A 144179-nucleotide genomic window follows, 5' to 3' on the forward strand; every position below is an offset into this window, starting at 1 on the left:
GATAGAATATAGATGTAGATTATTTTATAAATGAAGAAGGCTTTCAGAAATCTGAAGCATAAAGGGACTTAGGAGTTCTAGCTCAGGATTGTCAAGGTTAACATGAAGGTTCATTTGGCAGTTTGGAAAACAATTGCAATGTTGGGATTCCTTTTTTAAAAGGATGGAATACAAAAGCAGAGTTGTACTGCTGAGGCTGTATAAGGCTCTGGTCAGACTGCATTTGGAATATTGTAAGCAGATTTGGGCCCCATACTTAAGGAAGGATGGCTGGATAGGATACAGAGGAGGTTACAAGAATGAAGAGCCCATCATATGAGGGGCGGTTGAAGACTCTGGGTCAGTACTTGATAGAATTTAGAAGGATGGTGGGGTGATGGAGAATCTGATTGAAACTTACAGAATACTGAGAGGTCAGGATACAGTGGGCATGAAGAAGATGTTTTCACTAGTCAGAGATATTAAAACCCAAGAGCACAGCCTCAGAGTGAAGGGATCATCTTTTAGAACTGAGATGAAGAGGAATTTCTTCAGCTAGGGAGCTGTGAATCTGTGGAGCTCATTGCCACAAAAAGGTTCTGGAGGTCAAGCGACTGAATGTATTTAAGACAAGTAGATAGGTTCTCGATTGGTAAGGGACTGAAGAGTTCCAGGTAGAAGACAGGAGAATGGAGATGAGAAACATATCAGCCATGATCGAATGGTGGAGCAGACTTAATGGGCCAAATGGCCTAATTCTGCGCCTATAATTTATGGTTGATGCCAGTACTTATGCCGCACTCTTGATTTTACATTATCAGCATGACATCTGTTCCTGTATCCCACCTATTTATCTAGCTTATGATTAAGTTAATCTATATTATTCACCTCAATGTGGTCACAAAGTAATTTATATCATTTTTTTCTTTGACATTATGACAATCAATATGTACCAAGGGAATTAATCCACATTATCAGGAAAAGTTCTTATGAATCCAGGTGAAGATGGTGATTTACATGCAAACTTAGTCATTATGTTGAATCCTATCAGACAATCTCAAGGTGAAGATCATTAGGTCTGAATGATTCTGACTGAAGGTGATTTGAAGGTTTCTCCTGAATCATTAAGCAAAATAAATTACATCCTCAACACTTGGAATTTCTTTATTGTCTTTCATTGAAACAGAGAAGGGCTCTGTATTTACACTAGCCTGGGGCAAATGTATTTGAGTTCAGCCTCAATTAGCTCTAAAGGAAAGTAAGCCATATATTTTGATCATAACCACTGTAAGCATTAGGAGCATCACAATCAAAATGTTGATTTGCTGGAACAACTGAAATACAAGTTAAAGTGACATTGCTGTAAAGAAGATAATTTCAACCTCCTCCAGCCTAGAAATTCTGGCATTTTTTAGACATATGCAAGCGACTTAATAAACATCTATATAACCTGGGCTGTTGTGCGACATGAGAAACTGGACAAAATTTAATATTAACAAGACCTTTGCAATGACACTTCAAATGCAGTAAGCTCCACAATTTATTTTCAACCATCAACTTAAAACCATAAATCTCACTGAAGGAAGTGGCTCGAGAAATCGTGGATGCGTTGGTGATTATTTTCCAGAGTGCGATAGATTTGGGATAAGTTCCTGCGGATTAGAGGGTGGCTAATGTTGTACCACTTTTTAAGAAAGGTGGGAGAGAGAAAGCAGGAAATTATAGACCAGTTAGTCTGACCTCAGTGGTGGGAAAGATGCTGGAGTCTATTATAAAGGATGAAATTACGACTCATCTGGATAGTAGGAACAGGATAGGTCAGAGTCAGCATGGATTTATGAAGGGGAAATCATGCTTGATTAATCTTCTGGAATTTTTTGAGGATGTAACGCTGAAGATGGACGAGGGAGATCCAGTAGATGTAGTGTACCTGGACTTTCAGAAAGCTTTTGATAAAGTCCCACATAGGAGGTTAGTGAGCAAAATTAGGGCGCATGGTATTGGGGGCAAAGTACTAACTTGGATTGAAAGTTATTTGGCTGACAGGAAACAAAGAGTAGTGATAAACAGCTCCATTTCGGAATGGCAGGCAGTGACCAGTGGGGTACCGCAGGGATCAGTGCTGGGATCGCAGCTTTTTACAATATATATATTAATGATATAGAATATGGTATTAGTAATAACATTAGCAAATTTGCTGATGATACTAAGCTGGGTGGCAGGGTGAAATGTGAGGAGGATGTTAGGAGATTACAGGGTGACCTGGACAGGTTAGGTGAGTGGTCAGATGCATGGCAGATGCAGTTTAATGTGGATAAATGTATGGTTATCCACTTTGGTGGCAAGAACAGGAAGGCAGATTACTACCTAAATGGAATCAATTTAGATAAAGGGGCAGTACAGAGAGATCTGGGTGTTCTTGTACACCAGTCAATGAAGGTAAGCTTGCAGGTACAGCAGGTAGTGAAGAAGGCTAATAGCATGCTGGCCTTCATAACAAGAGGGATTGAGTATAGAAGCAAAGAGGTTCTTCTGCAGCTACACAGGGCCCTGGTGAGACCACACCTGGAGTATTGTATGCAGTTCTGGTCTCCAAATTTGAGGAAAGACATTCTGGCTATTGAGGGAGTGCAGCATAGGTTCACGAGATCAATTCCTTGATTGGCGGGACTACCTTACGCTGAAAGACTGGAACGACTGGGCTTGTATACCCTTGAGTTTAGAAGACTGAGAGGGGATTTGATTGAGACATATAAGATTATTAAAGGATTGGACACTCTGGAGGCAGGAAACATGTTTCCGCTGATGGGTGAGTGCCGAACCAGAGGATACAGCTTAAAAATACGGGGTAGACCATTTAGGACAGAGATGAGGAGAAACTTCTTCACCCAGAGATTAGTGGCTGTGTGGAATGCTCTGCCCCAGTGGAGGCCCAGTCTCTGGATTCATTTTTGAAAGAGTTGGATTGAGCTCTCAAGGATAGTGGAATCAAGGGTTATGGAGATAAGGCAGGAACAGGATACTGATTAAGGATGATCAGCCATGATCATATTGAGTGGTGGTGCAGGCTCGAAGGGCAGAATAGCCTACTCCTGCACCTATTGTCTATTGTCTATTGTGCAAATTGATATAGTGAAAGACAATTATTAATGAAATGAAATTATTAGTAAAAAAAAACAAAATCTCAAACTCAGCTTCAACATAATTTGCAGTTTCAATTAACCATTTGATCATCTCAAACTGATGCTTTCATAGTTTAGTCCTGACCATCACATCAAAATTATGGGAGGATGTCAAACCTATTGGGTTTTAAAAAGCATTGCTGGTTTTACCAACATGTGTGCAATACAATATGATTGACAGACAGGAGTGTGAGCAGTGCAGGCATACATGACATTTACAAAAGCCTCGCACCATCAATCTCATAATTTTATTATCCCAAAAGTGAAATGAATAGAGTGAGATTTCAGCAGCATTTGTTAATTTTGGGACATTCGACAGTTTTCAGACCGGCCAGGAGCAGCAGAATAGTTGTTTGACCTCGGTGCTGGGATTGGGGTAGGACTAATGCTTTGTTCAGGGTGTGTCAGGTCAGAAGCAAACAAAGCAATGTGGGAGTTGACTGATATGCGTGTTTTTACATAATGATGGTAAGATATAATGTATTTCTTTGTTACTTTCTCAGATCACAGCTTGGGTGCAATTGTTAACCAAGCCGATTGAACAAGATTTGAGTAAAATGTGCTTTCAATGGGCTAAATTCTTTTCTTCATTATATTTTTAATTAGTTGTCCACTGGTTTCCTGGAGTTTCACTTAAATCTGGTAGAACTTTGAGGCACTCATGGGGATAATGTCAAACACACATTGTAAAACGTTAGTATTTTTAATTTGTATCAGACGGAGAGAATTGAGGGACTGCTGACACTTTGAAACAGTCCAAAAATATACCATTAATGTAATTCAGATCTTACAGAACAATCCATGAATACATGGATTGTCAGATTTTCAGGATCCATGACTGCATAATTTGGACATAAATACATACTTTCTAAATTTGCATGTGCAACATTTGTAAATGTAGAATTTTGTGGTTTCTTTTGAGCTGAATTTCAGATGAATTATTGTGTTATAAATACTGGATGCGATTTTTTTTCAAAAGTGTTTTGAAATATGAACATTGCTGGTAGGACCAACATTTGTAGTCCATCCCTAATTGGCTATTATTAGGAATTATGTGCCAATTCAGAGGGCAGTTAAGAGTCGCATATTTTACCTACCAGTACCAGCTAGGATGGATAAGATAGACCTGGTGTAAATTTACAGGAGTGAAACAGTCAGCATGCAGGTGAAGGAAGACATCAAGGAAAATCTGATTCAATATCTGCACCAGTTCTTCTGTGTAATCCCATTATTGTCCACATAGCTCAAAGGTATTAGCAATGATGTCCAGCAAGGCCATAGATTGTCTGGCAGCTTGCCATGACAAGGTAGAGCCTTGGGCTAATAATGTTGAAAAAATAGATATCACCACGAAGACCATAAGCTATAGAAATAGAATTAAGTTATTTGGCCCATCAATTCTGCTCTACCATTCAATCATGGCTGATATGTTTCTCAACCCCATTCTCCTGCTAATCACGAGCCTATCACTAACTTAAATGCACTGAATGATTTGGCCTCCACAGCCTTCTGTGGCAAAGTATTCCACAGATTCACCCTACTCTGGCTGAAGAAATTCCTCTGCATCTCAGTTCTGAAGAGTTGTCTCTTTACACAGGTGGGTGGACAGGGCAAGTTTGAAATTGATTGCAAAGATACATCCATGGGTTAAGATCATCTCCCATCCTTTGTGACTGACCAGTAGGTGTTGATTGTATATCTAGCAGAAAACACAAATAACATATATAATTCTTAAGTGGGTAGAGGATCAGAAAGATTTGGTTGAAAGTGGCAGGTCAGATGGAACAATAAGACCATAATAAATAAGTACTGGAACTCCTCCTCCATTCAGTAGAATCATGGCTGGTCTGAAATTTCTCATGGCCACTTTTCTGCCCTTTCCCCATAACCCTTGATTCCCCAGTAAACAAGAACCTATCGACCTCAGCCTTAAATATATACAAAGACACTACCCCTACACCTCTCCATAGCAGAGTTCCTAATTCATTCCTGATGAAGGGCTTTTGCCCGAAATGTGGATCTTCCTGCTCTGCGGATGCTGCCTGACTTGCTGTGCTTTTCCAGCACAACTCTAATCTTATCTCTGATCTCCAGAATCTGCAGTCCTCATTTTCACAAGTTCCAAATATCCACAACCCTCTGAAAGGAAAAAAAGACCTGCTTATTTCAGACTTTTCTGAGACTGTGTGTTCTGGTCTGAGACTATCCCAAGAGGGGAAACATCCTTGCAGTATTTACCCTGTCAAACCCTTTAAGAATCCGACATGTTTTAAAGAGATCACCTCTCTTTCTTCTAAATTCCAATGAGTAGATCACAATCTGTTTAACCTTCATTCATAAGACAATCCCTCCATACCAGGGATCATTCCAGTGAACCTTCTCTGAACTGCTTCAAATTAAATAATATCCTTTCTTAAATAAGGGGACCAAAACTGCTCACAGCATAACAAATGTGGTCTCACCAACATCTGTACAGTTGCAGTAAGACTTCCCTATTATATTTCGACCTCCTTGAACCTGCCATTAGCGTTCCTGATTACGTGCTTCACATGTGTGCTAGCTTTCTGTATTTTATGCATGAATACCCCCAAATCCCTTTGTGCTGCAGCTTTTGCAGTTTTTCTCTCTTTAATTTTCTGTTCTCCCTTCCAAAATGAATAATTTCACATTTTCCAACACTACACTCCATTTGTCAATATTTTGCTCACTTATTTAACCTATCGATACCTCCGTTAACTGTCTGTATCCCACTAACAATTTGATTGAAAAATTAATAAGGTTCACACACAGAATTCTAGGACTTATTAATAGGGTCATAGAGTACAAGTGTAAGGAGGTTATCCTGAACTTGTATAAGTTAGTTGTTAGAAGTTATCTGGAACATTAAATGCAGTGTTGTGATCACAATATAAGATAGATGTAATCAAATACAGAACATTCGAAAAGAGGTCTGTAAAAATGGTACCAGAGTGGATGAACTTTACTCATGTAGATAAGAGAGATTGGGGACTGTTCACTTTGGAGAGAAGAAGGCTAAGATGAGATTTGTTGGAGGTTTTCAAAGTTTTCAAAGTGCTGGATAAAGTAGGAAGAAACTTGTGTTTCTGCTTTTAAAGGATTGAGAATGAGATGGAACCAAATTAAAACAATTTTCAAAACTAGCAAACATGATGTGAGGAAACAAATATCACACATTGATTAGTTAAGGTCCTGGGGAGAAAGTGAGGACTGCAGGTGCTGGAGATCAGAGCTGAAAATGTGTTGCTGAAAAAGCGCAGCAGGTCAGGCAGCATCCAGGGAACAGGAGAATCGACGTTTCGGGCATAAGCTTATGCCCGAAACGTCGATTCTCCTGTTCCCTGGATGCTGCCTGACCTGCTGCGCTTTTCCAGCAACACATTTTCAGCTAGTTAAGGTCCTGGATAATAGTGAAGCTAGATTAAATTGAGGCTTTCAAGAGATTTATAGATTATTTCTTGAATAGAAACAATGGAAAAGTGTTTGAAGGAAGGGCAGGAGAATAGGACTAAATCATAATGGTCATTTGGTAAGCCACTGAAGATGAAATAGGCCAAATTGCATCATTCTGTACCTAAATACTTCTGTAATTCTGAGATGTAATGAGCATAAGGGACACTGGATATTGTGCCTGAACTGAATAAGCAAATGTCAATGAAGGACATCTCTTCATTAGTTGCAGATTCAAGCAGCAAACTATCTGAAACCCTTCCTATTTATCTCGTATCTATGCAACCAACCATTTATCAGTCCTACTTTTGTATATATCAAGAACCATTATTACAACACTCCCGACATGCAAATATATGTATTCCACATGCACCAAAATACACATTAAGCTAAATTTACTTGAATTTTATCTCATAGTTTGCCATTCCTTTTTATGTCATTGAGACCTGTGAAATAATATACATTTAGCCCATTCCGAGGACTGTTACCTGCCTCCCCAAGCAGCAGCCAGTCCAATTAGTCTAAAGCAATAGTGTTGTGATGAACGTACCTACCATTTAAGAGTGTTTCTACACATATGTACCTTGTTCTAACTGATCTCTGCTGAGGACGATGGACAATGTAGCATTTTCATGATACAATATAGAGCGAATATTTCAAAGCTTTTCATCTGACTTTCAAATGAAAACTGACAATTATAAAAGGGAATTGGATCTAGACTTGAAAAGAAAAGAATCATAGGATTGTTACAGCACAGAGTCCATTCAGCCCATTGTGTCCACACCAGATCTCTGAAAGTGCATCTCACTTAGTGCTATTCTCCCATCTTCTCTGTGTATCACTGAACATACTTCCTTTTCAAATCACCATCTAATTTTCTTTTGAATGCCTTAAATAAATCTGCTTCCATCGCTCTCTGAGGAAGTGCATTCCAGATCTTAAATATTCACTTTGTGCACCATGTCTTCTCATTGGGGTTAGTAATCTAGTATTTCAAGCTAATGGCCTGGAAACAGAGGTTCAAGTCCCACTGCAGTTGCGAGTGCAATTTAAACTCAATTAATAAGTCTGGATTATAAAGCCAGTCTAAATTGCCATAAAATTACTATCGATTGTCATCTTTAAGTGGTTTTTCACTAAAATCCTTTCGGGCGGAATATCTGCCATTCTTGCCTGCCCTGGCTTCCTCGTGACTCCATACTCACAACAAAATAGTTGACTGTTAGTTGCCCTCTGAACAGGCTGAGCAAGCCATTCAGTTCAAGGGCACATAGGGATGGGCAACAAATGTTAGCCTTGCCAGTACTGCACATATCCCTGAAAAGAATAAAGGAAAATAACTCACTTTGATTCCTATTTCTGTTCTTATTTTTAATCTGTGCCCCCTTCTTGATCTTTTCATATTGGAAACAGTTTCTTCCTATCTATTCCCTCCAGCTCTTCGTGATTTTAAAGACATTGTATTTCACCATTCAGCAATTATGAGAGAAAAATAGGGTGGAAGACTAACTGGAGAGTTCTCTCAAAGAGCAAGGCATTGCCCACTGAAGAAGAGAGGTGACATAGTACTGTACATGAGTATGGACAGAAATCACAGGGCTTCATGGTCCTGGGGCCAACTCCAACTCCAGCCTAAACACAGAAGGCCGTCTAAAGATCTGGGCCCTGGTTATTGGGGTCTGATATACATCTCCAGCACAAGGCCTGGTCTAGTGTCAATATCACTGGGTTTCCAAGCTCAGGCTAAACTCTGAGTTCAAATCTCATCATGGTAAGCAATGGGATTTTGATTTAATGCACAAACCTGCAATTAATATTAGGCTCAGTAATAGTTGAAAGAAATTATCATTGGTTTAAAAAGAACATCTTATTCACTATAATGTCCTCTGGTGCAGGAAGTTTCCCATCCTTACACTGTCTGACCTATATGTAACTACAGAATAGTACAGAGTGCTGGACTCTTAAATCATCTTGATAGTCACTCAGCTGCATCAAGCGTCGAGGCAGCAATCACTGAGGAATGAAACCAGATGAACAACCAACTGTGATAAAACTGCTCCTTTAACAAGGTTATGCTGTCCTTGACTTTTTTTAAAGAGAGGTAATGAATGAACTGAAAAAAGTCTGGGGTTGAAGGGTTTTAGGGCCAGTTTGATAATAACTAACAGATACTGCCTCAGGCAGAAGGTTTTCAAATTTTAAAAATTGTACAATGAAAGGGGAGTGACCAGTTCTCCCAGCTCAGCCTTTCTCTGGTTTGGTTTGGTTTTAAGCAGGAGTGGGAAAAAAGCTTCAATACCACGTTCATGCTAGTACTCTCTCTCTCTCTCTCTCTCTCTCTCTCTCGCTGACTTATCTCCTGTAAGAATCTTTATTTGATTTTACCTATTGTGCCAAGGGGTGATTATGGGGATTGTTGCAAGTGTTTGGAACAGCGTCATTAAGTTGTGGTGATCTGTTGGGTTTTCGGAGACATTGGGTTATTCAGTATTCTGTTTTCTGTTGTTTGTGATTTCTTCAGTAATCTGTAAATAAGTTCTGTTTGTTTAAAACTAAGTGATTTTACCAGTAGCACCTCTCCTGAAATATCCACTATGCACCTGCTTAAAACAACCAGCAAAGTTATGGTCTGGGCTCCCTTCTTGAAATACTTTGAGGGGTCTGGCCTATGATCACTACCAATGATCTGGGTGCCTCAAATTACAATGGCATACCCAGCCAAATCAACTCTGCAAAGTCCTCCTTACTAACATCTTGGGGCATGTGCCAAAATTAGGACAGCAGTCCCACAATTTGAATAAACTCTCCTACACAGTATTACTCACCGAATCATAGGCTACAGACAATGCCCGGACACAAGCTTCAATGTCTGTTAGTATGTCTGTCTTAAATGTTCACCAATGATTGTGCAATGTTCAGCACCACTTATAGCTCCTAACATCCTGAAAAAGTCATTGCCCATATGCAGCAATACCTGAACAACTTCCAGGTTTAGTCTGATAACTAGCAAGTAACATTCATGTCATAAAAGTGGAGGCAATGGCTATCTCCAACAAGAGAGAATCTAACCATCTCTCCTTGACATTTAATGGGATTGCCAATATGATTCCACCATTATCACCATCCTTGGAATTTACATTAACTAGACACTGCACTTGATTTGTCATACAAATATTATGGATCCAAAAGGAGATCAGAGGCTGGAAATTCTGCATCGAGTAACTTACCTCCTGATTCTCCAATGCCTATTCACCACCCACAAGGCACAAGTCTGACCATTTTCTCGAATTTCCTGGTCTATAAATTCCTGGATTATCCCCATTACCATTCTTAAACAAAGGAACATCATTGGCTATTCTCCAGACTTTTGGGACGCTGCTTGTGGATAAAAAGGAAACAAAGATCTCTGTGAAGACCCCAGCCTTCAGTATCCTGGGAAAGATTGCATCAGATTCTGGGGACTTATCTGCCTGAATGTTTTTCAAGACATCCAACACCCCTTCGTTCTTAATATCGATATGGTCTAGAATATCAACATGTCTCTCCCTAATCTTGCCATCATCCATCTCCTTCACCTTGGTGAATTCTAATGCAAAGTATTCATTAAGGACTTTACCCACGTCTTCTGGCTCCACGCATAAATGACCTCTTTTGTCATTGACTGGAGCATGCCTTTCTCTTGCTACCCTCTTGCTACTAAAATTTGTAAAAAAATGCCTTGAAATTCTCCTTAATCTAACTTTCCAGGAACATTTCATGCTCCTTCTAGCCCGTCTAATTTCTTGTTTAATTCTTTCCCGCTTCCTTTTTACTCCTGACGGGCATTGTTCGATTTCAGTTTATTCTCAAGGAAGTTTGGAATGGACAAAAAGTGCTGACTTATCCACATTCCATGAGATGATTTTGTTTTTAAAATGCTACTGAGGAACAGATGGCTTCCTTTTGTGCTTCAAAACAAGCATGAAAATCCCGCATTGTTATTGTGTTTGATACGTTTTAATTTCGGTGTGGATTTAAATAGAGTGAATAATCCATTCTATTTAGCTACACCGATCGTCTGCACGGAGAACGTATCAAAACCAAATAGCTTCAAACCCATCTGATCCTGTCACTATTAGTTGCTGCTGAAGTCTTTGAAAGTGAGGACATAGTAAGAACACGGTAAAACAATATTTTAGGTGCACCATTAATCAGGTTGTGTGGGCTGTGGGAACCTGGAAAGACATTTCAATTCAAAGCCAAAACTCTAATCACCAATCACCTCTGCTATCAGTAACTCAATGTTCTAGCACATTATCCAAGGAGAATAAAGCAAATGGTGGTCACTGCCTCCCTGTTGTGCATGAATCTCATTAGATTATTATCTCCATCATGGCCAGAGATTGATTATGCTGTGGTGAATCAATCTCTTGCAATTACCATTTTCTATGGGTGATATATTCTTCCTGAGCCCTGTACATACAGCTTGACCCTGTCCTAGTCTTCTTCCTGCTCGTCTACGACTTCTCGGGTAAAATACTCACACACAGGCTCTCAAGCTGAAAACTCTTTCATATTACTCACTTCTGTCATTGATGAAACGATAATTCAAAATCTTGCCCTTCATTTAGGCTCATTGTTAATGAGTCTGACCTTGAACAAAATACACAATTTTCAATTATGTCCTGCTCATTGTGTTTTTCCACAGACTTTTGATTAGATTTAGAAGGAAGATTTGCAGTTCAGTGAACATTTTTCATGATGTTTGTTCATGCATTTTTAGGGGTAAGAATGGTTCAATAATTTATTTGGCTTTTTACCTGTAGTGAACATATTTTGTTTTTGCAATTTTTAAAATAAAAGTTGGCAATTAGACAGCAAGATATTTCAATGGGATATGATCACAGCTCACAGGATTACAGAATTTACTACACAGGTGGGAGCATTCAATAAGTCATACATATGCTGGCTCTCCAAAGGAGAAATTTACCTACAGTCGCTCCCTAGCCTTCTCCCCATAACACTGCACATCTTCCTTCTCAGGTAATCCAATTCTTCTTAAAAATATTTCGACTCAACCTACCTCTACCTCAGTGCATTTGATTAGTCATCTCAGTCAGTTCACTTGATATCCTAACCACTCCACAGCATGAAAGAAAATTTCATATCTTCATTGCTTTTTTTAACCAGTGGCTTCAAATTTGCACCCTCCTTTGTTCCTGATCTTTCGAACAATGGGAAGTTTCTCCCATGTTATTCTGTTTTAAAGTTTCCTGATTTTCAATACCACTTAACTAATCTTCTCTCAACTTCCAATTCTCCAAAGGAAATCGGTCCCATCCTATCTATGTAACTGAAGGTTTTCATTCCTGAAAGTATATTCATGAATCTTTTCTGCATTCTCCCTTATGCTGATTTTTAAAAAATGTATTCATTTCTTGGATGTGGGTGTCACTGTCTGGCCAGTATTTATTGCCTGTCCCTAGTTGCCTTTGAGAAGGTGGTGGTGAGCTGCCCTCTTGAATGGCTCAGTCCACCTGCTGTGGGTTGACCCACAATACCATTAGGGAGGGAATTCCAGGGCTTTGACCCAGTGACAGTGAAGGAATAGGATATATTTCTAAGTCAGGATCATGAATGGCTTGGAGGGGATCTTGAAGGTGGCAGTGTTCCCATATAACTGCTGCCATTGTTCTTCTAGATAGAAGTGATTGTGGGATTGGAAGGTGTTGTCTAAGGATCTTTGGTGAATTTCTGCAGTGCATCGTGTAGATAGGACACACTGCTGCGACTGAGCGTCAGCGGTGGACAGAGTAGATGCTTTTGGATGTAGTGCCAATCAAGCGGGCTGCTTTGTCCTGGATGGTGTCAAGTTTCTTGAGTGTTGTTGGGGCTGCATTCATCCAGGCAAATGGGGATTATTCCATTACAATCTTAACTTCTAGATTGTGGACAGACTTTGGGGAGTAAGGAGGTGTATTACTCACTACAGTATCCCTCGTCTCTGACCTGCTCTTGTAACCATTGTGTTTATGTGGTGAATCCAGTTGAGTTCCTGGTCAATGATAACCCCCAGGTTGTTGACAGTGCAGGATTCAGTGATGGCACCACCATTGAATGTCAAGGGGGCTATGGTCTCTTATTGGTGATGATTGTAGCCTGACATTTTTATGGCGTGAATGTTACTTACCACTTGTCAGCCCAAACCTGGATATTGTCCAGATCTTGTTGCATTTGAATATGAACAGCTTCAGTATCTGAGCAGTCACGAATGATGCTGAACATTGTGCAACACAGATGAAGCAGCTGAAGATGGATGGGCTGAGGACACTACTCTGAGGAACTCCTGCAGAGAAGTCCTGGAACTGAGATGACTGACCTCCAACAACCACAGACATCTTCCTATATGTCAGGTATAACTTTAACCACTGTAGAGTTTTCCCCCAGATTCCCATTGATTACAATTTTTCTAGGGCTCCTTGATGCCACACTCAGTTGAATGCAGCCTTGATGTCAAGAGTTGTCACTTTCAGCTCACTTCTGGAATTCAGTTCTTTTGCCCATGTTTGAACCAAGACTGTAATAAGATCAGGAGCTGAATGGTCCTGGAAGGGGCATCACTGAGCAGGTTATTGCTGAGCAGGTGCTGCTTGATAGCACTGTTGATTACATGTTCCACCATTTTGCTGATGATTGAGAGTAGATTGTTGGAACGGTAATTGGCCGGGTTGGATTTGTCCTGCTTTTTACACACAGGACATACCGGGGCAAATATTTGCCATTGTTGGGTGGATGCCCATGTTGTAACTGTATTGGAACAGCTTGGCTATGGCTTGGTTGAGCAGTAATGTTCCCCTATGATCTCCAACCCATAGTTTGTGATTCATTGGTTGATAGTAGTCTCTGACTGTCATCTCAGTGTCAGCCCTTCATATAGAGCCTGCTTTCCCTTCAGGCTCTTTGTGTGCATGTTGATCAACATATTACAGCATAATGTCCACTTCAGGAAGATGTTATGGTCAGGGAACTCGGAAGCTTACATTGGACGGAGAAAAATGATGGGGTACTCTGCCATGTTGTGCAACCAGTATCTGAGTGGTGAAAGCCATCCCTGAGCCCCAGAAACAAAATGTAGCCACAGAAGTGACATCCAGTGCTTCTACAGTTGCAATCAGCCAGCAATATTCCAGATCCTACAGAGGCATGGATCCAGTGGCCTACCTGGTTTGTGACCAGCAGCAGAGAGTCATCATAACAGCAAAGTGAAGCAAGTGCAAGGGAAAGCAGCTTCACAATCCACACTTACAACTCATGGTTGATTGCAAGTTCAGAATTCATGACTGAGTTTAACCAATTTTAAAAATTGGTTACAAAAATCTGTACTCTTTGCTGTTTATCATGTGTAGTGCACATCTCTAAGCAAGATGCGCTTTGAATTGTTGGCTCGTAGCTATTTCTATCTTGGTTTTTATCTTAGTTAAGTATGATGATGCCGTTGCTTTAAGAGGTGTATTTTGGCCTGGGTCTCTTTTAAGAGAGAGATTGAACAAGAGGTGGAGAGCACTCTGTAGTAATGTAAACAGCTGGAGAGGCCTTGGAGTTTTTTTTAAAGTTGGAACAATAGAAGCAGCCTGACTGAGTGTCATAGATCCAGGATTTATAGTGAGTTTTGATCAGTTACCATTGGGAGTCTCAACAGTGTTGGAAGCTGCAGTAAATATCTCCTGGCTGCTACTGTCTCTGAGTTTTTCCTTGATGTTTTTCCTTCTTGGTTGTTGGAGTTTCATGTGAGAAATTCTGATTTCTGAATTTGCCTTTTTGCCAAAGGGTATGTTAATGGGATGTTACTATATTGTATTGATTATTCCATTATGTTTTCCAATACAATTAAGTTATTCTAATTTCTTCTTTATTTTGTTGTATTTTAACTATGTTTTTGAATAAATTGTGTTCTGTTTAATATGGAATAATTTGATCATCTGGAACATAGCAGTTTAAATTTGGAAAAAGTTAGGGTGTAGGTTATCCTCTTAAAATATTTTGAGGAGGTCTGGGCTGGTCCATAACATAAGAAGTACATCACTGGTTGGCAATAATGATGAGTGACCAATTGGACCATTTAAAAAATGTAGAAATTTCATGCAGAGTGGGAAAATGAATTTCTGTCCACAATTGTAAAAGGTACAAACGCTTACTTTATATGTCACAAAAGTATACACATAAGCAAAAAAAGGGAATTTGGAACTAAAGCTTGCAACGATGCTCAGCTTTCCTGTGAACAGCTTTCTTTGGATAAAGAAACTCGACAAGTTAAAGGCTGTTTGGAAAGCTCAGCAATCTTTTTTTGTCTAAACCAACAGCAAAACGTAAAAGCTGCACTGAAGAAGTTTTTTGCATTTGCTGTCATTTGGCAAAACTCAACACAGCAAAGTCATTTAAGGAGAACTGGGTGTTGCTGCTTATTAAGGGACTTTCAAAACCATTAGACCATAAGAAATAAGGAACTGCAGGCTGTGCAGCCCTTTGAGCCTGCTCCACCATGCAATAGGATCATGGCCTATCCGACATTCCTCATATGACTTCCCTGTGTCTTCCCCATAACCCTTTATTTCCCAACTTATTGAGAATATAAAGACAAAGAAGAAATAACAATAATAATCCAAAGCAGCCAAACATTGTGCTTCCACAGTAGCAAGATAAGTGGAATCTTTGTCTGAAGACATCTTTCAGTGACGACAGCAAGACCTGAAGGACTGTGAATGCTCTTCATTGTGGTTCAATGAATCCATTAACATGACCAACACAACCCAGCCAATTGTTTTTGTGCATATGTTTTTTAAGATTATTATCAATAGAGAGGATCTCCTCACCTCTTTTCTCCTTATAGAGAGAACATGGGGTGAGGATATCTCCAACATAGTTAAAAGGTACATATTTGAGACAAATATTCTAATGCAGAAACTGGTTTCCATCACAATTGATAGTGCACCAGCCATGCTTGGTGCCACTGTGGGCTTTCTTGCAAAGATCCTGATTTCTCCTCTTTTGTCAGTACCATAGTATAGTTGACAAGCACACATTAGTGAGAAAAGTTATCAAATTTTCTCAGATAATCAAAGTTGTTGTTAAGATTATAAACTCAATTCCAGCAACAGCGCTTGTCTGTGATCTTACTTGATAAACTCGATGGTGCCTACAGTGAACTAATCCTCTATGTTGACGTAAAGTAGCTAAGTTGAGGGAGGGTCCTGCAAAGATTTCACAGTGATGTCTGAAATCATAATTTTTCTTAGATCAAGGAAGGAAGTGAGCCGTGAGCTGCCAGACCAAGCATGAGTACTCAACTTCAAGTTCCTAACAGTCATAATGTCAAAATTGAATGAGCTAAACTGTGAACTGCAAGAAATGAAACACATGATCAATGCTATCAATGTAATCAAATTAACTCTGGATCCCTGGTCTTCCCAATTAAAACATAAAACAAGGTAACACTTCCCGAGCCTGAGAGAAAAAAAACAAAATACAAAGAAAATGGTTCATTCCAGAAAATGTCTGCACACCTGAGGACGTTAGCAGAAAAATTCAAGAAGAAAATTCAGGAATTAGATGTGATGGAAGAAATTGTCACATTTGTCTCAAATCCATTCCTTCAAATAGCCATGAGCAGTCGGTATTAAACTCTATCAGGTGTTTGCTTGACAAAGCAGTGGAGTTGATATGGAGATGATTACTCTGCAAAATGATATTGAGCTGAAAGTCAGATCAAGGGACAGTTACTTCTGGGGACTGGTTGTCAGAGAAAAATACCTACTTCCATTACCGTGTGCTTTTCAAGTGATAGGTTACTGTGGCTTCACATGTCTCTGCAACACAGCACTTAAGAACATAGATCATAAAAGTGTGCAGCATCTACAGACCCTTCAGTCCTCAATGTTGTGCCAGAACTTTATCCTACTCTAAAATCAGACTAACCTACATACCCTTCATTGTACTATCTTCAATGTGCTGATCCAAGAGTCGCTTCAATGTCCCTAATGTACCTGTAATGAATACTGAAGCAAAGTATTCAATAAGGACTTCCCCTACTTTCTCTGACTCCAGTTACAAGTTTTCTCCACTATCCCTGATTGGCCTTACCCTCACTCTTGCCATCCTCTTGTCCCTCATATAAGTGTAGAATGCCTTAGGGTTTTCCTTAATCCTGCCTGCCAAACCTTTCTCATGCCCCCTCTAGCTCTCCTAAGTCCATTCTTCAGTTCCTTCCTGGCTACCTTGTAACCCTCAAGAGCCCTGTCTGATCCTTGCCTCCTCAAATTTAAGTAAGCTTCCTTCTTCCTCTTGACCAGATTTTCCACATCCCTCGTCACCCAAGGTTCTTTCAACCTACTATCCCTTCCTTGCCTCAGTGGAACAAATCTATCCAGCACGATCAGCAGGTGATATCCAAGTCTCCATAATGGCCACAATATCATAGTTCCAAGTACTTTTCCGTGCTCTGAGTTCGTCACCCTTATTCTTGATACTTCTTGCATTAAAATCGACACCCTTCAACCCATCACACTGGCTACACCTTTGTCCTATCAAATGCCTTTCCTTACAGACTGTTCATTACTGAACTCCATCATCTATTCCGTAGCTCAGGTTCCCACCACACCCCATCTCCAACCCACCAATCTAGTTTAAACCCTACTGAAGAGCTTTAGCAAACCTCCCACCCAGGATATTGCTGCCCCTCCAGTTCAGGTGCAACCTGTCCTTCTTGTATAAATCCCACCTTCCCCAGAAGGTATCCCAATGATCCACATAACTGATGCCCCTCCTACACCGCGTGTTCATCTGCACTTGCTTTCTGTTCCTAGTCCCACTAGCATATATCACCGGCAGCCATCCTGACATTATTACTCTGCTCACCCTGCCTTCTAGTTTCCAACCCAACTCCCTATATTCACTTTTCAGGTCCTCCTCCCTTTCCCTACCTATGTCATTGGTACCAATGTGTACCACAACTTCTGGCTGCTCTCCATCCCCCTTAAGAATCCTGTGAATGTGATCAGAGACATCCCTGACCCTGGCACCCGGGAGGCAACACACCATCCAGGAGTCTCACTCACAACGACAGAATATCCTGTCTGTTCCTCTCACAATTAAATTGGCTATCCCTATGCTCTTCTATTCTCCACCCTTCCCTTCTGAGCCACAGAGTCTGGTTCAGTGCCAAAAACGTGGCTGCTGTGGCTTTTCTCTGGTAGTTCGCCCCCCCCACCCCCCCCACCCCTCCCCGCAGCAGTATCCAAAATGGTATACCTTTTTTTCCCAAAAGATGATGTTTAAGTCTGAGAACCACACCACTCTTACAGATACCCATTGTATGTATTTGACCAGCAGTGTCAAAATATAACCGAGGCTGCAAGGAACAGGCAGATAATGTCCAGTCATAGACAAGTGAATAGTGGACAAAATGATCATTTATATTCAATAATTATATATGTTGGCTTTAGATTTATATTAGACTAAAAATAAACAGTTTATTCTTTAGTTTCTTCTGTTTGGCACTTTAATTCAAAAACTAACCTTGTTTTTGTAATAGCTGGAGAGCACGCCCTTGGAGGAAACACTGACAGGCCTGAAGTTCCATTGTACGTATCATGTCAACACACTCTCATACCGCACCCTCATTGTCTTTGAAATGTGGTCACTCATATAATGTTTGAAATGCAGCAACCAAGTTAGATCCCATAGATAACAATGAGATAAACAAGGAGTCTTTTTTTTGGCATTGTAGATTGAATATTAGATATTGGTCAAGTCATCAGAAATAACACATCCACTTTTATTCAATGAAGCAATGTGGGATATTATGTACCAATCCGAGATGGCAAACAGTATCTGAGTTTATGCATGTTTGAAATGGAATCTGAAAAAGATATAATAATTTAACTGAGATAATGAAATTAAAATTCCCTATTTAAATTAATTCAGAGGAACAAAGTTTATAAGATCAGTTCTATTCCATTTACAATACCAAATAGATATAATTTGATAGATATTTCATGATGTGTTGGGTGTAATTAATACAGTGGCCCTGATATTAACTTAGGAAGGAAGCTTTCAGCATCCCTTGGGAAACCTAGAATGTATTTCAATAGCATTTTAACACATCCATCTCATCGACATTCTATTCTGAGTTTGATTCCAATTACAGAACAGAGGGTGTGTCATGGACCTGCATGAATACGATCTTTTAAAAACACTTAAAAGCTCAATCCAATAATTAAATTATGGGGAATTCAGTGTTTGCATTGAGAGAGGGAGAAAGTTTCTGACAGATTCAGGCTGGCAAGAGGCACCTGTTCCTATTTGTCACACCTTACTTGATATCCTTCTGCTATTCCCAACAATGGGAGGAAGAAATCTGCTCTCCCGCAAAGAAGGCGAATTTGGAGGTAACTGAGGAACATTGCAGGTAGAGTTCAAGTTGTTGCCAGCTCTGGCAAAGAACCCAACAGTTGTCTGTCTGATGTACCTGTGGGCTGCAGACTGAGTGGGGGGGACGGTCATCAATATAGCTTTAGCAGAGCCCCGGAAGAATGAAAATTTGAGGGAAGTGGACATCTGGAGAGCTGCTGTAATTCATAGCAATCAGGCCCAGTTAATAGTCCTTTTAGTTCTAGGAGGCTCCAATTTACCTTACCTGGTGTGACAACCTGAACTTCCAGAAATTTAGCTTTTCTGGCATGTCAAGGAACTTTGGCCTTTGCGCATCCTAGAATGATGCCACCTTCACATCTTAGCTGCTTAGTCTCACTGTTAAACAGCTGATGCAGATCTCCAGCAACTTGAAGTCAGAGCTAACAGTCACGTTGCCCAAGGTCCAGCCAAAGACATGCTCCAAAATGTGGAAAGTAAACACTCAGCGAATGTACTGTGAATACTTTTGCACAAACAAATGTGAAAGCAGCTAGCTGTGAATACTGAGTACTTATTGCAGTTTTTCCACGGGTTTTAATCAGCCCCTACAATTACCCCTTTGTTTTCCTGCTTGGCTTTCTTTGGCATGTTTTAGGGAGCCTAGGAAACCAGCAAATGTTTGAACTGCAATTGACTAGGCACCCAGCATGTACTGAAAGAGTTTCACTCAAGGGGCTTAATGTGCTTCAGTTAAACACAGAAATGAGTGAGTTGGAGCTGGCTTCCTGATACAATCACATTTTTACCAGCTCTGGTAGTTTTAAATTCTCCTTAAAATGAAATCACTAATCCATTACTTTTCACAAGCAAGAAAGTAAGGCTCAGAAGTACAGGATCAGAAGATGATTTAAAATTTCTTGTTCAGATAAAGGCATTAATGGAAACAAAAGAGTTATTTCAGGTGGTACAAAGTTGAACCTTTTGTCCAGAGTCAGATTAATCTAACTCCATTGCTTCTTTTGAACGTTTGTGTGATCACAAACAATGCTATGTATTCTATTGCTAGCAGGTATTAGGAGGTAAACCAGGAAACAAGCATTTGATTCTAATCAGACTCAATGATAATTTTCCATTGCTTTCTTTCACCTTCCTTTTTGCTTGTTTCCCTCTCATAGTTAGTTCACCTTTATATTCTTTAACACCACTTCACCATGTCTGAAAGGAAAGTGGCCAACAGCAAAGATCTCAAAACAAATTGAGGATTTTGAATGACAGTTAATGATTTCTGACATATGCTCAATGTTAGTGACATGAATCTATTTGCCTAGCATTAAATTACTCCTTTAATTTATTCATTCACACAAAATGTATTCAAACTTTCTCATGTCTTCCTAGTTTAAATTTTCCAGAAAGTAAAAATTAAGTCTATTTCACTAAAAGCTGTTCCTTTACAAAGGATTTATTGTTGGCTAGCGTTATGACAATGGGTTGTAACTCTGAATTGCTTACTGAAATTTTAAATGCATCATGTGTGGTTTTTTTTAGAAAAGGGTACGTGAACCAAAAGATGGCAAATAATGTAAATTCAAAGGCTGGCTTGTAGAAAACACTGTGGATTACACTGAACCCTGAGAGCAATTGTGGAATGTCACACCTGAGGAGTATCATGGGGAATTCAGACAGCAACACTTCAAAGGAAGAGATGCTATCAAAAACAGTGAAAAGTGAACTACTGCAGCTACAAGGTGAGGGGTTAATAACACTCCCTCCAATGAAAATCACAACCTATGCGATCTGTCCAAGACTGCAGACTAGAATCCTATAGGGGCCTGAACAGTGTTGCCCATGGTGAAGTATGTGGTGAGATGCCTGGCAAAGCCTCTCTCAACATCAGAAGGGATTCACTGAAACTTTTATGCATTGTTGACTTTCTCCTCATATTGACATGCTCTTTTATAAAAGCTCATGAAGAGGTCGGTAGGGGACTTCTCCAGACATTGAGGGCAGTGAGGCAGATTTAATACACTGCAGATTAATTCCAAATGACCATTTTGAAATTTGGGTGGGGACCTTTTCAATCTAGTCAAAGGAGTGCCACTGTCAGTCACAGGAAAAGTCAACACACAGTCCAGGGGCTTGTCCACAGTCAGCCGTTCACTCAGACCGGGCAGTATCAGGGGCTCTGTCAGACTACAGTCCAGTGAGATGATAATGGTCAGTCCTGTCAGACCATTACAAGCAGTTAGGCAAATCACAAATTATCAGGGAGCTGCAACGACAGCGGTCAGAGATCTGGTCAGTCATTTCTAGAGGCTTCTTGTCATAGTCAGCCAAAGGTCTGAAGTGAATATGGCCAGAGAGTCTACCCATTAATCATTGAGGAGGCTGAGAGGATGAGTAGTAAGGGGAGCAGGAGGACTCATTGTTCAAAGTGAAGTGGAAGTCAAGGCTGGGGATTATGGGAAGCAGAGTTTTGTGTTGCAATGGGGACAAAGATGATGACAGAGGTAATCTTAGGGTTTATAGGGGGTAGGTGGAACACATTGGGGGACATTGCAACCTTCAGGAGGGGCAATTATTTATAATGACCATCACTGTGTGCTCCACTCTGGGGGAATTTGAGACCAGGAGGAATCATTAAGATATAATCTTGGTGCTCAGGGAGCAGGAATGACAATCTTGGAGACAACGTTCAATGTGATAAATCTCCACATGAGAGGGAAGGGGTGGAAAGGGGCTTTTGGTGTACTGTGAGGTAAACAAGTACATGGAGGATCTCAGGGGTATCTGGCAACCAAGCAAAAGCCTGATGATGATGTCTACCATGAGTTGTGTTTCCTCCCATTACCCGCTCTTCTCCTGATACTTTGTGCAAATGCAAAATGGCTAAGACAATGCCCAGAAGATGGATGGAGTCAGTATCAGTTGTTGATGGGCAGAAGTGCTGGGTGCATGCACTGGACAGCAGAACATGAAAGAGGCAAATCCATGAAGGATGCTTTTGCAAACTCCAGCTGCATATCATCTGCAAACATTTATTTGTCCAGTTGCAATGCAAGAGGACTGAACATATTACAGCTTCAAATGTTGGTCTAAGCATCATGCCATTGCTGCTTGCCAATCTGACATTGGCATCTCAGTTATGTGGAAGTGAATGGCAATGACTTAAAAACAGACGGATGCTTGCCAGAAGTATCCTATTACTTGAGAATCTTCCTGCAAGAGAAAGGGAATATCACTTCATTTTATATCATGCAAGTATGACTACTGTACTGCTGTACTGAATGCAATGAAAAATTTAATAGTTGTTGTGGGTCTGGGATGGGAAGGACATCAATAGGTTCTTCCATTTGATGTCATTGGTCACTCAGCCGGCACCTTCACAAGGTTGGTGCACGTGGTGTAACCAAGGCTATGGTGGAGAAAATAACTGGCCTCCTAAAGTTGTGGTTTCATTACGTTGACCAGTCTGAGGGAGCAGAGGTGGGGCTTTAGTATCCTCCGGACACAGCATGCCACATCATTCTAGAGTGCTGTGCTCTGCACAGTTGGAGCAGGAATCTAGGCAAAGTACTGTATACTGAGAAACTAGGGGGAACAGGAGCACTCTTCTGAGGAGCACAATGAGGAGGCTGGGGAGGAGGAAGCTCTATTTGTGTGTGACATTGTTGGCTGCTACAGGCCAGATGGGACTGGATTGAAACCCAGTTGCAGTAGATGAGAGTGGAGTGCAGCACACATCATGGAATATGAAATAGTCATTGGTCATTTGATTTGCCACATAGTGGGAGAACTGCAGCCTCTACTGATTTTGTTTGTGCTTGATTTTTCTTCATGCGAGAAATGTTCATTTTTTCCATTGAGTGTTTATTTGCATGAGCTGATCCTCCAATGGACAATGACAAGCAGCAGGGAATGAACATAGAATAATGGTGATCTGGGAGTTGGGAAGTCACGTTGAGGTTGTACAGGCCATCGGTGAGGCCTCTTCTGGAGTACCAAGACCCGTTCTGGACTCCCTTTTGTTGGAAGGATATTATTAAGCTAGAGAGGGTTCAGAAGAGACTTACCAGGATGTTGCAGAATATGGAAGATTTGAGTTATAAAGAAAGGCTGGAAAGGTTGGGAATTTTCTCATTGGAGCATAGGAGATTGAGAGGTGACTTTACACAAGCTTTTAAAATCAAGAGGGGTATGGATAGATTTAATGGCGGGTGTCGTTTCCCTAGAATGGGGGATTTCAAAATTGGGGGCATATTTTTAAGGTGAGAGGACAGAGATTTTAAAAATACATGCGGGACAAATATTTTGCACAGAGGGTGGTTCTCCTGAGGAATGAACTTCCTGAGGAAATGATGGATGCATGCACGATTACAACGTTTCAAAGACACATTACATTACTACATGAATAGGAAAGGTTTGTCGGCATAAGGGCCAGGAGCAAGCAGGTAGGACTTGTTTAGTTTGGGATTATGTTTGGCATGGACTGATTGGTCCAACGGGTCTGCTTTCATGCTGTATGACTCTATGGCTCGAGAGACGGTGTTTAGACAGAATATAGCTAAGGACAGGGAAAGTCTGTGGCCTGTTAAATTAACCAGGGTGACAGAGTGACATCGTTTGTGGGAGGGAATGCTGGCTATGTGCTGTGGGTAGCATAGCATTGTTATAGAGCAATGCAGAATTATTAACACTTGACCTAATGCAGTGTCCTGTTAAACATGGCAAAGGGACCAGGTAAGCTGATCTTATGGCTGAGTGGCAAGTTGTTCTGGGAGCAGCACATGGTAAGATGGGAAGAGAATCCGCTGAGATCTATGTCACAGTGGCAGGGTATATAATTAATGCAGCATGTTTGGTCAGATATGGCGAGAAACCTTGCTTGGCCTTGTAGAGAAAAACCATCCAAAAAAGTTGACATGATTGCCACTTAGTCAAAAGGAAGAAAGTTAAAAATCACCAGGTTATAGTCCAACAGGTTTAATTGATATCACCTGATGAAGGAGCGGCGCTCCAAAAGCTAGTGCTTCCAATTAAACCTGTTGGACTATAACCTGGTGTTGTGTGATTTTTAACTTTGTACACCCCAGTCCAACATTGGCATCTCCAAATCAAAAGAAAGAAAGGTTAAGCTTGATGTGAGGTGAAAGAATTATTCCGAGCAAGAAGATACTTTTGTGGCTTACCCTTCCAGCAATAGGTAGAAAGGTATTTAAAAACCAAGTGTAACTGTGCGTGTGTGTGCGCACTAGAGTAATGGTATGCTAATGTGTTAGCTTGGGGTTTGCCTTCCACTGTGCTAATGTGAACGATGAAGAGAGACAGCTGAGGACTTCTACTCGGCACCCCTGCATGTGTAGGAAAAACAGAGATAAAGTCTCTCACTCTCTGCTTGTTGAAAGCAAGTCAAGCAGGTAAAGCCATGGTTGATGGAAACTGCACAAACACTTTTCAGGTAACTGCAGGGGCAATAACCTCCAATCAACTACTCAAATATCACAGTCAGTGCTATTGGAGTTAGCCGTCTTAACTACCACAACAATTCATAATTTATTTATCATAGATAAGCCAAAAAATGTTTTTTTTTACCATTATTTTGGATTCAGTTTTCATTTCAGATCTATATTTACATGTGTCATATTTTGACTTTCCTCATATTTAAGTAGCTAATGAACTCAGACATTTTTTAAAAACTCAACAAAGCCTGATTAAGTTGGCCTCTTTTTAAAGCATAAATAAACTTGGCCTGGGAACAGTTTTTCATGAGGGAAGGGATCCTTTCTAAATTAATCTTTCTGCAAACAACTGAGGGATAGAATTAATTGAAAATGTGTAATCTGTCTACCCTCCCCGCACAGGAACAGAACCATTTAAGGGTATTCCACCGAAAATCACAATAGATTAGAAATTCTCACCAGGGATTGGTCATAACATTAGGAAGGTTACAAAGGTTACTCAGAATACAAATAGAGTATCAAGACATACAGCTATTACACTAAATCAGATCAGCATACATTTACAAACCCTTCACTAATTGCAAACTTCTGGCAGATTGTACAGGTTGACAAGTTCAGTTAGGAAGCATGATTTAGAGGGAAGTTAAAAGAGGCCATTCTGTCAGATACATTTTTTTTAGAGGACTTCCATTCATGTACCACCTTTTATGTGCTTGGCATCAAAACTTCAAAGATCTTGGAAACAAATGAAGAACTTTTGAAATGCAATAATCATTGTAATGTAGGAAATTCAGCAGCCAATTCACATGCAGCTTACAAACAGGAATACAAAGTTGACCAGATGTTTGTGATGTTTTTATGATGAAACACTTCACTTTGAGAGTGGGACAGAAATTGGGAGGATATCTACGTCAGGGACGACTCTTCTGTTCCTCTCTGAAATAGTGCTGGAGGATTTTTACATCCACCAGAGAGAGTAGGTTTAAATGTCATCTGAACAGCAGCATCTCTGACACTGCAGTCCTCCCTTCATAAAGTGTCAACCAAGGTTTTTGGGTTGTAAGAATTCACAAGTATCCAATTCTATTGTGAGAAAGTTGAACTACAGTTTATTTCTCAAATAAAAGCAAAATACTGTGGATGATAGAAATCCGAAAGAGAGAATACAGCAGAAATTCAGCAGGTGTAGCATTACCTGTGTAGAGAGAAACAGTTCAATATGATTCTTTTTTCAGAACATTAAATTTAGCATTTTGTTGGTCAGAGTATTGAGTACGGGAGTTGGGAGGTCATGTTGCAGCTGTCCAGGACATTAGTTAGGCCACTGTTGCAATACTGTGTGTAATTCTGGTCTCCTTCTCGTTGGAAGGATGTTGTGAAACTTGGAAGGGTTCAGAAAAGATTTACAAGGATGTTAATGAGCTAAAGAGAGAGGTTGAATCAGCTGGGGCTGTTTTCCCTGGAGCGTCAAGGCTGAGGGGTGATCTTATAGATGTTTACAAAACCATGAGAGGCATGGATAGGATAAATAGACAAAGTTTTTTCCCCGGGGTGGGGGAGTCCAGAACTAGAGGACATAGGTTTAGGGTGAGAGGAGAAAGATATAAAAGAGACCTAAGCGGCAAATTTTGAATACAGGATGCTACGTGTATGGAATGAGCTGCCAGAGGAAGTGGTGGAGGCTAGTACAATTGCAACATTTAAAAGGCATCTGGATGGGTATATGAATAGGAAGGGTTTGGAGGGATATGGGCCTAGTGCTGGCAGGAGGGACTAGATTGGGTTGAGATATCTGGTCGGCATGGTCGAGTTGGACCGAAGGGTCTGGTACCATGCTGTACATCTCTATGATTCTGTGACTCTATGACTTTCTAAAGTTGTTGTTCCTTATATGATTCCCTCTGCCATTCCTACAGAAAGCCCTTCTATAACAAGTAAATAATTAACTCATTCATTACTGAATAAATTGATTTGCTTTTGTCTCATCTACAGCCATGGGATGAGGAAGGCAGAGACCATATGGGGTGAATTTGACCTGGATGTATTCAACTTGAAGTAAACAATATCTAAATGTTAGCCTGTAATGAAAGAGTTAAACTTACTTTCCTTAGAGTGGAAATTTTTCAGTGGAGAAGAAAATAATCAGTCTTCCATGCCTTATCATGAATTATCATTACTTTGTGTAAAGATTTTTCTTGGTTATGGATTTCTCAATAACGTATTTATCAATTTCTTTCTTTGATCAGCAGCAGATAGCCTTTGCTACCAATAGGATACTCTGCTGCTATTAATTTCCACATGAAAATTGGAGATCTTTAAGTCTTGAAATTTCTCAGAGCCTCTGATGAATAAAAATGGCACAGGAAAGGCTTAGTTCCCGTGCGGCAACTTGATTACACCACAAAAAAAAAAATCAGTGCTGTGTTTCAAGAAAGATAACTAGGCTAAAGCACACTGTCCACTGTGTTGTTTTAATACCTGATATTGAAAACATACTCTTTCTCTTTCCCCCTTCTGGCTGTGTAAATGTCACACATTCATCTTCAGAGAATGTTGCAATGTTCTTTATGCTGGCATCATGATGGGAATTGCAAAAACACACACACACACAGAAATACGGACCAACTCGACTGGGTTAAAACAGAGCATCTGCTCATTGTCAGGGACAATTCTGTTTTCATTAGAATAAAATGTATAAATTGTTGTAATTTTACTGCTCAATGACCCTTTAGGTTAAAAACATTTTGATGTTCAACTACTGTAGTAGATGGCAAAGTAATGAGACATGATGTTAGATAACAATTTAAGACACATACAGAATCCATATATATTTTACTGAAAGAATGAACAGTTTAGCATTGATTCCATTTGTATATATTGAGATTACCAAATACCTTAATCTCCTTAAATTTGTACAGACTGCTGCTGATCTTACATCAATCTAATTAAACTTGCTGTAATTTAATCCGTATCTGAAATACAAAAGGAATTACAATATCTCGACAGAGTTCTATTGTAGCAATTATCTTACTGAGTTAATTGAAAAAATGGTTCAGCCGTTCCAGGAGCTGGTGGAAGAACAAAGGCTATCAGATTTGAATTGAAAGTCTACATTCGCTTGAAATAAATCTTTCAGAGTGACTGCACACTATGAATTTACTCGACTTGTAGGTGGGATGGTGATTAACAAAGATGATCCTCAAAGGAACTCAAGAATGCATCCTGTTTATTGCTCTCGATTACAAGATCCAGTTCTCATCATCGAATGTTCGGTTTTCACTGTATTATGGATACTTTTGCCCCCTGCAGTTAAAACACTTCCACTGGTTGCATTACAAGCACTGAGTGCAAAACTGAGCAAATACTGTGTTAAAGATGCTGCGTTCTGGACGGGGCATTAACTGACACCTTGTCTGAACGCTCGTGAATGTAAAAGATCTTATGGTACGACAAGTATGCTCTTTCAAAAGCAGTTGTCTAAAAACTGGACATGCTTAGAATGTGACGGGCATTATGTTTTTAGCCATGCAACAACTCAGTTAGACGCTGAATGGTGCCAAACCTCATTTGTTTTTTTTTTGCCACCTATCTGTCGATCTATTCCCACACTGCAAACAATCCTTGATCCCACCCACTCTGGAAATGGCCCGAACATTTTACTGCTCAAAACCACCAGGTGCAAAAACATCTAAAGTCTTGCACAGCCTCGGTTGAGAGGCTGCAGGTTTAAGGGAATGTAGTTTAATTTCAAAGAGATTTGGAGCCCTGCTGGTCCCCAGCTGACATGCAGCCCTCAAAAAATCCCACTGGAAGCATTTGTCTGGACATGTACCTCATTTCTGCTTGTGGGAGCTGGCTGTGTACTAGTTAGCTGCCACGTTTCCCTAACTCATAATAGTGACTTCACTTCAGACGTATTTCATTGGCTAGAAGAATTTTGGAATATCTGAGTAATAAAAGTCAGTTTGTAAATGCAAGTTTTCTATTTCATTGTTATTATAATCTTCTATGAAGTTTACTTTGTTATTCTCAGCATGCAGTACTACTTTTCAAGATAACATACTTGGAATTGCCTCTTAATGAACTGAGGAAAACCCTCAATGTTAAAACGATAATAATGATCAGAAACTGATACAATAGTCATGCATTGTTCTTTCAGTGAGCACTTGTCGTGCTTTAGTTTAGAAGAAGAGGGAATGGAGTATAAAAGTAAATGTGTTGCAAGTTATATTGTATTTAACATAATATTTTATTGACTTTCAGGTGATAAGAAATAATCATTTGTTATCAGCTTACATTGGTGTTTTGCTTTAATGATGTCTTATTTTATTGTCTAAAATTCATGATATCCATGATAACAATTTTCTCTGTTAAGCCACAAGGTGGAAGAGTGTATATATCAAAACATGATGTGGTGTTTCATTATTAGGCTGAACTAATTGTGAATGCATCTTGTTCACAACATACTGGGTGAGAATGACTTCTGCTTTACCTTGTCTTGTCACCCCTACGCACTATTACTGTGACACCTTCTAATTTGACTCACATGCAGTGTGTGCAATAATGATAACACTATATGGCATCTTCATGGGACCAGACTGCAGTACCAAATGACACTTTTAGCATCCGATGAGTCCCAGCTGTACATTAGCAGACAAACTCTACTGCAGTTAACTGTTCAATCCCCTGTTTGCAACTAATTCTAATTTATCTTTTGTTCATCATCTTTTGAAAGCTATTTTCTCCCCTTTTTCAGTTCCTTTCAGCCAGGATTTTATTGTCGAGAGATAAAGCAAGGGGGTTCCTTCACACTCATGCTTTCACATGGTCGAGTGTGGGTTACAGCAGAAGTTTTGCACGATAACTTTTGGGTCTCAATTCCAAAAAGAATGGTGCTTTTAACATTTTGGGATGTCTTTTGCATTTGCTCATTGTACTTGAAAACAATACATATACCTGCTTCAAATGTGTCACCTACAATTACACGGATTCATTAAAAGTCTGAGCTCAGAGGGAGTTCACATTAGACATGGTATGACAATATGAGCTCTGCCATTTTAATGAAAATAATTACATACAAATAATGGGAAAAGAGGACCCGTGTTTGCAGCTCTATATTATTCTATGCTCTAACACAACTATCACGTAGTTCCTTTCTCAGATGCTCAGAGTAAAAGTATAATTTCTTTTACTTTACAATCAGGGCATGTCAGACCAAGGGTCATGAGTATATTGCCCAAGCAGATTGGCAAATTTATATAGGTAGAGAGAAAATACAATAAATAGCTAACGTCATCTAAAATAGCTTCTCTCCATTTCTTCTGTTGGCAGGGAGTGTGGAGATAGGAGAGTCGGTGGCAGATGCAAAATTCAGAACAGGAAGGCACATATTTCAAATTAGGGTTGGGCCTTTCAAAGAATGACATGAGGAAGCACTTTTCCACACAAGAAGTAATGAAAACCTGGAACTCACTCATATTCCTCCTCCTACTGCCCTCTATTCCAAAGCTGTTGAGGCTTGGGTTGGTTGAAAATTTCAAAACTAAGATTCATCGTTTTTTTTAATTAAGGGCAACAAGGGTTACAGAACCAAGTGAATTGATGGCATTCAGACAGAGATCAGCTAATCTATTTAAATGGTAGAACTGGTGTAAGCTGTTGAATGTTCTACCTGTCCATCTTCCTTCCCACCTATCCGCTCCATCCTCTTCTCCGACCTTTCACCTTTACCCCCACCTCCATCCACCTATCGCACTCTCAGCTATCTTTGCCCCAGCCCCATTCCCTTCCCATTTATCTCACCACCCTGAGGCTCCCAGCCTCATTCCTGATGAAGGGCTTTTGCCCGAAACGCTAATTCTCCTGCTCGACCGGCTGTACTTTTCCAGCACCACACTCTCGATTCTAATCTCCAGCATCTATAGCCCACACTTTTGCCTAAGCTGGTGAATGGCCTTTTCACGTCCCTATGTAATGTTGTAATACTTTGTAACTTAAATACTTGGTCTTTCATAGACATAGCAAAAAGTCAACAGTGACATCATTCCATCACATACAAATCAGCAAAACAAAACTATTAATAAGTAAATGCATTAAGTATAGCTTCATGCTGTTACAAAAGTCACTTTCTTTGTGGCACTGTGCAGACATTATACAATGACTACCTCAGTAGGATCACTGACAATTAACATAGGCCAGCTTGAAGCGACCAAGAAGAGAAAACCATAAAGTGTATTTCATCCATGTAATTCAACTGTTTCTCTCTAAAGCTTCTCTTTTGGCTGGTGCATTAGAACACCACAAAATACTGCTACTAATTAATGTGTTTTAACAGTGTAGTGATGAGACTGTTATTATTCCATCATATTGTATGCAGACACCAAAAGTTCAAGGGCTAATTAGGGCTGCCAAATCTCCAAGATGGCTCTGGAGTCTCCAGGTTTCAGCAGTGTGTCAATTCTTCTTCGGTTCTAAACTCTTTCAGGCTGCATCCACTTGAGCCAAGATTAAGAAAGCCTTCTCAATACTGGGGAGGACAAACACAGATTGGGTGATTGCTTTATGGGAAACTTTTGTACACTGGACAAGTCCAACACTGATCCTTTCAGTCACCTCATTTCAACCCTCATTTCACTCCCACTGTTACTTCACTGTCCTTGACCTCCTACACTGTTCTGATGAAACTCAACGAAAGCTCAAGGAGAGACAACAAATCACTTGGTTATGAACTTCACAGTCTTTTAAACTCAACATTTGATTCAATCATTTCACATCGTAATTGTTTCTTTCATTTCATGAAATACCAGCTGTCAAATGAGCATGGCAGAAGTGGTACTGCAGGTGCTAGACATTAAAGTCAAGATTAGAATGGTGCTGGAAAAGCACAGTAGGTCAGGCAGCATCTGAGGAGCAGGAAAATCGACGTTTCGGGCAAAAGCCCTTCATCAGCCCTTTTCCTGCCTAATAAATGAGCATGACAGGCCATGGCAGCAGATGTTCTGGTAGAAGGAGCTACAGGCAGGTTAAAATGGACATTTACAGCTCCTGTGAACTCATCTTAAATTTCCTTATTTATTCTATTACTGCCTTTGTTTTGCCATTTTGTCTTTTAATTATCCCTGTCTTCTATCTGTTGTGCAGTGTGCTGTTGTTCTGTGTTTGATTATATGGATCTGATAACTGATCTAATTCATTACATCTGATTAGCTAAGGACTCAAAATAAACAAACCAGATATTTCTGGATAGGGTTGGAAGGTGGAGTTGTTAACATACAGATGACATTTAAATGCATTGTGAATGAAAACTGTTTATGTAAAAACTGGTATAATCTCTGCAGAGATCTAAGATAAAAGAAGTACAAAACATTATGGATCTTCTCCACTGTTCTTTGCTACATCCTGCCAAGCTTTGTTGCTGTATTATTTAAAGGCTGTTAAATCGCAAACCTTTTTCGAGTTCTAATAAAAGGTCAACAGCCTGAAATGTGGTTAACCTCTACCTCTCTACTGATACTGGCTGGCTTGCGGAGTACAATTTCTAGCACTTTCCATTTTTATTTTGAATTTCCAGCATCAATTGAATCTTCCTTTAGTTAGAATTAACCTCTTCCTTTCCACATTGTCCCAGCTACTCATTCATAAATACTGGAGATTGCCAAAATAAAAAAAAAATGCTTGGATCTGAAATACTCTGAAATTTAATTCCTACTAACATTACTTTATACATTGCTTTCTGCTTTCAGAAATGTCATCACAATACATTTTGCTGATTTCCAAAATCAGAAGGCTTGTTGTAGCATTGAGCATAATTATTGTAGTAAAACAGACAGCAGCAATAGAACAGTAAGGACACCAACTGACACTAAATTCCCCTTAAAATGGCTGTCATTTATGAACCTCTTGCTCAGCCTTATTAACAGCATTAGCACTTACTACCCTCTGCTGTGTTAAGTACTATTCAGGGCCTTAAGATTGCTTTTAATGGATATCAGACACAGCACGCCCTCTGCACTGTTCAATCACTCATGTGTAATGATTGCTCTATGATGATTGTCAAGGGGTCAACATCTCACAGGCATCCACTCAGAAATGCTTGCAGCCAGTGCCTCAAACCATACAGACATTTAAACAGTTTGCCTGCTGTCACCATTATCTGAAATTACATGAGCTTACGTCACCATCCAGATGAAAGCACTGTGCCCAGTACAGTTCACCACAAAGATGCCTTAAACAGCACAAAACAAAACTTTGGGTACATTGCATGTTCTACTGGATAAATACACATGACTCTCGCAATAAAGTCCCAAGCAAGAGGTTTTTAAAAAATGACAAATTTGATTTCAATAGCAACCTCTCCAATCTCAATATATCCCAGGGTGAATATACAGCCAATGAAGTACTTTTGAAGTGTGTATTGCACTCGAGAAAATGTGACAGCCAATAAATGCACAATAAAATCCCACAAACAATAATTAAGCAATGACCAGATAGTTGATTTATTTTTAAACATTTTCTGTTGAGTGATAAACATTGAGTGAAACTATGAGAATGGAATTCCCTGCACTGCTTCAAGTAATGTCATGGGATCACTTACATCAAAGTGGACCTTCAATTTAATGTCCCTTCTGAAAGACAGCACTTCTTCAAGTGTAATATCCAGTCACTAGATTTGAACTCATGACCTTCTGACTCAAAGATAAGAGTACTACTAGTAGAGGCACAATTTGCACAAGCTGTTGTTCTAATCACTGCATTGCAGAAAGGTTGCCAGTGCACTGTGCAGGATGCAAAGTCTGCACAAGGAATTTGCCAGGAATGTCAAACTTTAATTATGGGGCAAGATTGGATTGATTGGGACTGAATGCTTTGGAACAGAGGAGGCATTGTGTATCGCATGTAAAATTGTGAGGAATCCAGTTGAAGTGAATAGGAAAGATCTATTTCCTTTAGCAGTGAGATCAATAACTGGGTGGGGGATGGAAACAATTTGGCAGTGGGGTTGGTGGGTGGTGCACAGATTTAAAGTAATTGGGAGAGGGAATTGAGGAGAATTTTTTTCACCAGAGGATGATAAGGGTCGTGAACTCATGACCTAAAAATGCCAATAGGGACAAAAATGGCATATTTACAAAATGATGTGTATATAATCTTGAATTGCTGTAACCTCCAGGACTACAGACCAAGGGCTGAAAAGTGTTGCCAGGCTTAATGACACTTCATTTTAGGTAGCACATTGATGATGTGTTGGATGGCTCCCTTCTTTGCCAAAATGCTTTTAAGATTTGCATGCTTCTACACAAGAGGGGATTACTATGCTGAAGACATTATGGGAAGATTTAAAAACAAGGTTGACTTCTTAAAGGCATGTCAAATGTTAAGGGAAGAATCTGCAATGCAGCCGCCATCGTCATCATACAGCCATATAGTGATAGAGGTCCATAGCGCAAAAAAAGGTCCAATGGCCCATCCTAACTGTGCATCTAACTATTCTAATCCCATTTTCCAGCACTTGGCCATAGCCTTGTGTGCCTTGGCATTACAAGTGCACATCTAAATATTTCTGAAGTGTTATGAGAGTTTCCATGTTTATCACCCTTCCAGGCAATGAGCTCCAGCTTCTCACCAGCCTCTACGCCTAAAAGCTTATTTTCATATCAGCTCTAAACCTTTTGGCCCTTACCTTAAAGCTATGTTCCCTGGTCATTGCTCCCTCCATCAAGGGGAAACGTTTCCTCCTGTCTACCCTGTCCAGAGTACCAGAGTTGAAAAATGTGGTGCTGGAAAAACACAGCAGGCCAGGCAGCATCCGAGGAGCAGGAGAATCGACGTTTCAGGAATCAGGGCTTCTTTCAGGGCTTATGCCCAAAACGTCGATTCTCCTGCTCCTCAGATGCTGCCTGGTCTGCTGTGTTTTTCCAGCACCACATTTTTCAACTCTGGTACTCCTGCATCTGCAGTCCTCACTTTTTCCTCAGTAAGAACTATATATAAGCACTTAGTGAAGAATCACATAAATTGGACTATTGACAATAAACAGGAATATTTTGTTCTTTCTCTTTCATATGTTTATCTAGCTTCCTCTTTAAAGCATCTGTGGTATTTATTTTCTGGCCTTGAGATCCATATTGTAACTATCTTCTGGATAAAGAGGTTTCTTCTGAATTCCCTTTCAGATTTATGAATAAGTATCTTACATCAATGTCTCTAGTTTAACTCTGATATTAGACTGATTGAAAAATGTCAATGTCCCTTGGCAGTTTAGATTAGATTACCTACAGTGTGGAAGCAGGCTCTTTGGCCCAACCAGTCCACACCGACCCTCCAAAGAGTAACCCACCCAGACCCATTTACCTCTGACTAATGCACCTAACACTATGGGCAATTTTGAATAGCTAATTCACCTGACCTGCACATCTTTGGACTGTAGGAGGAAACTGGAGCGCCCGGAGGAAATCCAGGCAGGCACAGGGAGAATGTGCAAACTCCACACAGGCAGACGCCCGAAGCTGGAATTAAACCTGGGACCCTGGTGTTGTGAGGCAGCAGTGCTAACCACTGAGCCACCATGCCACCCTTTAGAGAGCAAGCTTAAATTGTTGCTGGCCTTTCCCAAATGTCTGTGTACTCACTTTTGGGATTGTTCTCCAGGAATATGGCAGCTGCCCCCTCCCTCAACCACCTTCCCCTAAAACAAAAGGCTTTTAAACTGAAAGGAGAAAAAATTAGACAGAGCAGATTGTTATGGACTAAGCCAGACCACTCAAAAACAAACTTAAGCGGGCAGCTCAGACCATAACTTTGCAATTTGTTTCCGTAGGTGTACGGTGAAAATGACCTGGAATAAGTTAGCTAGATTGACGACCAGATTTTAAAACAGACAAAAATGTATTCACAAAATAACACAATGAAACATAAAGAACAGAAAAAGAACCCCTTCAGAATTCAGCCTATCCAAGTAGACTTAATTATGTTGTTCTGAATATACAAAACAGTCCTAATAAGCAAACTCTCTTTAAAAACCAGTATAAATGGAACACATGCTTACAGGATGAAGTTGAAGGGCAGAAAGAGAGAGAGAGACTTTCCACACAGACCCCTGTTAAACTTCCAACCAGTTCCAGACTGAACTAAACTGCACCGCTCAAGTGGACAGCTGACCACTCCCCTTTCTTTATACAGGTTACTTTGAACACACCATCACTTTGGCCATCTGTTTACATATAAAGAAAAGGCCTCACAAAATCCTTTTCATTTCTGTCCCAAACCAGACTGATCGGAGCCTAGTTCAGTTTATTACCCTGCTGAAAAAAAATCAAGAACAGAGTTTCTTTGAGCCAAGGAACAGCTTTTAGAAACAAAAAAGGCCTCTGTGACAAGGTGAAACAATGATTTAATTGAGGTAGTTATCTTGATTAAATAATTTTGACATGTTCAAGAGAAATTAGCTCTTCTAGTGGTAAATTACAGAACAAGGGAGCTTAACTTCAAAATTAAAACTAGGCTGTTCAGGATTAATGTGAGAGACACAGTTTCATGCAATAACTTCTTTAGATATTGCTCACTTTCCATCACTTACAGTGTGGAAACAGGCCCTTTGGCCCAACAAGTCCACACCAACCCTCTGAAGAGCAATCCACCCAGACCCATTCCCCTATATTTACTCCTTCACCTAACACTACAGGCATGTCCAATTCACCTAACCTGCATATTTTTGGACTGTGGGAGGAAACCCACGCAGACACGGGGAGAATGTACAAACTCCACACAGACAGTTGCTTGAGGCTGGAATTGAACCCGGGCCTCTGGCGCTGTGAGGCAGCAGTGCTAACCACTGTGCCACCGTGCTGCCCAAGAAGTGACTCCACAGGGGCCATCACCAAACCACCCTTTCTTTACACATGAACAGTACATGGGCACTGAGCTGGCTGGTCAGATTCCATGTACTCTGCACCTATAAATAAGGAGTGACTTGGTGATGGGATATCGGCCTCTTGTGGAGTTATTTCACTCCTCTATAAAGGTGTCGATGCTCGATGTGTCAAATGAAAATGTTAAAACTGAGGTTTTTGCTGGATAAGGATATTAAGGAGAAAGTGAAGTCTGCAGATGCTGGAGATCAGAGCTGAAAATGTGTTGCTGGAAAAGCGCAGCAGGTCAGGCAGCATCCAGGGAACAGGAGAATCGACGTTTCGGGCATAAGCCCTTCTTCAGGAATGAGGAAAGTGTGTCCAGCAGGCTAAAATAAAAGGTAGGGAGGAGGGACTTGGGGGAGGGGCGTCGGAAATGTGATAGGTGGAAAGAGGTCAAGGTGGGGGTGATAGGTCAGACTGGGGTGGGGGCGGAGAGGTCAGGAAGAAGATTGCAGGTTAGGAAGGCGGTGCTGAATTCGATGGATTTGACTGAGACAAGGTGGGGGGAGGGGAAATGAGGAAACTGGTGAAATCCGAGTTCATCCCTTGTGGTTGGAGGGTTCCTAGGCGGAAGATGAAGCGCTCTTCCTCCAACCGTCGTTTTGTTGTGGTCTGGCGATGGAGGAGTCCAAAGACCTGCATATCCTTGGTGGAGTGGGAGGGGGAGTTGAAGTGTTGAGCCACAGGGTGGTTGGGTTGGTTGGTCCGGGTGTCCCAGAGATGTTCTCTGAAATGCTCCGCAAGTAGCCGGCCTGTCTCCCCAATATAGAGGAGGCCACATCGGCTCCTCCATTGCCAGACCACAACAAAACGACGGTTGGAGGAAGAGCGCCTCATCTTCCGCCTAGGAACCCTCCAACCACAAGGGATGAACTCGGATTCCACCAGTTTCCTCATTTCCCCTCCCCCCACCTTGTCTCAGTCAAATCCATCGAACTCAGCACCGCCTTCCTAACCTGCAATCTTCTTCCTGACCTCTCCGCCCCCACCCCAGTCTGACCTATCACCCTCACCTTGACCTCTTTCCACCTATCACATTTCCGACGCCCCTCCCCCAAGTCCCTCCTCCCTACCTTTTATCTTAGCCTGCTGGACAAACTTTCCTCATTCCTGAAGAAGGGCTTATGCCCGAAACGTCGATTCTCCTGTTCCCTGGATGCTGCCTGACCTGCTGCGCTTTTCCAGCAACACATTTTCAGCTAAGGATATTAAGGGTCAAGGAACCAAAGTAATAGAAGTACAGATTAGCTATGATCTAGTTGAATGGTGAAATGAACTCAAACATTGCCTGGCCTCTTCCTGATCCAATGATTTTAAATTACTTTAAATTCATGTTCACATCATGTAATTGTCCATCTGTTAAGATTATATCCTATGAGTAGTAGAATGAGAGAAGGGAAATACCACTAAATAGGACAGATAGCATCCAGAACATAGAACATACAACAATACAGCACAGAACAGGCCCTTCGGCCCACGATGTTATGCCGAACATTTGCTCTAGCTTAAGCACCTATCCATGTACCTATCCAATTGCCGCTTAAAGGCCACCAATGATTCTGACTCTGCCACTCCCACAGGCAGAGCATTCCATGCCCCCACCACTATCTGGGTAAAGAACCTACCTCTGACATCCCCCCAATATCTTCCACCCTCCACTTAAATTTATGTCCCCTTGTAACACTCTGTTGTACCCGGGGAAAAAGTCTCTGACTGTCTACTCTATCTATTCCCCTGATCATCTTATAAACCTCTATCAAGTCACCCCTCATCCTTCCCCGTTCCGATGAGAAAAGGCCTAGCACTCTCAACCTATCCTCGTATGACCCATTCTCCATTCCAGGCAACATCCTGGTAAATCTCCTCTGCACCCTCTCCAAAGCTTCCACATCTTTCCTAAAGTGAGGCAACCAGAACTGCACACAGTACTCCAAATGTGGCCTTACCAAGGTCCTGTACAGCTGCAACATCACCTCATGACTCTTGAATTCAATCCCTCTGCTAATGAACGCTAATACACCATAGGCCTTCTTACAAGCTCTATCCACCTGAGTGGCAACTTTCAAAGAGCTATGAACATAGACCCCAAGATCCCTCTGCTCCTCCACCTTACTAAGAACCCTACCGTTAACCCTGTATTCCGCATACTTATTTGTCCTTCCAAAATGGACAACCTCACACTTGACAGGTTGAACTCCATCTGCCACTCCTCAGCCCAGCTCTGCATCATATCTAAGTCCCTTTACAGCCAACAACAGCCCTCCTCACTTTCCACAACTCCACCAATCTTCGTATCGTCTGCAAATTTACTGACTTCGACTCCGTCTTCCAAGTCATTAATAAAAATTACAAACAGCAGAGGACCCAGAACTGATCCCTGCGGAACTCCACTTGTAACTGGGCTCCAGGCTGAATATTTACCATCTACCACCACTCTCTGACTTCGACTGGTTAGCCAGTTCTCTATCCAACTGGCCAAATTTCCCACTATCCCATGCCTCCTGACTTTCCGCATAAGCCTACCATGGGGAAACTTATCAAATGACTTACTAAAATCCATGTACACTACATCCACTGCTCTACCCTCATCCACATGCTTGGTCCCTCCTCAAAGAATTCAATAAGACTTGTAAGGCAAGACCTACCCCTCACAAATCCGTGCTGGCTGTCCCTAATCAAGCAGTGTCCTTCCAGATACTCATAAATCCTATCCCTCAGTACCCTTTCCATTACTTTGCAGACCACCGAAGTAAGACTAACTGGCCTGTAATTCCCGGGGTTATCCCTATTCCCTTTTTTGAACAGGGGCACAACATTCACCACTCTCCAGTCCCCTGGTTGACAGTGAAGACGAAAAGATCATTGCCAACGATTCTGCAATTTCCTCTCTTGCTTCCCACATAATCCTAGGATATATCCCGTCAGGCCCGGGGGACTTGTCTATCCTCAAGTTTTTCAAAATGCCCAACACATCTTCCTTCCTAACAAGTATCTCCTCTAGCTTACCAGTCCATTTCATACTCTCCCCTTCAACAATACGGTCCCTCTCATTTGTTAATACTGAAGAAAAGTACCCATTCAAGACCTCTCCTATCTCTTCTGACTCAATGCACAGTCTCCCACTACTGTCCTTGATCGGACCTACCCTCATTCTCATCATTCTCATGTTTCTCACATACGCGTAAAAGGCCTTGGGGTTATCCTTGATTCTACCCGCCAAAGATTTTTCATGCCCTCTCTTAGCTCTCCTAATCCCTTTCTTCAGCTCCCTCCTAGCTATCCTGTATCCCTCCAATGTTCTGTCTGAACCTTGTTTCCTCAACCTTATGTAAGCCTCCTTCTTCCTCTTTACTAGACCTTCAACCTCCCACGTCAACCAAGGTTCCCTCACATGGCCATCTCTTTCCTGCCTGACAGGTACATACATATGAAGGACACATCATATCTGTTCCTTGAAAAAGTTCCACATTTCAACAACATCCTTCCCTGACAGCCTATGCTCCCAACTTATGCTCCTCAAATCCTGTCTTGCAGCATCGTATTTACCCTTCCCCCAATTGTAAAATCTACCCTGTTGCATGCACCTATCTCTCTCCATAACCAAGGTGAAAGTCACAGAATTGTGGTCACCATCACCAAAATGCTCACCCACTAACAAGCCCATCACTTGTCATAGTTCGTTACCAAGTACCAAATCTAATATGGCCTCCCCTCTGTTCGGACAATCTACATACTGCGTTAGAAAGGCTTCCTGGACACACTGCACAAACACTGCCCCGTCCAATCTACTTGATCTAAAGAGCTTCCAATCAATATTTGGGAATTTGAAATCGCCCATGACTACGACCCTGTGGCTTCTGCACCTTTCCAAAATCTGTTTCCCAATCCGTTTCTCCACATCTCTGCTGCTATTGGGGGGCCTATAGTAAACACCCAACAAGGTGACTGCTCCTTTCCTATTTCTGACTTCAGCCCATACTACCTCCAAAGGCAGATCCCCCTTGAACTGCCTTTCTGCAGCCGTTATACCATTTCTAATTAGCAACGCCACACCCCCTCCTTTTTTAACCATCCTTCCTAACCTTACTGAAACATCTGTAACCAGGAACCTCCAACGACCATTCCTGTCCCTCTTCTATCCATGTTTCCGTGATGGCCACAACATCGTGGTCCCGATCCACGCCTTAAGTTCATCCACCTTATTTCTGATACTCCTTGCGTTGAAGTATACACACTTGAACCCATCTCTGTATCTGCAAGTATTCCCTGTCAGTGCTACCTTCTCCACAGCCTCCCTACATTCTTGGACATCCTGAAAAACAGCTAACCTACTTGCTGGACTACAAGTCCAGATCCCATCCCCCTGCCAAATTAGTTTAAACCCCCCCCAAAGAGTGCTAGCAAACCTGCCTCCCAGGATATTGTTGCCCTTCTGGTTCAGGTGCAACCCGTCCTGCTTGTACAGGTCCCACCTGCCCCAGAATGCAGTCCAATTGTCCAAATACCTGAAGCCCTCCCTCCTACACCATCCTTGCAGCCACGTGTTCAACTGCACTCTCTCCCTATTCCTTGCCTCACTTTCACGTGGCACTGGCAACAACCCAGAGATGACGATGCTGTCCGTCCTAGCTTTTAGCTTCCAGCCTAACTCCCTGAGCTCCCGAATGACCTCCCCACCCCTCTTCCTACCTATGTCATTGGTGCCAATGTGCACCACGACTTCTGGTTGCACACCCTCCCCCTTAAGGATTCTGAAGACACTGTCCGAGACGTCTCGGACCCTGGCACCTGGGAGGCAACAAACCAACCGAGAATCTCGCCCATGTCCACAAAACCGCCTGTCTGTCCCTCTAATTATAGAGTCTCCTATAACTAGCGCTCTCCTCCTCTCCCCCTTTCTCTTCTGAGCCTCAGAGCCGGACCTCATGCTAGAGACCCAGTCACTGCAGCTTACTCCTGCTAGGCCGACCCCCCCAACAGTATCCAAAGCAGTATACTTATTGTTGAGGGGAACGACCACAGGGGATCCCTGTACTGCCTGCTTCCTCCCCTTCCCACCTCTAACTGTTGAGGAGAAAGTGAGGTCTGCAGATGCTGGAGATCAAAGTTGAAACTTTATTGCTGGAACAGCACAGCAGGTCAGGCAGTATCCAGGGAACAGGAGATTCGACGTTTCGGGCACAGGCCCTTCTTCAGGAATATTCCTGAAGAAGGGCCTGTGCCCGAAACGTCGAATCTCCTGTTCCCTGGATGCTGCCTGACCTGCTGTGCTGTTCCAGCAATAAAGTTTCAACACCTCTAACTGTTACCCAGCTACCTCTGTTCTCTGGCGTAACTACGTCCCTGCAGCTTCTATCTATCACCCTCTCGAATAATTCTCAGTTCATCCAACTCCAGCTCCAGTTCCCTAATGCGGTCTGTGAGGGGCTGGAGCTGGTTGCACCTCCTGCAGATGAAGTCTGCAGGAGCATCGGTGGTCACCCCTACCTCAAACATCCAGCAGGAGGAACATTCCACTGCCTGCGCTGCCATAACTCTACACTTAGTCTCCAAAACAAGAACACTAAGTAGCTTACCTGTACAGCCGACTGAGTCCTTTTTTTTAGGTTCGAGGAGGAGGGAGGGTGTGAGACACTACACGTGTAGTGTCTCGGGTTCCTTCTCCACTCAAATAACAATTACTTACCTTCCCGGCCAGCTCTGCGCTCCGACTTCACTTCCGCCCAGCTCCCGCCGCTTTCTGCTGCAGGTTCTGCTGTACTTTACTTTTGTTTAAATATAAAAGCGATTGATTGGGTTGAATTTGCGGATGACATCCCCAGGGAATTTCATCTATCCAAATCACATGCTTCCCAGCATTGAAGCTGATTTCTGATAATGCAGAATAAAGGGAAGGATTTTAGATGAGGAAATCAAGTGGCCAAAATTCATTTCAATCAAAACGATATCCATTTTCACAGCCATCAGCTGCATGTCAGATTGGCAGTATAGGAAAATCATCAAATATAAGGACATAATCGAGGGAATCAAATATACCCCCCAAAGAAGGAAATCACAGAGAAAAATACCACAAAAATAAAAGAATCGTAGAAAATTGAATCAGACAAAAGTGCTGTCATTGAGTTGCAGCAAATATTGAATTAAATGTGGGCGGCACGGTGGCACAGTGGTTAGCACTGCTGCCTCACAGCGCCAGAGACCCGGGTTCAATTCCCACCTCAGGCGACTGACTGTGTGGAGTTTGCACGTTCTCCCCGTGTCTGCGTGGGTTTTCTCCGGGTGCTCCGGTTTCCTCCCACAGTCCAAAGATGTGCAGGTCAGGTTAATTGGCCATGCTAAATTGCCCGTAGTGTTGGGTAAGGGGTAAATGTAGGGGTATAGGTGGGTTGCGCTTCAGCGGGGCGGTGTGGACTTGTTGGGCCGAAGGGCCTGTTTCCACGCTGTAAGTAATCTAATCTAAACACATTTCCTAAAAACTATAAATAATTCATGAAATAATAAGATCGCACTGATTTGATAAATATTGCAAAACACAAGACAAATCAGATACATTGTTTTCCCCTTCATGTTAAATGAAATTGCTGTGGATAACTGGGACCAACTAGGTTAATGGGTATACAAGATCTGTTAATAAAGTCATTAGTTGTTTCAGTAGATCACTGCCCCAATTCTATGTAAATGCCTTTTTATTCATTCATGAAACATGGGCCTAACTGGCAAGGCCTGTATTTATTAATCCTCCTTAATTACTGTTGAGAAGATGGTGGTGAGCTGCCTTCTTGAACTGCAGTGCTTGGGGCATAGGTCCATCCACAGTGCTGTTAGGTGGGGACTTCCAGGATTTTAATCCAGTGGCAAAAAGGAGGGGGCGATACAGTTCCAAGTCAGGAACAAATTACTGCCGATGCTAAAACTTGTACTGAAAACAACAAACGCTGGAGATCACAATAGGTCAGACTGCATCTATGGAGAGACAGCGAGCTCTGATGAAGTGTCATTTAGACTTGAAACGTTAGTTTGCTCTTTCTCCATGGAAGCTGTGTGACCCACTGTGATCGCCATCATTTATTGTTTTTAGTACAGTTCCAAGTCAGAATGGTTTATTTCTTGGAGGAGAAGCTATAGGTGGTGCTGTCCCATGCCTTTGTCTTTCCAGGTGGTAATGGTCGCAGGTTTGGAAGATGCTGTGAAAGAAGCCCTAATGTGTTACTGCAATGCACCTTGTGGATGGTACATACTGCTACTGCTATGCATTGGTAGTGAAGGGAGTGAATGCTGAACCTGATGGATGTGGTGCTAATCAAATGGACCACTTTGTCCTGGATAGTGTTCAAAGTTAAAAATCACACAATACTAGGTTATTTGGAAGCACTAGCTTTCGGAGCGCTGCTCCCTCATCAGGTGATTGTGGAGAATAAGACAATAAGACACAGAATTTATAGTAGAAGATGGTTTTATTCTCCACAACCACCTGATGAAGGAGCAGCGCTCTGAAAACTAGTGCTTCCAAATAAACCTGTTGGACTATAACCTGGTGTTGTATATTTTTAACTGTGTCCACCCCAGTCCAACATTGGCTCCTCCACATCCTGGATGGTATTAGTCGTTTAAGTGCTTGTGAAACTGTACTCAACCAGACAAGTGGAGAATATTACATCACACTCTTGAATTGTATCGTGTGAAAGATGAAAATGCATTACATAGACACAGAAACAGGGTACTTGTCGCTGAATTCCTAACCTGCGCTTGTATCTATAGTATGCATATACTTTGAGAAAGTGAGGACTGCAGATGCTGGAGATCAGAGCTGAAAAATGTGTTGCTGGAAAAGCGCAGCAGGTCAGGCAGCATCAAAGGAGCAGGAGAATCGACGTTTCGGGCATTCCTGAAGAAAGGCTTATGCCCAAAATGTCGATTCTCCTGCTTCTTTTAATGCTGCCTGACCTGCTGCGCTTTTCCAGCAACACATTTTTCAGCTATGCATATACTTTGTCCACTTCACCTCCTGGTCAACGGTAAACTCCAGAAAGTTGGTAGGAGAGATTCAGTGATAGTAGTTCTATCAAATGTCAAGAAGACATGGTTATATTATTTCGGATTAAAAATGTCCATTGCCTGGTACATGTGTGGCACAGGTATTAATTGTCACTTATTCTGAAGAAGTCAAAACATTAATTCTGTTTCTCTCTCCACAGATGCTGCCAGACACTACTGCTTTTCTCCAATATTTTCTGTGCTTATTTCAGGTTCCCAGCATCTGCAATATTTTGTTCTTTCTTGTCACTTAATCTGCACACAATCTGCTGTTACAGTTTTCAGTGTCTATACCCTTTATTCCTTTGCTTAAACTTTATAGCATTTGGTTGACCTGACTTGCTTTCTAAGTAATTTCAGAAGGCATTTAGGATCAACTACATTGACAATGGTTTCATGGTCAGTATTAGACAAATTTCTAATGCCACATTTCTGAATTGAATTCAAATTTTACCATCTGCTTTAATGGTATTGGAGTTCATGTTCCAAGATGTCTTGGCCTCTAGAAACCTCGGACAATGACATTACCGTTCCACCACCACCTCCCCAGTGTATGTGAGAAAGATGCTTCTGTTCCTTTTGAAGTTCTTTTGAAATGCTTTCTGCTATCACATTCGATATTTACAAGAACCTTTCTGGAATGGTACATGTTACAATTTATTCAATAACTGGCACATTGCCAAGTTTTTTGCAAGCTTCAATAATTAAAGCATATTTACACCACAACGTATTCAGCAAACTGTGTCTAATCCTTCCTAACATCCCATGTGTCATCGCTCCTGATAATTAACTAACAGAACGACACAGCTTTATCTGTATTGGCACTCATATGTGATACAATATGAGGAGGTTAAAACTTAATGTTCTTCAGAACACTGTACTTATTAAAGTTGCATAAAATTATAAGAATCTGAAGTTTCTCAGAAGAAGACATATTCATTTCTCAAAACAAATATTGTAAACTTCAGTTACACTTCTTTAAATATTCAGGTTGTATTTCCTTTCTATAAGTATGCAGCTGCTGCTCTGCTCTGCATGGCAACCTTATGCATTGATGGGCTGAATGGCCTTCTTCTTAGCCATACTGACACTATAATTCATTTTGTGCTTCATGGGGGCCTTTTATTTGTCTTAGGAATATCCAATAACAAGGGGATCCTGTTGTTGTAAGAATCTAAGATGTTACTACAAAGATGATGTGGTTGACCATCTTCAGGAGTGACAGAACTCTGAAGAAAAATAAGTCTTCAGTAAGGCATTCGACAAGGTTCCCCTTGGGAGATTGGTTAGCAAGGTTAGATCTCATGGAATACAGAGAGAACTAGCCATTTGGATACAGAACTGGCTCAAAGCAGAAGACAGAGGGTGGTGGTGGTGGGTTGTTTTTCAGATTGGAGGCCTGTGACCAGTGGAGTGCCACAAGGATCGGTGCTGGGTCCACTACTTTTTATCATTTGTATAAATGATTCGGATGGGAGCATAAGAGGCATAGATAGTAAGTTTTCAGATGACCCCAAAATTGGAGATGTCGTGGACAGCAAAAAAGGTTACCTCAGATCAGATTGTCCAATGGGCTGAGAAATGGCAGATGGAGTTTAATTATGGTGTAAATGCGAGGTGCTGCATTTTGGGAAAATCAATCTTAGCAGGACTTATACACTTAATGGTAAGACCCAAGGGAGTGTTTGCTGAACAAAGAGACCTTGGAGTGCAGGTTCTTAAAAGTTCCTTGAAAGTGGAGTGGCAGGTGGATAGGATAGTGAAAAAGACGTTTTGTATGCTTTCCTTTATTGGTCAGAGTATTGAGTAAAGGAGTTGGGAGGTCATGTTGCAGCTGTACAGGACACGGGTTAGGCCACTTTTGGAATATTGCATTCAGTTCTGGTCGCTTTCCTATCGGAAAGATGTTGTGAAACTTGAAAGTGTTCAGAAAAGATTTACAAGGATGATGACAGGGTTGGAGGATTTGAGCTATAGGGAGAGGTTGAATAGGCTGGGGCTGTTTTCCCTGGAGCAACAGAGACTGAGGGGTGATCTTATAGAAGTTTATAAAATCATGAGGGGCATGGATAGGGTGAATAGACAAAGTCTTTTCCCTGGGGTGGGGGAGTCCAGAACTAGAGGGCATAGGTTTAGGGTGAGAGGGGAAAGATATAAAAGAGACTTAAGGGGCAACTTTTTCACACAGAGAATGATACGTGTATGGAATGAACTGCCAGAGGAAGTGGTGGAGGCTAGTACAAATGCAATATTTAAAGGTCATCTGGATGGACACATGAATAGGAAGGGTTTAGAGGGATATGGGCCGGGTGCTAGCAGGTGGGATTAGATTGGGTTGGGATATCTGTTCGACATGGACAGGTTGGACCAAAGGGTCTGTTTCCATGCTGTACATTTCTATGACTCTATGACTCCTTGTACAAACCTAATTTTTAAGATTTAGCCGAAGGCAAGTTTATTGATGGCATTGACAAGTTGGCCAAATGGGCACACACAATTCAGAGAAATGTGAGGTAAAACATCTTAGTAGAAGAAACATGGAGAGACAGTACAGATTTTGTGGTACAACTTTGAAGGTAGTACAGGAGCAAAGGAACTTTGGAGTCCATGTGTATAATTCTCTGAAGGTGGCCAAGCAAGTTGAAACAGTTGTTCAGGAGACTTATAGGATCCTTGGATTCATAAATAGAGTAAGAAAGTGATGCTACACCTCTGCAAATCATTGGTCTGACAACATTTGGAGAATTGTGTTCAGTTCTGAGCACCTTGTTTAGGGAAGGATGTTAAAACACTGAAGAGGGTGCAAAGGAGGTTTTCTAGAATGATACCAGGAGTGAAGGAGTTCAGACATGAGGAAAGATTTGAGAAATTGAGCTAATTCTCCTTGGAGGGGAGACGATTAAAAGGTGACCTTATTGAAGTGTTCAAAATTAGGAACAATTTGGACAAGATAAAAAAGAATATTCTGTTTCAACCAGTTGGTACATCAGTAAGAACGGGCCACAATCTCAAGATTGTCATCAAGAGAGCTAGAGGTGAGAGGAAGAGCAACTTCTTTACTCAGAGAGTTGATAGGATTTTGAATGCACTGCCTGACAGTGTGGTGGAGGCAGATTCCATAGGACGTTTCAAATGAGAACTGAGTATATATTTGAAATTGATGAATTTAGAGGGCTACGGAGATAGGGCTGGAGAATGAGAATAGCTGGGGAGCACTTTCATAAACTGGCAGAGATATGAATGGTCAAAAGGCCTCCTTCTGTATTATAAAGTTCTATCATTTGATGTGAAACTAGGCAGAAAGAAAAGCCATGGCTTGGTTCTCTTGTTTCATTTGAGCGTATTTGGAAAGGAAAGACAAAAACAGTGCAATATGTTTTGCTTTTCACAGCTAAAGGACTTCCTAATGGATGTTGCATCCAACAAAGTACTTTCTAAATACCTTACTAATGTAAAGGAGGAAATTAATTTGTAGATTGCAAGCCCCCACAAATAGTAGTGCAATAACGAGCAAAGTTTGCTCTTTTTAAATGGTTAATTGAAGTTTAAGTATTGCCAGGATACAGGAAAGAACTCTCCTGTCTTTCTTTGAAATATTGTTGTGGGATCTTTTATGTAGACCTGAGAGGGCAAAAGATAGTACCTGAGAGGACCTGCCTCAGTAACTAATCTGAAGTGTCACCTCAAATGTTTGCGCTCTTGTCTCTGGAGTGGAACTCAAATCTACAATTTCTGGTTTAATCTAATATTGTCACCTACTGAGTCACAATTGAATCAGGACATGGCGTCTGAACACTGCAAGTAGTTTCTGTCTCACTGACAACTCCAATTCAGCTTTCCTGAATACCACAGACTTCAAATTTGAATGGTGTCATGATGGCTTTTCCTGCTCCTCAGTTTATGATTAAAGTATCTGTCAATGTTTATATTATGCTTAAGTCACCTTTATTCCCTCAATGTCCTTATGTATGATCATTAATTCTACTTTGCCCTTTTCTTGATGTCACAGCCCCACTTAAGCCTCTGTGTCTTCTATCTCCACCTCTTCCTGATACAAGTATGTACATTACTCTTACTTCAACTTCTTCTCCACTTAAAGCTCTCCTTGTCTAATCCCAATTTCAAATTTCTTTTGGATATGTTGACAGCAACACTTCCATTCACTCATGCATCCGTGAAAACCCCATTATAAGTTTCAGCCCCAAACTACATCATGTTTCTCTCTCACCCCACAATGTCCCCTCTGATTTATTTCTTGTTGCACACAGCTTGTGTATTTCAACATGGGATACCATTAATATCTCTTCACGCTGTATCTTTGAGGGAAATAACATGCAATTAGCCTTTGTTGTACCCTCCAAGCTGATGTGTGGCCTGCAAAGGTACGTTTTAAAAGGAACAATGCTCATTCATCTTTCCAGCCTTTCACTCGTGGGAGATAACCTCATATAGGTTTTCTACATCATTCAAGGTACATATGAATAAAAGTTGATGTAAAAGCATTATGGTTGATTGAAATACAATTGGTTGCTTTGGCAGGGGAGTTAAGATATGAGAGGGATGAGAATTGATGGGTTAAATTGTATTTTTCATTTTCTTATGCTCCTATTTGTGAACGATGTATATCCTTGCAGCTGACGTTACAATTTGACAGCACAGCATGATCATTAATGCAAAGGGATTCTGTTTCTCATTTCTACAGGCTAAGTATTTCCAGTCTGAAATTTTGATTCTTTTATCTTCTTAGTATCTAGCTCCTTCATGTTTATACAATTAACACTTAGGGAAATGGAATATGTGTAATTTTGCCATCAAATGACAAATAGGATCAATTTATCCCTAATGCGTGCACTAAGTCTATCAGTTTGTTATTTATCTAGCGAAAGCATGTTCTTCTGAACATCTTTTTATTACCCCCAGTTGAATTCCTTGAATAAATGTACTCATTTCTGTTACTAGCAATATCCTAATGTAGGATCGTGTTCAATAATGACCGAGATTGGTGAGTGGCAAAAATAGCTTCTTTATTGAGCATCCGCAGTGGCAGGTTCAAGGCAGCGATGGAATCTAAAGTGCAATTTTGCAGTAGCCTCTTTTATACACAGTTTTTACATACATTAAAATTTTAGCACTATGGTGTCACGCGGTTGTATCTATTGTACACAAATTTGCATGACATCTGTCCTGGGGAAGCACAAAATAGTTTAAGTACCGGCTAAGTGCTGGCTGTTACTCCTGATGGGATTAGAATGTCTGTCTGATCTGAGCTTGCATAATTAAGAGGTATTAGCCCTCTTATCTTTAAAGGAGAAAGTGAGGACTGCAGATGCTGGAGATCAAAGTCGAAAAGTGTGGTACTGTACTGGAAAAGCACAGCCGGTCAGGCAGCATTACTCTCCTGCTCCTCGGATGCTGCCTGACTGGCTATGCTTTTCCAACATCACACTTTTCAACTCTTGTCTTTAAAGTTGGTAATGTTATTAAAAATATTAGACCTATATGATCTAAATAAGTGAGAAATTATACATGCACCAAATACAGGTATAGCGGATATTAAACTGGTCTCCAGGTGTTGGGTCATGAGATTTCATCTACTATTACTGGCTTTTGATAGTTACTACACATTCATTCAAGCATTGTCATGGAAGCACTGTTTTGATTGTAAGTTTCTTAAAGGGCATAGCAGTCCTATTTAATACATTTTTAAAAGTATAAATCCATACATTGGTGCAAGAAGGTAGTCATAAATAAAAGTTAGAAGTAGGTAGTACAGTGTTATAGAAATAGGTAGTGTGCAAGTAAATTTCAAAGAAATAAAAAGCAGCAGACTGTAGGGACATGCTGGTGGAGGAAACTGTTTAATGTCCTGCTGCCTATTCAGGTCATGAGAGATGGTTACTAAGGGCTATTTAATATTGTAATCTTTCCATTGTTTCAAGTGAGTTATAGAGATATGATGTAAGGGATGTCGTTGTTATGAGGAGATAACAGTATTAACACTTCTTCAGAGGTAGCCTCTGATATAGAAACAAGTCTAAATGCGGCTTGCAGCATGGGGCTGTTAAGAATTGAAAGGTGTAAAAGAACAGTGATGGGTTGGTAACCAAGGAAGGGGTGTTTGATTTAGTTTATCTTGTAAAATGCACAACCCAAATATGGTTTTATGAATGAATGATTGGAAATGTGGTACAATAAACAAAGAGCACTTGTGAGTGAGTTAGTAAAGAGAATCATAATGCAATATCTCACAGTGGCAAAAACAAAGCATATCCCAGCTGTGTTCATTTACCAGCCAATCATTTTCATTAGATGGATCCCATGGTCTCCAAAGTAGTCTATCGCCATATCATATAGTCTTACAGCAAGGAAATGCCATCATGCCTTTGTGGTAAAGCAATCCAATTAGCTCCACTCCTCTGTTCTTTCATTGCAACATTGCAATTTTCTTACCTTTAAATATTTATCCAATTTCCTTTTGAAAATGACCATTGTATAATGTGCTTCCACTATTAATTTCTAGGGTGTGTTCAGGTCATCATAACTTGCTACATAAAAAAGATTTTCTCCACCTCTCCTTTTGGTGCTTTTCCCAATTACATTGAATTGTATTTCACAAAGGGATTTGCAAATTTTGTTTTATTTTTGGAACAATCAGTGTTCAATTCAGTTCTGTTTCTCATTATTTTCAGTATTTTTAATCATTCACTGTAGTTTGCCCTTCTATTTGTTATAGACCAGACCAAACCCCTTCAAAATATACAAAGAAGATAGCCTAGGCCCGAACATTTTCTGATATTAAAGGTAAATATTAAAGACATTGTGTTCCAGATACAATTCAATTGGTCAAACTACTCAACTTTAAGCAAAACATGCTTTGTTTTAACACGACATTTAAAATACAGACAAAATTAAAATAAAAGAATCAACTTAACTGTAACTCTATTGAAATGCTTAACAAAATAATATATGCATTAACTATTACTAATTAGCTATTCCAATATAGTTACATGCCACAAAAACACGCTCAGTAAAGGCACATTCAGTCAAATAGAATTCAAACCGAAGGAAGAGAATCCCAGTTTTTAGCTATAACAGAGAGAGGAATAACAGTTTCAACATGCAGAGTCAAGATCCCAGATACTGCAGAAAGCTAAAACTGAAAAATCCTGGTTCTATGGGAACTTGGCCCTAACCATTCAGGCTGCTTCAATTGTTCCACCTTTAAAAAAAAACCCCAAGGCTTCACAAGCTGTTCACTCTATTAGCTTTGAGGGACTGCTCGATACTTCTGTCTCAACCTTTCTTCATGAAAAGCACAAAATACACCTCTCAAAGTCATAATATCATTACACATCCTAATCTTCATTTTGGTGATATTGTGGCCAAGTGGCAAATTAGACAGTCAGTAATTTTAAGAATAATTTATAGTTACATAGTTTATGAGCTGACATGGTCTCTGCTACAGTTGTGAAAAGCATGACATGATTAGCTGGAGGACACTTGTGGCCATGAAAACGCACACATGGGTGTGGTGAGAAGAACATTATCATGAGCATTAAACTGCAATTCTGCTCAGCAAAATCATTATTGTCAGACAAGCTAACACCTCTGAAATTCACCACTGCTCAGAAATGTGGATGCTTAAATACTAAATATTTAAGACATAAATGAATACATTTTTCAGTATTAAGGGGAAAGAGGGATATGGTTGATTTGATTTTTGAGGTTTTCTACATATTGGTCCACGTAGCAGACAGAATTAATACATGGCTGGGCACCCACAGAAGGGAAAATCTAACATAGTCTAGTGCAGGATGGGGTCACACAGAAAATAGTGTAAGGAAGTTGAATACAGGGTCAGAGGACCCGCACTGGTGATGAGAAGCCAGGTATTGGGGTTAGGGACCCACAATGTAAGAAATTGTGAAAAGGGTCAGGGACCCAGAGTCACAGAGAAATGAAAAAAAAAACAGCTAATGTTGTGTCAGGGACCATGAGAGAGAGAGAGCAGTAAGTTAAAAGAAACCTAGAGCAAAAATGGCACAGTGCCCAGAGTGGGAGGAGGTACTAAGAAATAAGAAATGGTCCAGGTGGGTCAACTATTGCAATGAGCAATTATCATTTCTGGGACCTCAGGACAGAAATGCTGGGAGGTGGCACAGAAAGCTGACGGAAATACATTTTAATACTTTGCAAGGCTAGAGCAATAGCCAGCTGTAGATGGAACCGCTGAGATGGAGAGAATGGGAGAAGGTGAAGTTAAGTAAGGAGCTGGAACTGCTCCACTTATTTTCTTACTGAAGCCAAAAGTAAGAGTCAAAGCTGAGGAGCAGGACCAAAGAAACCAGGCAAACGTGGTACACTTGGGATAATTTCAGATCCAGTGCGATTGAGCATATCAGGAGGCACAGTGCACAGTCAGCGGTCAGGACACAGCTGTCCCACTGAAATGCAAACACCTACAGGTTATGCTCAGAGTCCTGCACCAGGCAGGCAAAATAAACAGAGTACGCACTGCAGATCATTTGAGATGCCAGTGCAAGATTGAAAAGTGAAAGCACCAGCTTTCCATGCAAATGGGAATGATATGTGCATTTGAGACAATGGAATGAGACGGTGACAGCGATTAAGGGATAGCCTTGGAAGAAATGGATAAATAAACCCATAGATACACCCACCAAGGGTATCTACTTCCCCGCCTTTCTTTCCAGAGGGAGTAGGTCATTTGCAAACCCTTAGTATCCTACCCTGCCCCAATGAGCCTTCTGACCACAACCCTTCAGAATGGCCAGAACAATAATCCAGTAATACAATCCTGTTTACAATGGTGCAGTTGGCATAAATACCAAAAAGGATCCCCAGATTTGAGTCCACAGCTGACCTCCTTATGTTTTACTCACCAACTAGGGAAGGGCTTTGGCCCGAAACATCGATTTTCCTGCTCTTTGGATGCTGCCTGACTTGTTGTGCTTTTCCAGCACCACACCCTCGACTCTAACCTCCAGCATCTACAATCTTCACTTTCGCCTGATAAGCTTCTCAACCCCATTCTTCTCGTAACCCTTGATCCCCTTGATAGTCAAGAACTTACCTATCTCAGTCCCAAATATACTTAATGACCTGGCAATGAATTCCATAGACTCACCACTCTTTGGCTGAAGAAGTTTCTCGTTATCTCCATTCTAAAAGGTCTTCCTTTAGGGGAGCTGCTGGCCATGAAAGTGGCAAATCTAGCAGCTGTAGAATACAACAGGGGAGGCCCCATGAAGGGATTGAATAAGTGCAGGCTGCGAAAGGGAGAGCACCTAACTGCATTTGTCAGGCATCTGTGGACACAGTTCACAGGAGTGTTTGGAAACCTAGATCAGACTGCGCTGACATCACATCACAGAGTAATTCTTGTTTCACATGCTACTGAAGCATGTGAGGAAAAGCTTTGCTCTCGCTGACAACACTCGCACAGATCAACTGTGATCAGGAGGATGGCCCAGGTTTGGGAGAAGGAGATTCATGAATCAGAGCACCTGTACATCAGGCGTGGGAAAAATGCACACAGTAAAAACCTAAACTGCCAGTGCTGGGTGGAGGAATGAAAGGGGTGACCAAAACAAGAGGTGATATTATCGGAGCCCAACCCGCAGTGAGAGATAGCGATCAGTAGTAGGGAGATCTGAGGGAACAGCTACCACCGCAAGGAAAACGTTACATTTGTGAGAGCGCAGGCCACTTCACAAAGGACTGTAGGATGCTCAGGCAGTTAGCACTGCCACAGGAGCCAGGCTCAAGGCCCTGGTCTATGCAACCGGAAAAAAATGGGCAGGCAAGTACCAGCTAATGTGGTGGGGGAGATCAAACAGCCAAATTTACTGAAGGAAATCCCACGGTCTAATTTCTTCTACCCTCCCCGGTTGGATACAATCCCCAAAGTATGACAGAGCCATGCCACGCCTTCAGGGGGTGTACAGCACCAGTTGGAACAGTATGGGGCAGTCCCTGGTAAATACCGAGGTGGGAATGTCATCCTGTTGAGTTTTTTATGGGACACAGTATGGGGTAGTCCAAAACATCACTTAACACATTGGAGGAGGCAGTGACAGAACTTAAACTGGGAGACTTAGTCAGCCATTACCCAGCAGTGATTGGTAATCTCCATATGGGCCCTGAACACATTTTAGGCTTAGACATATGAGTAAGTGTACATTGATGGAAATGTGTTGCTGGAAAAGCGCAGCAGGTCAGGCAGCATCCAGGGAACAGGAGAATCGACATTTCGGGCATTAGCCCTTCTTCAGGAATGAGGAAAGTTGGTCCAGCAGGTTAAGATAAAAGATAGGGAGGAGGGACTTGGGGGAGGGGCGTCGGAAATGTGATAGGTGGAAAGAGGTCAAGGTGAGGGTGATAGGTCAGACTGGGGTGGGGGCGGAGAGGTCGGGAAGAAGATTGCAGGTTAGGAAGGCGGTGCTGAATTTGATGGATTTGACTGAGACAGGCTGGGGGGAGGGGAAATGAGGAAACTGGTGAAATCCGAGTTCATCCCTTGTGGTTGGAGGGTTCCTAGCCGGAAGATGAGGCGTTCTTCCTCCAACCGTCGTTTCGCTGTGGTCTGACGATGGAGGAGTCCAAAGACCTGCATATCCTTGGTGGAGTGGGAGGGGGAATTGAAATGTTGAGCTACAGGGTGTTTGGGTTGGTTGGCCCAACTTAACATAGGTTGGTGAGGGTACATTGACCCAACCAATTGTTCTATTTAGCAAATGCCCAAGCGCGAGGCCTGAGTGAAGATTACAAGAGGCACATACACACAGAGAATTTGGAGGAATTGTGGATGAGACTCACTGAATTGACTGAGGACCCAGCAGCATTGTCAATTCTCATGGAGCACAACAGCCTACAGTCGTACAGAGGGCGAGGTTGTAATGGATGGATGAAATTCAAAGGCAAAAGATAATAAATTTTCCCCAGGCAGGCAGAAAGGGAGGAGGCCATTAGCAGCTTCAAAACAAAGAGTCCAATGCCCTAAGGCATCTATCAATAACTCACCAATGCGGCCAGTTAAGAAGCTGGTCAGCTCTTGACAGCTTAACATTGATTCCAGGGAACTAAATAAAACCACCTCAATCACAGCACCAACAGTAGCAACTAGCCAAAAGACCATGATGAGGCAGGTCCCACAGGCAAAACATTTCACTGGGTATTAATAATGGATTTTCATCTCTCCCCTTCCACTGACACTGCCAACATAAATTCCCCTTCCCATTTCAGGGCCAGTAATATACATGGACCCGCTTGTCCCAGGGTTTACACCATTGCCCATCAGTTCAGGCATTCTAGTTCAGTAGCAGGACTGTGGACTATCCTTCAAATTGAGTACATTGCATCTTTGATGGGAAGATGAACCCATGGAGTACGAGGCAGGGCAGCGCATGTTATCACAAATTTTCAGAGATGCTGACTCCCCACTCAGTGGTGGATAAGGGTAAAAAGGGAATAGGGAAACTTCGTTAAAAGCAAATTTTGCTGCTGAAGGACTATGTAAATTGAGGCGTGATATGAATTTTACTCTATCGACTCTTACTAATTGCCAAAGAGGCTGGAGGTTAAGGCAGTATCTGTAAATTATGGTCAATTCTCAATTTCTGTATTAGTTACTTACATATAGTACTGGTAAGCTTATTGATTGAGTTAGGAAGATAGTTAGTTTATAAGAAGTTGTCTCTGTACAATAGTAACCTTGATACTCAGGGAGTTAAGCTATCTATCTGTCTTGAGACTTGATGCATGCCTGCACAAGAGTAGAGTTAGAGTCTGTGATCGCATTTTCTCTCGATGCTTTAAGGAATCAACAGGAGGGTCAGTGCTCAAGTGAGCATGGGTCCAAAATTGGACATTCTAAATTGACCCACAACTAGAGAAATATGTCCTGACAGAAAATTGGCCAAAACATAGCAAACATCATCTAGCAGTACCAGTTACAGAAGACAGTGGAAACCAAGTTGAAAGAGATTTCAAATGTTCAAGGGGAACTAGTTACAACCAGCCTGAGAGTTGTCCATTGGAGACGTTCTGACATCTTGACTGCCTGAGTATGTGTACTTTACCCCCTCCTGACATGGCAACAGTGAAGGGTGTTGATGTGAGTCAATTTGAACCCACCTCACAACTCCTTTGGCCAAATTGGCTAAGAATCTTCCAGAAGGCCAGAGGTGAGAGGGGATAAAACATCTGGACACCACCCTTAAAATGAAGAATCAATGAAGACTTAGTGAAGATGCAGCAAAGTCTTCCAAGAAAGGGTCTCAGCAAGAAGACCATATGGCAACCCACAAAGACCTAGGCACTGATCTGCAAAACTCACCTTCAAAGTCTTCATCACAGAGGAAGGTTCTAACAGCCCAACTTAACATAGGTTGGTGAGGGTAATATCCTTTCTCAGATGGATAGAGCTAGATAGAGAGTAAATATTGTAGGAATTTGGGAAATGCTCACATTGTGTTTTAATAAGGAATATTCTGTTAATAAAATCAAGTTGAACAGCAAACCAAATTCTGTGTCCCTCTGCCTGCCTCACAGACAAAAGCACTTGTTGTTTTGTACATAAACTGGTTGAAGTGTCCAAAGCACAGACCATGCTATCCTTCAATATGAGAGGAATTTAACAGAGAATTAAGATGTTATGCTTCAGTCATACAGGGCATTGGTGAGACTAACACCTCAAATATTGTGTGCAGTTTTGTTGACCTTATTTAAGGAAGTACATAAATGCATGGAAGACAGTTCAGAGGAGATTTATTAGAAAACTACCTTTAAGTGCTTTGAAATAATGGAATATTTGCAGCCCAAAAGGAAGCTATTCAACTCAGTATTTCTATAAGTGATCTCTGCAAGGGCATTTCAGCTAGTCCCATTCACATGATTTTTTTTTCTGCAGCTCTGTAAATTAACCTGAACATTGCATAGCATACTGCAAAAGCCATTTTCCCGCACATGTCTTATTTTTGTTTATTAAGTAATTATTCAAATCTAATTTAACATATACTGCAGACAGATTTGAGTTTTCATTAATGATCTGGCACTGAAATATATTAACAAATTAAAATAGGATTTTTCACATACCCATTCTTTGTATTTATCTGCATGGTTCTAGCAATTATAGATTGTAAACTGACTATTCACAGCTTTGCAGGAGGAATTTCTTTCTCTGGCCCAGTCATAGCAATCCTAGCTCTTGGCCAGAATCTCTGTATTCAGGTCCCATGCAAGAAGTTATTGGCCACAGGAGGAGCATTATGGCATGGTTCAACAGGCTGATAATCAGCCAGGGAATCTTTTCATTACTTCCCAATGTCCCTCAAAAGGAATTTTAAAAAAAGCACAGCTTTAATCCAATTCAGGACCAAAAGGTTACAGGAAATCTTGGAATTGCTGCAATTCATTGCAACTTCATTGGTTTACTTTTAAATTTAGATTAGATTCCCTACAGTGTGGAAACAGACCATTCAGCCCAACAACTGACCCTCCAAAGAGTAACCCATCCAAACCCATTTCCCTCTGACTAATGCACCTAACGCTACGGACAATTCACCCAACCTGCACAGCTTTGGACTGTGAGAGGAAACTGGAGCACCCGAAGGAAACCCACGCAGACACGGGGAGAATGTGCAAACTCCACCCGAGGCTAGAATCAAACCTGGGTCCCTGGCACTGTGAGGCAGCAATGCTAACCACTGAGCCTCCATGCCACATGATAGTTAGAACTATCATGAAATAATAAACAGTCTGGGGCTTTTCCCACTGTGAAGAAAATACTCTGGGTTGACCTGATGGACCACAAATAATTCATGAGAAGTTTTCAGATCAAAAAAATGAATAAATTTTAGAATGTATTACAACAATGACTGATTGAGTGGAAAATTAGCAACATATTTAAGAATGAGGGAGATAACTAAATGAGGGAGAAATGAATAAAATGATATGTTGAAAGAATAAGATGAAGAAGGGGTATGAGAAACCATATGGATCAACAATATCAGCAGGGACCTGTTGGGTAAATTGGCCTGTTTTGGTGCTGTAAATTCAAATAAATTTAGATTGTTACGTGTAACTTTTGAACAGCAATAAAGATAATAACAGTAGAGCCAAGACCATTATGACATTTTTGGTTTGAGCTATTTGTGAAGACCTTTATGGCTCATGTGGCTCTGCAAAATTATTAATTTACTGTCTTCAGTTCTCTCAGCTCTAAAAGATTGAAAGTTAAAATGACTTAAAATGGGCAGCTTGATCACATGAGAGGTGTAAAACAGCAACATTTGCTTTTATAGCTTGCTTGCATTCATAGAGAAATCTGGTCAACATTCTCCTCTTTTTGGACAGGTTCCATTATCGTGAATATTCAAGAAAAATAACAACCATTAAAATGTTGGGACAGCTGCTTCACACTTTAACCCAATTAACAGAATGAAAATATGACAAGTCTGGAGAAGACACCTTTTTAGCATGTGTTACTTTTTTAAATATAGTGAAATGACAGATGGTGGATTATTAAATAAAAGCACATGAATTGACTTAAAATATTGTTGAAATATATCTTCCATTTCTTTTCTGCAGAAAGGTTTGAATATTACAAGTTTACAAGCACACTATGCAATTCGTATGTGCTGGAGAATGTTCTTTAGCTAAAATCAATGTCTATTTAGTCTCTTTGAATTTTACCGATCGTCTGGAGCAGAAAGAATTGAACATACTAAATTGATTCATCTGAATCTACTCATTTGGAAGTAGCTCTCACAAATCCAAAGTTCACTCATGCTTCCACATCAACTTGTGGGTCCATCTATTGGAGCATCTCACTATCTCTTGAACGTTTCCTGAAACACTGCCTGAACTGCTCTGTCAGGGAGATTCACACTGCTTTGAAAGATCATGGATTTTGCATTCATTTGCCACAGCTAAGCATGACTGTGGAATTGACGTTCAAGTCAGCCCTGCTGTTTAATAGGTTTTCAAATATTATTGCAATACTGTCTAGTTCATTGATACTTCTATTTTGAGAGAGTGTGGTTGGAGTAAAGTTTTGTTCTTTCATTTCTAGATACCAATTTCCAAAAGAAAACAAGATCTGCTTTGTAAATTGTGTTTCATAATGTTGTGATGTCCCAAAGCACTTGAAGTACTCTTGAATTGTGGTCATTGTTGTTACATATAGGAAACACAATAGTCAGTCTGTACACAGCAGGCTCCCAAAAACAGTAATGAGATAATTACCAAATAATCTGTTTTACTTTAGTGATGCTGTGTGAGTGATAAGTATTGGACATAACACCAGGAATGACTCCCCTTCAGCTCTTCAATAGCCATGTGCTTACTTACAACATGCACCCACCCCCTTCCCCTCCCCTTACACAGTCAAGAGAGTAGATGAGAAACCAATGTAATGTCTCATTTTGGAGACTGTAGGTCTAATGTACAACACATTCCCAGTATTGTTCTGGAATGTTACCCTGAAACCCTGGACCTTGTAATCTTCAGTCCTGATGTTTGTATGTACAGTTCATACAGAAAGTAGGCGTTGTACCCATGGACTATGACTTTCACATTATACTACCCACTCCACTATTTCTAAAACTTTGCAAGAATGTAGCAATGCTTGATGGCACATTCAGAAATATCTTTGGGTCAAACAAGCGACCTGGGATCGATTCCATCCCTTGTCTGTGTCGGTTTCCTCTGGTTGCTCTGGTTTCCTCCCACAGTAAGGTATCCAGGTTAGGTGGATTGGCCATGCTAAGTTATGCATTGTGTCCAGGGATATGCAGGCTAGATGGACTAATCATGGAAAATGCAGGGTTACAAGGATGGTGTAAGTAAGATGGGTTTAGGTGGGATGTTCCTCAGAGGATTAGTTTGGACTCAATGGGCCAAATGGCCTGCTTCTGTGCTAAAGGAATTCTATGGATTCTATGAAGACACTGAGACTGTTGCTGAGTTGTAACATTAAGGTACCATAATTCATGACTAATATTTCAGCAATGCCCCAGAAGGCACAATGAAAAGAAATTTAAATTGTTCATTTTACAACAATTATTTTCAAACCTTCAACAAGAATTGGTATTATTTAACATTTGACCTTCACCAGTTCATATTTGAAGTGTTGTTTTGACTTTAGAATTATATGGTGAAGAAGATGAACATTTGGGTTCGTGCCAGTTCTTCTGAAGCGTTATCGAAAGCTTTACCCACTGCCCTGTACATTCCACAGAGCCCTGCATTAGTTTCTTTTCAGATATATTCTGACTCCCTTTTGAAAATTACAATGGAATCTACCTCCAACAAATTTTCAAGGATAACTTCTCAATGAAGAAAGTCTTGTTCAGCTGTGTTTTGAAATGTTTAGCCTTTGCAATCTGGCTTTTTTTTGTTTAATTGATAAGAATATTGTTATCGTTGGTCATCTTTGGGAATCAACCTGCCTCAGGGTTTATTTGCTGCTATTTTTACTAACCCACTCCTTGCTTTATTAAAAATCACCCATTATAACTGGTCCGACTAAATTGTGTTTTTCTATTTGGAAAAGGGTATTTATTAAACATATATATAAAATATATACAGTATAATTTTACTAACCTGTGAGGGTATACAAATATGAATCTATCCTGTGTTATATTTTATTGTATAAGAATGTGTGACAAGTCCATTAAACAATAAATGGAATGATGTGACATTTAATGTAATAAACATTTTGTGCTGTGTTTTCTCCAAAATAGGTTTCATGCACTACAATAAACATTTGTTTTCTTTTAATCCCTGCACTTTACTGTGTAGGAAAAAAAAGAAACAGAAACTTATCAAGAAATGCATTTGCTTTTTACAACAACTTGCTGTACAATGAAATTCCTTTCATTCCCCTGATTTGCTGGTTCTTTCATAAATTATTTTAAATCTGCATTGACTGGTTACTAGTGTTCCAGTGGAAACAGCTGCTTCCTATTTAATCTATTGAAAGAGGCTCTGTTGCATAATGGTACTGTCCCTACCCTGGAAAACAAGCCCCAGGTTCAAGTCCCACTTGCCATAGAAGTGTGTGATAACACCTCTCAATAGGTTGATTAGAAAAATAGATTGATTGAGAGAGAAAAAATATATATAATTGAGGGTCCTCTTGTGGCACAGTGGTAGTGTACCTGCCGCTGGTCTAGAGAGGCCTGGGTTCAAGTCTCACCTACTCCAGAGTTGTGTATTAAGATCTCAGAACATTTTGATTAGAAAAATAGGTTAAAGGAAATATATACAGGTCGTTCTGTTTCTCTGCAACTTCACACTATAGAAAATCATGCTGTAGAAGATCGTGAAAAGAAAATCGCTATACCCATTTCAGTAAAATGTTTGCGTTATCCAAACAGTGTCTCCAATTCATCAATCATGCTGTAGTCAATTCATGCTGATGAAATGCACATTATAGCAGAATGACCTATACATTTCATAATTGAGGGGTAGGCCATGGCCCAGTGGTGTTAGCACTAGATCATTAACCCATACACTCAGCTAATGCTCTGAGGAACTGGGTTTGAATCCTGCTGCAGCAAATGGTGGAGTTTGAATTCAATAATAATCTGGAAATAAGAGGCTAATGATGACCGTGAAACCATTACTGATTGTGAGGGGGGAGAAAATGAAATCACATCATAAATGAGGTTGTCTCATTATCGGGAGAAATTAAGAAGCTGCAGTTGATCTCTTTCGAGAACAATAGATATTTGAAGGGTTCTTGTGGCCCTGTGATAGTGTGGTACCTCTGAGCCCAGTATTCTGTATTTAAGTCCAACCTGCTTCAGAGGTGTACAATGGCACCTCTGAACAGGTCAATTTAAAGAAAATATATCTTAAAGCATAATTGATAGAGATGCAAAAGCTGTGACAGGATTTGGGGAAAGTAAATAAGGGAAAGTTGTTTTCCGAGGCGAGTAAGTACGTATAAGTTTATAAGTGGAGGATATGGACTAAGCTCATTTGCAAAATAACCAGAGGTGACTTAAGGAAACATGAATGGTCACAGAGTGAATTTTTCTGAACCAAAATGTACTGTCTAAAAAGGTACGGTACGCATAATCTATAATAACTTTAAACACAAAATTCTGTACTTTTTGGTGGGAAAAAGTATCGGGTTTCGGGGACCAAGTAAGAAAGTGGGGATTAATTTGAAAACTCAGCTGAAGAAGGCTCCTTCTTTGCTGTATCATTCTATGATTCAAATACCTCTATTAAATCTCTCATGACCTTTTATGCTGTAAAGGAGAACAACCCCAGCTTCCCTAGTCCCTTCACGTATCTGTAATCCCTCATTCCTGCTACGGTTCTGGTGAAACTTTTCTGCACCCTCTCGCAGGAATTGACATCCTTTCTAAAGTGTGATATCCAGACTTACATATAATACCCAGTGGTGATCTAATCAATGATTTATAAAGGGTTAGCATAACGGCTTTGCTTTTGTACTCTATGCTTCAACTTATGAAGCCCAAATCCCTGAACAATTTTATCGATTTGACCTTCAAAGATTTGACCAGCCTGTTTGCTAATATTTTTTATCACCGATAATTTGGTAATGATAGTCACAATTCTGCATTCTATGCATAGGCGAGCTGAATATTTCAAAGATTGTTTCATTTTTTTTGATTTCACAGCAAACCTGGTTCATCCAATGTAGCTTTAGCACTAGGGCTCTCAGATAGGAGCAAGTGACTGCAGATGCTGGAATCTATACTGAAAAACAAGTGCTGAAAACCATAACAGGTCAGGCAGCCTACATGGAGAGAGAGCAAGCTGAGATTTCAAATCTGGATGACTTCCTCGAAATGTTAATGTGGATTCTCTCCACAGATGCTCCCTGACCTGGTGTGATTTCCATCATTTTTTTGCTTTCAGGGCTATACAGTGCAGTGATAGCATTCTTACTTCTGGACCAGGAGAGCCGGGATCAACTCCCACCTCTACCAAAACCGTGTAATAACATTTCTATGCAGATTCATTTGGGAGAAAAAAAATGGGTTTAAATAGAGTGCTGTGTAATTGAGGCTTTTTAAAATAGCGTCCCATGAATTGAGATGGTTAGAGTGTAGTGCTAGTGGCACCAAGGTCGCAGGTTCAATCCCTGTACGGTGTGATGTTGCTGGTTTCTATGCGAGATCTCAGTGGAGCAAGCGTGCAGTCATTGAAGCTGATGAGTTTATTTTAATGGTTCTTGAGGTGCAGTGATAGTGTCTGTGCATTTGAGGCAGGAGAAACTGAGTTCAAGTTCCGCTGCTCCAGAGGTGTGTAATAAGATCTCTGAAGGGGTTAATCAAAAAAAAATTCAATTTGAGTGCTGTCTGAATGCCGGGAGGACTTTTACACCATTGGAAATGACTTCAAATCCATGCCAGACTTTTTATTTCAGATGAAAAGCTACAGAGAAAGTAAGCTATTGATCAAATCCCTCAAAACCAATGAATCTGTCATCTGACTAATGCTTTGAGATGAATGATTGAATCTGACTTCAATTTTATGATTGTCGGAATACTGGAAGCAACTTGCACGATTATGTGGACATTGTATTATAATTTAAATGAAAATTGGATCCGATTGTGTTTTTTCTACAGAAGTTCCAACTGCAGAACAAAATGAAGGACAAAAATAAATGGGTTGACCTAACCATAGTTTGATGACAGATGTCATGCAGTGCTTGCAGATAAGCTACATTGGATTATGAGATGGCACAAAACAATTGAATATGGTACTTCATGACAACAGACCTTCTGGCAGGTTTAGCAAGAATTTTCTTTCAACAAGATTGCTAAATAAACAAAAGCATCTTGCATTTATTTTACAAGTTTATGTAGTAAAACATTCCAAGGTGCTTTCAGGGGCATTGTGAAACAAAATTTGACTCAAAATCACATGGGGGCATTAGGAGATACAGCTAAAAGCTTAGTAAGAGAAGTGGAGTTCTCTGAGTCAGAAGACTGTCTTTTCAAATACTTTCAAGAGATAGAACAGAAGGAACTAAGCTGACACTCTAGAGCAGCACTGAGGGAGCATTAAACTATTGGAGGTACAGCCTTTTCTGAAGTCCCATCTAACCTTTGAAATGGATATAAAAGGTCAACTGGCATTATTTCAAAGAAGTTCAGGGGATTTATCGCTGGTGTACTGGTCAATACTTACCCCAAATCAACATCAGTAAAATCAGAATATTCTGTCGTTATCACATTGTCATTTGGGGAGCTGGCTGCCATGTTTCTTAGGTTACAATGACTACACCTAAACAATGGTTCTATTGCCTGTTAAAAGTTTTTGGATATCTAGAGGTTGTTAAAAGCATTATTCCTGGCTAAACTTTTCAAAAACTGCTGTGTTACTAGTAGTGTCATTTTTTTGTAAGCAGAAGAGTTCTGCTTTAATAAAGAGTCAAATAGTCTGATTTAAACAATGGATCAATGTGAATCAGCTATTTTAGCTTGAAGAATATATTGAGTGTAACAGATGCAAAGATGCTTGTGGAAATAATGCAGCTTACTGTCGGTGATTTTTCTAACCTGACAATATCTGCCATAAAGCAGCACTCTTGGCATTAAAACCATGATAACATCATATTTTGTGATCTCTGTTTAACAGCAGTGGGTGCTTGCAAAAGTGCAGTAAAATCATAACTCAGTTAAATGGCTGGAGAGGATTACATCAATTTATATGCATCTGCTGCATTCTGCTATTGCTAAGCCCTTTTATGATCAGCCCAACAAATTCTAATTCGGCCAGGTTTTGTTACTTTAAATCAATTGTTTTTGTACTGGAAGAATTAAGCAACATGAAATGCATGTTGATGAATTATGAAATGTCAGGAAGCAATGTGAACAACTTTATGCAATATTGGTTTCATTATGTGCTCCATCGCACAGGCGCATTTGCATTACATTATATTTCTGAACTATTCTGAATGAGCTGTTGAGCACGGTTTGCTTTTGCAGTATGATTCCACAATAAATATGCTACATTTGAAGGCCATTTGTTGCGTCTAGTGGAACCAAGAACCAGAATTGAGCAATATTCCAGAAATTGAGAGAACTGTATTCTAGAAAATAGAAGGAACACTAAGCTTCAGGAAGCAATTGATTTCTGACTATGGATGGACATAGGTAGCTATTACTGGGTATTAAACTGATAAATATTGACAAAAATGTTGATCTTGGCATCAGCTGAAAACAAGCAATAGCACATTGTGGCTGATTTACTTCATTGATCTCAAAGGTGAAGAGTATTGAGTGAGTTCTACATAGCCTGTTGATTTGCTGTCCTTCTTCAAATCAGTGTCATGGAAACTTTTGTGTCAACTTGAAAGGTAGTCAGGTCTTCGGTTTAATATGTAAACTGAAAGATGGTACCTCTGGCAGTGCAGCACTCACTTAAGACAGCACTTAGGTGGGAGCCAGAATGTGCTTACTCAAATCTCAAATTGAGAATCCAACCCTCTGGCTGAAAAAACAAACAAATAAAAGGTAAAAAAAGATTTCATTTGATATATTTGCTGTATGAAAAGAATTATTGTTCAAAGTATCAAATTCCTGTATAAATAATAAAACAATATACAATCAGTATTCACAAAAATCAAAATTCAATGCTGATATCATTGCAATTAACTTTTGTTTGTCAATGCTTTTGATTTCCATCTTGCCTTGTGCAATAGTTTAGTTCTTACGTTTGTGGGTGATCTAAAGACTTACATTTTTCTCCTCCCTCTATATTTTTGTGTATTTAATAACTTTCTTGATATTGATGGTCTTTCAGATGTCTTCTGACATCAGCAGGATGATTGCTAGCTTAAAGAATGCATCATTTACATTCAGTATGATGGAAAAAAAACATAAATCTCACTGAGCGTTCTTCTTCCATCAGCCGCAACGTGGATGTGCTAGTGCTGGGCTGGGGCGGACAAAGCCTGAAGTCACATGACACCAGGTTATAGTCTAACAGGTTGATCTGAAATCACAAACTTTCAGAGCATAGTTCCTTCGTCTGGTGAAGTGCGCCTGTTGAAGAGGCTCAGCTCGAATGCTTGTTATTTCAGAGAACCTGATGTTATATGACCTCTGACTTTATCAGTCTCAATTCAGCGGTTAGTAGTCTTGTCTCTTAATCAAATGGGTCACAGAATCAATCTTCAGTATAGAGAGTTCAGCATAAAAATCTTGGTAAAAAATGCGATATGTTGTTGTGGAGGAAAGGTGGGGCTGCATCTTTTTTAAGATATTGAACTGAGACCCACCAGCTCTCTGAGTAGAGACAAAGTCCTATGGCACTACTTTGCAAAGAAAATCCTAACTCTGGGGTGTCCTGGTCAACATTTATCCTTAACTAACTTCACTAAAACTGGTTATCTGGTCATTGTCAAATAGCTTTTTGTGTGAGTTTGCGTGTGGGCCAGGAGGCCCGGGTTCAAGTCCTTCTGCTCCAACAGTGACTACACACTTCAAAATACTATTGTTGTGAAAGGTGTTATATAAATCCTATTGTTGTGAAAGGTGTTATATAAATATGAGTATTCAACTCTTGTAGTTTGTGCTATCTTCTTCTGTTGGTTACTGCCAATTTTACAGAAAGTGACTTAACTTGCATAGATCAATTAGTTTTTTCCTAACAGTGGCTCAGTGGTTAGCACTGCTGCCTCACAGCGTCAGAAACCTGGGTTTGATTCCCACCTCAGGTGACTGCCTGTCTGGAGTTTGCACATTCTCCCTGTGTCTATGTGGGTTTCCTCTGGGTGGTCCGGTTTCCTCCTACAGTCCAAAGATGTGCAGGCCAGGCGAATTGGCCATGTTCAATTGCCCATAATATTAGGTGCATTAGTCAGGGGTAGATAAAGGGAATGGGTCTGGGTGGGTTACTCTTCAGAGGGTTATGTGGGAGGAAGGACCTCTTGGGCCAAAGGACCTGTTTCCATACTGTAGGGAATCTAATCTAATTAAAATATCAATTTGATTAATTCCTGCTCGGTGCTTAATTTACTCCACTGTAAGTTAGTTACTCTTGAGCTGGAAGAAAGATCTCAACTAGCTTCACCCACAAACAATTAAGTTCTTACTCCTTTTGGTTTGCTATGTCATCCATCCCCCTGCCACACTCAGTTGAATTTTCCCTGTGGCCAAGTCTGGATTCAAGTCTTACCTGTCCCAAAGGTGCATTGTGGCATGTCTGAACAGGTTGATTAAAAATGATTTATAAGCACTTCACAGCAAGTATTTTCAGGCAGCTAGAGAATAATGAACTGAAGGATGTTAAAACAATTATGTTTGCAACTACCTTGTTTTTAAAAGGGTTTTAGGCTCAGAGATCTTCCCTAAATTTGTCGGATTTAATAGCACATGCACATTATTTCATGATTATGATCTGGCATTCTGTAATTATTTTTGGTACCAGTTACAGCATCATTTGTATTTATGAATCTATCCCAATTGCTTTGCTGGTGAAGTGAAACGTTTTTTTAACAAAACTTTAATTGAATTATCCTTTGCACAGTTCTGAATTCAAAGATTTTTCAATCAACTTGTAATTTTGTTTGACGAATGACAATTTGAGAGTGATCCCAACTATATTTGTCTTAATTCCAGAGTTTATTACAAAAGAAGTGTAATATTTTCAAACCCAAGGGCACCACTTCCATTTACTACAACCCTTTTGAACATATATAACATTTAAATGAATGTTGCTTGTCCCCAACATGAACATCACAGTCCAGAACCATTTCAATTAGAAAGCTAGCACTGTGTCATAAAAAAGAAATATTGAATGGTAATGCTTCCTAAATGCTGAGGAAAATGTGCACCTTACAACTCAGTGGCATTATTATCATATAACCAACGAATTAATGTTCTACACACTGAATTGCAAAGTACATTATTCTTCTCTTGCAAAAATAATGACTGATCTTAACTCTATGTGATTTGTACCATTTCTTCACATGTTTCAAACCATTAAACATTCCATTCAAAATGTTTAACACAGACAAAAGAAAATGATGATGTCCTGACGAGATGGGAAAGGATATTTTATGTGACTGTCATTGTACTAACAAGAAATGGTGATCAGTGTAAAAAGGGATTCCTAATCCATAGGCAGGAGAAAACAGATCCATCCTAACACTTTCAGAACATCCATAATCTAACACAATGCTGTTTTCCCTCTAATTGTCAAAGAAAAATGATACATATTCTGTCATAAGATGAACAATAATTAGACACGAGTTGGACCACCAAGCCTAAAGGCTTTCAATTATTTGGCAAAATGGAATTTGATTCAAAACAGAACATTAAACAGAAACACTCTTTTGTTTTCCTCATTGTAAAACAGACCATATGTGCCACATGACAACGCTGTAACACTCTTTTTGATCTTCATGCACACCATTTCATTGTAAGAAATAGCAGCTGGAATAGATCATTCAAATCCCTAAGTTTGAACCACTATTTAATCACACCTGATCTTGTAGCTCACCTCCACAATCTCCATTTCTCTTCATTCCTCATGTGGGAGAAAGTGAGGACTGCAGATGCTGGAGATCAGAGCTGAAACATGTGTTGCTGGTTTTGACCTGCTGCGCTTTTCCAGCAACACATTTTTCAGCTCTTCATTCCTCATGTGCCCAAGAACAAAAGGAAAGTCTGTGACAAGATAGAATACAGTTAAGATTGACTGACAGAACTTTGCTTGTTCCATTTTGCTTCTTCTAGTTAGCAGCATACCTGTTTTAGGCAGATCTTTTTCTTTCTATTCTTTCCCAGTCTCCATTTCATTTGGCACCGGAGGACTAACGTTTGTCGTTCAATCTCTTCTGTCTTCAATCCTATCACAAACTTTCCTTTTATTCTTGTACACCTATCCCAATTGCTCAAAATGTTTTACATCTTTAACATTTCCAGTTATGGTGGTTTACAGATCCAAAATGTTAAGCCTATTGCCCTCTCTACATAGATGCTGGCTAAAAAAAAGCATTTTCTGTTTTCATTTTCGATTGCCAGCAGCCAAGGTATTCTACTTTCTGAAACATATATCAATCTTGGTTTTAAACATTTCTTCTGACTCCCGAGCCTCAATTGATTTCTGAGGTATTGGAATCCGTATTTCCACTATCCTTTGTGTGGAGGAGTGCTCTTTACAGTAGAAGAGTCCAACTCAATATTTTTGAGTACACCCCTTTCTGGATTCTCTTTGGTTCCGAGGAAAAAGCTTCTTTCTATTACACATCCAAATCCTTTAATTATCTTAAATGTCTCAGTTAGATCACACATTAACCTCATGCACACAAGTGACTAGAAGTCTACGTCTTTCAAATTACACACTTCAAGGTTATTATTTGAGAAGTCTTAAATTTGTCATTCTTCTTATTGGTGGAATCATTTTAAATTATTTGACAATGGTTAGAAACATTTATTCAGTTTCAGCTGGACGAATCTATTTACACAGAAGGCAACACATTTGACCTGCTGAAAGAAAGGTTATGGCAGTCTATTACTCTGTTGAAGAAATGGTGGCTGTTAAAGTAATTGCATAGGGGTATGCCTTGAGGACTGTTGGGGTCTATTTCAATCATTGTGAAAGGAGGGGAGGTATTATTCCCAATAGAGGCATGAAGCTAGCACAGCTAATGAGGAGAAAGAATGAGTAGTTCCCTCAAGGATTTAGTTAATATTGCTGCCTCTGTTAACTGTAACAAGAGGAAGGAAGAATACTACTTTTGACCTGAGATTGGAAAACTTCACCAAGGTAACAGTTGTTATTTCTATTAGTCAGAGAAGGCAGATCTCTTCACAAACATTAATCCCTCAGACAGATTATTTCCAGATGCAGACTCAGCATTGTGCCAAATTGTGGCTGAATACAATTCTACTGAGGGTGATGGCCCACAGTGCCTCATGGATTCCAGTCTTAGGTCGCTGGATCTGTTTGAAGTCTGCCCAATTTAGTATATTACTAGTGTCAGAAAACACAACAGAGGCTATCCTCAATGCCAATCTCCATGAGTTGAAAGAGATAAAGTAATTGAGTCATGGAGATCTACAGCATAGAAACAGATTCTTTGGTCTAACTCGTCCATGCCAACCAGATATCCTAAGTAAATCTAATCCCATTTGTCGTATTTGTCCCATATCCCTTGAAACACTTCCTATTCATATACCGATCTGAATGCCTTTTAAATGTTGTAATTATACCAGCCTCCACCACTTCGTCTGGCAGCTCATTCCGTACATGCACCACTTTCTGCATGAAGAAGTTGTCCCTTAGGTCCCTTCTAAATCTTTCCTCTCTCACCCTAAACCTATGCCTGCTCATTTGAACTTCTCCATCCTGGGGAAAACCTCTTGGCTATTTACCCTTTCAATGTCTCTCATAATTTTATAAACCCCTATAACATCACCCTTTAGCCTCCAAAGCTCCAGGTAAAATAGCCCCAGTCTATTCAGCTTCTCCCTGTAGCTCAAACCCTCCAAACCTTGTGGGCGGCACGGTGGCACAGTGGTTAGCACTGCTGCCTCACAGTGCCGGAGACCCGGGTTCAATTCCTGCCTCAGGCAACTGACTGTGCGGAGTTTGCACGTTCTCCCTGTGTCTGCGTGGATTTCCTCTGGGTACTCCGGCTTCCTTCCACAGTCCAAAAGATGTGCAGGTCAGGTGAATTGGCCGTGCTAAATTGCCCATAGTGTTAGGTAAGGGGTAAATGTAGGGGTATGGGTGGGTTGTGCTTCGGAAGATCGGTGTGGACTTGTTGGGCCGAAGGGCCTGTTTCCACACTGTAATGTAATCTAAAAACCTGGATATATCTTTGTAAATCTTTACTGAACCCTTTCAAGTTTCACAACATCTTTCCTTATGATAGGGAGACCAGAACTGAATACAGTATTCCAATAGTGGACTAACCAATATCCTGTATAACTATGACATGTCCTCCCAAATTCTGTACTCAAAGCATTGACCAACAAAGGCAAATATACCAAACGCCTTCTTCATTATCCTATCTACCATGACTCCACCTTCAAGGAACGATAAACTTGCAGTCCAGGGTCTCTTTGATCAGCAACACTCCATAGAACCTTATCATTAACTCCATAAGTATTGCCCTGATTTGCCTATTCAAAGTGCAGCACTTCACATTTATCTCAATTAAACTCCATCTGTCACTCCTCAGCCCACTGATCCATCGATTCAAGATCCTGCTGTACTTTGAGATAACCTTCTTCACTATCCACTACACCTCCAATTTTAGTGTTATCTGCAAACTTACTAACCATATCTCTTATGTTCACATCCAAATCTTTGATATAAATGACAAAAAGCCGCAGACTCAGCACTGATCCTCTGGCAGACTTCTTGTTAATGGAGTAGCTGGCATTGACTTGCAGAAAGTTCTGGTTAATGTCAGATTTCAACCACCATCTTTAGAGTTCAGCAGGTCTGACCATTTAAAAGAAAATTAAATTGGACCACTGTGAAGAAAGTATATGATTTTGTATATGCCCTCTTATCACCTCACATTTTAGTTGCTGATTTTACAGTGTTTTTTATAATCCCTTCATAATCTTACATTACCACTTCCCTTCAGTATGATCAATATGTGAGTAACCCATCTACTCTGTTCAACTTCTACAATACTGTTCTGTCTCCGGCCTTTTCAACTGTTGAGCTATTTTCTCCCTTTGACCATAGGACACTGGACGAGGTCTGGAGTTATCTGAACCTAGTACATTTGTTTTATAACCTCTTGTCAGGTGGTCAGTTTCACTACACGCCTGAGAATACTTTATGATCACATTGTATTATGTTATGAGTTTTGTTTCTATGCAAAATAATGATCTCCAGTTAACTTCGTTTTTTTTAATGAGCCCCTTCCAAACGGAATTGATTTTGATAATTCACTGTGATAATGTATAATCTAACACATTCTTTGCAGAGGACTAGAAATGTCACATTTCCTATTATGGAAATTTTTGCTTCTCCGCAACATCATAATTCTGTGCATGATTTCACCAACTCATGCAACCTCAATTTTTGACTATCTATAGGTTCAGGAAAAACACTGGCTGCTCCTTTGCCAAGCTCTATGTCTACTCTGGCTCCATCTAATCTTATTGGATTGACGGTGAATTTTCATTGGACATTATTGCATTTCTTATTGTATGGATCTCAAATGACTGCTCAACACATTGCTACAGGTTGACAACCCTTATCAGCCATTGATGTTTTCTTCCACCAGCATTTTCTTCATTTACCTTTACATGACCGACCGTAGCAGGGTGATTTGTCATCATTCAGCGTTAGAACTCTCTTCAACAAATGGACCATTCTGTGCCTTATGTTGGCCTAAGTATTGGTAACAGGATTTTGGAATGGTCTTTGGTTAATTTCTCTGCAGCTTAGTTAGTGACAATTGTTTCCTGTGAGTCATGTTCCACTATAGTTATGGATTATAATGTTTGACAGGCTTATGCTGAAGATTAACTTTAGCAATACCAACAAGTTGCTGTAAATGGCCTTGAGCTTTAAACCATTGGCCCATCTGTTCTATAATTGTTTCTTGAAATTCATCAAAATTACCATGGATGTTTTGTCAAAGCTATGATAAGCACTCCAATATTCTCATTTGGTAACTGATCTCTTCTTTAAAACTGAGCATTTTCTACTATCGCCAAAAGCATCGCAGTGTATGACACCTGGTGAATCAACACAGAACTAACTAATTTAGCCATAAGACGATGCCAATTTAATCTGTGTATGAGCTGTGCTGTGGCTCAATTGGTTGCACTTAACACTCTAAATCTCAATGTTAAATCTGACTTCAGAGCTTAATCTGATGAAAAAGGGGTGGCACAGTGGCACAGTGGTTAGCACTGCTGCCTCACAGCGTCAAAGACCCGGGTTCAATTCCCGCCTCAGGCAACTCTCTGTGTGGAATTTGCACATTCTCCCCGTGTCTGCGTGAGTTTCCTCCAGGTACTTTGGTTTCCTCCCACAGTCCAAAGATGTGCAGGTTAGGTGAATAGGCCATGCTAAATTGCCCGTAGTGTTAGGTGAAGGGGTAAATATAGGGGAATGGGTCTGGGTGGGTTACGCTTCGGAGGGTCGGTGTGGACTTGTTTGGCCGAAGGGCCTGTTTCCACACCGTAAGTAATCTAATCTAACCTAAAAAAGAAGGCTACTGCTTCTGTGGACTAATAAAGAAACATTTCATTGTTCGGCGTTTTGTTTTACAGATACACTATTAAACCAACATAGTAGGACCCCATGGCCCTGCTTTGAAGAAGAATGGCGGGGGGAGCTACCCAGTGTTATTCTTGTGTCATAGAGTCATAGAGGTGTACAGCATGGGAGCAGACTGTTCGGTTCAACTTGCCTATGCCGACCAGATATCCTAACCTAATCTAATCACATTTGTCAGCACTTGGTGCATATCCCTCTAAACCCTTCCTATTCATATACCCATCCAGATTTCTTTTAAATGTTGTAATTATACCAGCCTTTACCACTTCCTCTGGCAGCTCATTCCATACACGCATCACCCTCAGCGGGAATAGTTTGCCCCTTAGGTCCCTTTTACATTTTTCCCCTCTCACCCTAAATATATTTCTTCTAGTTCTGGACTCCCACACCCCAGGGAAAAGACCTTGTCTATTTATCCTATCTATGGCCCTCATGATTTTATAAATCTCTATAAAGTCACCCCTCAGCATCCAATACTCCAGGGAAAACAGCCCTAGCCTATTCAGTCTCTCCCTGTAGCTCAGATCCTCCAACCTTGGCAACATCTTTGTAAATATTTTCTGAACCCTTTCAAGTTTTACAACATCTGCCTGATTGGAGGGAGACCAGAATTCCACACTATACAGAGGAACCTTGATTATCTGAATGACATGGGTGAGGAGTATTTTGTTTGGGTAATTGAATGTTTGGATGATTGAATGCCGGACAACACAGTTTTGCCAAGCATCGGGACCTTGCAATCTTGTTCGAATGAACCACAATTCAGATAATCAGCATTCGGATAATCGATGTTTCTCTGTGTTCCAAAAGTGGCCTAACCAATGTCCTGTACAGCCACAACATGACCTCCTAACTCCTATATTCAAAACTGTTCTGCCCAAAACTTAATCCTTTATAAAAAGCACATTATCTGGCTTTATTACATTTATGATTTTAAAAGTTTCAATGGAATAGGGATGTTCACCTGTGATGCCAACCCAATCAAAGCAGGCAAAGAAGCATTTTACAGTGGCGCAATATTTCACACACACTTGCAAATAGTACTGTGCAGGAAATGTCCAGTTTGGTTGTCAAAGGACAATGAATCAACAATATGGCAGTCAATTTCAATGAATCACAGGAACACAGATTAAGCAAAATGGATGTATTGCCGAGTCATGCACATTATCCTACTATTAACTTTACTTGATGTCCAGGCATACACGAGGACAGCCGAGATACTGACATTAATTATGTTAAAAGCATAAAGATCTCTGTGGGAAAGAAATTCTAGAGCATAAGAATAAGGGACAAGTTATTTAGTACTTCAAGACTGTTTTTTAATGTTTAACTAAATATTTAGAGTCAATAACAAGAATACCATCAGTGGACACATGATGGACACATCTAAACTTCTATTGACTCTAACATAGCTGAGAAGAATGTGGCACAAATATGAGTTCGTCATGAGAATATTGCACTTTGTCTTTAGATTAGACAATCGAAGTACAAACATCTGATACATTGTAATCTCAATTAAATGTTCCTTGGTCGATTCATATTGCAAGACAGTTCTCCAGTTTGCTGACTAGATCATGCTAATATATCCTTGGGTATTGGAGTGAGGTAGGATATCTAGCTAAAGACAGGAAGTTGGATTTTTGCAATGCTCCTCGCATGCAGAGAATTGCAGTGAAGAAAATAGTTAGTCTTCTTATAGATGTCTAGACATCTATTCATTTTTTCTTCATTCTATGTTGCAAGTCATTTGTGGTTTGAGGGAATCCTACCTTTGGTTTATTGCTTGGCAACTTTTATTGCTTTTGGCTGGCAATTTCCAAAGTGCTATTTTGAGGTCTCTAAAGAGTTTCACAGTGATAACTTTCTTACTTCTTTTCTTCTAAGAATTTCAATGTCACTTGATGATTTTTGGTACTTTCCAATCATTAATGTATTACTCGCCAACTTAGCATTTTGAATTAAATGTAGAAAATGCTAAAGAAACTCAACAGGTCTGGCAGCACCATTGGAATGAGAAACAAAGTTAATGATTTGCATTTGATATGACTCTTCAGAACATATCTCAACAAAAAGTGTCATATCAGACTCAATGTTGATTCTGTTTCTCGATCCAAAAATGTTACCCGATTTGCTGAGTTTCTCCAGTGTTTTCATTTTTTTCTGAATTCCAGCATCCACAACATTTTGTATTTACTGTGACTAGCCAATCCCAGAATTTAATCTGTTCCGATGGGCCATGTTTGCATTTTTCTTAATGTAACATGCAGTCTTTCATTGAAACCTAAGCACACATGACTACAGAGTTGGTTTTAACAATTAAACAAAAGTTTATTACAAAAAAAAGAAATAGAAATAAAATGAAGTCTGATCCAAATCTGAATCTGATCTAATCGAATAAAACAGTTTGAAAGGTTTCAAAACAGAAAGCAAAACAAAATCACATTTATTCCCAATATTATCACATTACAGTTACTCAAAAATCCAGAGAAATTCCTTCCTTATTAAACCTTTCATTTTGATTTAATAACTCCTTCTCAGTTCTTGTCCTGTGAGTCTTAACCCCATATTCCAGCTCATTTCCCAAGGCTCTGGATTCCTTACAAAGACCAATAAAGCTATCCATCTACTTTCCTCTTAACATTCAGGCTTAGATGTAAATGGCATCAACATTTGGCTACTATTCCAGTAAATATAATGCACCTTTATAAAACTATTCGGCAAAAGTACAGACTCATATTGACACTGCATGCTTATAAATTCTGTGATCTCTTGGTGTGTCTTTGAAGCAGACAGTCAAAGCTGCTCAAAACACCTCAGCCCTGAATTGTATTTGAAGACGTTATATTGTTTCCTTGCAATAACTGTGCAACAGATAAAATAATATCTGTTTTTTGACAATTAAATTGCTTTTTCAAAATACACTGAAACCTATTCAAAACTGTAATTATAATTGAATAAATATAGGTAACTTTTTAGCATGCCATCTCCAACACCCTTTTCAATCTCCAATGTTGGAGTGAAGGAGGCATTTTTTTATATTAATGCAGTCAGTGGTGTTATGTTCCCTCACATCTTCAGTATCATTTTAGGAATCACTTTATAAACCTAAGCAAATCTATGCCTTTTGGGTGGCACAGTGGCACAGTGGTTAGCGCTGTTGCTTCACAGTGCCAGTTCAATTCCAGCCTTGAATGTTTGGAGTTTGCACATTCTCTTTGTGTCTCTGCGGGTTTTGTCTGGGTCCTCTGGGCTCCCCACACAGTCTAATGGTGTGCAGGTTAGGTGGATTGACCATGCGAAATTGCCCATAGTGTCCATGGATGTGTAGATCAGGTTGGTTAGCCAATGGAAATGCAAGATTACAGGGAAAGGGTATGGGAGTGGGACTAGGTGGAAAGCTCTTCGGAGGGTTGGTGTGAACTCGATGGGCAAAATGGCCTACTTCCACACTGTCAGGAGTCTTTGATTGATCTATTATTGCCCACTGTATGGTCCTATTCTCAAGCCCACAATGCAGTTTGGTCAGAGTAACATGTCTTCTTCAATATTCTATTCCACCACCATAAGACAAACTCTGTACACAGGACTCCTACATAACTTGTTTGCATTTATTAATATGTAAGTAAGAAAAGTACAATTGCATAATTCAAGATGATTAAAGCAATACAGAAGTAAGTACTGCATTGGTTCACAAGGTTTTTGTATATATGGGCTCCCACATTTAATGATGGAGCACGAGCATTTTCTGGAGTGGAAATTTCTAAAAGTTGACAATCCTTTCAGTGAAGAAATTTAGTTGCACTTTGTTCCTACAGGCAGCTGTGAGATGAGCAGAGGGTCTAGGGTATATTTTGCAACCAGCAGTTCAAATCATAACCCAGCCCTGTGTGCTAAGAGTATTTATGCTGAAACATGAGGAACAAAAATCTCTATAATTCATATAATGTAGCCATGATGTGGAGGAATCGGTGTTGGACTGGGGTGGGCAAAGTTAGAAATCACACAACACCATTGGAAGCACTAACTTACAGAGCGCCGTTCCTTCATCAGGTGGTTGTGGAGTATAAGATCATAAGACACAGAATTTTGTGTGGTGTCCATTCATCTATCTCATACGCTGCAGGCAAGGATGCCCTGTGACATGATACATTGGTGAGACCAAACAGATGCTACGACAGCAGATGAATGGACACCGCACAACAATTAACAGACAAGGTTGTTTCTTCCCAGTCGAGGAGCACTTCAGTGGTCAGGGACATTAGATCTCAGATCCTCGGCTGACCGTCCTCCAAGGTGGGGACTTCGGGGTAGGCAACAAACCAAAGTGGCTGAGCAGAGGCTGATAGCCAAGTTTGACACCCATGAGGGTGGTTTCAACTGAGATCTTGGGTTCTTGTCACACTATAGGTGACCCCACTACACTTTACACTCTACACTCACACACAAACAAGCACACACACGCACACACACTTACATACCCACACATTCATGCAGATCCTTTCTCATACACACTTACATACAACACACACACACTTATACCCCATCACACCCATACACTCACTTTACCAAGCTTTCACACACACAAACACATCTCTCACATGCACTCACATGTACACAATCATGGACACAGACACTCTCTCTCTGTCTCTCTCTCTCTCTCTCTCCTGCATACACGCACACACACACAAGTCTATGGGTGAACTTGTATTTGCAGATACATTCTACTTACATACTTACATACCTACACATCCATACAGATCTTTTCTCATACACACGCACACACACACTTCAAAAAATGTAGAACCTGCAGGCAGTCAATGCAGGCAATCAATCCATATAATATTTTGTAAATTCCACTTTGGAAAGGGAACCAGTCTGACTCAACATTGGGATACAGACAGACCCTGACTTCACACTTTTAAGGCATCATCTGAGCTGAGATGTCACCTTTTGCTGTAAAACCATACGTTATCTCGAGAAGGTGACTTAAAAGAAGTTCTAAGATTTACACATTAATGAACCAAAAATCTGCAAGCTTAAAGATGAAGGACTTAACAATCCAGTTTTGTTCAATATATCACTGCATGACACTGTAATCTTTTGCAATAAATTGTATGTCTTATGGTCTTATACTCCACAACCACTTGATGAAGGAGCAGCGCTCCAAAAGCTAGTGCTTTGAAATAAACCTGTTGGACTATAACCTGGTGATTTCTAACTTCATATAATATAGCTTTTCAACTACACATTTTTTCATGTCTAATTCTGAGCTGTTTGTATCTCACAACTCCATAAAATATCTTGCCTTTGAAAACAGTGTCAAAGACCACAGTTGACCAGTGTGTCAGTTAGAATTGTAAAATGTTTTTGAGGAAGAAGCCTGCACTGTGCTAGAGACCAACATGTAGTTCTTAGTGTTCACTGCCAATAGAGCTGTGAATTTGCACTTAAGACATATGCTCCAAAAACTTTGTTTCATATAGCGTTTTGATTATTTACAGGAATTAACAACATTTTATTAGCTAAAAAACTTATTTGCCTTGAAATTAAAATCATTACATTGAGAGGAGAATCGTATTTATGAAGCAGCTTTTGACAAAATCTTTTTTTCTTTTATTTGTGAAACCAATATATGCAAATACACAGCCATGGCACTGACAAATAATTCTCCCCTGTCTTTTCCACCCATTCCCAAATTAAACAGTGATGTTACCAAACATTCCTGATGCCAGTAAAGTTGAAGTATTTATATTTAATAACTCTTCCTAATGGGATAAAAGAGGAAATGCAATGTAGTAACAGGCCTTTTAGACCAACTGGCCTTTGCCAGTGATTATGCTCTACACTAATCTCCTTCCACTCTATCTATTCTTTCCAGGTTATCATCTAGTCCTTCCTCTTTCATGTATTTATTCAGTTTCCCCTTAAATGCTTCAATGCTATTCACCTCAACTATGCCATGTGGTCGCGTTGTCCACATTCTAACCACAATCTAGGCAAAGGAGTTTTATCTGAATTCTTGTTTGGACTAATTCATGACCAACTTATACTTATGGACTCAGATTTTGAATGCGTCCATTATTGACTTTGTTAGCAATTTGCCTGTACTTACCAGTGCCCCATCAGATCAGCACTAGCATCCAGAATGCTCCACTTTCACAACAGTTATTTATGCCAGCTTTATTTGAAGGGGATTGTTGGGTAAAACTTGCTTGTTGGGCTACCCGTCCAAACCTTCACTAATGATACCAAGTTGACTGTGGACGAGAGTAGGAAGCTGGTAAAATGACACTCACACCATGAGTAGGACTGTTCTACAACACACTGTCAGTACCTCATAGGGATTGAAGATGCAGCCCAATCTTGTCCTCAAGACTTGTTCTCAGCTGTTACATCCTCTCTCTCCTTGTTTGGAAGACAACATAAAAATGAGCAGAATCTCAAAACCATGCTGGAACAGGAGGAGGATGGGGGTTGATAGTGATAATGAGGAAGTAACTATTCAAGCAATAGCTCATCTTGATAGAAGGCAGATTCCATGCTACTCTATTTCTGAACTCATTCACCTCACTTGCAAGCTAAATTATTCAGCAGGGTTTTTGACTAAACTATCCGAGGATGTCTTCAATCTCACTTTCTATATCTTCAGCAGTGTAACTCTATGCCCTGAATGATCCTAATCTGTGCTGCACTATTTCATATGCCATTCTATATATAATTGCACTGGTGTTTGGCAGGATGCGCTTGCAATTCCAACTCGACTCGTGACGCCGTCTGTCTCTTCACGCTGTTCCTCCATTCGTGAGAAAAATAAAAGTGAGAAATTCCAGCTTCTGTACCATTCTGGCAGGAACAACGCACTGTGGGAGATCCCAACAACTTCTAGCAAGCAACCTTCCTCCCCAGAAATTCAGCACTTAAACACATCCGGCCCTCACGGCAGGCTGCCTGCGGGAGCTCACTAACACTTGAGCAAGAGTGTTCATCTGCTTCTGCAAAAGCCGCTGCTTGCATTTCTAATGAAGCGAAGGGAAGAGAATTGAATCTGCACGCTATTATCATATGGTGAAGGATTACAGATGGAACATGAGCAGTTTTGCAGAGCGAGCCCTCGAGGCACCATTACAAGTCTCCCAGAGTTTCTTGAGATAGCGCAGAATTACAATTGAGCATGGAAACTTAGTGGGGTGTCTTATACTTAAATTAATGCATCATGCAATGTTGGCAAAGGTATGTTTGATCTCTGCATGTCAAAACTGAAAGAAAATCATAGGGCAAATGGAGCACTGAGAGGAAGCTCCATCTTTAACAATCAGGCTCTTGCTGCAGATTTTTTTCCTTCCTCATCTTTATTCTGATTATTTGCATGACAAATTTGCATACCTCCCTTTTACATGCTCCACAGTTATATCTGTTTTGATGACAAGTTATGGAGCATTCTACAATGATTATGGAGGCACTAATGAGGTTTGAGTATTGCAGTTCTGGTCTTCTCGGCTGAGCAAGGATATTCTTGCTGTTGAAGGAGTCCAGCGAAGATTCGCCAGACTGATTCCAGTGATGGCAGGACTGACATGAAGAAAGACTGGATCAATTGGGCTTGCACTCACTGGACTTTAGAAGAATGAGGGAGGATCTCATAGAAACATATAAAATCCTGATGGGACTGGACAGGCTAAATGTGGGAAGAATGTTCCTGATGTTGGGGAAGTCTAGAACTAGGGGTCACAGTCTAACAATAGACTGAGAAAGAATTTCTTCATTCAAAGTTGTGGAATTCTCTACCACAAAAAGCTGTTGGGACCAGCTTGCTAGATATGTTCAAGAAGGAGCTGAACACGGCCCTTGCAGCTGAAGGGATCAAGGGATCTGGAGAGGAAACAGGAGTGGGACACTGAGATTGCATGATCAACCATGATCATGTTGAATGGTGGTGCAGGGTTGAAGGGTTGAAGGGCCGAATGGCCTACTCCTGCACCTATCTTTCTGTGTTTCTATGTTAGAGTGTGCTTTGTGGCACAGGCAAGCCATTCAACCAAGCATCCCAGAAAGTCTTTGACAAGGTGCCACACAAGAGGCTGCTAAACAAGAACCCATGACGAGCATGGATAGAGAATTGGCAAACTGGTAGAAGGCACAGCATGGGGATAAAGGCTTTTTTTTCAGAATGACAGCTGGTAACTAGCGGAGTTCCACAGACGTCAGTATTGGGACCACAACTATTCACATTATGCATTAATGATCTGAATGAAGGAACTGGAACAAAATCAGAAACCCTTCAGCAGTCTGGCACAAAATGTCATTATCTCTGCCAGATCCTCATACTGTTCATTCAGGGTATATGTTCAGGGTGTCAGATTAATTGAATCTCTGATACAATGGAAGCCAGCAGACAAAATCACCAACTTTACTTTAAATGTTTCTATGCTTTGTTACTTACTTTTCTTATCTTCTTATTGAATCAATTCAAAAATTTGGAGAGAAGTGGGAGATACAAGGTTGAAATGGACTGTAAATATTGTAAAAGGTAGTAAACTTGGTAACTCATTTTTAGTAGTTATTATGATGCGCATCATATATAATACAATATGGGGTCCTCCAACTGTTGTTTTGAAATCCCTGACCACCAAATAGAGCCACAAGATCTTGCTTTGCACTTGGTTATATCTCAGTGTCTTTAGTAAATTATCCCAAGACTGTCATACTGTAACGAATGTGGAATTAGAATCATAGAATCCCTTAGTGCTGGAGCAGGCCATTCGGCCCATTGAGTCTACACCGATCCTCCGAACAGCATCCTATCCAGGCCACCGCATCCCCCCAGCCAACCATCCATCCCTGTAACCCTGCATTCCCTATGGCTAATGCACCTAATCTGCACATCTTTGGACTGTGGGAGGAAACGCACAATCCAAAGATGTGCAGGCTAGGTGTATCCAAATTACCAGTCAACTATTGAACATCAGTAAATCTTTCACAGTACAGAAGAGTTGTCAGTGTTCAAAGTAAGTCTTCTTGCACTTACTAAAAATTAACCCCACTCTAAACACCACTGACCCCCAACGGCACAGACAGACAAAAAAAAATGATCTTATAGGTGGAGGGATAAAAGATTAAGGAAGCCATTCAACAGTGATCCTTTTGATTAGATTCCCTACAGTGTGGAAACAGGCCCTTTGGCCCAACAAGTCTATACTGACCCGCAACCCACCCAGACCCATTCTCCTACATTTATCCCTTCACCTAATACTATGGGCAATTTAGCGTGGCCAATTCACCTAACCTGCATATTTTTGGATTGTGGGAGGAAACCAGAGCACCTGGAGGAAACCCACGCAGACACAGGGAGAACGTGCAAACTCCACACAGAGAGTCGCCTGAGGAGGGAATTGCTTGCTTAGATTTTCTGTTTTTTTCTTTCAGATTATTTTCACTTTTTTGTAGGAGACACAATGAACATTTTCTTACAGGGATTGGTGAGAGCAAATAAACTGGTTTTCTTCAGGCTTTAGGTGTTTTACTGGAGATGAAGGTGCACTATGTTCCTCTTGCAGCAGGCTGAAGTCTACTAAACAGTATTATGATAATCCACAACTGTTTTAAGTGAGCCTGGAGACAAACAGATTGGTGGTGTCAGACTGGGTTTTATTATTCAAAACTGGTCACAACTTCACAAACCAATCAGCAACCTCTTGACTGCTAAGTTTTACTCTGCTCACAGCCCCTGGTGCTGGCCCATCTACAAACAGTCACCCACACTGTCTAAACAATGCAACAGTATGGACCCCAACTTACTGACAACGAGTTTCAGCAACTTGCTTTTTAAAGGTGTAGTGATTCCTTCCACAATGTCTTGGTTTTGAAACAGTCCTTTCCCCAATTCAGTTAATAATCAAGAATACAGAAGAATAATAATGTACATTTTTTGTACTTGGATTATTCCTCAAACAGGAGCACATCTTTAAGACATGACCTCTATTTGCAACAATGAGTACACTGTCAGTGGAAAGATGAATAGTTTTGTTTTCAGCAGTGTGTGGCTTTGGAAACACACCTGTGACAAGTTGTTATGACGATAAGCTGTTTTGAATTTCATGTTGAAAGTTCTGTGGTTTTTAAGCTGTAAAGTCAATTACTTTGGGAAAAGAAAAGTTTTAAAATCTTCAATTCTCCATTTCTTGATCGTTTACCATGTGGTTTAATACTACAGCGAGTTTGGGCTATTGCAGACTGGTTGATCAGAAGGGAAACTCAAGAATAATCTTCAGGGTTAAACTTTTATTGTACAATCATACTGAATATCATCATACATGGTAATTAAACCAAGCCTTGAATTATAGACACAGTAATTAAGGATATATCTAATTTTGTGTGTTGACATCCATGTGTTCTTTATATGTTTTGCAGAGGTACCCAAATAATGTGCAACTCTGTGACATCTTCACAAGGTTGCTCCAGGGTCCTGAATCTTTTACACAACATATGGAATCAGTTATCATCTCTAACATTAATTCTTTCAGACAACAGGGATCAGTTCAACATTTAAGAATTGGCTAGGTAAGTGGTTGAAGTAAAAGAAATTGTAATGAGTGGAATAGGAGAGAGGGCATCAGGTTGGATAAACTGGCGCTCTTGTCGAAAATAAAAAAGAATATGGATCATTGGGATGAAGTGACCAACTTGTACATCTGTGAGTTGCAGAGTGACAATCATTTTCAGTGACACATCTAACCGACTGTGACTCCAGGCTGGGAGTTGGCTAAAACTTAGATCTCAGTCAATGGCACAAATATTGTCACTTTTGCAGTAATTAAAGCAGAACGTGCAAAGATAGCTTTACACCAAAAGGCTTATAAGTAGTTCTGCCTTTGTAGACAGATATCCCTTGGTGATTATTCACTCACACAAGAGACACTGACGAGGCTGGAAGTAATCTTAACTGAACAAGTTAGAAAATCTTTCAGCCGGTGATTGTCCTCAAAGCAGATGGATGGTGAAACGTACAGAGCTCAAAATATAGGCATTTATAATTTACATACAGTCATAATTTATTTCCAAAGATGCATGTAAATTAAAATTAAAGTCTTCCTTATTAATTCTACTCCTGTATCTTATGGTCATGGACGTAAGAGTAAAAGCATTCAGACTCATACTTCTATTATTAAAGATCCCATTACGTGATTTCAAAGAGGAGCAGGGGAATATAGTGTTCTGGCCAAAGTTTATTCCTTAATCAATATCCTAACATGATAATCTCCAAACGAAATCAATAGATTTTGAATGCATTCACAAACCATTTGATTGGCATTCTGGCAGCTTAATGGAGTTCCTTGTTTGGATTTTTGTCCTCTTGTCTCACTTATCCATTACTCCATTAGTAATAACAAATAATTAGTAATAAATATACAGCTGCAGTTCTTTTTCCTAGTATTCTTTATTCTTATTCACACATTAAACAGCAACAGTATTTGATGTAGCAATATATCCTAAGATTATCTGAAGAGGCATTTTCAAGCTATGTGTGGGATCTTGATGTGCTGTGTTTTCTTTTTACACCTCACAAGTATTTCATTGTCTACAAAGCACTTTGCAAGTTCCCGAAGTTGTGAAAGATACTTTATGAATAAACAATATCATTTTCTTTCTAAACTAAAGGTATTTTTCATGGTGCAACACTTAAGGAAGTTGATACTCATTTGCATCTTAACAAGTGACAAGCTTTGGGGATCAAGAACAACTGAAGCATCATTGAAGTAAAACATAACTCTTTAACTCAGAGCTGTCAGAAAACCTTTGCTACTTTTACACCCAAATGCCAATGAAACACCAACCCTGTAACGTGGATCACTTACTACTTATTTTGCTTGCCCTCCCCCATCTCATTTTAGAGTATGATTATACAAGCTCTGGATAGCATCTAATGCAACAATTGGACAAACTCTTTGTGGGCAATTATTTGGTTGAAATTTTGTGAATTTTCAACAAATGCAACTCCTTCAGGGATGGACAACTTTCTCTTTTTTTATATAAATGCTGTGCCAGTTGAAAAACGGTTTTGATGTTTTGTGAAGCCTGACTTAAATCTGGGAGTATAGTGCAAGTTTGACATATGCCTAGAAGTTACATTAGACATACCCGGCCCCCCATTCACTGAGTAACTTACAATTAATACTTTAAAGGATTTGGAATTGGGAAAAATGACATTGAATTTCTACAAAAAATAGCAGTGAAAGATAGTGCTGATAAATGTTGAAGACAATTTCAATTACTTAAGCATAATTAATTAGTTCAAAATATAACCAACACAAAATTTCCTCACAATCAATTGCAGATTGCCATTGCTAAATATTTATTAATTAACAGTCATAAGTCCCTTTTATGTGCGCATTACTATGCATTAAGCATGCGGTGCATTGCTGATTACTGTGTTTACACTAACAGCTACTGCACATGAGCATTTTTCACCAATATGTACTAGTTCACACATAAAACTGGAAGAGAGCAAGACAGATAATCTCCAAACAAAATCAATGGATTTTGAATGCATTCATAAACCACTTGATTGGCATCTTGGAAACTTAACAGAGTTACTTGTTTGGATTTTTGTCTTGTGGTCCCACTTATCCATTACTCCATTCGTAATAATAAATAATTAATAATAAACATACAACTGCAGTTTTTTTCTAGTATTTTTTATTCTTATTCACACATTTAACAACAACAGTATTTGATGTAGCAATACATCCTCAGATTATCTGAAGCAGCATTTTCAAGCAAAGTTTGATACTGGGTGAGGTAAGGAAATAGGATTTGAGGATCACCTTAAAGAAACAGATGATGTTCATCGAACTGTCATGCCGCAGAAAGAGGCTATTTGCCTATCATGTTCATGTCAGCTGCCCATAAGAGTAATGTAGGTAGAACCTTTCTGACATGATTTTCCTGTGTTTTAAAGGGAAAGGTGGGTAAATGTATCTTGACTAACCAGTTTGCAGTAACCCTTTCTAAGTCATGATGTTGAGGTGTCAGTGTTGGACTGGGGTGGACAAAGTTAAGAATCAGACAACACCAGGTTATAGTTCAAAAGGTTTATTTGGAAGTACTAGCTTTTGGAGAACTGCTCCTTCATCAGGATCAAAAGACACAGAATTTAAAGCAAAAGATCATAATGTCATGTAACTGACGTGATACATTGAACACACCAAGATGGCTGTTAAGTCTTTCATCTTTTAAAATGAGATGTAGGTATTGAATCATTCATATATAGATTGCAGAACTTCTTTCAAGTCTTCAAAAAAGGTGACATCTCAGCTCAGACAATGCATTAAAGGTGTGAGGTTACTCCATTCTTGAGTCAGACTGGTTCGATTTCCAATGTAGGAATTTATAAAATGTCACATGGATTGACTGCCTGCAGAGCATGCACTTTTTGAACAAAATAGAATGGATCTGCAAATATAACTCTACAAATGCAAATTAACCCTATAGATTAATACATGTGTGCGCATGCATGTACGGGAGAGAGAGAGAGAGAGAGAGGGAGAGGGAGAGGGAGCAGGAGAGGGAGAGGGAGTGGGAGATATGTGTGTGCGTGTGCGTGTGCATGCATAGGTGCAAGAGTGTGTGCTTGGTAGAGTGTGTACATGAGTGTGATGGAGTATAAGGAGAAAGTGAGGACTGCAGATGCTGGAGATCAGACCTGAAAATGTGTTGCTGGAAAAGCGCAGCAGGTCAGGCCACATCCAAGGAACAGGAGAATCGATGTTTCGGGCATAAGCCCTTCTTCAGGAATGAAGGGCTTATTCTTCAGGAATTCTTCAGGAATTCCTGAAGAAGGGCTTATGCCCGAAACATCGATTCTCCTGTTCCTTGGATGCTGACTGACCTGCTGCACTTTTCCAGCAACACATTTTCAGCTGTTATGGAGTATAAACCTGTCAAAGGGTGTGCACATGGGTGAGAATGTGTGCAGTGTATGTGTGGGTGCCCAAGAGTCTGTGTGTGTGTGTGACAGACAGGGTGTACGTGAGTGTATGAGCATATAAGAGTATGTGTGCACATGTGCTTGCAGTTGAGAACAGAAGTGAATCGAACAGTCAGGGCAGGCAGGGACAAGGTAGGACTAATAAATTAAACTGCATTTATTTCAATGCAAGGCGGCTAACAGGGAAGGCAGATGAACTCAGGGCCTGGTTAGGAACATGGGACTGAGATAACATAGCAATTACAGAAACATGGCTCAGGGATGGGCAGGACTGGCAGCTTAATGTTCCAAGATACAAATGCTACAGGAAGGATAGAAAGGGAGGCAAGCGAGGAGGGGGAGTGGCATTTTTGATAAGGGATAGCATTACAGCTGTGCTGAGGGAGGATATTCCAGGAAATACATCCAGGGCAGTTATTTGGGTGAAACTGAGAAATAAGAAAGGGATGATCACCTTATTGGGATTTTATTATAGACCCCCGAATAGTCAGAAGGAAATTGAGAAACAAATTTGTAAGGAGATCTCAGCTATCTGTAAATATAATAGGGTAGTTATGGTAGGGGATTTTAACTTTCCAAACATAGACTGGGACTGCCATAGTGTTAAAGGTTTAGATGGAGAGGAATCTCTTAAGTGCGTACAAGACAATTTTCTGATTCAGTACATGGATGTACCTACGAGAGAAGGTGCAAAACTTGACCTACTCTTGGGAAATAAGACAGGGCAGGTGACTGAGGTGTCAATGAGGGAGCACTTTGGGGCCAGCGACCATAATTCTATTCGTTTTAAAATAGTGATGGAAAAGGATAGACCAGATCTAAAAGTTGAAGTTCTAATATGGAGAAAGGCCAATCTTGATGGTATTAGGCAAGAACTTTCAAAAGCTGATTGGAGGCAGATTTTCACAGGTGAAGGGATGGCTGGAAAATGGGAAGCCTTCAGAAATGAGATAACAAGAATCCAGAGAAAGTATATTCCTGTCAGGGTGAAAGGAAGGCTGGTAGGTATAGGGAATGCTGGATGGCTAAAGAAATTGAGGGTTTGTTTAAGAAAAAAAGGAAGCATATGTCAGGTATAGACAGGATAGATCGAGTGAATCCTTAGAAGAGTATAAAGGAAGTAAGAGTATACTTAAGGGGGGAAATCAGGAGGTCAAAAAGGGGACATGAGATAGCTTTGGCAAATAGAATTGAGGAGAATCCAAAGGGTTTTTACAAATATATTAAGGAAAAAAAGGGTAACTAGGGAGAGAATAGGGCTCCTCAAAGATCAGCAAGGGGGCCTTTGTGTGGTGCCGCAGAAAATGGGGGAGATACTAAATGAATATTTTGCATCTGTATTTACTGTGGAAAGGGATATGGAAGATATAGACTGTAGGGAAATAGATGGTGATATCTTGCAAAATGTCCAGATTACAGATGAGGAAGTGCTGGATGTCTTGAAACGAGTAAAGGTGGATAAATTCTCAGGACCTGATCAGGTGTACCCAAGAACTCTGTGGGAAGCTAGAGAAGTGATTGCTGGGCCTCTTGCTGAGATATTTGTATCATCAATAGTCACAGGTGAGGTGCCAGAAGACTGGAGGTTGGCAAACATGGTGCCACTGTTTAAGAAATGCGGTAAAGTCAAACCAGGGAACTATAGACCGATGAGCCTGACTTTGGTGGTGGGCAAGTTGTTGGAAGGAATCCTGAGGGACAGGATGTCCATGTATTTGGAAAGGCAAGGACTGATTAGGGATAGTCAACATGGGAAATCACGTCTCACAAACTTAATAATTTTTTTGAAGAAGTAACAAAGAGGATTGATGAGGGAAGAGCAGTAGATGTGATCTATATGGACTTCAGTAAAGTGTTCGACAAGGTTCCCGATGGGAGACTGATTAGCAAGGTTAGATCTCATGGAATACAGGGAGAACTAGCCATTTGGATACAGAACTGGCTCAAAGGTAGAAGACAGAGGGTGGTGGTGGAGGGTTGTTTTTCAGACTAGAGGCCTGTGACCAATGGAGTGCCACAAGGATCGGTGCTGGGTCCTCTACTTTTTGTCATTTACATAAATCATTTGGATGTGAGCATAACAGGGTACAGTTAGTAAGTTTGCAGGTGATACCAAAATTGGAGGTGTAGTGAACAGCGAAGAGGGTTACCTCAGATTACAACAGGATCTGGACCAGATGGGCCAATGGCCTGAAAGTGGCAGATGGAGTTTAATTCAGATAAATGCGAGGTGCTGTATTTTGGGAAAGCAAATCTTAGCAGGACTTATACAATTAATGATAAGGTCCTAGGGAGTGTTGCTGAACAAAGAGACCTTGGAGTGCAGGTTCATAGCTCCTTGAAAATGGAATCACAGGTAGATAGGATAGTGAAGAAGGTGTTTGGTATGCTTTCCTTTATTGGTCAGAGTATTGAGTACAGGAGTTGGGAGGTCATGTTGTAGCTGTACAGGACATTGGTTAGGCCATTGTTGGAATATTGCATGCAATTCTGGTCTCCTTCCTATTGGAAAGATGTTGTGAAACTTGAAAGGGTTCAGAAGAGATTTACAAGGATGTTGCCAGGGTTGGAGGATTTGAGCTATAGGAACAGGCTGAACAGGCTGGAGCTGTTTACTCTGGAGCGTTGGAGGCTGAGGGGTGACCTTATAGAGGTTTACAAAATTATGAGGGGCATGGATAGGGTAAATAGGCAAAGTCTTTTCCCTGGGGTCGGGGAGTCCAGAACTAGAGGGCATAGGTTTAGGGTGAGAGGGGAAAGATATAAAAGAGACCTACAGAGCAACGTTTACATGCAGAGAGTGGTACATGTATGGAATGAGCTGCCAGAGGAAGTGATGGAGGCTGGTAACAATTGCAACATTTAAGAGGCATTTGGATGGGTATATGAATAGGAAGGGTTTGGAGGGATATGGGCTGGGTGCTGGCAGGTGGGACTAGATTTGGTTGGGATATCTGGTCAGCATGGATGGGTTGGACCGAAGGGTCTGTTTCCATGTACATCTCTATGACTATATGTGTGTGTGTGTATAGTGTATTGGGGTCACCTGTAGTGTGACATGAACCCAAGGTCGTGGTTAAGCCACCCTCATGAGTACCAAACTTAGCCATCAGCCTCTGTTGGCTACTCTGTGTTGTTGTATATCCCACAGTCTGCCTTGGAGGATGGTCACCCAAAATCTGAGGCCTAATGTCCCTGGTCACTGAAGTGTTCCCCAACTGGGAGGGAACATCCCTGGCAATTGTTTCATGGTGTCCTTTCACCCATTGCCATAGTGTGTGCTTGACCGCACCAATGTACCATGCCTCAGGGCAGCGTATAAGATAGACAACGTTGGCCAAGTCACATGAGTACCTGGTTGGTGGTGTAATGGTAGTATTCATGTCAACACTCTGACATGTCTTGCAGTGGTTGTCATGACAGGGTTATACTGTATTGTGGTCGATGTTGATCTGAAGGCTGGGCAGTTTGCGGTGAACAAAGTAAGGTTTGTTGGTTGTTTAAAGGCAAGAAGTGGAAGTGTAGTGAAGGTCTTGGCGCGGTGCTCATCCTCATCGATAATGCGTTGCAGGCTGCGACAAACATGGCGTAGTTTCTCTGCTCCTGGGAAGTACTGGATAACGAAGGGATGTCAGGCATGTTATGCAGTGAGATAGACAAAGGGATGAAGAGACATGGGAAGATCAAACACAACATAATTGAACACTTTATCAAGAAAAACAATAATTATCCAACTTTATTATTGTAATTTACTTAAACCCTATCAAACTGTAACAGTCTCTTCAGTGAAAATTCTTAAATCTACACCACTTCTGTACTTCTGACACACACTTCCAAGGATCCATTGCACCCTATTTACATGTCCCAACCATTGTGGAACTGTCTGTCTGAAAGGACTGGTAATACCTGGTTAGTTAGGCTGAGAGATGTTGTTCCCCAGTCCTTAAGGGTTGGCTGATGTTTCAGGATCTGCAGTTATCAATTCTGGCTTCCCCTCTCATCTAGGGCTGGTTCTGTCTGCGGATCATCTCACCGAGATGATTTCTATGCTGGTCAGCCTGGTGATGCTGGCCAAGAGGTGCAAAGTGCTGGAGATACTGTATATCTCGGCTGCCACACAAAGATATTCTCTGGAGATGTAATTGCAGAAGATGCAAAATCATAGCGAGCTGGGGTTTAAATCTGTTCGTGCCCTCTGAAGATTCTGTGGCTGTGTCCAAAGGTAGCATTTGGTGGAGGCAGGAAGATCCAATCAGGTGACTGCTTTCCATATTTGTTGGTCACTGAAAATGGTATTAAACTTTCCATTGTCAAGTGTAGTTCTTGTCACACTCTGCCTCTGGCCTCCTACTGAGCTGGCTGCCACCAAGTCTGCGTAGCATTTTTCCAAGAGAGCGGCTGAGGTGGAAACAATGTCACTGTGAGTACATGGCCGGGCAACATCAAAATCTGTCTGGTTTCGACAGGAACTAGATCACCCAAGGTCTTGACCGCACAAATACTGCTTGTTTCAGCTCTGCAGTTTGCAAATTACAAAGTCTGACAAGGTTTAAACTTCCACATTTTGAGTTTTAGTCTATGCTCCTGAAAAGATATCAATATTTCTTTAACAATCTTGGAGGTCATGGTTCACCTGACCATCCATGTAACCTGTGGTGATTGTCATGAGGCCAGCCAGGTGGACATCATAGAATAGGTGTTCCTTGCCTGGGGCTGTTAATCTGGTTCAATCAGGAAGCCCTGGCCAGCAATAAAAAGAGGGGTGTCAGACTTTCTGCCATTTTGAGAGTTGGCGCTGAGGGAACTATGCCAGTTTTGAGGACATTCCAAGTGTAAAGAAAAGGTGACATGGTGACAAGATAATGACCTCTTGTTAAGTTATTTCATAACCCTCCTCATTTCTTAAACATCTTCAGCTGCTTCTTGAATTTTCTTTCATAACTGCAGTTGAATCTGCCTCCACCAAGCAGTGCCTTCCAGATCCTAATACTCACTGTTTAATGCGTTCTTTTTTGATCTCATAATAGCTTTAATTCTGTTACCACTCAGCTTAAATGAGTCTTGTCTTGATCTTGGCCCTTTTGCCAACAACAAGAATGAGGCACAATTTACTCAACCCCTGAAAAAACGAATAGGAAAGTGAGAAATTTGCGAAAACATGGCAAGATTGAACAATGCTATTCCTGATGTTGCGGAAGAGAAAAGTTACATTTTCCACGGAAGGCTTTAATGGCAAGCTGGGATTCTCACTAATGTGTGGTGAAAGGCTTAAATGCATTCATTATGTTATGACCAAATCTCATGTGAGATTCCCTGTTTGAAACAGGTCCAGACAGGATACCCTAATCATTAATTCCCAGATAAGGAGCTTTTTTTTATTCTCTCCCCTTGGTTAGTTGCATCAAATTTCATTTAAAAAGGATTCCCTTCATTGTGAATATCTTTTTCTTCTAGATGCAGAGGAGCTTACATTCTAAAAGCTGCCACTTTAACCAGGCTTTCTTGAATTAACAAGGACTGAGTTTATTAGTTATTGAACATGAAAGAACTAATAATACAACAGAAACAATCTTTGAATTGTCTGTGAAGAACGAACAGTTGAACATTGTGGCTGTTGCCATGGAGATTACTAGTCGCATCGATATTTGCATTTAAACAGCCAACGTTTGAGATTCTTGGTTTTGTAGATTGACTGAAGTTCCTTTGTTGTAATTCCATTTCTTTAGCTGCTTTGCAGCACTCATTGTGCGAGGCTCTTTATACTCAACATTTGTAACTAGGGGATAGTTCACAGCACAATAATACTAAAATCAAGAGCATTCATTCCCACAATTCCACCTCGATAGTGTTGAAGCTGGCACTTGAAACCCCTGTTCTTGTGTGTTCTTCAAAAGAAAGAAAAAAACCCACAATATATCAGCAATTTGGGACATAACCCAGAGGGTGACTTGCTATCTGGTGGGGAGTCACTCTCTTCACTCTCTTTTGTAGTCACAAGAGGTCACAGAACAGTTTGCTTGAAATTCCTTTGTCATCTTTTTGCAATATATCTGATTTTGCCAACATAAAAGGGTTTTACATCATCCACAGTTATTTTGGTTTTTGCACTTGTGGCTGTTGTCTTCATAGCAGTCCTCTTTTAAAAGGACGTTTTGGAATTAAGGGCTCATAGTGCCCAAAGTACTTTGGGGTGGTGATAGTTAATATCTCACAATGATCCAATCTCAATTATATATAGTGTGTTATTTTACGAAGACCTGGAGACAGATGATATAGCGACAATGCCTGACATGACAGACTGACCTGGTACTCAGTGGCCCCATCTTACCACTTTGTTCCCTCCAGGGTCTCACCTTGGCCAGCTTTGGCAGTTTGCAGTTGCCACCTCCGGCTAGGTTTAAACTTGTCTTCCACATTTTGAGCTTTTGAAGACAATGGGAATATTTCTGGAACACTCTGAGGTTAGAAGTCACACCAGCCACAGCAGGGATCATGTTTCTGTGACCAAACAAAGGTACAGAGAATTTGAGATGGCACAAACATAACAGCAAGCTCAGGAACAGCAGCAGCCTCCCCAGTTATGGAACAGCCTCCACATGAAGAAGCTGCAGCTGAAGGTGCCCTCAAGATGCAGAGGAAATATAGGGTGCCCAGCGTCTATAATCTTCAATGCCATTTCCTCAGATGAGAAAGATGCTTTGACATCGTAAGCTGAGGATATCCTGGGACATCATAAAATTTCATCATTTCATGGAGCAGGACTTGTGAACTGAAGGTGTGGGGTGCCATTCTATAATAGTTGCCAAAGTGACAGCATTGCTACCTTCGGTCCACTGGGACTTGTGTAGGATCTCTCAATCCTCAACCTACAGATGTATCAAGGCTGTTACTGATATAACCTGTGCCAGATCACACTACTTCATCTTGTTTTCCAGCATCAAGGTCAATGCAGAAGCTTGGGTAAGTAGGCATTGCCAACAGAACTGGACTCCCCCAGGTGTAGCACAACGTACATTGCATTGCAAGCACCAGATCGCAATACAGAAGACTTCATCAGCAGACAAGGGTTCCATTCTGTAAATGTACAGTCAGTTCTGCTAAAACACAGTAGTTCTGGTCTCATGCAATCCTGTGTTATAAGAAATTTGTGTAATAGCAGCACCATTTAAACGAATGGGGCCAGGATCACGTTATAACCAATACACACTTTAGAAGTTCGCGCTTTAGAAACAGTGTCCCGAATTCGTCAATTGTGTTACAGCGAATTCATAGTAATGAAATGTGCATTATAGCAGAACAACCTGTACACAAGTAATCTATGATCATCAGTACCATATCTTAGAAGCCTCTACCAAATACATTGGAAATTGTTTTGATGCCTATACACTTGATGGATGGGTGAGAATGGTGAGGGATTCTACTTTAGGCGTATTTTCATGGAAGAGGAATCATCAGAGGAGGTGGATCAAGGGTTCAGAGGCAAACACAATGGGGTTACTTCCCTCACTCACTCCTCCACCTCCTCCACCCACCCCCTCTCCCCCACCCCCCACTAGCATGTCCTAATTTCCCACATATTGAGGCAAATACAGACCTTCCAAACCCTGCATACAGCAGCCAGAAAAGCAGGCAGCTCATATGAGACCCCGAAGTGGTTATTAAATAAACTCTTAAGGACCTTTAATAATGATGGACCAGAAAGGTCACAATAGGGCCTTCCTATTCCGATCTCAATATCTGAGGTTGCAGAAAGGACATGAGTATCTCTTCAGTGCCACCCCATCTGCTTATGTACCATCACTTCATCCTGCCCCACCATATCAGTAGAGGGGATAATTCCAGGTAAGTCCAAGCCAATGTGTTGTACAGGCTGATCATAACCTTCTTGTCTCTGCTAGGTTGATTACTTCCAGAGCATGTCAAGTCATCCTTGCTAGTTTTGTTTCTGATTTGACTGTAAACTGCTTCTTGTTCTCTGCTCGAGTACTAGTGAACTTCCTTAATAGAGAGTTGGTGGAGATGCTCACACTTTGATGATAAATTAGGACAACCTTTGTTGAATAATTCATAAACCTAACAGATTATTGCTCTGCTTCTATATCAATTGCCTATTGCATCTCTGTAACAGATCTCACCTTGTCAAGATCTGTGACAAATCCTGTGCTCCCAATCCATGAGTTATGCACGCAATGCCAGGCATACCCAATAATACTTTTTGCTAAACACTTTCCATTAACAGCTATTCACCTTCCTAGCCAGATGATTATCCACTCCTTTGTCTCTCCAACTGTCCTTCTCTCTCTTTGGGCACTATCCCCACCTACCATTTGCCCCTCACCCCCTCCCTTCCACCTATCTTCTGCATAAAAGCCAACATTTTCTGAGCTGCCATCAGTTCTGAGGAAGGGTCTCCAGACCCAAAACATTAACTCTGAGTTCTCTTCACAGATGCTGCTAGACCTGCTGTGCTTTTCCAGCAACTTCTGTTTTTGTTTCCGATTGACAGCATCCACAACTCTTTTTAGTTTTTAACACTTTTTATTTCTTGTTTCATTTTTTCCTTCCTTGTGCATTACTTTTCTGATATTTTGAAATGACTACCTGTTTTGTTTTCAATTGCTTATTAGTTGCCAGCTCCTGATAGAATGATCTTGCCCTTCTCATAATTATTTCCTATTTTTAGGAGCTCCTGATTCAGAAGGGCCATCTCACTTACCTTTGAAACTGGACTTGAGAGTGCAACTTGAATTTTCCTCATTCAAACGTTCCGTTGGTCTCACGTTCTTATCAATTGAAGATTGGAAAGGCAAGGACTGATAAAGGCTAGTCAACATAGCTTTGTGCGTGGGAAATCATGTCTCACAAACTTGATTGAGTTTTTTGAAGAATTAACAAAGAGGATTGATGAGGGTAGAGCAGTAGATGTGATCTATATGGACTTCAGTAAGGCATTCGACAAGGTTCCCCATGGGAGACTGATTATCAAGGTTAGATCTCATGGAATACAGGGAGAACTAGCCATTTGGATACAGAACTGGCTCAAAGGTAGAAGACAGAGGGTGGTGGTGGAGGGTTGTTTTTCAGACTGGAGGCCTGTGACCAGTGGAGTGCCACAAGGCTCGGTGCTGGGCTCTCTACTTTTTGTCATTTACATAAATGGTTTGGATGCGAGCATAACAGGTACAGTTAGTAAGTTTGCAGATGACACCAAAATTGGAGGTGTAGTGGACAGGAAGAGGGTTACCTCAGATTACAACAGGATCTGGACTAGATGGGCCAATGGGCTGAGAAGTGGCAGATGGAGTTTAATTCAGATAAATGCGAGGTGCTGCATTTTGGAAAAGCAAATCTTAGCAGGACTTATACACTTAATGGTAAGATCCTAGGAAGTGTTGCTGAACAAAGAGACCTTGGAGTGCAGGTTCATAGCTCCTTGAAAGTGGAGTCGCAGGTCAATAGGATAGTGAAGAAGGCATTTGGTATGCTTTCCTTTATTGATCAGAGTATTGAGTACAGGAGTTGGGAGGCCATGTTGCGGCTGTACAGGACATTGGTTAGGCCACTGTTGGAATATTGCGTGCAATTCTGGTCTCCTTCCTATCGGAAAGATGTTGTGAAACTTGAAAGGGTTCAGAAAAGATTTATAAGGATGTTGCCAGGGTTGGAGGTTTTGAGCTACTGGAGAGGTTGAACAGGCTGGGGCTGTTTTTCCTGGAGCGTCGGAGACTGAGGGGTGACCTTATAGAGGTTTACAAAATTATGAGGGGCATGGATAGGATAAATAGGCAAAGTCTTTTCCCTGGAGTCGGGGAGTCCAGAACTAAAGGGCATAGGTTTAGGGTGAGAGGGGAAAGATATAAAAGAGACCTACAGAGCAACCTTTACATGCAGAGGTACATACATGTATGGAATGAGCTGCCAGAGGACGTGGTGGAGGCTGATACAATTGCAACATTTAAGAGGCATTTGAATGGGTTCATGAATAGGAAGGGTTTGGAGGGATATGGACCGGTTGCTGGCAGGTGGGACGAGATTGGGTTGGGATATCTGGTCAGCATGGATGGGTTGGACCGAAGGGTCTGTTTCCATGTTGTACGTCTCCATAACTCTATGACTCTATGACATGCACTGGATAGTCCTTGGAGACCTGGAACAATATCTTTGTAATCTGTTCAGCAGTCAATGAGTGGCCTGTGAAACACAGAAAATCTTAATGTCACCATTCCATGCTTTAGACTTGCTTCAACAGAGATGAGTGGATGTTCCTTAACACCTACTGTAGATCTCCATTGTACACATTTCATCAGGCTCGCAGCTTCATTTGCTCTAATGAGTGTTATTTCATCAAATATGCTCAATGTTAGCTTTGAGGCTGCCCTTTTGAGTCAGTTGAGGTCTGCACATCTCAGAATGTTGCATAAAGGCCATCATCTTTTGAGACTTCATATTTAGTTGAGCTTCTTCTTCCAATTGATCACCTTTAAGCTTAGTGATGCCAACCTTTTGAATCAGGTAGATTGTTTTGTCAGAATAACTGCCTGACATTGTTGGAGCAGCCATCTTTATTGGCTTCTTTTGCTTCTTTCCAGCTCAACGTTTACATACAAAGTGGGTCAGCTTCTTGCAGCGAAAACATTGCTGCCTGGCTTGCTCTCTTCAATGAAAAGCAATGCCAGAATCAAATTGAAAATTCAAACCATGGAGCCAACAGCCTCCATGGAAATGTAAATTGAGTGAGCATAAAGAAGTGGAGCCAAGAACTGAAAGATGCATTCTGTGCATAAGATGTCTGTGTCCCCATCCTGGATAGATCACTTGGCCATTAGTAAATGTGCTGTTTTCAAGATTGACCACTCGGTCAGCAGACTGCATTTTCTGGAAGAGGGCTTCCAGTTGTTCTGCAAGGTTCTGCATCAACATTTTGGTAGTCAATGCAGAGCCTTGTACAGTAGTCCAGTTTAGACACAAATGCAACTGAGATGTTTTCCTGGACCTGGGCAATAGGAGATTTTATCATATGGAAGGGTCTTCTCCAACATTCACACCTTATAGTTCCAGGAAGGTGTAACCTGGCCTGTCTCTGCACGACAATGTAAATGATGTGAGTAGCCTTGTTAAGTCTACTTGAAGTTCTGTGTTCATGGAGAAAGTGAGGACCTCAGATGCTGGAGATCAGAGTCAAAAGGTGTGGCGCTGGAAAAGCACAGCAGGTCAGGTGATTTGAGGAGCAGGAGTATCAACGTTTCAGGAGTAAGCCCTTCATTAAGATGCAGTGTAAATGGTAAGATGTTACAGTCATTATACTGCATGATATCAGTAGCACTGATATTGGTCGGCAAGTTGTTGATTTTGAGACATTAAGCTTTACAGGTTAGCTGAAAGGGCAATAACTAACTGATTCCTTTTGACAACAGTTTCATTTGCTTTCTGGCTTCCAGAAAAGATATGGAGAGAGAGAAAGAGACACTTTATTTATTATCTATCTACAATACAGGAGTTGATTAAGGGTTGTCTTAGCTGTGACTCTCACATCACAAACAAGGCCAGGGGCTGTATTGGCTTTTAAGCCTTGCAATTATGAAACATGGAAAATCATTAAAAGAAAAAGACATACTCTTATCCAGAATGCTGTCTTTTCTCCCATCATATTCACAGTCTAAGATAATTCATTGGGGATTACATTTCATTTTGCAGTGAAATTCACCCTTTGAAGGCTTTCTACTTGAAGTTTCCTTGGCACCCTTCAGGGTGACATTCCAGTGTCTTCTTTGAATTGAGGATAATTGATGCAGGCCTTCCAAACAGTTACTAAATTTCATTTACATTCTTAATCATTTTTATGGCTGTATGTCATCTTTCAAAAAAAAACGCACTGTAGTTAAAGTTCATCATGTCCATGGATGATCTAAGGTTATAATCCATCAACATGACAAAAAGCAGCAATCCTAAGACTGAACTCCTCACACAAGGTCAAGGTTTCCACAAGCAGTTGAGCAACTAAAAATATTGTGAACTGAAAATGTCTAATATCTGAAATTGACTGAAAGCATAGGCATACTTCAGAGCTTACATCAAATGAACAGCTGTTTTTAAATATATCGAGCTGAATTGTGCTAAACCTGCCAAATTGCAAACTCACTAGACTAATTGATGTGTCATGGTGTCTGAAAGAATAACATCTAACAGGTAAAGAACAACTGGAAAGACATTGATATCACAAAATGCATATTCAGGAGTTTGAAGAGTTCTAAAGTCCTCACATCCCATTAGCATTAGCATTCATTCATGCATGGGGAATTTTCTATAAACAGTTTTTCTGCTTTGTCTGTTGGTTTGTACTTTTTGTAATATACAATTTAATCTTAGCTTCCAATACTTTTATTCATACTTGTAACATTAAAACTTGTCAATCGAAATGTATTCCATGATTCAAAACATTTCAACAATGTTTGTTTGTGTGAAGTGTGAACTTGATCGATCAATCAGGTCCATGCGTCTAAGCTCGAAGTTAGTTCTGGTCCAGGAGTTAATGGCCAGGAAAGATGTGCTCATGCCATGCCCAAATTGGTTGACTATCAACTTACAAATCATTCGCGTACAAGTCAATTGCAGCCGAAAAACTTAGGGAGATTCCTATTCAGCCTTACGTTGAAAAGGAAATTGTAGCCTCGACCATCAATATTCACAGTGTAAAAGTATTGCTACTGCAGGAACTCCTTGGAGGAGTCAATTGATTCAGTTGGCAAGATGGTCACAGTGACTCAATTTGCTACCAACTGCTCTGCATTCAATCCCTCTTTTAGCTGGGATGGATTTGAAACCTGTTTCTGCCCTATGTGAATATGTGGTGGAGATTGTAGGTCAAATCTTCATTTGGTCAGAGAACTGGCGAAGAACATTAGATAGCAATTGCATTCTGAATGACTTTGATGTTTTCACTTCCACTTTGACTGACTATTACTGTATGAAATTAAAATAACAATTTTGAAATGCCTTTTCATGAATTTTTAATCTAAGTTTAAACCCGTGAAAATACTTTCAGTTGTATCGCATCATTCACGTTCTGAAGACAGCTCAATATGCTTTACAGCTAATTAGGTACTTGGTGAAGACGAGACGTTTTTGTAATATAGGAAAAAGTGCAGGCAATGTGTGTGTGCAGCTAGTTCCCACAAACAGCAGCATGGTAATGAGTAAATAATGATTGTAGATTTCAATCTCAGAAGTCATGTGGTAACCCTTTGAAGTTAGTGAACAGATATCTGACATTGGCAGCTGAATTTTCCAAAGATTTTGTCCAATATGAATGTCAGGGAGTTGGAGGGAGAGTTTCCTCCTATGAGTTGTGACAACCTTTCTCATACTATTTTATATTATTCACCACAGGAATATCATGCATCCTGCCTCCACTGCACTACTCTTGTACAATCAACTAGGAGAAAGTGAGAACTGCAGATGTTGGAGATCAGAGCTGAAAATGTGTTGCTGGAAAAGCGCAGCAGGTCAGGCAGCATCCAAGGAGCAGGAGAATCAACGTTTCGGGCATAAGCCCTTCTTCAGGAATGATTCCTGAAGAAGGGCTTATGCCCAAAACGTCGATTCTCCTGCTCCTTGGATGCTGCCTGACCTGCTGCACTTTTCCAGCAACACATTTTTCTACTCTTGTGCAATGTTATGCTCAGCAGAGGCTGAAGTGTTCGCTGGTGCTAGGATCTTTGAGCACTCATGCTGCAGGTGCCACACTTAAACAGAAACCACACACCACACACGGTGGCATAGTGGTTAGCACTGCTGCCTCACAGCGCCAGAGACGCAATTCTTGCCTTGGGCAACTGTCTGTGTGGAGTTTGCACATTCTCCCTGTGTATGCGTGGGTTTCCTCTGGGTGCTCCAGTTTCCTCCCACAGTCCAATGATGTGCAGGTTAGGTGAATTGGCCATGCTAAATTACCCGTAGTGTTAGGTGAAGGGGTAAACGTAGGGAAATGGGTCTGGTAGGGTTGCTCTTTGGAGGGTTGGTGTGGACTTGTTCGGCCGAAGGGCCTGTTTCCACACTGTAAGTAATCTAAAAAACCATTTCAAATACTGTCAGCCTCTTCTGGAATAGTCAACAGAATGTCCACGGTCCAGAGGGACACACAGCAGTGCCACCAAATGATTAATGATCTTCTGTACTCCACAAGGTATAAGGGCCATTATTTTCTTTCTGCTACCTCACACTCACTCTAACGCCTATCAAAAGTCATGATCTGCCACTCTCAATATTGAATATAGCATCTTCCCTCAATCGCCGTCACCCACTTGTTTACTGATTTTACTGGGAGAAAGTGAGGACTGCAGATGTTGGAGATCAGAGTCAATAAGTGTGGTGCTGGAAAAGCACAGCCAGTCAGGCAGCATCTGAGGAGCAGGAGAGTCCATGTTTCAAGCATAAGCTCTTCATCAGGACTGTTACATGGCTGTTAGTGGGAGTTTGGTATACATAATGTGAGCACCATGACTTTTACATGTGAACAAACTCCACCTGCAAAGTTCATTATTGTTTGTAAAGAACTTTGTGCCATCACATTCTTGATGAAGAGCTTATGCTCGAAACGTCGATTCTTCTGCTCCTCAGATGTTGCCTGGCCGGCTATGCTTTTCCAGTACCGCACTTTTTGATCCTGATTTTACTGGCCAATCCTGCACCTCTTACTCACTCACTCAGGGTACTCAACACCTTTCCCAACATGGTACAGACCAGACCCATGACTAACATAGGCCCCCTTGATAGAAATAAGGACTGCCTCCTTTAAATTTCCAGACATGGCCGTTTGTTTTCAGCATATGCACTATGTTGCGATTAAGCTGTTGGCACATGCTGTAGATGTGACATTGACATAACATTGTGCCAAACAGTAACATATCCACCCCATTGACTGATCACTGCTGATGACCATGAGCAGCTGCCTGGCTCTCTGTCAGTGCTAAAAGACAAAGCAGAGACATTGTAAGCCTGGAATAAGTGCAAGGTGACTGAGCACTAAGAAAGAAAGCAAAGAGCCCCTAGGTGCACCCTGTGTTTATGCACAAAATAATGCGTCCATCCCCACACACACAAAAAAAGGAAACATCACAATTTAGGGTATTGATAAGCTCTAAGATACTCTATTGAAGTGCTAAACTTTATTGTAAATTAGTCCACAAGGTGACATGTTGAGGTGATGAGGTTAATGTTTTTTCTGATCCCAACATCCATGCACAGAAGATTCATGATGCCCTTGAGATGTTGGGGAATGTTGGCTAATATTTAACCTGCAATCAACATCACAAAATAAAACAAAGTACAGAATCTGGTCACTATTACATTGCTGTTAGTGGGAGTTTGGTGTACACAACATGAGCATCGTGACTTTTATAAGTGAACAAACTATTCCTGCAAAGTTCATATTGTCTGTAAAGAAGTTTGTGCTCTCCAGAAAAAATAAAATATGCTATATAAATGCAAGTCTTTCTTTTTTCCCTCCTATTTAAACAGCAAATAATTAGGCCAAAGAAATGATACCAGGCACAGTCCACATATCTATTTTAGATGCATCAGTGTCCATACTTAGCAACTGCAGTGATGAAAACAAATAAGGCTGAATTATTTTATTATTTCACATGCAGTTTCTATCACATTTTGCACTATAGTAGAGATTTCAACACCTATCAAAATTAGCTTTTTTTCTGCAATTTGTCAGAGTATCACTTCGCCCAATAAGTGTCGTTGTCAAGCGTACTAATAATGGCAAAAGTGCCAGTCAATAATTATTTTTGCAGTAACAGACACATTCTCAAAGGGCAGCTGGCTGAAAGTTTGAATGATTGACTTTAGGCAACCTTGAGAGACAGTTACAAATGTGACAAATGATTAGAAGGCATGCATTGCAATTCATTTGTTCACTATGGAGTAGGATTTTTGTTTGTTTATCTGTGTGCCTATGAAGAAAGAATTAAATCATTAGCATAAGTGTAGCCCTTTGAATACAAGCTGTTATTCAATTAGATCATGCTTCATCTGCATCTCAACTGCATTTATTCATCTTCTCCCTTGATATCCTAATCCAAAAAAATGATCAATCATAGTTTTGAAATTTCTAGTTGCAACAGCATTTCAGGAGAGTGATGTCCAGAACAGCATCACTCTTTGTGTGAAGACATGTCCCCGACATCACTTCTGAATGGCCTTGTTTTAATTTTAAACTTACTGTCTTGTTCTAAATGTCCCCTCACCAGAGGATGAAGCTTCTTTCTATTGAGTCCATGAGCTCCTTGAATAATTTGAAGCACCTCAGTTAGATCTTTCCTTAATCTTCTATAATTGTGGAACTACAAGCCTGGTTTATGCAAGTTTTCCTCACAGTTTAACCCTTTCAGACCCTGTGTAACATAGCACCATTGGTTGGAAGTTCAGTATTTAAGAGGCTGCTGCAAGTTGACACTGGTGACAATAGACAATATTGTCAATAGACAATAGATGCAGGTGTAGGCCATTCTGCCCTTTGAGCCAGCACCACCATTCATTATGATCATAGCTGATCATCCTGTTCCTGCCTTATCCCCATAACCCTTGATTCCACTATCCTTAAGAGATCCATCCAACACTTTTTTGAAAGTATCCAGAGACATAGCCTTCACAGCCTTCTGGGGCAGAGCATTCCATGCACCCACCACTCTCTGGGTGAAGAAGTTTCTCCACAACTCTGTTCTAAGTGGCCTACCACTTATTTTTAAACTGTGTCCTCTGGTTCGGGACTCACCCATCAGCGGAAACATGCTTCCTGCCTCCAGAATGTCCAATCCTTTAATAATCTTATACGTCTCAATCAAATCCCCTCTCAGCCTTCTAAACTCAAGGGTATACAAGCCCAGTCCCTCCAATCTTTCAACGTAAGATAGTCCCCCCATTGCGGGAATTGACCTCGTGAACCTACATTGGGATTCCAGGTGTATGTGTTCCTTGTACGCTCATGTGAATTGTCTTTCTGCAGTGCTTACAGAGATGACAAGTTTCTGTGCTTGGATCCATTGGTGCTCGTTTCATTGAGCATTTGTGAACAATCCCAGAAACAAAGGAGCTCCTTAGTCATGTCATCATCCAGCAGGCACACACGAATAGCATTGGGACATGGAGGCCTCCAATAATAACGGCAATAGGATGCCTCTACTTGGACCTTTCACCTCATTGACCTGATTCAGATGTATGTGGTTTAAGCCATTTTGTAGATATTCATAGGAGATTGTGAAGGCAGTAACAAGAAGGAGATCTTCTCCAATGTACACTCAATCCCACTCCCAAATTTTAAAAAAAGGCAGCATTGTATATAAGATATGGTGAATAGCTCCTGCACCTTGTGTGTGCTACAAAACCTTGGAAGGTGATTGCAAATTGTAGAACTAAGATCAATCTTTATATCCAGCCTGACCTTACTTGTCCTTTACATCTACTATTAGGATTAATTTGTAATATTAAATGATATGGTCAAGATTGCTTCTACCCAGGATTTTTATTGAACCAGTTGGGATGACATACATATCACAGATTTATGTGATAACATATGTCTTTAACCTATCGTGCAAGCACTTGCTTAATGTTATTCCCCTTTGAAGGACAACATATTGCTCCAAAGCTGAGCCACTCCTTCAGAGTAGCACTAAATCAATCACAAAAACAAAGATTGCTGGAGAAGCTTAGCGGGTCTGTCAGCATCTGTGGAGAGAAAACAGAGTCCCAGCTTGCTGCCTCCAGTCTCCAAATTGATTTTCCCAGCATTCCTGCCATAGCAGTGGCCCCTGAGAAACTCCCTTCACTTTCATTGAACATACTCCCTGGACTATCTGTGACTCATCTCAGACTGATAAATAGATAAATCCTATTGATCTCTGTACAGCTCCCGACTAACTCAATGGTTCTTTCTGGACTGGTTGGACTGAATCTGCAGGACTGACTGTAGTCCACTTCCAGACTATAATAATGTAAATCCTCTGAATTTGATCAACCCAAATAACTGACTGTGACCAAACCCCTGGTCTGAGATCAGATGATACTCTTGACTTACTGATGACAGTCCCCATTGACTTGACTGAATGCTACTCCCTTTAGACTTTGAGACATGCCCATTTGTCTGATGTGGCAGCAGTGTGTTAGCCAAGTATGCTGCTAGCACAAGGTGCAGGTTTCACATTTATGTAGCATGGTGCTGTATAGCAAGTGTTCTCCTGCCTTGACTGAGTTATGTCTGGCAAACAGAACAGGCTGCCTCTCTTTAGGTCTATGTTAAAGGTCTAGATAAGACAGAAGTAATGTGAACCTATGTCTTTTGAGTAAGGTGGCAAAACAATGCAGAGATACAGTAACCAGCCTGGTATGTGTAAAGTGAATGAGTGCTAAAATAGCAAGCTAAGCATCATAAGAATCATCCTTGGCAATAGTGAGTTTTGAGAAGATTTGTAGCTCAGTTTGAGGTTCTGGGTGTAGGTTTGCTCGCTGAGCTGGGAGGTTCATTTTCAAACGTTTCGTCGCCATAACAGGTAACATCTTCAGTGAGCCTCCAGATGAAGCACTGCTGATATTTCCTGCTTTCTATTCATATGTTTGGGTTTCTTTACCATAGGAAATGACAAGACCACAGGAAATGACATCACCAACTCAAATAAACCCAAACATATAAATAGAAAGCAGGAAACATCAGCAGTGCTTCATCCAAAGGCTCACAGAAGATGTTATCTAGTATGGTGGCGAAACATCTGAAAATGAACCTTCCAGCTCAAAGAGCAAACCTACATCCAGATCCTTGGCAATGCATGAGCTGGGAGTCTGTCTCTGTTCACAATGTGGCCCAGCGAGCAGCATCACATTGCAATGCATTTCAAAGAGTAACGAACTGTATTCTAAGTGAGTCAGAAACATTCTATGACAGAGTGTAAAGCTGGTGTGTGTCTGATGCCAACCTCCATGGATGGGGAGTACCCTTTGATTATGCTCTGATTTGCTTGCTGGCTAAGATGGGGGCTCAGAGGAGTAGAGAGTAAGCTGGAGACATGAGGAGCCCATTCAGATTTTCATGTTAGAAATTTTCTAATTTCTATCTACTGTCTGGTAAAATAGCAGACTGCATATAATTGAAGCAAAATAAAGCAATAATGTGATGGCAATGCGTGCAAAGTGATCTCTCATCACTCACTTGTGAGATTTTTGCGTCACCATGAAAATCTTGGGTCGAAAATTGTGCTTCTTTTCCCAATTTTGCAAAGCTCTTTTTTTCGATTTTGCCATATTTTTCCAATTGACTACCCATCCCTAATATTATCCTGGGACTGGAAAAGTCCTGCCATGCTACTTTGAACATTACCTGTCTTGACATTGGGCACTGCCATACAAAAAAATATAAAATAAACAGCAGTTCAGTGGTGAATAGTGATTCAGCAACAAAATCTAATTGTGGTAATTTCTATGAGTAACTCTGAACAATCTCTGTTAGTGATATCATCTTCAATATTTATTCTCAATTGGCTAATCTGTCTTAAAAGCTATTTCTTATCTGCCGTGCAGTACTCCATGCAGAGATTTTGTTGTGTGATTCATTGAAGCAAACTAGATGTAATATTGTGCTGCAGCCTTTAATTTAATGTATCTAGAGGCTCATATTTGTCTGTTTATTGTGGTGCTGTAGTGTGTGAGAGAGATTAAAATTTTGCAGTTTCTGGTCATGTAATTTTGTGTTATATGAACCACTTCTATCATTAAGGACTGGGATAGTAAATCGTATTGTGGGAAAACACAATTATTACTGACCATGTTCCAGTTATGTTATTCAGTAAAGCTTATTTTGCCATCATAACAATCATTAGTAACAATCATACGAGGTGGGACTATATTCACAAAGCTTCTGCCAATATATTACATCAAGTTACATCCACAGCACAGAAACAAACCATTCAACCAAACTGGCCCATGTAGCAGTTTATGTTCCATACAAACTTCTATCCATCCACTTTCATCTCACTTTATCAGCACAGCAGTCTTCTTTTTGTCTCTTATGAATTTATCTACCTTCTAGTTTTACTCTTCCCATAAATTGAAACGTTTCTGCATCTCTACCCTTTAAACCATGTTCATTATCTTTCAGACTTCAGTCACATCACTTCTCACCGAGTGTTCTTTTTTCTATAGCGAAATGCCACAAACTGTTCAATCTTTCTTGACACTCAGTTCTGATGCTATCCTTTTAAATCCTATTTTGCACCTTAAAGAGTGCTTTTTAGTCATTTTAATTATATGAAGTCTGGAATTGTGCATGCTCTACTCTAACCACATTTATAATGCAAGTTTATTATAACTTCTCTGCTTTCAACTCTATCCATCTGGAAATTAACCCTAAAACTATTTTTATGTGCGGCCGTTTTAACTTTTTAAAGTATTGTTGAAATGAAATGTACGATGCTTTTTGTAGTTGATATTTTTAATATAAAAATGTTTCTAGATGTTTTAGAGTACTAAAACAAAATTACACACACACTCAAGCACAGGGCCAAGGTTTCATCACTAGCAAATTATAATCATAAAATTGCCTTCATTTCATAAAATATCTAATTATATTAAATGTGCATCACTTCACGATTGTTGCTAGAGACAGGTCAAAGATTATCAAGCTAATATCAAGCTGGTAGAAAAGGAAAATAACAATGAATTAAATTTTCAGGCATTTTCCCTGCATCTGCTTTGTCTAAATTATATGTAATTGAATATTATAAAAGGTTTGGGGAGAGAATGCTGCAGTATAAATAATACTCTTTCTGAATGTTGTTTCAACCCAAAACACTACCCGGACCTTCTCAAATCATCGCATAACACTCAAGTGTTCAAAGATTGCAGAGGTCAATAATGAGTGGACACAGGAATTTTGACATATAATTGGCAAAAGATTATGGAGATCTGTAACTGACTGCATGAATGGGGATTAAACCCAGAAACTTTGCTCATAAATAGAAAAAAAGAAAATTCTTGGAAATTCGCTCTAAGAATCGAACTTTTGGGCTACAGGTAAAGAGCTACAAAGTGGGGTAAGAGTAAATAGGTGACTTACTCGAGATGTATAAGATAAACAGAGAGTTAGATAGGGTGGACAGTGAGAGCATTTTACCTCAGATGGTGATGGCTAACATGAGGAATATAGTTTTAAATTGAGGGGTGATAGATTTAGGACAGATATCAGGGGTAATTTCTTTACTCAGAGTAGTAGGGGTGTGGAATGGCCTGTCTGCAACAGTAGTAGACTTGCCGATGTTAAGGGCATTTAAATGGGCATTAAACATACATATGGTTAATAATGGAATGATGTAGGTTAGATGGGCATCAGATTAATTTCACAGGTCAGTGCAACATCAAGGGCCGAAGGGCCTGTACTACGCTGTAACATTCTATGTTCTATGTTTTTTCAATCAGGACACAATAGGCCTTTGTTAGCATGAATTTTCTTTGATTATATTAAGTCTTTTGTTATTGCAAACACTTGATGTTTTGAATTTTATTTTTACTTTTTGTTCTATGATCATGAACATTTGATGCAATCATTGAAATGAAAGTATTGACAGTCATCATTTTGATTTCAAATGGACCATTGCCATGTTAGGTAATTGTCCTGGGTTCCTCGAAAGATTAGTGCTTCTCTGTACTGATCATTAAAGGACTGCAAGAATGCAGATTCACATTACAGCTGAGAAACTCTGGCAAGCCCCATGCATAATTTGAAGGTCAGAGTTGACAGCATAAATCACAGTGATGCATTTACAGTGATAAAGGAAATTGCCAGTTAAAGAATTACATTATTGATGGTTTGAATAAATGAGCCATTAATCTGGCAAGTGCAAGGGTCGGGGAGGGTAGCGATTCTTTGACACAAGAAGATTTATTCAGGTGATTTTCTGGACCACTTACTACACAAGTGAATATTTGTTCGCAAGAAGAAATTTGGGTGGAATTAAAATAAAACAAAATGTACTAACACTAAATTCACATTCATAAGCTCAAAAACATCATTCACTTTTCACTTGGAATTTTTTTCTTGGAGAATGGCCAACATTAAAAGGAAATGGTGCAGAGATAAAATGTTATGTTTCTGATGCAAGAAAGTAAAATATCAGCATGATATTCTATAATCAGTAGTTCAGATATCTAAACCATTCTCCACAGATACTGACCAAAGAAACAGTCCCATTGATAGGAATAAAATAAGGACATAACAAATCAATGCAGGAATAAACCATTCAGCCCCTCAGACCTGCTGTGCCATTCTGAAGTATTTTATTGGTTCTTCTTCCTTAAAAAAATTATTCCCACCGCAACCCTCAATTCCCTCTGAATCCAAAATAACCTAATACCTTTATTTTCAGTACCGTTACTACTTTGCCAAAAAGTATCAAAAGGAGGTAATGCTTACAGAGTAATGGCACGGATCTAGTAATCCAAGAAGACAGGCCAATGTATCAGGCTCTTGAGTTCAAATCTCACCAAGGCAGATGGTGAAATTTGATGTCAATAAAGATCTGGAATCAAAAGTGATTGCAATTACAATTCTGGTGACTATGTATCCATTTTCTATCCATGTAAAAACACTTCTGGTTCACTCATATCCTTGAGGAAATAAATTCTGTTGACCTAACTGGGTTTGGTTCGATGTGACTCCATATGCATAGCAATGAGATTGAATCTTAATTGCCTTCTAAAATGCATTGACAGTCAATTGGTTCAAGGGCAACGAGAACTAGACAACAAATGCCAGCCTTGTCAGCAATGCCCACATCTCGTAACAGAATTTGAAAGAAGTCTAATTACTACAAACTGTTTACCCTCACCAGTAAATCCTTCTAGTGTTCAATTAATAATTTGCAAGTCTTTTGTAACAATAATTCATATTAATATCATCAGACACTTTGATCCTCAGTACCCCTCAAGGTGAAAATAATAATCTCTAACAATAAGCTTAGCTTACAGCTGAAAATAAGTACTTCTAGCAATTTTGCAACACTGCGTTCATGATAATATGATTTTTTAAAATGTATATAATTCTGAACTCTTCACATGTACAAATGATTTAGAGTTTCTCTTCTCCTTGACAACATCTTTGAGTAGGTCAGACCTTGACCTAGCTAGTGAAGCAACATCCTGTGTCAGAGTTAAAAAAAAGGTGTTGACAATGATTGATGGAATTGATAGGAGAAGATGGTACCTTCTCAGTTAAGGTTTTAACATGGTTTATGTTCACAACTTTCTTTGGAGAAGTTCTTAGAGACTTCAAATCAAATTATGGAGCACATACATCTTCCTGGGAGGCAGTTAACCAATTATATCTGGCAGAAAGTGAAACAATTAGCTTTCTAAAGAGCACTAACTGCTACTTCCTCAGGTAATGGTGCCATTTGGTTATTTGAGTTCTCTAGATCAATGTCACTGATCCTTATGACAACCCAAAGTAAATCACCCATCAAAATGAAGTTAACCACTCCAATCTTCACTTCAAAATTGCTAATGTTCTACATTCTTCTTTTATTGAAATGGGTTTTGAAGTTTACTGACCTTATGAAGTTTCTCTTTTGATACTCAAGTTTCTTAATCTAGGTTTAAAGTTACAAAATGCATGTGTAATTTCTCACCAGTGAATAACATGTCGTTCTGATAACAATGAGATATCATAATATACCTCAAAAGAAATAATTAACTTTCTGATGTATGTAACCAATACCTTTTAACACTTCCTTCATAAAGGGGCAACCATCTTATGATTCCGATAACAATGTGAAAAGTTATAATGATCCATACCACATTTGTTAAAAAAAGTGAGTAAAATCATTTGACTGAAGAAAGTGGTTGACTATTGGGGATCACCTTGAAAGGAAGACTGTAGCAGCCAAGCAAAACATTACTGCATCAATCGTTGCCATTGTGTATTTAAGAACATTAGATACCAATTTTAGTTATTATTAATAGGAATCTAATGTAAGTAATAAATGGTTCATTTTCACCTTGGAACATCAATGTGAATGCATTGCCGCCAGCTTCAGAAGGTAAAGTTAAATTGTTGAGACAGGTTTAAAACTCATGAACAACTCTTTCTCTATTGGTACTAAAGGAAAGCCACCACATGCCAAGATGATTGGCATGTACTGCCTGGATCGCACAGTTTCACAATTTAAGTGGAATAACAAAGTGAAGTTGAAGAAATAAACACTCTCCTTTTTTGACTTTGAATCATGATGTCAGCTGTCATCTTATTTCTTCTGTTAAATATCCACCATCATTTCCACTCTGTACATAATAATACAATCTGAGTAAAACATCATAAAGGAGCTTCACAGGGGCATGACGAAACAAAACTTGACAGTATACCACAAAAGGAGATGAAAGAAATGCTTCAGCCCCACATCCCCTCAAAATATTTGTGCTCATCCAATGTTGGCTGTTTGAGCATCTGATTTTAATCAGTGCTTGAAGGTGCACCCAGATAGCCTTCATTTTATCAATTGTTTAGAATGAGAAGTGACTCATTATTTTGAGTAGGACCACATAATTTTAAGTAGAAAAACTTTTGATATTGGCTTAGCATTATTTTGGATTATTTCAAAACTCATCCATTGTATGTCTATATCCTGAACTGCAGTTAAAAAGAATTGTTTTGTACTTTATTGCACTTGTCTAAGATGTTTCTTTCACAAGATCTGTAATTCCAGAATAATTTCTTCAGTAATTTGTTGTTTCTTTGCTGAGTTCCTTTTATTGGAATAATGTCCAGATTTTTGCGTTTTCCAATTAAGGACAAATTTCTGTTCCGAGATAATACATTGTTTTTTCATCTTTGATGTCAGAAGTGGGAGTTGTGAAATTGACCAGCTTTAGAGAAAGTGCCAGAAAGTGGTATTGCTATTTGCTCTGATGGTGGGGTATGTGTGGTAACTGGATTTGAGTTTGCTAGCCCCATTAAACAGTTTGGGGGCAACCACAATTGTCTGCTGGGTGATAAGATGCACTGTGTGAAATGCCCACCTCAGTGCTATGAGACTTCTTCTCAATTATAATTGTAACAGTAAAGCTGATTTGCAGTCACAAATCCAACCCTTCTCCCTTCACTCACTCCCAATCCACTATCCATGTCACTCTGATGGCTCCTCATATTCTCTGTGCCATGCTATAGATCCCCATACACCCTTTAGACCCTTAATACTGCCACTTCATACTCCCCATCCATCCTCATAGCCCCTCGTACATTGCTGGCCCTGCTTTGGCAAATCCATGCCCATTCATCCACTAGACACTGTATAGAACAAATTAACCTTGTAATGACAAAATTAGTTTTTTTTTAAAAAAGTGTAAAGTCAGCCAGAAACTTTAAAATATTAATAGCAGAAACTTCAAGTACATGAATCCTCTATCATGTGCAAATAAACATTGCATGCTGAAATTTTACCAAACATCAGCTGTGTCAGTTTCAATAAATTTTATTGAGGGTCAGCTTTAGTGTGATTTCCCACATTATATTTCCATACGTACCACATTACAATGCACCATGCCCTTCCGGTGCCTCTCTTGATATTTTTTTCCTTCTTGCCACAACTGGAAGTAATTGCCAGTTCCAAGATTTCCATGATTCCTGGTGTTGACACCATCCTTAAAGCCCAGTTAGGTACCAGATCAAGGGCTGTTGGTCCAGAATTGCTCTGTAAAGTTCCTGTCAATATCCCTGACGAGTCAAGCAAATGAAAACCCCAACCTTATTGTTGATGGGGACCTGGAGGCCATAATGGATGGGATGTTGTAGACAAAGGCCATTGTCTTCGGTTCAGAACTGGAAGAAATGAGTTTGCCATCAGACACTAACAGTCTGATATGAGATTGCTACCTGGAGCAGTGTTGCTTCCAAGATCCAGAGGACTGCCCAGTATTGAAAGAACAAGGTCAATAACCTTTTCTGTTCTAGAAGGGCAATAAGGGCTGCCTTATGCTCTCTGAATCTTTTGTATTGCACCCATTTCCAGCTAAGGCTCCTGGTCTACCACACTCATATTGAACGTAGCATCTTCCCTCACACACTCCCATCCACTCCAACACCCCTGCAATATTGACCCTGCATGACCTCTGTGAAAGTCTCAGATATTAAAATCAGATTAGGCAGATGATGGAAGGCAAATATCGATATAGATGATGATCATAACATTGAGTTCTCGGCAAAGAATGCATGACGAGGCTTGGTTGGTGCCACAAATTTCTGGGTGTCACAGGTAGAACATGTGGTCATCTGGAATTCACATGCCATATCTAAATCAATACATAAACAGGAAGAGTGCTAATCCCTAAGTTTGCAAAAGATTTTTCACTACAGGAAGGTGGAACTTGTCTGTAAAACCTGATGATACCTGTCAAGCAGGGAAAACCTTTATATCAAAGGAATAGAACTGTTACAATGCAGAAGGAATAGATTTGGCTCATATTGTCTCCACTTCCTCTCCGAATGAGCATTTTTCTTCAAGCCATTCTCCTGCCTTCTTTCCCTTTCCATTTTTTTCAGCTCAAGTATCAGCCAAGAAACTATAATCATTTTTGCATTTAAAACATTTGTGTTGATAAATGGACACAATTCTTTCCACCAGAAAGTAGAAGGTTGGTTGCTAGTCTGATGCTAGCAAATGCAACTCCTCTTCTGCACTATTTTGCTTTGATGGTACATTCTGCCTCTACTGAATGGTCTGTTTCATGTGTTGATCCCTCAACATCTGTCTTTGAACAGTATAGTTTATATGAGTTGTGTCAGCTGTGGGCACAGTTGGTGAGGATAACTTTCAGCTGACTAAGGACTGAGCTCGCTGTCAAATGAGTCATGTCAGCACTGTTTCCCTTCGATAGTATATTCAGTTCTTTGTGGATAATGAGCTTTCTTCCATGTAGCTACTAGAGGATCATTCTACAACTCATTTGTGTCACAAACCACCAGCACGAAAACAAGGTACACACACTTGGGGGAAATTATATAAGAAATGGAGGTCAGAATTCATGGCCTGGAGTTGTTGAATTTAGTGTTGAGTCCAGATGGCTGCAACCTATTGAATCAGAAAATAAGGTACTATTCCACCATGGAAATGTTGATGAAGTTTGTTGAAAAATAAGTTATAATCTGATGATTTTGGCGTAACAATTGACAGTAAAAGTGTAGCCACTTGATCAGCTGAAAAAGTTCTGTGCACAAAGTGTTAACTTTGTTCAAAGTTTTATCTTGATCCAATAGGTTCTTGCAATCAATTGGCAGTTGTTGGATCATTGCTTCCAAAATTTCTTCCGTTCTGAGGAAGGGTTATTAGACCCAAAATGACTTCTCTCCACAGATGCTGCCAGACTAACTGAGTTTTTCAGCAATTTCTGTTTTTGTTTCCAAATGTCTTTGTTAGCCAGGGTGCAACTTGTGAAAAGTCTGGTCTTGTTATAAACTAAGTTATTTTTCCAGCCTAATGTTATAGTACTGAAACATTACTCAGGCACAACCCTTTATGTGAAAAAGTTGCCCCTTCAGTCCCTTTTATATACTTTCACTCTCACCTTAAACCTTTATTGTCTAGTTTTGGAATCCTCTACCCTGGCTATTCACTCTATCCATGTTCTCTGATTTCATAAACCTCTATAAGGTCACCCCTTAACCTCCAATGCTCCAGGGAAAATAGCCCTACTCTATTCAGCCTCTCCCTATAGCTCAAACCCTCCAACCCTGGCCACATACTTGTAAGTCTTTTCTGCACCCTTTCAAGTTTAACAGCATCTTTCCTATAGTAGGGCATCTTTAAAGACATAACTGCATGTAGTGACACCAGAATTCATTGACTGAATGTAGATATTTGGTTAATTGTGTTAAATTGTATGCGCATCATTTATTTAATGCACATATTCTTCATTCAAAGCATATAGCTGCAAAAATATTCATGCTTTGATCAAAAGATGCTGCTGCAGTTTTGGGCGCGAGTGCCAAATGTTGTAGCTTGGAGAAATTCAACAGATAGTTTTCGGTGAAGTGCTGCATAAATAGATTCTCTAAGTTGTTTGCTGAGCAAATGGACTGAACCGCTCTTCACCCAAAGACTTGACGTCGACATATTTCCTTGGTGTTGTGGAAAAATTCAATGTAGGAAACCTTCTTAGAACCATGTTTTTTGGGATATGATCAACAGTCACATGGAAAATGTCCATGTCAATTTGAAAGAGTCAGCTTTGATTTATTAAATCATGCCTAACTAACTGATGGAGATTATGAAGAAATACTTGTTAGACCTCAGCTGGAGTTGTGTGTGTAGTTCTGGGTATCATACATTAAGAAACACATCAGTGAGAGTGCAGAAGTGGTTACAAAATTGGTTCCAGAGATGAGAATCCTGAGATATGAAGAAAGATTCAGGAAGATGGGGCCATTTGCCTGAGAGAGAAAAAAAGGCTAAAAGTAGACCTGATATTAATTTTCAACATTATGAGGGGTCTTGACAGATTAAATATGGAGAAAGTATTCCTGCTCATAAGAGGATTGAGAAGCAATTTTAAGATGGTTTGCAAAAGAAGCAAATGCAAGGTGAGAAAATAAACCTTTCACAGAGCAACTAGTTAAGGGTTGGGAATGCATTGTTGAGAAGTATGGTGGAGGTAAGTTTAATTAAGGCATTCAAGAATACATTGGAGGATTATTTAAGTGGGAACAATGGGAGGAAAAGCTGGGAACTTGGCATTGCTCAAAGAAGCAGAGCAGACATGATGAACTGAATAGTCTCCTTCTGCATTACAACAATCTGTGTCATCCTTATACCAATTCCAATAAGACAAACTGATGACAGTAAACCAACACAAGAATCTCAGATATGGCTGGGGAACATGGCCACACCATGGTGTACAGTGGTGCAGGTTTCTCCCAAACAATGCTGAAAAGTTCCCCAGTTCTATTAAAGACAGAGTCATTTGAGGAAAAGAAATTAAAAAAAGACAGAAGCAATTTCAATGAGAAACCTGTGAGTGTTTCTTTAAATATTTACCGAGCAGCTTAAAAGCACACATTCTGGATTAGAGTGGTGCTGGAAAAGCACAGCAGTTCAGGCAGCATCCGAGGAGCAGGGAAATCAACGTTTCGGGCAAAAGCCCTTCATCAGGAAAGAGGCAGAGTGCCTGCAGGGAGGAGAGATAAATGAGAGGAGGGTGGGAGTGGGAGTGGGAGTGGGAGTGGGGGTGGGGGTGGGCCCCCACTCCTGGGTGTGTCCCCACTTCCAAACCCACCCCCACCCCCATCTCCACCCCCCTCCTGATGAAGGGCTTTTGCCCGAAACGTTGATTCCCCTGCTCCTCAGATGCTGCCTGAACTGCTGTACGTTTCCAGCACCACTCTAATCCAGAATCTGGTTTCCAGCATCTGCAGTCATTGTTTTTACCTTAAAAGCACACATGCCAGTCAGCTCAATAAAAGCAGTATTCAGATGACAAAAGGAACTGAGCCTGCCTGTGAAAGCTCAAAACAACTAGAAAGGATGAAAGTTACTGAAAAAGCTGGTGATTACCATGGTGAGTCTCACAAAAGTGATAAGTGGAAAAATCAAAATCATAAACCAAGGATGAAGCAATTAAGATCAGACAACAAAGAAAGCTTAGTCCATGAGAGGAAGTGTGAAAATTCTTATGTTAAGGAAAAAATTCTAAGCTGAGAGACTAAAAGAAAGTTTAAGTTACTATATTTATTAAACAGGTGTTATAATTATTTAAAATTGTAGGGGAAAGCTAAAAGCATTCTTTGAATTAATGGTAATTTATTAAGAGAAACAAAAAGTAGCAGCTTAATTCAATCAATTTAAGTGGAAAATCAAAGACAGTTATAAAACAAAATCATTACTTCAATGAAAAGAATTTTTTTGTTGTGCAACTAAAATAATTTTTAAAATACAAAAACAGCATGACAAAATAATTCTTCTATCTAAAAAAGTGCAAATCACAGAGTAAAAGCAGAAAAGGTGCCATCAGCCATATTATTAAAAAGGAAGCACATTCACGAAGAAGGGGAATAAAAGCACAAAGTTTATTTTCCTCAAACTTTGAATAAATAGCAATATGGAATTTCCCCATTTTAACATATTTTGTTGATTTTTAGATGATTGAAAATAATATTTTCAGCAGAATAGTAAGCTTTGAAGAAGCAACAAACTCATTCCTGGACGTAATAGGTGATTCATCTGAATCACATACAGCAGGGAAATTACAGATTTACAATATAATTCAATGAATTTCAAAACTGACATCAGGGCGAGTGTTTCTGTATTATATGAAATCACCCTTGGCTGAAGAGAATGAAATTGCAACCTTCTAACTGGGTACTGAGTGGAGTACAGGGTAACCTCAGTTTTCTGAACGACACGGGCGGGGAGTATTTTGTTTGGATAACAAAGTTTACCCAAGCATCGGGACCTTGAGACCTTGTTTGGATAATCCAAAATTCAGATAATCGATGTTTGGATAACTGAGGTTGTTCTGTACTCATTACACAGCTCAAAACCATAGAATTGCAGAGTGAATTCTTAGCAGGCAGTGGTTAATATCATTGGTATAAGTGGACATTATTAATGACCAAGAGTCTCATGTCTGAGCGGAAAAGCATGTTTCATTCTTTCAATTCTACAGTATGATGAGAACGCTCAAACAGCTTGAGGTAAATGTCAGTGATCAATGTAAATTTAGATTTCAAAGGGCTGAGAAGAATGCTCTCTGAAACCAAGAGAAAATATGTTTTAATATTAATTGCTTGAGATTAATTATATTGATGTGTGACAACCCTTCATGGCTAAGAGGTCAGAGATGCTGTTGATTTTACAGAATTGAAGTTATTCAGTTATCTTTCAACTCCAGACAGATCTTCAAAATCAAATCTTTGGATGTCATCAAAATCACAATTGCCAGGCATTAGGGGTAACCTCTTGAGACAATCAATTCAACTATTCAGGGGAAACAGTACCAAACAGCATAGTCGGCTTTACTGTCTATGATTGATCCTGATACAATGACAATATTACCCAAAAGACTACATTGTATCTGTGGTAATGGAAAAATTATATTTGATTCGATATTGTTATAGTGTCAAAAAGAAAAGATTACTTCTTTCAGGAACACAACTATCTTTTCTAAGGTGATGTTAAGGAACTAAAGACTCTCCAAGGGAAACAAACCTTTGACAGCAACAATGATAGCAGAAAATGTCTTATGACATGCAAATGCCTCCTTGTCCTGGAATCCTCCATCAGAGAAAATAATTTCTCCCTTGTGTACTTGATTAAATCTGTTAATCATTTTAAATACTTCAATTTCATCACAATTAACTGCAGTTAACATATTTTTCAGAAGAGGACTAGTTAATGAATAAAGTCTATTAAATGGCATATTAAGATATAATTTCCAAAGCCTGTCCTGATTCTTGAGGTGCAGAAATATATAGGCGAAAGTGAAAGCAGATGCTGGAGATCAGGGTTTAGAGTGTGATGCTGGAAAAACAGGTCAGACAGCATCCGAGGAGCAGGAAAATTGACATTTTGGACATAATCCCTTCATCAGGAATGAAGCTGGGAGACTTGGGAGTGGAGAGATAAATGGGAGGGAGGTGGGGCTAGGGGAAAGGTAGCTGAGAATGCAATAGGTAGATAGAGGTGGGGGTTGTGGTGATAGGCTGGAAGGGAGGGTGGAGTGGATAGGTGGGAAGGAAGATGGACTGTTAGGACAGGTCATGAGGGTGGTGCTGAGCTGGAAGTTTGGAAATGGGATAAGGTGGGAGGAGGGGAAATGAGGAAACTGCTGAAATCCACATTAATGCCATGGGGTTGGAGGATCCCCAGGCAGAAGATGAGGTGTTCTTCCTCTAGGCGTCAAATGGTAAGGGTGAGGCGATGGAGGAGGCCCAGGACCTACATGTCCTTGGCAGAATGGAAGGGAGAGTTGAAGTGTTCAGCCATGGGGCGGTGGAATTGGTTGGTGCGGCTGTCCCAGAGATGTTCTCTGAAGCGTTCTGCGAGTAGGCGTCCTGCCTCCCCAATGCAGAGCAGACCGCATCGAGTGCAGAAAGATATGTTGATGAGCTGGTTAAGTTAAGAGAGGAACAGCCAAGATAATAAGAACTCTGATTTAACATAGTACTGCAAACAAATTTAAAAATCATAACCTGACAACATGCTGAAAAAATTGTATTGAATAAAGGGAAAAGGTATTCTTCTACAAAACTACACCGAGGTTGCTGACTCAAAAATGTGGATTTACTGCCATAAGATAACAATTACGTGAGTAAATTTGAATAACAAATGTCCAGCTACCTCTTGTGGAAAATGTTTTAATAGGTTATCAGTTCTGTCACTCCAGCAAGTTTAACCTGTGAACATCTCTTTAAAGGGTTTGTCATTGGAGGAGCAGCTCAGGATTCTTTGTCTGTACTTGATGGATTTGAGAGGGGCAATCTGATTGAATCTTACAGGATACTTAGAGGTCTAGACAGAGTGGACATGGAGGAGATGTCTCCATGAGTAGGAGAGTCGAGGACTTGAGGGAGCAGCCTCAGAGTGAAAGGACAACACATTAGAATGGCCATGAGGACGAATTCCTTCAAAGGATGGTTAATCTGTGAAGATTTTACCACAGAGGCTTGTGGAGGGAAAGTCATTGAGTGTATTTAAGATAGAGATAGATATGTTCTTGATAGTAAAGTAATGAAAGGAAGAGAAGAGAGGAGAGTGGGGTTTAAGAAACATACCAGCCATGATTGAATGGCGGACATGTACACTGGGTTGAATGAGTCAAGATTAGAGTGGTGCTGGAAAAGCACGGCAGGTCAGGCAGCATCTGAGGAGCAGGAAAATCAATGTTTTAGGCAAAAAGCCCTTCATCTTGATTCTAAACTCCAGCATCTCTAGTATCTACTTCTGCCTCACTGAGTTAAATGGACTAATTCTGCTCATATATAGTACAGTTTATGGTCTTAAAACAAGCTTTCATGTGGAAAAATTAATATTTTCAAGAACTCCCACTGCATTATGACATCAGAGCAAGAATAGAGTGCACTTTGTCTAATTCATCTTTTCAAATAAAATAATTTAAAGTGCCAGTTTTGCTTTTCTTGGGGAGTTTTAGCATAATATTAAAATCAGTCAAAATAGAGGATTTAAACAATTTCAAAGAACAAAGAAAATTTACAGCCCAGGAACAGCCCTTCAGCCCTTCAAGCCTGAGCCGATTCAAATGTACTGTCTAAACCTGTCGGTCAGTTCCTAAGCATCTGTATCCCTTTACTTCCCATCTACTCATGCATCTGTCCAGACGCATCTTAAATGAATCTACCATGCCTGTCTCTACCGCCTCTGCTGGGAATACGTTACAAACGCCCTCTGTGTGAAGTACTTGCTGCGTGTATCCCCCTTAAACTTGAAAGCATGACCTCTCGTTATTGAATCCTTCACCCTGGGAAAAAGCTTGTTTCTGTTCACCATGTCTATACCCTTCATGATTTTGTAAACCTCAATCAGGTCCCCCCTCAATCTCCTTTTTTGTAGTGAGAATAAACCTAACCTACTCAACCTGTCTTCATAGCTAGCACCTTCCACTCCAGGCAACATCCTCATTAAACCTTCTCTGCACCCTCTCCAAAGTGTCCACATCCTTTTGGTAATGTGGAGCCCAGAACTGTACACAGTATTCTAAATGCAGCCGAACCAATGTCTTGTTCAATTTTAATATGACTTGCTAGCTCTTATACTCAGTACCCCATCCGATGAGGGCAAGCATATTATATGGCTTCTTGACCACTCTATCCACCTGTGCAGCAACCTTCAGGGTACAATGGACCTGCACTCCCAGATCTCTCTGCCCATCAACTTTTCCCAAGGCTCTTCCATTCATTGTATAATTCGCTCTAGAATTAGACTTGTCTAAATGCATCACCTCACATTTGTCTGGATTGAAAGCCACTTGCCACTATTCCGCCCAACTCTCCAGTCTATCTATATCCTCCTGTATTCTCTGACAGTCCCTTATGCTTTGTGCCACTCCACCAATCTTTGTGTCATCTGCAAACTTGCTGATCATACCAACAGTGCCCTCTTCTAGATCATGTATGTATATTGCAAACAACAGTGGCCCCAACACTGACCCCTGTGGAACACCACTGGTCATCTTTCTCAATTTCGAGAAACTCCCTTCAACTACTATCTCTGTCTCCTATTGCTTAACCAGTTCTTTATCCACCTAGCTAGAACACCCTACACACCATGTGACTTCACTTTCTCCATTAGTCTACAATTGGGAACCTTATCAAATGCCTTACTAAAGTCCATATATATGACATCAACAACCCTTCCTTCATCTAACAACTTGATCACTTCATCGAAGAACGCTATCAAGTTGGTAAGGCACGATCTCCCCTGCACAAAACCATGTTGCCCATCACTGATAAGCTCATTCCATTCCAAATATAAATAGATCCTTTCTCTCAGTACCCTCTCCAGCAACCTCCCCACCACCGACGTCAGGCTCACTGGTCTGTAGTTACCCTGAATATCCTACTACCCTTCTTGTACAGGCGGACAACATGAGCAACCTTCCAGTCTCCAGCACCTCACCTGTATTTAAGGATGCCACAAAGATATCTGTCAGGGTCCCACCTATTTCCTCTCTTGCCTCCCTCAGCAACCTGGGATAGATTCCATCTGGTCCTGGGGATTTGTCCACCTTAATAACCTCTAGCCTACCCAACACATCTTCCCTACTTATGCCAACGTGATCCAGACTAATCAAACTTCTATCCCTAATCTCAACATTCATCATGTTCCTCTCCTCATGAACACTGATGCAAAGTAATCATTCAGAATCTCACCCACTCTCTCAAATTCGGCACACAGCCTTCCTTCATTACCTTTTAGTGGACCAATCCTTTCTCTAGTTACCCGCTTGCTTCTTATATAAGAATAAAATACTTTGGGATTTTCCTTAATTCTGCTAGCTAAAGCTATTTCATGACCCCTTTTAGCCCGCTTGATTCCTTGTTTAAGACTTGTCCTACTCTTCCGATATTCCTCCAGGACCTGTTCTGTTCTCAGCTGCCTAGACCTTAATGTACGCTTCCTTTTTCCTCTTGGCTGGTTGTACAATTTCTCCTGTCATCCACTGTTCACGAATCTTGCCCTTCCTATCCTTTACCTTCAACGGGTCATGCCTATCCTGCACTGCCATTAACCTATCTTTGAAAGCCTCCCATATGTGGACTTCCCTTCAAATAGCTGTGTCCAATCCACATTTCCCAGCTCCTGCCTAATTTTGATATAATTGGCCTTGGTCCAGTTTAGCACTCTTCCCTAAGGACCACTCTCTTCTTTATCTACGAGTATTATAAAACTTATAGAATTGTGGTCACTGTTCCCAAAGAAATCCCCCACTGCAACTTCTACCACTTGTCCTGGCTCGTTCCCCAGTACCAGGTCCAATATGACCCCTTCCCCCGTCGGACTATTGACATACTGCTCTAGAAAACTCACCTGGACGCTTCGTACAAAAGTCTACCCCATCCAGACCTCTGACATTAAGTGTATCCCAGTCAATGTTGGGAAAATTAAAATCTCCCATCACCACTTACCCTATTGCCTCTACATCTATTCATAATCTGTTTACCTATTTGTTCTTCTACCTGACGCTCACTGTTGGGAGGTCTGTAATATAGCCCCAACAATGTAACTGCACCCTTCTTATTTCTCAGCTCCACCCATAATGCCTCACTACCCAAGACCGCCATAGTGTCCTCCTTTAGCACAGCCGTGATATCGTCCCTGACCAGCAATGCAACTCCACGCCCTCTTTTAGTTCTCTCCCTGTCCTGTCTGAAACGTCTATATCCTTGAACATTCAGTTGCCAATCATCATGCCCTTTCTTCAACCAAATCTCTGTGATGGTAATAATGTCATACTCCCAGGCACAAATCCAAGCCCTAAGTTTGTCTGCCTTATGCACTATACTCCTTGAAGTAGATGCATTTCAGGCCACCTGGGAGGCAACATATCATCCGGGAGTCCTTTTTTCAGCTGCAGAACCTACCTACTCCTCTTACAATAGAATCCCCTATGACTATTGCCCTACAAGTCTTTTTCCCGCCCTTCTGAACAGCAGTGCCCGCCACGGTGCCATGATCATGACAACTGCTGCCCTCTCCTGGTGAGCCATCTCCCCCAACAGTATCCAAAACGGTATACCTGTTTTAGAGGGAGATGACCGCAGGGGACACCTGCACTGCCTTCCTACTCTTTTTCTGTCTTTTGGTCACCCATTCACTGCTTCCCTCAGCAATCCTAACCTGCGGTGTGACCAGTTCACTAAATGTGCTATCCACAACCTCCTCAGCATCGCGGATGCTCCACAGTGAGTCCATCCGCAGCTCCAGAGCCGTCATGCGGTCAAACAAGAGCTGCAGCTGGACACACTTCTTGCAAGTGTAAGAGTCAGGAATGTCAGACATGTTCCTAAGCTCCCACATCAAGTAAGAGTCACATGCTACGGGTCTGAGGTTCCCCCGCCATTGTAAGCTTAGCTTTATATGAACTAACTAAAACCAAACAATGCACTTAAATAAAGCAGCCCTCGTTTCATTCCTCCTTCTCTCCTCGCTGCTCTGGCAAAATACAAACAAGTTTTGAGAGCACAGATTTGAGTGAGTTGGGGAATGCTCCACAATATTTAAAATCTTTTTGGAAAGTGTCTCTGGAATGTGTGCCGTAAGGAATAAAGATCTATCAAAGTGTGAAATGACTTTTTTTTTAACAAAAGGGAGCTTCAAACACTGCAAACTGCTAAACTTGCAAGTTTTCAAGAATCCAGTGATTTGAAAACTTAGAAAAAAGCATGGTGCTTAGAAATGGGCTCAACACAGATTCATTTTATACTCATTGTTTCTGGCTTTTTTTTACCTCCATCATGGTCAGTCCTTACTAATCTGAAGAAAGAAAGAATCAATTCACACAGCCTGAGCACTGAAAGTCCAATTATGATCAGAAAAGAGAATGGCATGTCACAAGAATAATCTACTACTGTATTTTGAGAAACAACAGCACAAACAACTTCCTTGATTCGATGTAAAACTGCATTTGCATAGTTCCTTTTACATCCTCAGTTCATACCAAAAGCATTTAATATCTCAGGGACTGTATTTGGAATGCAGCCATAGTTGGTGGTGGAACAGTGTAATATCATTGGAATAGTAAGACAGAACTAATGTTGTGGGGATATGGGTTTAAATCCCACCTGGAAAATGGTGTTAAGTGATTTAATTTTAAAAATCTGGAATTAAAAGCTAGCCTAACAGGGACTGTGTAATCACTGTTGATTAACATTATCTGATTCACTAATGCTATTTGATAATGAATTCTGCCTTCCTGACCTGATCTGGCTGCCTGAACCACAGCAAAGTGGCTTACTCAGAGTCATAGTCACACAATATGAAAACAGATCGTTCAGTCCAACTCATCTATGCCAACCAGAGATCCCAATCTGACCTCATCCCTTTTGCCACCCTCTAAATCCTTCCTATTCATTCACCCATCCAGATGCCTTTGAAATGCTGTAACTGTGCCAGCCTCCACCACTTCCTCTGATAACTCATTCGATACATGCTCCATCCTCTCTGAAAAAGTCACCCCTCAGGTCTTTTTTAAACCTTTCCCCTTCCATCTTAAACCTATGCCCTCTAGTTTTAGATTCCCCAATACTAAGAAAAAGGCCTTGGCTACTTACCCTATCCTTACCCCTCATGATTTTACAAACATTTATCAGGTCATCCCTCAGCCTCTGATGCTCCAGAAGAAAGCCTCAGCCTGTTCAGCCTCTCCCTATAACACAAACCCTCCAACCCAGGTAACATCCTTGTAATATGAAGGAGCGTTTGAGCAAACTTATGACTGCCTCTATTAGAGTCCCAGAGGCTGAGGGGAGCTCTTAATAATTAGGAGTGGGGCCACATCCCATTAAAAAAAAACATTTTTGGGAGGAGCTAGCAAATTGCATTTTCTAGGTGGTGTACCAGTAATGGCTCCCATTACACCTTCAGTGTTCAGTTGCACGTCGCTCAATGGTAATGTATACTTAGTCTTCAATCTGTCATGAGGTCTCACAAGAGAAACTCTTATCACTAACTATGCAATACTGTGTAATAACTATGCTATTTTCAGCAAGAGTGAACTTCTTTTCTGTCAATGATCGATAGATTCATGGATTCATACAGTGGAGAAAAGGCCCTTCAGCCCATCATGTCTGCATCGACATAGTATGCTAAGTACTATGTACTAAAAGTGTGCTGATCCCATTTTCCCGCACTTGTCCTATATCCTTTAATGTTACGACTTATGAAGTGGTCTTCCAAATTTTTTTTAAGGTTGTAAGGATTCCAGTCTCCACTACCTTCCTAGGCAAATCTATTCCAGATTCTCACCATCCTGTTTTTAAGCCTGATAGAGCCTCCAATATCTCCCCATTTCCTACATCAAACTGTACAAGTTCCTCACAATCCCTTTTCCTGAATTCCGTACCAATGTTCTCCTTTTCCAGAATGAAGATCGAGGAGAAGTATTCTTTCAACACCCTTATGACATCCTGCAGCTTTGCACAGAAATTGCCCCCTTGGTCCCTAATGAGCTCTACCTTTTCCTTTGTTAAATTCTTCTCTTTAATATATTTATAATTTATAATGATGTATTCTTGGTGTCATTATCACTCAACACAAATAACTTGAGACTCACTTGAAGATGGACTAGGGATAGTGTGATTCTAACATAAGCACCTCAGAGGTACAAGTGGATACAACTTCAGTGTCATAACATTCCAGTGTTGGGAGACAATCTGGAAAATTAATACTTCTGAAGCATGGGAGAGCATGCAAACTATACATTTGTCAAACTTCTAGTTTAAAACTCTGCCATTATGTCATTTTATCTGTCACATATTCATATTGCTTGCTGGACACATTTGGATGAAAGGGAAATAAATTTATCTGAAAACAAACAACTAAAACATTAGTTATTAACTTAAACATCTCAAAGCAAACAGATTTTTTTTGATGAAGCATTAAGAAATAGGAGATAGTGAGGACTGACAAGTTGTATCAAACTTATATGTATCATTCATACTTCTCTCGAACTTATGAAAACACACAATTGTTGGGACAGATGTTAGAACTGCTGAACTTAGTAGCAAAAGAGAAATTAACAACTGGCAGCAATCCGTCTTGAAACCGAACTCAGTTGAAAATGATTCCTCCTCTCGCCCGTGACAAATAAAAACAAATAACTGAATTGAAAGTTCGATGAGACTTCCCTTGCAAGTTAATTATCGATAATATTCCATCAATTTTTGGAAGAAATCATGGCTGCTGTGGATGCATCTTGTGCATAACATCACTGCCATAGTTGCTACAATCACTGAAGTAAATGCACTACTTTGTAAAGTTCTTACGACAGAAAATTTTGGATATTCAGCAAGTGACAAATAAAATTAAAGCAGCACACTTTGACTCACATGTATTCCTTATTTATTTCCTCCCAGCACACTTCCACTGGTGAAACATATTGTTTGAATGGTAGCCTCATGCAGACAAAATGCACAATGTGAAATGCCACAAACATTAGGGTTTTTTTTAAAATGCTATATAATAACAATTGTGCAACTAAAGTCTAGGAGCAGATGTCCAGTTATTTCTGGTGGAAAATGTTTTAATTAGATATTTTACATGTTCTGTCACTCCAATGATTTCAACCCGCAAACAATTCTTTAAAGCAAGTCTTCACCTAGAAAAATTTAAATTTTCAAGAACTCCCGCTGCATTATGACATTAGGCCAAGAATATGGTGCAATATTGTCTGATCCATCACTTTTAAATAAAATAATGCACAGTGTTTAATCTTGGTTTCCTTGGGGAGTTTTAACATACAATTAAAATGACATTGCCAAAATATAATTAAACAAGAAGAAGAATTTGAAAACAAAAATTTGTACAACACATTTAATGTTCTGCAAAATAATCAAATGTTTTTGCAAAATGGTTCTCATGATGTGGAGGTGCGGTTTTGGACTGGGTTGGACAAAATCAGAACTCACATGATGCTAGGTTATAGTCTAACAGGCTTATTTCAAATCACAAGCTTTCAGAGCATTGGTCCTTCTTCAGGAGAAGTGGAGGAAATTGTACAGGCACAGAATTTACAGGCAGAGAGATAAGTGCATGATAATTCCAGGTAATTAAGAGAGTGTCAAAAGATAGTAAAAATGGTACGAGTGATTTGAGTATCTCTCAGCTAGAGCAGATTAACCAACAACACAAATAAATTCCTTGATTTTATGTAAAGCTGCATTGATGTGGTTTCCTTTCAGGTTCTCAGATTCTCCAAAAGTTTTAATGTTCTGTGTACTGCAATTATTATGCAGTTAAAATTGGCAGTAGCATTCTGTTAATGTCAGTACGCTAGCAATTCGGAACCCCCAACTAATGTTCTAGAGACATGGGCATTTAAGCCTGGAAAGTGGTGGAATTGGACCTCAGTAACAAATGTGAAATAATATTGCCAACATCCCATTGAAAAAAATATTTAAAATAACCTATTCTTTTGAGGATCAAACGAGTTCCAGTTTCTAGATTTTATTGCAGTAATGGTTCCAGTTACAGCTTTAGTGCAGTTGCATATTGCTTAACATCATATAAAATCTGGCCTAAGGTCTCACAACAGACTTTCATGTGACTAACAATTTTGTATTGTGCCACAAATATGCTCTATTCAACAAGAGGTTTGAGGTTAAAACTCTGCAGTGACACTGTTTCCTTTATCATATATTCAATTTGCTTGCTGTATGTATTTGGATGAACGTGAAAAGAGTTTATCTGAAATACTTAATTAAAATATTGGTTATAAACTTAAACACTACCCAAGCCGATTTGGCTTGACATAGCAATGGGAATGGCAATTGGTGCAAAACAAACTTGTGTATCTCATTTATGATCCTAAATTGTTAACATGCATAACTACATAATTATCAGTATTAATGACAATTGCTGAATATAGTGGTAAAACAAAAATTAACAATTGCAGCGGTCAGTCTAGAAATAGATAGAAGTTGTAAAAGGTTCCCCATATGTAAACTCACGATAAGTAAAAACTTATAGTTGACCTGAAAACTTGGAAAGTCTTGTTCTGCAAGTTAACTATCTATAACACCCATTAGTTTTTCAAAGATACTATTGCCATTTGTGGAAGTGCCTTCTGAACAAGTTTAATGCCATTTTTCATTGCATTACAGCAAAAGCAGAACTTCAAAAATACTTTGCAAACTTCTTAGGAGAGAAACATTCAGGCAACAAGAATTTTGAATTAGACCCACACAAGTTGTTAAACATGTATTCATTGTTAATTCCTCCCAGCACACATTCTCTGGTTTAAAAAATATATATACAGTAGTCACATGCAGACGCAACTTTACAATGTGCCATTGCCACAAGATTGAGTGTTAAGTTTAACATTATATGATGACAATTGTGACAGTGAATTTTAATAGCAGATGCCCAAGTACCTCTTCCAGAAAATGTGTGTGTAAGATAGTATGACAGTTCTGTCATTCCAAAGGATTTAACCCACAAACAAAGCTTTAAAACAATCTTTGTTCCTAGAAACATTCACAGTTTCAAGAACTACCACTGTATTATGATATCAGGGCAAGAAACTATTGTTTGAAGGATCTATTGAAATCAAAGAACTTGCAGCTTTAATTTTATTTTCCTTCAGAAAATGTTCACATTAAATAAAGTCATTAAAGTCACTTTTTGAAATACAAGCAATTTTTCAAATTCAGAAAAACCTTGAGCATGTTAGGTAATGCACTGCAACGTGAAAAAAAATCTCTTTTGAAAGAGACTCGAGAAAATGTGTATGATTAGGTTGATGATATGATCTAATCCAAGTCTAAAATTAATCCGAAACCAAGTCGATCCACTTTGACTGAAGATCAGCAAACTGCACAATCTGAAAGTTTCAAATATCTACTGGTTCAAAACTTTTCATGATTAAAGTCAGGAAAGAGTTTTTATAAGATCAAGGAGCCTTGCATATTGTCCTGAGTTTCGGGATTAGGACCCACGGGACCAGTTGCCACTCTTTATTCTTGCTTTAATGCAGACGGTGTTTGTTTCTCTGAGGGAAACAGCAATGGCTGCCTTGCGACAAGCCAATGTGGCAGCTCGGATCTGTAATACATGCTCCCCCCTCATCTGTGCATGCAGCAGGCTTGACACCTGCTTCAGCTGGAGGTAAAATCATGACTCTGACTCTAACTCACTAATGTGTAGAACCTACCTCGCCACTGAGATCCAGCTATGATCAGAAAAAAAGTGAAAATTTCAGTGTAAAACTGTTTATTTTTAGACACAGGAGTAGCACTGCTGTCTCACAGCACCAGGGACCTGGATTTGATCTCACTCTCTGGTGACTGTCTGTGTGGAATTTGCACATTCTCCCTAAGTCTCTGTGGGTTTCCGTTGGGTGCTCTAGTTTCCTCACACAGTCCAAAGATGGGCATGTTAGATGACTGGCCATGCTAAATAGGCCTCGTAGTGTCCAAGGATGTGCAGACTCAGTGGATTAGCCATGGGAATTGCTGGCTACAGGGATAGGGTGGGGGATGGATCTGGATAAGAAGCTGTTTGGAGGGTTGGTGTAGACTTGATGGGCTGGATGGTCTTTTCCACATTGTTGACATTCTGTGATTCTCTGATAACAGCATAAACAACGTCCTTGTTCATGTGTATGAATGCATTTATATGGTTCCTTTTGTATTCTCAGGTAATCCCAAAAACATTTAACATCCCATCAAAGGAAGGAGGAATACTTTGCAATCTCAACTGATTGAAATCCTAAAAAAAAATCAACAGCGACTTAGCTCGTGAAACTTCAGTATGTAGGTAACTACATCATCTCCACACTTTCCTAAAAGAATCGTTAAGCATTGGTTAATGCTCTGAAAAATTAGTCCTTCCCTAATCCAACTCATTCCTGTGTTAATTGAAGCACCTTCCTGGTTGATCTTTCTTCTCTTGATATTCTCAGCAGAAGTTAATTCTCAGTGAAAAGTTAAATTCTTACAGTTGATCAAGAAACGATTGCTATCTTGCTACTGAGACTGGCTCAAAGCCAAATAAAATAGGTGATAATACAGATTCACTATCCTATCTACCTGCAACTCTACTTTCAAGGAGCTATGAATGTACACTCCAAGGTCACTTTGTTCAGCAACATTCCCTAGGACCTTACCATTAAGAGTATAAGTCCCGCTAAGATTTGCTTTTCCAAAATGCAGCACCTCACATTTATCTAAACTAAATTCCATCTGCTACTACTCAGCCCATTGGCCCATCTGGTCAAGATCCCTTTGTATTCTGAGGTAATCCTCTGTGCTGTCCACTTTTGGTAACAATTTTGGTGTCATCAGCAAACTTATTAACTATACCTCTCTCGTTTACATCTACATAACTTTTATAAATGACAAAAAGTAATGGCCACTCCACAGATCTTTGTCACAGTCACAGGTCTCCAGTCCGAAAAACAACCCTCCCCCATCACCCTCTGTTTTCTACCTTTGAGCCAGTTCTGTATTCATACTGTTAGTTCTCCCTGTATTCCATGAGATCTAACCTTGTTAACCAGTCTACCATGAGGAACCTTGCCAAAGGCCTTACTGAAGTCCATACAGATTATATCCATGGCTCTGCCCTCATCAATCCCCCCTTTGTTACTTCTTCAAAAAACTCAATCAAGTTAGTAAGACATGATTTCCCATGCACAAAGCCACATTAACTATCCCAGATCAGTTCTTGCCTTTCCAAATATATGTTTAATCTGCCCATTTTTACAGAAGGGCATCTCAACAATCACAAAACTCTGTGCTAGCAGATTTCACTTATCTAGTATTTCAAAGTGTTGGAGATCAAATTCATGCAAAAATCTTTCTAAGAGCCGTGCATATTGTCCTCAAGTTAAAATATTGGAATAACACAATTTGTTTCATCAAAGTGTCTTTGGTTTAGTTCAAGCTGTGATTGTGGTTTGTCTCTGAGGAAAATAGCAGCAGCTGGCTTCTGCCTTCAGATAGTACCGAAGGATACAAATTTAGTGTCACAACATACTTGCGTCAACACCGTATATACTTGAGTTATTAGTCAATTTTTTAAAAAATCTACATTTTAAGGTTAAATTTATGGGGTCGACTATTATATGGATACTATTTTTGAGACCCTGAAATTCATGCCTGTCAAAATTCATACCGTATCATTAGCAGAAGCCCAACTGATCTCTAAACGAATAAAGAGAAAAAATGAATTATGGTAACTCTGCAAACACGAAGCAGACTCAAAGACCAGGGGTGGAGCAGAACAAATGGCAGTCTGGAAAGCTGGAGCAGGACGTGACGATCAGCACACTGACTATAACCTTGATCTATTATCTGTGAAGAACTAGGGTTGACTTTTACGCGAGATATGTGGAAAATCCCAGATTATTTGGCCAAATATAGGGGGTAGACGTTTACATGAGATTGACTTTTACTCAACTATAAATGGTAGATTCTCTGGGAAAACAAAATGACTAAACCAGTGAATATCATTGAAATAAATATTAGAGAAACTGGCTAACAATTTAGCTACCTGACAAAGGAGTAGTGCTCCAAAAGCTTCTATTTTCAAATAGGCCTCTTGGATTATAACATGGTTACGTGTGATTTCCAACTTTGATCACCCAAGTTCAATACTAGCACCTCCACATCATAACAATTTAAAGACCTCAGCATGAAACAAATCATATTTCGATTGGTGTAGCAATAGAAAGGCAATTTTGTGTCAAAACTGTGTATTTCATTCATAATACTTTTTATGTTATTAACATACATGATTATTGATAAAAATGTTAGAATTGCTGAATTAGATGGCAAAGTAGAAATTAACAATTGGCAGCCATCAGTGCAAAAATGGACATAAGTTGAAAAACATTGTTCATATGGAAGCTTGTCACAAGGAAAAGCAAGTAGTTGTAATGAAAGCTAATTATCTATAACGTACTGGCAGTTTTTTTACAATTGCATTCTTGCTCTGGAAGTTTCTTGTGCATAATTTCATTATAATTTTTGTGACATTACAACAATAACTGCAGTTCAAAAGATCTTTGTAAAGGTCTGAGGACAGAAGCTGTTAAATATTCAGCAAGAAACATTTTGAATTAGATCTGTACAAGTTAATAAACATGTATTCGGTGTTAATTACTCACAGCACACATTCTGTGGTGATAAATATTTGTGCAGTAGTCACATGCAGATACATTGCGTCATTGCTTCAAGATTGAGGGTTTAAATTTACCTCTATATGATGACAATTGTGAAAATAAATTCTAGGAGCAGGTGTCTAGGGATCTCTTACAGAAAATGCTTCCGTTAGAATGTTTAACAATCAGCGTCTCCAAAGATTTTAACTGCAAACAAGTCTTTAAAATAAGCTATCACCTGGAAAAATTAACATTTTCAAGAACTCCTGATGCATTATGGTGACAAGGCTGGAATACAATGAAGCATTTTTCATCTACTTTTTTAAATAAAAGAACTTGCAGCTTTTAGTATTGTTTTACCTTGGGGAGTATTAACAAATGATTTAAAGCACTTTGCAAATTATAGCCAATTATTCAAAATTCAGAAAAATGTTGAAAACACATAATTGAGAGAGTTTGTTAATGCTCTGCAATATGACCAAATTGGTTTGGAAAGTGGCTCCAAGTGTGCACATGTAAGGATGCAGATGCGAACTGAGCAAACCCTAAATTTAAGATGAACCCTAATCTGTCCACTTAATTTTGAAAAGCAGTTCAATCAAAACAAATAGCTAAATCTGGAAGTTTTTGGGAATCATGGGGCTGGTTTTTGCTTTAATTCAGGCGGTGTTTAAATGTCATTAGACTCACAATCCTGAACCCCAAACTGACTTGCTGGGGACAGAAATTTGAATCCCACATGCAAATTGGTGCAAGTTGAAATCAATTAAAAAAATCCTGAAGAAAATCCCAGTTTAACGTAACCATTTGATTTCCAATAAGATTCTATCTGATTTTCTAACATCCTTTAGGGAAGAAATGTTGCCATTCTTACTTGATGTGTCTTCAAACCCACAGCATTGTGGATGCATCTTAACAATGAGGAATGGTCAATAAATGCTGCTATAGGCAGTGATGCCACTTCCCATGATTATATTTTTAAATCTACTCCAGTGAGGAGCTAATTATTTGCATTTTCCTGGTTCACTGCCAGTCCTAACTCCACTTGCATATTCAATGCTGAGTTGCATATTGTGAAACAGGAGTGGAGACTGGCTCTTAAATATGATCCAAGGTCACACGAAATACTCTTATGTAAATACCTATTCAAAACTATGTAACAAATATACTCTCTTCAATAAGAGTGAGCGTCTCTTCTGCCAACAATGTTGTGTGGGCATTCTCTCCATTTGGCATGAATAACATAGCAAGGATGCCCCAAGGCATAGTATATTGGCAAGACCATCCAGACACTAAGACAATGGATGAATAGACACCGCACAATAATTGCCAGACAGGAATGTTCCCTCCCAGTCGGGCAACACTTCAGCAATCAGCGGATGTTCAGTCTCCGATCTTCAGTTAGGCATCCTCCAAGGTGACCTTTGAGATACAGAACAAAGCAGAATCGCCGAGCAGGAACTAATAGTCGAGCTCCATATCCATAAGGATGGCCTCAACAGTAATCTTGGGTTCATGTCACACTGCATGTAACCCCACCACACTTCTGTATCTGTAAAATCTTCCTTCCTGTTCTATTTTGACACCATCACCTTGATAACTTACGATCTCTCTGCCTTAATTATTTTGTACAATTTTGGAATACTTGTTATTTTGGTTAGACCTTTGGCATGTGGCTCTTATGCTGAAAAATGTGTTGCTTGAAAAGCACAGCAGGTCAGGCAGCATCCAAGGAGCAGGAGAATCGATGTTTCGGGCATAAGCCCTTCTTCAGGAATCTCTCCTTGGATGCTGCCTGACCTGCTGCGCTTTTCCAGCAACACATTTTTCAGCTCTGATCTCCAGCATCTGCAGTCCTCACTTTCTCCATGTGGCTCTTATACCTAACATGTCATTCTAGTCATTTGGCTTGTCTCTAGCACCACCTTCTTTTTTTGTAATTATCTCTCTGCCTCAAATAATTGGATTATAGGTCATCCCTTCATTAGTTCTTCAACTGTTGACACTTTACTCAGTGTTTGAATCTCTTGATCACCTGCAGAGACCTGTTTTTCAGCCTTTCGACACACCATTTACACCATTTGTACGATCTTTGACTCTCTCTGATTATAAAGTCTGTGCTTGGGTACTCTTTTCACTTCACCCGACAAAGGAGCAGCACTCCAAAAGTTTGTGATTCCAAACAAACCTATTGGACTATAACCTCGTGTCATGTGACTTTTGACCTTAACATAACATATGACCAAGAAGATGGATTGTGGGCAGTGTGATTCAACACAAAGTATCTCGGATAGCACCAGTGCATACTGCCTCAGTGTAACATCATACTGTGTCAGGAAACAGCCTGGACAAATAACTCATCTGAACCACTGAATAGCTTATGAAGGATATATTTTGTCAACCTTACCAGTTCAAAACTCTATCATAACATAGTTTGCTTTGTCACATGCTCAGTTCTTTTGCTGGACGTATTTGGATGAAAGATAAAGGATCTTCTTTCAAAGACTAAATTAAAACATCGGTTATTAACTTTAAAACCTTAAGGCTGCACAGTCTTACATTGCACGGCATAACATTAGGTCTGTCAAATTGTATCAAACCAAACTCATGTATCTCTTTCATGACCTTTCCAAGTTATTAACATACATGATAGTTCTGGGAGAACCTGCTGAATTTGGTGCCAAAGTAGAAATTGACAACCATAACATAAGTTGAAAATAATGCCTCATATGGACATTTGTGAAAAGGAAAAACATTCCATTGGTTTTTGGAATATTTGGAAGTGTCTTGTCCACAATTTAAGTGCCATAGTTGTTCCATTACAGCAAAAACTGTATCTCAAGAACTTTGTAAAATTCTTAGGACAGAACCTTTTACATATTCAGCAAAATACATTTAGAATTAGACTTCTATAAGTGTATAAGCATGTATTTGTTATTCATTCCTCCCAGCACACTTTCTCCTCTGAAATATTCTGAATGTGAGCCTCATGCGGGCAATACCCACAATGCGACATTGCCTCAAGATTGAGCATTTAAATTTACTGCTATATGAAGACAAATGCGGCCATGAACTCTCGGAGCAGATGTTCAGGTATCTCTTGTGGAAAAATTTTTAATCAGGTATTTTGCAAGTTCTGCAACACTAAAGATGTTTACCTGCAAAGAGCTCTTTAAAGCAAACTTTCATACGGAAAAAATTCAAGAACTCCTAGTGCGTTATGACATCAGGCAAGTATACAGTGCAGTACTGATTGAGTTAACCCTTCAAATAGAATAACTTGCAGTTATTATAATTTTTATTTTTAATTTTATCTTTCATTTGTAAGATGTAATGTACAATTAAAATCGCATTGTTAAAATTTAAGTGGTTGTTAGAAATACATTGGAATTTTCAAAACAAAGATTTGAGCACGTTGGTTAAAGTTCTGTGCTGTGATAAAATCTCTTTGGAAAGACTCTGTTGTGAGTGCCATAAGGGATTACATAGTGCCACTGTGTAATGTGCCCCTTTTTTTTCTGAAGTGAACCTCAACCCCTGCAAATCACTTTACTGGCAGTATTCAAGTATCTAGTGGTTCAAGCATTTTGGAGATTTATCTCGGTCTGGTGCTATGGTAGTGACTCGGACATGAAATTCAGATGACAATATTTATAAGGGCAAGGAGTCCCGCATATTGCCCTGAAGTTTAAAGACTGGCAACCACAGGGCTATTTTCTGCAATGTATTTTTGCTTTATGACAGGCAGTGTTTGTGGATTCACTTTGAGTAAAACACAGTGTTTGCCTTATGACAATGTAAAGTTACAGCAAGGTATTTCAGAAGAAATTTAGCTTCTCATTTGTGTTTACAACAGGTTTGTCACTTGTTTCTGGCCACAATTAAGCAACACTCCTTACCACTCTTTTCCTTCGCCATTATGATGACAGTGTACTTTCAACTGTAAGTGTTTGTCTGCTTTGAGGACTTGAAATTAGGTTCTAGGAAATCTACATTCCACTGAGAAACAGGCCCAACACCGATCAATCTAACTCCCATTGTTTGGGCCTTTTTTGGGTGTGGCATTTCCAAATGATTGACAGCAGTCACAAATCAGAAAAAGAAAGAATCAAGTCACTGACCTGTTGAAATTCCCTGAGCCCGTAAGTCCAACAATTTTTAGAAAAGAGAGTGACAGTTCTCAGCTATAATGGGTTACCTCTAAAGACAACAGCACAAGTGGCTTTCTCAATTATATGTAGAACTGCATTTGTATGGTTCCTTTTGCGTCTTCAAATCATCCCAAAAGCATTTAATATCCATGGTGGCATACCATTAATGTGATTTGACTAGATATCTAGAACCCCAGATGAATGTTCTAGGTACTTAGGTTTGAATTCCACCTGGAAACTTGTTAAATTTGAGGTCAATAAAAAATTTGGAATGAAAAGCTAGTCTAACAGGAACTCTTTAATCGTACTTGATTGCCATTAAGAAACCATCTGCTCCACTAATCTCCTTATCTGATCTGGTCTACATGCGACTCCAAGCACACAGCAATGTAGATAAATCTTAACAATTACGAATGGGTAATGGTTTAGCTAGTGTTACCCGCAACCCATGATTTTTTTTAAAAATCTGCTCCAAGGATGAGGTAACCAGTTGCATTTCCTAGATTCAGTACTGGTACTAGTTCCAGTTACACCTTCAGTACTGTGTTGCATGTTACTAAATGATGAGTTATAACTAGTGTTAAATCTTTGCTCTCACAAGAGACTCTCATGGAGTTATCTATTCAGTACTATGTAATAAATATGCTGCATTCAAAAAATAGTGAGCTCCTCTTCTGCAAAAAGACATTATGTCAGCAACCTGTTCATTTGGGATGAATCACATAGACTCTCACCAATAATATGGATTTTGAGTCAGTGTAAATCTATGAAAAGTGTCTCTGATACAACTTCAGTGTCATAGCATGCTGGTTTCAATGGACACTGGAAAGGTGAGATGACTGAATCACTGAGTACCACCCTAAACATAAGTTGACCGTTCAAGTTTAAAACTCTGATATCATGCGTTTTCCTTTGTCACATATTTAATTTGTTTTGTTGTTGAGTTTGAATGCAAGTGAAAAGATTTTATCTGAATAAAGCAATTTTTTTTACAAATGATTATCAATTTAAACACCTCAGCACTATACAAAACATAGTCTGCTTGACACACCATTAGGAATGGAAGTTCATATTAAATAAACTTGTGTATCTCACTTACAATCCTTTCCATGTTATTAGCATGCTGGTTATTTGTACAGCTGCTCGAACTCCTGGCTTTGTTGGTAAAAAATAAATTAACAATCATCACCCACCACTCCTCATATATAATCTCATGACAAGCAAAAACAATAAGTTGGAATGGATGTTCAGAGAGCCTTGTCTTCAAAGTAAAATACCCACACCATTCCGTCAGATTTTCAAAGATCTTTTTCCTGTTCGTGCAAGTGTCTTGTGTACAATTTCACTGCCACTTTTGCTACAATTCAGTAATATCTGCCCTTCAGATGTAATTTGGAACATTCTTAGAACAGAAACATTTACGCATTCAGAATTAGACCTGCACAAGTTGATAAACATTCATTCATCAATATTTTCCCCAAGGACACATTTTGTCCACTGATACATGTTCTGAATGGTAGCCTCATGCAGACAAAATACATAACACAATTTTCAATCTATTAATTTCATTGGCTTTGCAGTGCTTTAAGATCTGCTGAGGCCAGAATGAGTAATCAAAAATGAATCCTTATTTAAACAATTATTCAAATCTTAATAAATCTATTACACTAAAGTGATAAGTCATCAACTGCAAATGATATTGCAATATGGAGGTCCTTAACACATCATTTAAATACTTTTATAGTTTGACCTTTCCTATATCATTCCTATTGCCTTTCTACTTTCAGGTAATTTATTGACTGATTGGTAAGACTTCATAAAATACATATAGTGTAAAGACTATGTCTTTGTATTTTAAATGTGGACTACAATGAACATGATTTAATACTAAAGATTACTGGAAGATTGCTGCATGTTTTGAAAGCAAGTAATCTGACACCTACTGTAGACATTGCTGCTGGTTCGTGTCGAAGTGTAGTTTGCAGACAGGCTGGGGCTGGTTTGTGTACAAATTGAGATTCAGTCAGTAATTAGTAGCTGATTGGTCTTGAATTTCAACTAGTTAGTGATGACAAAGACATTCTGCTTACCAACAATCAATGTGATTGATTCTAGGCTAACTGTAGGCTCTTGCAGCATAGTAGTAGTGTTTCTATCTCTGACTTAGAAATCCCAGGTTCAAGTCCCACCTGCTCTGGAAGTGTAATGTTTCATACCTGATCACATTGATTTAAAGGGGGGGAAGAAAAAAATCGAGAGTAGCTCAATGATTTGGACCTCTGTATAAGATAAAGTGAAACAATCCCCGACCAGCTCAGGATCTCTCTCTAACAAAGGCTATTTAGTATTAAAACGTTTTTTTCCTGCAGAAATTGCTGACAACTGTATCAAATTTAGAGACATTTTATGTGAGACCTAGACCTTTGTACCTCCTGCAAACCAATGAAAATACCTTGAGCAAGAAAACAAAGAAATGCATCCTGATCAGTACAAGAACCATCACGATAGATCCTATGAACAGAGCATTGAATTGCTTTCCCAATCTCCCTCCACCCAAAACCCACATTTTTTTCCTCTCTGTGCATATGTGCGAGAGGGTTTTTATAGGGATCATAGAATCCCCACAGTGTAGAAACAGACTATTCAGCCCTTACCGACCTTCCAAAGAGCATCCCACCCAGATACACTGGCTAATCCACCTAATCTACACATCCTTAGACACTATGGGCAATTTAGCGTAGCCAATCTAACTAACCTGCACATCTTTGGATGGAAAGCAGAGCACTCAGAGGAAGCCCACACAGATATAGGGAGAATGTTCAAACTCCACGCAGTCACTCGAGGGTGGGATCAAACCTGGGTCCCTGGCACTGCAAGGCAGTAGTGCTAACCACTGAGCCACCGTGCCACCAATTAGACTTTTAACTGATAACAGTTCATTATTGCTTTACTGTAGCTAGAGTCTATTTACTTGCAATAAACAGTAACTCTTGTTAAATATAGAAAACTGGTCTGTGTCTTATGTCAATCTGAATCTAAGAGACAGATAAATTCGTAAATTTTGCATACAACTGCAGAATCTTTACTTTTGTGACCACTTGGGAATAGTGGGGGCCTGAATTCTAGTGCATTACCTAGTGAGGCGTGACACTTAGGATACCATCAGGTTTTATCGAAGGTCTTCTCTTGAGTGTAACATCCGTTGTTGAATCTACATTGGACAGAAAGAAATATTGAAAGTCAAAAATTAAAAGAAAAGTAATCAGATTTGCAGGTGAATCTGCAGTTGAACCAAAACATTTTCACAAGAAAAATGTTATGAATTTAAAAAATACTAAATGTCACAATTTTCAGACACTATAATGAGACTTAAGCTAATAGCAACATGAAAACATAATTAGACCATTCATTCCCTTATGCTAGTTCAGCCACTTAAGTAGATCTTGGCTGACCCACTTTGATTCCATAATCTTTAATAGACTTACCAGTCAAATATCCATCAATCACAGTCTTGACATTTTCAATTGACCTCTAGTCTTAACAGATTTTTGGGGAAATGAGATCCTGATTTCCAACACTCTTTTGTTTGAAGGATGGCTCACTGCCGTTATCCTCAAATGGTCGTACTCAAAGTTTATTATGTTTCTGCAATCTGGACTCCTCCATAAGGGAAAATAATTTCTCTCTATCTACCCGATAGATCCATTAATTATCTTAAAACGTTTTAATTTCACCACTGCAGTTAACATTTCTTTTCAGGAAGGAAACAGTTTTTAATAAAGGTTATTAAATGATACATCCAATGTATAATTTCCAGTGTCTGTCCCTGATTCTTGAGTCAGGGAAAGACAAGTTGATTAGTTGAACAAATTAAGAGAAGAACAGCCAAGATGATGAAAACTCTGATTTAAATAACACTCTAATCAAATAAGAAACATAATTAATTCAAACGCATTTACGAAAGAAATGATTGAATAAATGGAGAAGATATTCTACTACAGCTAAAGTTGGGGTGTTGCCTCAAGAACGAGGGTTAATTTCAGTGCTATCTGATGCCAGTTGTGTAAGTAGATTCGTGTAACAGATGTCCAGGTATCTCTTGTGGAAAATATTTTAATTAGATCTTTTTCCAGTTCTGTCACCCCAGAGAGTTCTAACTGCAAACAGCTCTTTAAAACAAGCTTCCGCCTGGAAAAATTAACATTTTCAAGAACTCCCAATGCATTATGACAGCAGGGCCAGAATATGGTGCAGTATTGTTTGATCTATCATTTAAATAAAATAACTTGCAGTGTTTAATTTTGTTTTTCCTTCGGGATTTTTAACATACAATTAAAATCACATTCGCAAAATATACGATTTCAGGAATTGTTGAATGTGCAGAACAATTTTACAAACGCAAATTTGTGTGAGTTGAGTAATGCTTTGCAATATGATGAAATCTCTTTGGAAACAGACTCTGGGGTGTGAGTCCCATGAGGGACTAGTATTTTGTTGCTTGTAATATTCCCATTTTTACTGAACAGAGCCTCAAATGCTAAAACGTTGTGAAACTTGGATGTTTTTCAAGAGTCTAGCAGTTCAAAATTCTTGGAGATTAAATTCAGGAGAAAATAGTTATAAGATCAAAGAGTCTTGGATATTGTTTTTGATAAGTATTTTTGCTTTAATTCAGACAGTGTTAGTGTTTTTCTCTGAGTGAAGGAAATAGCTGTGATTGCCTTGCACTGAACCAATATTACAACATGGCCCTTATTTGTACATGCAGCAGGCTTGTCACCCTATTTCAGGGCTAAGTATAGATCCAAATCCCACCCCCCAATCTTTGCTTTACCCAAAATGATGGCAGTGCACTTTCAATTGTAAATGTGTGCTTGCCGAATTTGGTGCCTGAGCAAATTGCACTGGGAAACAGGACATCACAGATCAATTCAATTCCAGTGAATTCTTTGGCTTGGCATTTCCAAAGAATTGACAGCACTTGCAAATCAGAAAATAAATCAAGTCACTATTCTGTAAAGTTGCCAAAACCTTATTCTCTGATTGGAAACAGAAAGAAATAATTAGTAATGAGTTTAACCTGAAGGTCACCACAGCTCAGTCAAGAGAAAAGGTTGACTGGTAATCTCAGTCAATGCAGGAATTTAACCCATTCTATTGGTGTCATTGCATTGAAAACCAGCTGACCAGCCAACTGAGCTAACCAAACATCACTGACCATTTGAACCTGCCTTAGTACTGAAATACAGTTATGATCAGAAAAGAGAGTGACAACCCACAGCAACAATCTCCTGCTGTAGAAACAACAGCACAAGCGACTTTCTTGATAATATGTAAAACTGCATTTGCATAGTTCCTTTCACATCCTCAGGTCATCACAAAAACATTTGACATTTCATAGATTGCAGTTGAAATGCAATTAAACTTGGCAGTGGCATGGTGTAAAGGTCATTAGTCTAGCAATCTAGATTAATGTTCTGGGGACATGGCCTTGTATCTCATCTAGAAAATGGTGAGATTTGAATTCACTAGAAAAGCTCTAATGAAAAGCTGGCCTGACAGTAACCATGAAATCACTGTTGATTATCATAAAGTATCTATTTGGTTCACAAACTTCCTTTAGCAGAGGAAATCTGCCATTCTTACACTTTTGTGTGGCCTCGATGTGACTCAAGACCCACGGCAATGTGGTTGACTACTAATTGTCCTCTAGGCAATTAGGGACGGGCAATAAGTGTTGGCCGAGCCAATAATGCCCACTTCACATGAATAAATTTTTAAAAGTCAATCATCTAATCTCAAAACATCATAGAGACAAATAGCCTTCACAATCCAAACCAGTTTACACCCTCAGGTGGTAACAGAGTCACTGCTGCTGACACAGGGAGCTTTCAGAATTCAGCTAACACCTGCTTGGTCATTTCAGGTTGTACTTGTATTAGTTTATTGAGGAATTATCAACAAATGCAAATCTTTTTTTCCATCTCAGCATGTTATGCGTAATATGTTCTGCTTAGTTGTGTTAATTTAAAAATGTCATTCAAGCACTGCATCATTAAAATGCTTTCAAAGCGATACACTCGCTGAGGCAGCCTGTTTGAGGAGAACCGGTAGGGAACCCTTTCATTGGACTTTTCATAATGAAAAAGACATAAATTTCTTTAGGTCATGCAATTTAATCTCAATGCAATTGAGATTCCACATTTTTCTGAACAAAATGATGTGAGGTAACGGAAATCCTTTGAAACCGTTGGGAGCATTTTACCCATCAATTCATTGACGTTTTTCAGAGCTCTATGCCATGCTACACTAATAGATCATGAAACGGAAAATTGAATTACACATGATACACTTAATCAAGCACATACTACCGAAGAAGACATCAATTTCTCAACCACTCACTGCTAAATTTACCATTTAAATATTACCACATTACTCCAACAACAGCATTAATGAAGATCCTATGTTAGAAAGAAAGGTAAGTGGAGAAATAAGGAGAATGCATTTTTAATTGATTTTTTAAAATGTGTCCTTTCATCAGTTCTAGTAGATGAAAACGTTTTTACTTTATGTGATTCAACAACTGGAATATAGCAAAGGTCAATTGAATCCATCTAATTTCACTTTTGAAAGCACAAAGCAATTTTGTTAGTCGCATGTGCTCAACTCCCTAATTTACCAGAAGTGTTGAGGTGCTTGTCACATTCGTGATAATGATATTAATCGTGCCACCCCCCACCCCTCCAGGTTGTTAAAGTATTCACAGAGTAATTACATTCTCATACTCATTAACATTTAAATCAAAGGAACCTAGAAACAATTTTAACAGGCATCTCGCATCTGTGTGACCATATTGAGGTGACAGAGTCAATGGAACATGATAAGGATATTAGGACTAAAGGACATTATAATCCTCTCTCATCAGATCCCATACAAATTGTTTTAAATATGGAATGTTTCAAAGCCTATTGACAAGAATATGATAT

Source organism: Chiloscyllium plagiosum, unplaced genomic scaffold (assembly GCF_037043375.1).
Source record: "Chiloscyllium plagiosum isolate Xiang-an unplaced genomic scaffold, Cpla_swu_hap1 HiC_scaffold_6, whole genome shotgun sequence".
Lineage (NCBI taxonomy): Eukaryota > Metazoa > Chordata > Chondrichthyes > Orectolobiformes > Hemiscylliidae > Chiloscyllium > Chiloscyllium plagiosum.